This window comes from Phaethon aethereus (assembly GCF_964289735.1).
Source record: "Phaethon aethereus genome assembly, chromosome: 9".
NCBI lineage: Eukaryota > Metazoa > Chordata > Aves > Phaethontiformes > Phaethontidae > Phaethon > Phaethon aethereus.
Window position 1 is genome coordinate 15,395,892 of NC_138585.1, and position 144,179 is coordinate 15,540,070.

Consider the following 144,179-nt stretch of genomic DNA (forward strand, 5'->3'; position numbering starts at 1 on the left):
TAGGGAAGTTAAATAAAGTACAGACCTAAGGCCTCCTGGATTTTATTTTAATGTATTTTTATAGAAAGACACTCAGAAAGCTCTTAGATATCCATGCAAATGAAAGGGAAATTGATATAGAAGTCAGTGGTTTGACAATCAGTTACAGATTGGGATATTCTAACAGGAAGCACAATGTGGGGAAAGGCAGAGGAAAGGGACTATTGGCTTTCAGCACATGACCAAGGGACTGTGTTTTCTCTTTGTGCGGATGCTGCCACAGGGAATTGTAGCATTTCCTGCAAACCTCCTTTTTCCTACTGCTTTATAACAACTTGTAAGAAGTGTGTTGTCCAGGGACATAAGACTTCATACACTTGTAAGAAGTGTGTCTTTCCCCCATCCATCTGAGGGCTGGAACCTTTCTTGTTTTCAAACTTGGAAAAACATCCATCTTTTATAGCTACAACCACTACCCAATGGTCTGGAGAACGGAGTCACCTGTTATTTTAAATAACAAATGATGCTGGGATTGGTACATGATGAGGCTCCAAAGAAGCAGCAGGTATGTCTAAATCACATACAGAGTTTGCATGAAAAGTGTTGTGTTGAAATATGCTCAAGAGCTGCAGAATACAGTGCGGGGGTTAAACTGCTGCTGACAGCCACCTTGTGAGCAGAGAGTTGGCACAGGAGAAATGGTGTAATTGGTTCTTCTCACCTTAGACCTATACATCATTGCAGGCACAGACCCGCTGGTAACTTTTCTAAGCTCCTGGGTAGGAAGAGAGTTGCTGAGTGACATCTTTGAGCATTCAGTGAAATGAAACAGAAGTGTTAATGACCAGATCTTCATTAGGTTTATATCTGGTTTCCAATACAATAGGGCCCTGATTCTCATTTGTGGCTTTTGATATTACTGTAATACAAGTAATTAGCTACAAATGAACAACGGCAATGAGTGTAGTCAAGCCATACATAATGCATGTAGATGTGTAAAGGAGCATGTCTTGCTGTTTGTATACTCCAGTCTGTCTCACCAGAATTTATTATTATTATTATATATGGAGCCAAACCCAAACACCGAAGCTGAATCCTCTCCATGTAGGGGGAATTTGCACATAGATCAGGGATTCTTTGTTCTGGCCATATCCCTGTACTAGAGCACTATCTCCAGTGCAGCACTACATAAGCGCCCAACACTGCTCAGGTCTGAATCCAGATTTTACTAATTGAGATAATTGAAATTTAAAAATAAAACTAATGACAGAAAATTGACATAAGCCTGGGAAATGAGCAGCAGAAATATTTCCAAACATTGCTTACAGAGGCCCTGAGCCAACCCACTTAGAGACTATGAAGTTTATCAGATCAACTTCAAAGGTGCCTGTGTACAGTCTAATTACACTTAACAACAATGAGATAAACAGATCACCAGTATTTTTTCTCAAAAAAAAAAAGGACACTGCTGCAAGAACAGATGCAAGAATAGTAAATTATCTCACTGGGGTCTTTCAGTAGTTAGTGTTTGAAGAGGAGTCTGCTTCTTAGAACCTTACTTCAAAAGCCTTGGTGGATATACAAGCTAGATATATTTCTAGCTTAGGTATGCACTAAACATCTGCTATTCTTTTAGAAAACATTTTAAGTGTCCTGAGTATGAGTACTTTGAGGCTGGTTATGACAGATGCAATGCCATTGTTTCGAAAGATTTTAATGAGCACAGCTCCATTGCCATGTGGACAGCTTGATGCTGTGTTCTGCTGACAGGATGTAGGAGATCACAACTCTTCACAGCGGAGGCATTTGTGGTTTTTTTAATCTGGAGAAAAAGTTTAAGTCTGTCCAGAAGGCAACACACCCCTTTTTAAAACCATCTCAAGATTGTGGTATGTGCTGGGTGCTGTTGATCTGTCATAATCCTTTGCATATGGAAATTGTGCCTGTAAATCACCCAGATTTTTATTTACAGACAAAGTCTCTGGTGACTGGAGGGGGAACAGGGGCAGGCAGAGTTTCTCATGGTCTCTGGGAAACATCTGGGACACACTAGGTGTTTGTAGAGGGACAGAGTTGAATATAATCCATCCTGCTTTGACTGGCAAATTTTGCAGCTGGTACCACACATGTCCTCATGTGGAGACAGATCCAGGTGATGAAATTAATGGGGTCCATGGGCCAGAATGGGAATGGCTTTCCTCTATAAATGGGGCAAAGTGAGGGGGAGGTACAGAGCAGGAGCCCAGTTCCTTGCCAGCTCCAGATCTCCAGAGTCTGGGAGTGCTCTGGTGGGGCTATGTGACTTTACGTCCACTACAGTTCATTCAAGTCTTGCCCCTTTGAAGCATGCAACTGGAATATCAGAGCCAGAGAGATAGCATGAGCCCAAACTTCATCTGAAAGACTCTCTTTGCTTCGAGTCTGTGCTAAACTTGGCCTTTGTTCATCCTAGTCTTGTGGAGTCTGAAGACTGCTAACTGTAACTGCTGTTTTGCAGATATTTTTGGGGTGTGTGAAATAGAGGCAAAGCTTCTGGCACCAGAATGAAGGGAAGTCCTGATGCAGAGAAGCACAAGGAGTGCATTGGTGACATCATGGCATGCTGTGACATTCCAATTCTGTCTGAAAGTGCCAAAATGCCTCACTGTGGAACCAGACTAGGGACTGCTAAGTGGAGGGAAAGACCTGAAGAGCAGCAAAGCAGCTGGAGTATGTAAGGGTATCACCAGGGCAGCCTAATGAAAGTGAGGTCCTGATAAATGTGAAATTAGGTTTGGTGCTACTCTGGGCTCCTTCCTCCTGGGACTGTCACAGCTCTGGGCATTAAGGCCATGCAGAGAAAGTGTGTAAGGAGGAGGAAAAGGAAAGGAGGGAAATCTCAGTTGGGGTTCAGTTATTGGTGGGAAGAACAGAGTTGGGTGCAGAGCCAGTGAAGGGGAAGGAGGAGTATGGTACAGCAGGATCCTTGTTCTGCTGCTGAGCTACTCCCTCCCGGTGCATGGCTCACTTCCCTGCTCTGTGTCACTCCTCTTATCTGCACAGACAGCCTGTTCTATAGGCCAGGAGCAGGTTTCTGCAACACAGGACACAAAGGACTCTTGAACAGCTTAGAAGGTAGTGCAATAATGTGAAGTAGAAATTGCAGCCACTAGATTGGAAAAATAGAGCATGTCTAGTCAGTAATTTTGTTCCTGGTGAAGCCCCTTGCCACATGAAGCTTTGAGCTACAGCTGCTTCAGTGCTAAGTACAGAAAAGGAAGATGTTTCTTGAGTCTACTTTTAGCCTCAGAAAATCTGGGTATAATTTCTATGAAATGAGGGATGAATCTAGCTCATTCTGTGTCATACTCTTAACTACCAACTGCAGTGAAATATCCTAAGATAACGTATCTGAGGCTCCATCTTATTTCTGGATCTTGTTCCAATTAATTCCCCCTACCAGTTTGCAACACCTAAATGAGGTCCACTGAGCATCAGGCCCCCAGTTGTCTGGTCTTTCTCCCTTGGTGTACAGGGCCAATTCCTCTTCATAGCTACTGCAGAACTGTTTGGCCAGCTTAGGATGGCGGTATTAATACTCACTTGCTATCCAGCAGTTTTTTAAGACAGCCTATTCAAGTGTGAAAAACATTTTGAGGTCTCAGGTCATGCTACAGAAGTGAGAACAGTTATTTCTTCTCTTTTGCTTCATTTCTCTGTGGCCTGTTCTATTTCTAAATGCTGGAAGTGGCACTGAGCAGAAAAGAGGCTCCCTGTTCTGCAGGAGAAAAAGAAGAGGGAGTCTATTTTGCAGGAGAAAAAGAGGAAGATGCTTTGAAGGAAAGAGAAAAGACACGGGAGAAAGGAAGAGTGCATGTGAGAGGGAGGGCACAGATTCCAGTGAAGGTGAGAAACAGTTTAGTAGTCACGGTGTTCAATCCCTATCCTGAATAAGGTGAATATCCTCACGGGTAAGTTTTGGGCCCAGTATGGCAGAGGCCATAGATTCCTCCTACGCCTCAAATAATGCTCACAGGAGGAGCTTTGAGGATGCTGCAATGTTTCCACAGAGAGTTCCATTTCAGAAAGAAAAAAGATTTGGTAGAAAAACTGGCCAACCGTGCTTGCAATCTCATTCTCATGTATTTGCTCAAGTAATCCCCAGTGCTTGATTTACGTAAAACTTGAATTAACTGTGTATTTACTCAGACATCTTAAATTGCACTGATGTGATGAGGTAAAATCGCAAGCTGATGCAGTTTCAAGGGTATTAAATAAGCATATGACAGTGTGGCAGATCCCACTTGCCACTGAGGCACCCAAGCCCATTCAAAGGTTTCCAGAGGAGGCAGTAAAAAGGCTCCGTCTTTTGCAAGTACAAATGATTTTCATGAAGGAGAATTTCTCTTACCAGTGAGGTGGGGAGGAGAGGTGTGTTACCTGTCAGAGACTCTTGAAGAAAACTAAAACTGCTTGCTCGATGCTGCTCTTGGTGAATAGTGTCGGTTTGAGCTCAGACACTAAATGAAGCACATTCTTGGTGCTTGGTTCCAAGCAATTTCTGAATAATGCATGGTACCAGGAATAAAACAAATTCCAGATGAGGAAGAAGCATGGATCAGTTAACACCCTGATCTAACAGAAACTTTCTGCAAATATGAAGGTGACTATAACTTCAAGCAGAGGTGCCATTAAAAAAGGCAATCAAACTGAAATCTTCATTGCTTCTGGCATTAGCTGTTTCTGAAGCACTTTATGTTTCCAGTAGGTGTTTTTTAGTGAATTCAAGCAATCAAAGCTCGTTATGAAGCTGTTTCTCAATGGGATTTAAACATTTTGAATGAAGAGGGGGAAAAATGATAATGTAAGTCTGTGCTTGATGTGGGTGGAGAGTCAGTGTGACCATTTGGAGACACTCTGAAAGACAGAATCTGAGACAAAATACTCATGGAAAAACTCCTGAAGTGTTAAAATACGATGCAGCAAATAAGGTATGGTTAGGAAAGAAAGCTACCCAGTCCATGAAGCATATGGAGAACATCAGCTTGAAAAAGATGAGGCAAAAGGGGTTGGGGATGAAAAGTGTAGCTGGTATCAAAAGGTCCAGCTACTTTGCCAAGTGGTGCCAGTGATGTGTATGTCATAGCTGCTAGCAGTTTGCACCACTTTGCAAAAGTGAAACAAGGATACCCGTGCAACTAGAAGTGGTTATGGCAGGCCCACAAGGGACTTACAGATGTTCGAAGACGGATAGGGCAAAACAAAAGGTCTTGAAGTGGTTTGGGGTTCAGGAGCTACTGTGACTTCTGTGGGAGCGGTGTTATCACAAGAGGGAGCTGTCCGCCTGTATGAGATTGCCACCCCAGACAAAAACACACTGCAGAGAAATGGCAGCAGGGTGCTCAGACCCCGAGAGGGGCAGGAGGCAAGAGGTTCTGGGTGCTTAGACATGCAGTGACCACAGCAGGCTACCATGGGAGGGCGTGGGCTGAGCCAGGTTAGCAGAACTAATCCTGTACGGCAGGCCACCAACACTGAACGCTGCTAGTTGCTCTTCTGCAAGTCTGATCCTACATTATGTTAATGTTATCAGTTAATCGTTTTTATTTGTAAATAAAATACTGGGGAGGGCAACGAAGGGGAGGTGCTTGGTCCAAGTCAAGCGTGGTGCCAGTCAGAGGTTCATGTGACAATGCAGCTGATCCCCAAGGCTCAGGTGGTGAATGAAGTCGATGTGTGCCAGAGTCGGCTGTGAGCAGTATCTGGACACAACAGGGCCTGTGTACCCAGCAGAGGGCATGTGCATGCACATGCACACGCTCCTACCTTTACCTTTGGGACATCATTTCTTAGATAATGAGCATATCAGTGCCCTCAAAAGCTGTGTAAGTAGTTACAGGACAAAGCCAGAGGCATCAGCCGTTCTCCTTTGAATAGGCTGTGGTTGCTGTTACAGGGTCCAAACCTACCCCTGATTTTCATTCTTGTTTCAGATAAAGTCCCACTGCAAGAGGTGCTGAACTCCCATTTCTGATCAAGATTAGTGGTCCAGAGGAACCAAGCCACATCCCTGAGCTCAGGTCTAAACACTAGCATCTCTGTTTACTATGCATCAGGGAAACCAGCCTGTAACCTCTTCACACAAAGCTTAGTTTCACCTTCCTGTTTTTTCTCTGAATGCCTCATGGCTAATTTTGGTAAACACATTTTACCGTAGTCTGGGATTGAGCTGAAAGCTTTGTTTCCTGCCAAGAATCTTTAGAGGATAATACATATCCAAGCAGTTTGCATCAGTGCCATAGCATCTGAAATGCCCTGTAGAAGGCTAACGCAATATATTTGTATGCTTCCTGGGCAGGAAGACAGTTCTTCCAGTGGATGCACTACGGTACATAATGGATTGTGCTATATAATGTTCAATGATGGGACAAGGCACAGAAGATCAGGCTAAAGGGAGAAAAACACTCCACGTTGAAAAGTTAGAAGGCATTAAAAATATAGAGAGAAGAAAAGCATGTAGTCTTGGTGATGGGGGAATGGATGGAGATCAGAGGTCTGGGCTCCTTGCCACAGGCTGCTTGACTTCAGGCAAATCTTCCAAGATCCCATTTCCCCTCCTACCCTTTGTCTGTGTAGCTCCGAGGAGCAGGATTGGTCTCAAATGCAGCAGTGAGGATGCTCTACCTTGGTCATTGCTTCTAAGACATATGATAAAATTTCTTCATATATATATATAAAAAACAATCTTCATGATGGCTTATGGAGCAAAAAAGGAATCAACGCCGAATGCCTCGGGAACATGTGGGAGGACCAGAGTTCCCAGCCGGTTATTAATCCACTTGCAGGACAAGGCTTTTGCTGAAGTTTAAAATTAAATTTCAATTTAAAAAAAAAAAAAAGGAATTTTATGCCGAGCCAGAGGTCTGGCTCCAGCCTCAGCACCCGCCCGCCGTGACGGTGGCGGCGGAGCAAGCCCCCCCGCCGCCCCGGCCCCGGCAGCAGGCGGCCCCGCTCCGCTCGGCTCCGACCCGGCCCCCCGGCGCGGCGGCGGGCGGTGGCTCCGCGGTGCCGCGGGCGGGGGCGCAGCCACCGCGGCCGCTTGTTGATCGCGGCGCCCGGCCCCGCTCCGCTCCGCGGCGCGCAGGCAGCCCCCGCGCCCGGGCTGGCCGCTGCTCCGCGGCGCCGCTCGCATTCTGCCATTGCAACGTTGCAAACCCCTCCTTTCCCCCCCCCCTTCTCTCTCCCTTTCTTTTTTTTTTTTTTTTTTTTTTTCTTTTGCCTGAAGATGGCGGCGCCTCTCGCCAGCAAGGCAGGGTCTGCCGGCACCAACAGCAAGCCTCCCTTCCCGGAGCTGGATTTCCGATCGGGAGCCAGGGTGGAGGAATTGAATAAACTCATCCAGGAATTCACCAAGCACGACCAGAGGGAGTACGACGACCAGCGAGCCCTGGAAATCCACACGGCGAAGGACTTCATCTTCTCCATGCTGGGTAGGGCAGGGACCGTGCGGGGCAGGGGCCGTGGCGGTGCTGGCCGGGGACCCCGGGGCAGGGCTCCCCGGCGGCGCGGCACCGGCGGACTCCTTCCCCGCGCCGCGGGTGCACCAGGCTGGGGGTCTTCGGCCTCAGGGCGGGTCCCACCCCCAGGAACCTATTTTTTCCTGTCCTGTCCACCTAGCCTTTAGCAGCGGTGTATTTATAAGCACAGAGGAAAGGTTAGGTCGCAGAGCTGGCCGGTGCCGGAGAAACACGCCGAGCCAGCAGGGCTGGAGGCGAGGCGAGCCCGACCCTTTATTGTTTTCCCCACCAACTATCAAGGCTTTAGGAAACACAGTTGTTTTTTCTGGACCGCTTATTTTAGTGCCTACACAGGAGCATCCTCTGAACTGCGTTTCTTGCTTAGGTTGCAAAACTTGCTACGAGTGGAGCAAGTCAGATTGTGGCGGGGGAGTCCTCATCTGCGTGAAACTTTGAATCGCGGGCAGGGATCCTTAAACCAGGGTGAAATATGTATGTTGGCCCTTGCAGAAATCACCTGGGCTCTGGCATGACTAAGGATTCTTAAGATTACCAGTGGAATGACTAACAATTGTGATTCTCTAGGTAGTCAGTTCCTGATAAATATTTACCTTGTTTTGATTAAGAAATCACTCACACGAATGGGAGCCTTCAAGATATGAAAGGATGCTCTTTAACATGCAGGTTGAACCTTGAAATCAGTCATCCAGGTTTGAATCAATATCTCAAACATTTCTGCATGTAAAATAAGGACATGGGTAAACAGCAGGTGTGGCCAGTGAGTGGTTCTTTGTGGCTCAGAGGTGCACATACGCCCTCGAAGCCTATTTGGTACAAACCAAGTACATGGACTACATGTACACTGTGAATAACCTACATTACTTTTCTCATTCAGAAGCATAGAGCTATCCTATTGCAATAATAATTATTTTCTGTATCAGGGGGTAATCACTATAATAGACCACTTCCTCTATAGCCATAAACATACCTACACTCACTAAATGAGAATCTACCTGTCCATATGGTTATCTTGTAAGGTACCTGGATAAGTATAATTGTCTGCTGTGAGATTTGCACAATTTTGAGTGTGTATTGCTTTTTCACCAAGGGCTGGACAGGATATAGCAGACTAAATTTAGCTTGAGAACAAGGACAACAAGTTGAAAAGTCAGTAGCATGTGTATTTATAGTTGCTGTTATAAATATTTTCCCTTCCTGTTTAAAAAAAAATGATGTGGTGAAGCCATGGTTGCTTCAAAGCCTGTAGGATTTTTGTTATTGAAAACCTGATCCTGTGGAAGTCATCCACTATTATGATCTGACACATTTTTCAATCAGGGCTTTAAATAACTGACTGAGGAAGCAGGGCTGGATGGAAGAGTGGAGAAGAAAACAGCAGAGAAGAGTGGAGAGAAAACAGCCAGAGCAGCAGTTCTGTGTTGTGAGGCTAGGAAGTAGGGAAAGCTTTGTATGATCCTGTCTAAGCCTTACTAGTCTTTGCAAGGGGCCAGGGACCACAGCATTTCTTCTTGCCTCATCGGGAGAAGGCAAGAGAAGAAAGACAGAAGAACAGGCTGGAGTGTGCCTTGTATTTCTGCAAATGTACCCTAATGCATTGCTGTTCATGAAAACAAGGAGCCTTAGGCTGTTTAGAAATAGCATAAATTAATGTGACTGTCTTTGTTAATATAATGGCTGGGAGATGAGTGTTCTAAATGTAGAGATTTATGGTATCTATACATTTCTATAACTGTGTAAATAATAATTTATAAATGTAATGAGATGAGTTTTAAATGTATAGCCTAAAATGGGGTTTAAACAAAAGCTATTTAAGTTATGACTGGCAATTTTCAATGAGACTTGTTTCTGAAAAAAAAAAAAAGAGACTTAAGGACCAAGCCCAGGACAGAAATGGGGATGGGGTGTCTCATTTGTCTTCATTAGACCCAGAAGTTATGTTTGTGGATCAGACCTTTCTTACCCAGCGAGGCTCTTAAATCTAAAAGGATTTAACTTATTAATAAATAGCTCCTTCCCCTGTGCCTGATCCCTCCCATACGTACTGCTCTTATCTCATCGGGCGATGATAGGAAAATTAAACGTAGCTTTCCTGATTTAATTACATTGGTGCGTAATTGGTAGATGAATGATAGGCGAGGAGACTTTGTGCGGATTCTCAGATGTTTGTACTCTGCATGGCTTGCCCTCTAGGTCAGATCTTTTCTTTCCATTTATATTAACTCTTTTTCGTCTGTGTTGTCTTGCCCTGGCTATTAGCAGCTGAACTCTGGGAGATCTCAAGAGTTGGGCTATGAAAAATTAGGGAGAGGTACTGTTTATTATGCCTTTGTACAAAATCTTGTGCCGTAAGCATTAGAATAGGCCTGTAAATGACCTACCTATGTGGTGGGGGAAGTGAGTATCTTCTGAATGCGTGCGATTCCTGGGCATCCCATTCATAGTCACCAAGACCATATGGTCTTGCTGACACCCTACACTGAAACAACAGGTGTCTTTTGGTGCCTTTGCTGGGTAGCTTCTTGTACTTGCACTGAGCTGTGCCTGATCATTACTTGTCTCTTTGACACAGGTATAAGGAGGGGAAGGCTGTATTAATCAAGAAAATGAGTGGAGAAAAGAGAGTCTTGTGTGCTGGGCAGCTGGCTATCTGGGAGTGACTGAGAGACCAAGCCTCTGCCTGCCAGTCATGAAAGGAGCTAATTACTTACTCTTCCTGTGACTCGGTTTTGGGGTTTTTTGTGCTTAGAGAGTGGTGACGGAGTATTTCTATCAAGTGATGATATTACAGTCAATGATATTTTGATTTTTAAAGCACTTGTTGCTATTGTGATGAGAGGTGCATAGCACTCATATTACAAAACCTGGGTCCCTCGCCTAGAGCGTATTGTTCCTGCAGTACAAGTACTTCCAGAAGACTTCTTTAATAAACATTACCTGTCTCTTTCTGTTCAGCACCTAAATAAAGAAGTGTTGTAATGCACAGATGTGCTAGGCTTAAAAAAAGCCATATAGCATGCTCTTGGGAACTAGAACATTACATATTAAACAGTCCCTTGAAATTTCTAGTGCTAATGCTGCCTCAAACCAGATCATGGGATACTGACTCTTGTGCTTTACTTAACAACAGGAGAAGAAAAGAGCAAAGAGGTATGAATAGATACAGACGATACAGGGCTCTTTCCTCCACTCCAGGCACACACTGGCATTCAGTCATCTAGCGCAGTTTTCAAGCTCTTCAGGTTGGTATTTTGTTTCCCTTTCCTATCATGAGTCTTTTTCTTCTCTGTAGAGTCAGAAGAGGAATGCTCAGGAAGTTTCATGCCATTCTCTTTCCTCTCATTGACCTCTCCGCCCCCAAATCAGGGGAAGGACTGGTTTAAATTCGTGCTAAAGTGGCATTTTTTTTCTTTTTTTTTTTTTTTTTAAGGCCTCTAGTGTATCTTTTTGTCACTTCAGTGGTTGCATCTCACTTCTGCAGAGAGGACTGGAGCTGCCCATCAGGACAGGCCACGCTTCGAGGATTTGCAGCCAGCTGCAACTTAGAGCTGTTGACAAGATCTCTAGAGAGCTTGCATCAGCACCCGATACAGGAGAGGTGGTGCGCCTATTCCCTTTTTCTGGTGTCTGCCCGGTGGCGCGCTGAGTGTGCTAAGTGTTTGTGATAGAGGTAAGGCTCATAGTGGAGGCAGAGCTGGCATCAGCAAAAGATTTCTGCTGCCAATACCAGCTTCCCAAATGGAGTGAGTTACCCTGCTGGGCCCCTGCATCTGTAGCAAGGCTTCCAGCTGTTTCTTGGACTGACAGGCCCAAAAAACATGTGCTGTGGAGGTGCAGATTGCTGTGCTGAGAACACATGTGTCCTGACAACAGCTTGCTTTTATTAGCATCTTCTACAAGAGGAGCATTTCACGGTTTTCCCCTGTACCTGAGGTCTGTATAACAGAAAAGCACACACAATGGTTGTGTGGCTCTGTTGTGTGTTTTTGTGCAGCATTTTTTCTCCCTTTCCCCACCTGGCATAACTTGCTGATGAAACCTTCTATTGTGGATTTGATTTCAGGCATTGTTGTAAGTGTTACCTGTTTGCCTGTGATTCATCATGGAAATTCTCTGGTTTCTGTTGTGGTGTTGAGCTGATGAAATAGCAACAGGATTGGAGCGATCTCTCTAGGGTTAAGTCTTTTGTGTGTGTGCTTCTTTTCTCAAGAGAGGCCAATCATGATAGGAGCACACTGTACTCAGAGGCCTATGTTAATAAAGGCTCCCTGCTGACATTCCCTGTGCTGCTGAATGCATAATGCACAGCTGTTAAAAACAACCTTACTGTATTGCAGATTTCATTTCTGGCGTCTGTTGGGTCTCCTCTCCCTGCAGGCCACATGTTTCTGTATTTGCATTTGAGGTTGTGGGGGTTTTGTGGTTTTTTTCTTAAGGGACGGGTGCTATGCTGTTAAGATAACCTAGCAAGGCATTGGTAGCTTCTATTTGGTTATAGCTACCAGAAGTCAACCAATTTCATGTAACCGGGGATTCTTTCTGTGTAACTAGTTAAAAAGGCTCAGTAGCTTCCTCTGTCTCTTTGTTCAAAGGGATTGCTGCTCCATATATATGTACAGTGAAAATAGCTTGAAAATCTTTCTCGCGATTTGTTTTAAGATGCTGGTACTTCACTTGCCCAACTACTGTTTTGAAACATTAGGCTGTGATGCAAAGTATTTAGTGTAATAGCTAGGAACACGTCCTAAGGGCACAAATTCTCATGGCAGGCTTGTCAGACTGCCCACCGCCTGTTCCTTCAGTCTGTGGAAATATTTGTAAAAGATTTGGGTGAATACTTGCCAAGCCCAATTATGCAATTATGTTTTAAGGGCAATTTTATAATTATACTGGAGGATGGTAACCAGGATACGTGAGTTGTTGGGTTTTTGACTTTTCCTTTTTTCTTCCACATGACTTTGCATGAATGCTAAAATGTTTGGAGTAATTCTAATCAGAAACCAGTTGTTCAGCTTTCTTGTAGGCAACTGGCTATTTTTGTAGGTGAAGCTAAATTAAAGACAAATACAGCATTGCTCAGGAAGGCTGGAGGACATGTTTTATTATAGCTTTGGTGATTTATATGGTGGATGTGTACTCGAAGTCCCAGAACAGCCTGTAGGCAGAGTCCAGTTTAGAGGAGACTCGGGATATAATAGTCCTGCCTGGACTTCTCAAAGGGAATCTCCAAGACGTGCAAGTCTTTTGGATAGTTAGGATTGTCTTTCTTAATTTTTATTTGACAAATGTCGGGTTCCTGCTGGCTTTAACCATCTCCCATACAGCTAAAACTTTTGCATCTTTTCTTGGACCTTGACATGTACAGTCTTGCCCCTGTGCACATCCCAGTCCTTTTGCTGCAAAGATGTTTTTCCCAGGCACATCTCTGAAACTCTTCCCCGTGTTCCCTCCTCTGTCCAGATCAGACTCTAGCTGTTTGTACTCTACAATATCAGTTAGGTGAGAAAACGCCGGGAAGAAATGTGGTTAAGACCAAGAGATTAGAGACCTTCAGTCAAGGGGGCTTTAGTTGCCAGGGCTGCTTCAATGTGGCACTGTGAACAGTAACTGAGAGGACAACTGCACCTCCAGGTATATCTGTGTGGCACCACACTCTGTGGTGGCAGCTGCAGGTGGAGACTCTGACTAGACCTCTCAGCTCTCTTTGAGTCTAAGAAATATGACCTGCCACTGAGTCCATTACCTATGGCTGGGTGATGCTAGTGTATGAAACTAACTGGAGAAGCAAGAGCTGTAGCTCATTTCCTATGAAAAGAGAGCCTTAAGAATTGAATGCATTATGTAGGGTGACATACTTCCCGAGCCAGGTTTTCCCTTAGCAACTTACAGCTGGGATGGGTTAAGTTCCATATCCTAAAAGAACACCGTTAATTCTGCCCATCGATAGCTTTCCCTGCTGTCCTCTGAACAAGGAGATAAAATTCCCTGACACTAACAGTCCATTCATCTGCACAACATACTGTATTACATTTAGACTTTCTTTAACTTGCCTGTCTTTGGGGTATGAAGCAAGCAGTAGAGTGGCTGAAGTTCTGGGGAAGCAAAGAAGGGTATCTGCTTTTTTCCTTGGAAAAGCAAAGCACCTATCATGGGAGCTAAAGCAGAAGGCAGCTTTGGATGTTGTACTCACAAAATGTCCCATATTGAGAAAAGAGGAGTGTGCCTGCACGTCAACAAGAGTGAGAAAGCTGAAAAATGATCTTTAGGTGGATGTCTCAAGTTATTTGCCCAAGTCATGTTCTGGTCACTAGTAGTGTGGTGTGAGTTCAGGAGACTGAACTTTATTGGAACTTGCAACCATACTTCATATGTTCCCCATCCTAACTATGGTTTTTATACCCAGTGAGGGTTTATGACTTCTGTTAGCACAAACCTGTCTTACTGTCTGACTAACAAAAATATGAGGGTTGACTTCTTTTTTTTCTAATGCAACTGGAAGGCAGCTTATGAGACATGCAAAATAGATCTTCGGCAGTAGCTGATGTTCCAATTGACAGATGCTGCTATGGATTTTGCTCCCTTTAATAAAGAGAACTCCACTGTTTGCTTTCATTTCTACCATGCTGTTGCTTTCCCTTTTGCTGCAAATAGGAGTTGTCCTGGATTGAGTGGATTAATCTGCACCTTAGTACTTCAGCCAACCTGACAGGTCCCTGATCATGTACTTCTGCATTAGATAAACTTTCTGCAGTTCTTTCAAAGCACCATTTCAGTGACTTTCTGGTTGTAAGGGAATCAACATGTGCTGTAGCATTTAGCTTGAGGAAGATAGATTCTTTTCTCCCCAACATATTTGACTTTTGAGCTTTTAATAAACACTTGATGCTAAGGAAGTTACGCCAATCCTGTTAATGCATTATATTTCACTTGTCAGACAGTATTATTTTAATCTAATTTAAAGCATTTAATTAGAAGGTTGTTGATGTATTTTGTTAGGAGCATGCTGGTGTCGAAAGTACAATTTGCATGCCACTGAGTGGGGGTGATTAATTACTTTAAGGTTCATAATATCTGTGTCTTTGAAAAAGCAGCGGTAGCTACTTCCACCCACTCATGTTTAGGGCTGTGGGCAGAAGTTTGCACAGCACTGGGTGGCTTCAGCTTGTAAAGAGGAGGTGGGTGGCATCCATTTCACTCTAAGAAAATCACTCTGTAGCTAAAACACCGAGTCAGGACACCTTAGACCTATGTTCCATTCTGAGCTACCCCCAAATTTACACATACCTGCACAAGTTTCTGAATATAATGATACTTAATGGGACCTCAGTACTATCAGAAGTCTTCCTTGTCTCGTGTGCTTCAGCAATCTTTGAAAGGTGGGGTGGTACCAGAATAGTGGAACATCATGGTGTTGCTGCTGTTCATGATAGGATGCAATCCTCTGAGACTGAAGCTGGGAAAGGAAGCCTGTCTTTGAGAGTCTAGCCTCAGAAAGTATTTAAATAGTGGAGGCAAATAGTTGCTCTGTCATTGGGTGTTGATCAAGTGGTGTCAAGATCAAGTACAGTTCAGCCTCGGAGAGAGATTACAACCTGACCCAGTTAGGCAGTTCTAGCAAGTAATCTCATTTTATACTGAAGGGATCCCTAAGCAAAATTGGGACACATTAGTTTAAGGAATGCATCCTGGCCACAGTCTGCATACTGATGTAATTTGGCAGCGTCGGGCAATGCCAAGCAGTTGAAGGAAGCAGTTTGGGACAGAAATCAAGGGAAAAATACAAGACATGGCTAAAGCTAGAAATCCTGCTGGGATAGCCATAAGGAACTGGCAGAGAAAGAATTTTTTTTTTTTTTTTTTGTCCAATGACACATTTCTAAGGCCCAGATTTAGATGAAATGTAGAGGTTTATGTGTGGGATGTTGTCGGTCTGCTTAGATCTTCTCTACTGTGGCTTGCGGTCAGACCATGCGGAATTTCTTCTACCCACTGATGGAGTAAGAGTTCATAAAAGATTTCATCCAGAAATCTAGGGAACACTTGCATTGGAATCTAGAAATAACAAAGTTGGTTCTTGCTTTACTGCATAGTCTGTTAGGCCACACGCTTTTTCTGTTCTAAAATGTCGTATCTCAACTCTCCTGTTCCTGTTGTAGGATCTTTTGAGACTGCTCCACACCCCTCTAAAGGAAAGATGTTTTTGTTCAGTGGTGCATATATGACCTCATTTAGAAAATCAGGTGCTGAGGTTGTGGTGAAGGATTTGTATTAAAATGCTATCAAAAATACTATCAAACACTGCAATTAGCTTTTGTGCTTTTTCCTTCAGCACTTCTACTCTTTGCGTTTTAACGGATCTCTTGAAGAGCTGGTGATGCTTTGAGTGACGACTCTTGGAAATGAATCCTGCGCTAATAGCTCTGGCTGGGCCTGATCCACAGGCAGATGCTTGAAGATATTTCATGTTTGTTTTGTACCTCACTAATTAATGTATAACTTAGTGGTAGAACAGCAGGAAAGCTGCATTTGCTGACACTTCACGATACAATGATTTAATCCTTTGTGACACATTCCTGCTGAGTGTCAAAGCTGATAACTCTAATCTCTGTCCCTAGCTCAGTGTGACAGGAACCTGTTCTAGAGGACATTTTGCAGGAGCTTGCAAGCTCTTGCAGGTACTTTGCGACCAATTTGTGTAAACTTTTTTTGTACATTGCCACTCTTCAATGTGATTGTACAGCTTTGCCTGGTGCACTGAGGAATCTGGAGTTGAGTGCAAACAAAGGACCTAACTGACTGCATTCAAATGAAATAAAGCTTGTCCTTGGAGAAGGGGGAAAATACCCTAATCTGTTTCTAAATACACTTCTTCGTTGCCAGCATTAAGCATGGTGTGGTTATATTGATTCAGTGGTGCCTAAACCCACTGCTCTTTCTTATGTATGATTCTGAAGCCTGGGTATGGATACAGATCTGTACACAAGGATAGCTGTACAGCTACTGTCCAGTGGTTATTCCTTGTGATACAACCAGCAGAGCTTGCTTCTGTTGCAGCATGGACAGTGAATTGCTGTTTAGTTTAAACTTTTGGTTGAATGGTGTTCATAAAACAATTTGCAGCTCTGCAAATAGAGGAGGGAATGTCACTGTAACAACACTTCAGGGGCTCTGTTGCCTTCTGTCTCTGAAATTTCCCTTTTGAAAGTTGCATACAGTGCTGAATGGCAGATCAGGTATTGATATTGGCCCCTTGATATTAGGCTCTCAAAGCTTGAGTTGCTGAAATGTCTGTATTTCATAGACAGTAGCCCAACCATGTGCTAAGCAATCAGTAACCTGAGGAAAATAAGAGGAATGCAAGTCTCTCTGCAAGTGCAGCATGTCTTTGACAAAGCTGCACCTTCTGAATGAAACATTTGGTTTTTTCCAATGTGCAAGCTGTAACGTACATCTAAGTGCAGCATTGAGAAAAAGGAGCTATTACAATTTGACTTGGTATCTGTCAGAGGCTTGTTTTATGTGCTAAGTTGTCTGTAAAGGCTTGACCCTGTACCCCAAATTTTTCGCAATACCCTGTGAATTTTGTGAATGTGCAAAGCATGCAGTTGAGGGAGCAATGTTATACTGAAAATAACTACTTTGACACAGGCTTGTAATATCAAAGAATAGCTATGTATGTGCAGTTATTTTAATTATCTTGAGGAGGGATTCATATGTGCTATGTAAGCACTTAGTAAAACTATTTGCAGATTATCAGACCTGCAGAGTTAAGTTACAAGTTAATCTGGAAAATTGAAGTTAAAAAAAAAGTGATTTTCATCTTGTTAAACCTGAATTCTGGTTCTGGAAACATAAGGCACTCCTGGGTTACTTTAAAAACTAGACAATCCCTCTCACTCCTTTACCCAAGCTGCAGACAGGAGATTTAGAATAATCTTTTTGTCTAAGCTGCTTCTTAACAATGCAGGTAAAGAAATCTGTGTCTTTCTAAAGAAATCTGCTCTTATGCTGAGACCAGTCTTGTAAGAGATTGCTTGTGTATATGAATCACTCTATTGTGCTAGTGTATGTCACTCTTGAGTTCTCAACTTTTTTTAACTAACCCTTTCTTTACTTTGAAATGTGTATGTGCCTTTATTTTATTCTATTTTCTGTCTTACTTTGCCTAAAACAAATAATTTAGGTGGAAAATACTTGCTGTTCAAAGGCAATGATGGCAGTGCTTTGGAGTGTAGGAGAGTGCTGTTGAGAAGTGGTATAACCTAGGTTTGCAGGTTTTCACTGTGACGGGCTTCAGTGAGCCCAGGCCAGCCCTGCTCAGTGAGGGTTTTAGGAGTCCTATGGAAGAGATTTCTGTCTGAGGGGAACAGGAGTGGGGGAGACAAATGAACAAAATCCCCAGACCCACAGCATGTTGATAGACCTCCTGTTGTTCTTAATTTGCATCTGTAAATGGCGCTAGTTTCTGCTGTTGTGCACCAAGACAATAATAAATAACAATCTTTAGCGTTTATATACCACTTCACAATTTTCAGAGTGTTCAACACACATTAACTAATTCAGCTGAGATGCAAATATTCTGTGAGCAAAGCTACTCTTCTTGCTGCCCAGGGGAACCTTTCATTACAGCTGGGACAAGGCTTTTCTTTTTCCCCTTAACTGGAGCTGTTGGCAGGAGTCTTCCATAGAGGGACAGTGTCTGTCTTTCTAAAGTTTTTAAGCATTTGCATGTACCCCTGTTTGCACAGGAATTGGAATACTCCCAAGTCATATGTGGTTCTATTAAGAAAATTATGCAGGAGACTTGCCTGTACATTGTGTGCCACAAATATGCAGACCCACAGCTAACAGATTTGTGGTTTCAGAAGCTATTGAGTTAGCAAAGACGTTGATGCATTAAGTGCATCTTTCTGTGCTTGCATAAGGCCTTGGGGGTACACCATCTCCAGTGGACTTCAAAGCTCAGGAGAGGAATAAGCATCTGTCAGTTCTGACTATGCTGGGTCATCAGACCATGTGCTGAAGAGAGTCAAGCATGCTTGGTGGATGGCTTTGGTCCATGTTTCACTAGATCCAGCACCTGCTAGAGCACCAGTCTGTCTTTTGGGGCAAGAGAAAACCCAACAGAAGGCCTATTGCCAGGTAAGAGATGTGTTTTGAGGGTGATTAAAGACGTTATGTCCTGTTGTTCACAATCCTGAATCCTAAACATGAAGTAATACATGCATTGGTATGAATCTAATTTGTCTGGCCTTTCACTCACTTTCTGCCTTGGCATCTTGTGTGTGTGTGTAGAGCTGGTGAGGGGAAGTTTGGTGCATCTCTGTATCTTTGAGCTGGGCAGGATTGGTTCTACTTTTTATTTGGGAGAATAGCATCTCTTTTTAGCATTCCTTTAGGATGACTAGAAGATAAGCATCTTTTTTTACCAGGTCACACCAGGGTTTAGTGGTTTACTTTGGAAATAATTATTTGGTAGTCTTTGTAAACGGATGCCTGGTGCTGTAGAACTGCCTGCATGCTTTGTAGTTACAACCCCCTTTCTAATCCTTGAGGTTTAGTTACAACTAGGTGGTGGCTCTTCTGGATTGCCTCTTTGTCTGACCTCGTTGTAACTTTCTTTTTTAGAAGTGATGCCTGCAATTTTGACCTGAAACTGTCCTGAAAAAACAGCGTAGATTATAATTTTCTTAAAAATGTTTGTATGAAAAGGAACACCATTAGCTTCTTAGTGACCTAATTACTCAGGGAGGTAGCAGCGCATTTTGAGATCAAAACTCTCAACTTGCTACAGCTTTCCCTTCAGCTGGCAGGGCATGGGAGAAGAACAGCATGTTTCTTGCAGGTGATGATTTCCCTTTCAGTGGCTTTGATATCCTCATTTTCTGTTTGAAGTTAATGTGCAGATTGCTGGGTGGCATCACTCAAAGTGACTGACTGAGCTGCTGTTGCATGTGAAGATGTCTCCAAGACAACTGATTTCCTGGTCAAACAGCACATCAGCTTCTGCCACGAGACGTTTTAAGGGAGTTGGTCAGAGGAAGGAACAAGATATTTTAAGTTTATTATTAGCACTGTAGCTGCTCAGAGTCTACAGCTGAAAATGTTTGTATTAAACACTGCAAATGAATAGCTAAAATAAAGGATTGTGTGATCTGACCAGCAAACTGATTTGTCAGAGAACTTCTAACAAATAATAGGAAATAAATTTCTATCTTCACAGTTCATTTTCTCCAGTTGCTGTATGTGTTCCTATGCTTGGAAGCACAGGAAATTTAGGGACCTTCTTTCACTCTTGTATTTTTTTGTCGTTTTATGTCCAGACTTCCCTGCTACATTTCAACTCTGCTTTCTTAGGGTTAGTGTGCCATATTTTTTCTAAAATATACCCCAAAATCAAATTTTAGTTTCCATTTCTCTTCTGCTCTAAAAGTCGTAAAGGTTTAGTGACTTCTTCCTGTTATGAAGTTAGGATAAAATAAGCTTGAAGCATTGGGTTTTTTCCCCTGTTTTGTCCCCTCCCCCCTGTCCCCTTTGTCTCCAGAGGAGTGGTGTTACTGGACAGGTGTAGAGCACTGACAAGTATTTTTCTTCTGCATTTCCAATTTTTTACTTTTCTTATAAAATACTCCTGTGCCCATCCCATTTCAAAGGAATCAGTCCAAACCAAAATAAAAAATACCCACATTTTTTCCTGCCTTCCTTGCAAGGCTTGGCTGTTCTGCCTAGCTGAACAAACCCCACCTTTGTCTTCGCTTTGGAATAAGAAACAAGCAGACTTGTTGATTCCTGCTGCATTAACACTATCCTCCTCCCTCATGCTGATGTAGTGGTTATCGGGGGCGTGGGGTAGGGTGGAAGCTGCTTGCTGCTGTTTTTGTGAGACCTCCCAGGAGGCTGCTGCAGTGTGGATCTCCGGCACTCTGACCCCAGAGACTTTACAACACTTACTCAGGCTGTAGTGACTGAGGAACACAAGCAAAAACTGCTTTGTGCAATAGTGGAGGAGAGAAGACACTGAGGGTGCTATGCTGAGAATGCTTGAAGATTTTCAAAGAAAATCCCAGGAGAGACAAGGAGAAGTATCCATGCCCTGAACTCTGCCCCATGGCACATCTGAACCTGAACTCTCAGCTAATAACCCCTGAGCCACTAAGCCGCCTTCTCTGAGCATGCCTGCATGCGCTGGGGAATTTTAGGAATGCGGACTTCAGCACAGTGTGGGGTTGCTGCTGCTCACCCTCTGTTCAACCAAGACCTTTAGAAGCTGCAGTGGGGTTGGTATTGCCATGATAAAGCCCCATTGTGGTGGTCTGCAGCATTCTTTAACTAAAGATTTATTTTGCTGGGTGAGGTTCCATTAGAACAGCAGGAGCCAACATCAGAGAGCTGGAGAGAGGCCTGTGCCCTTCCCTGGCACAGCACAGCTTCACCCCTGTGCCTTCACCATCCTTTTTCCCAGTCCCTTTGTTTTCAAAAGGGAAAAAACTTCAGTGACTGGGATATCAAAGAGGCCGTAGTTAGTGATGTATTGCCCCAAATTACAGGGGCAATTGATCTAAGGAGGTAAGAGGAGAAAGTCTGTGGGAGTATGGAGCTGGTATCACTGATGCAAACCTGTCTTTTGATGTCCCCTCCATGCCTGTCTTTAGCCTCCAGCTACTTGAATTGTTCCTGTTGGAGGATGTTGGGAGGTCTGCTGTTGACCCATATGGGAGGGGGACAGGAACTAAGCTGGTCATACGGGCCCCACCGCCTGCTTGGCTTTGTCCACAGCTCTGTGTCCTGTGTGTCTTTGCTGTCTGTGTGTCTCACACAGCAAGGGATGGATCCTGAGTCTGTGGGTTTATTTTCTAGCAGGTATTGTAACAAGGAGTGAAGGAATGCACTTCTTAGCCAGTCCCTGTCTCTGCTTCTGGTGGATAGTGAAAGGTCCTCCTATTTGCTTTGAAACCCTGCTGACAAAGGAAGGCAGTGCAATTTGTGTCCTCAGTATGGCAGAACAATCATGTGACCAGCACCTCCAAAAGATCCCAACAGTGCATCTTGGAGTCACATCCAAACTCTGTTAGCACAGAGGTCCTACACATGTGGGCCTTCAGTGCCACACTTGATACCTAGGCAGTGATTCAAGCTATTTGAGATGCTAAGGGCAGTGTAAGAAGCAACCTGGAGCCAAATGAGAAGCCAGTGTGATTCTGGAGGAAAATGTAAGGTTATTTTTAGGGTTTTTGTTATTCTGCTCTTCACTAAGGAGGGTAATGCTCCAGTTTTGCACTATATTATTCTGCCTTATTCCTCATTTCTTGGTCCCATCTATTTTAACTGGCAAATATTGGTTGCTTGAGTACCTCCTTTCCTGAGCCTGTGTTTTCTCATGTAGGTGCTGAACAAAGCTGTGGTTTGAGACAATCCAGGGTTTGCGTTCTCTACAAAATACAGCTAAAATCGTTCCTGGTCACCTTGTAGCAGATCTATTTCTGCCCTGCTGATGGCCTGGCTTGCAAACTGAGAATGTCTTCATAGGATTTATTATGCTCTGACCATTAAATTTTAAACTGCTTTTAATGGTAGATGTTAAATCACTGCTGTCCCAGTTCCAAGCTCTGTGCAAAACTTCTGAGTTCTTAGGAAGGCATTTCCCCTGCCAGCAGTGTGACAACCATTGATTTCTGAGAAAGACAACAAGTTACAGGACTGTTCACAGGACAAGCAAGCATTAGTTTGGTGAGGGACTTGTATGCTGGCCATCACCCAGGCATCTGTCTGGCTCTAGAGAGCAGAGCCAGGCAGACCTGGTACGGCTGTGATGTGAATGAGAGATGTTTGTATTGGTGTCTGGGTGCAGACACTCTACTAGGACACAATGATTGACCGGCTCTGCTCTTGGCTTTGTTCCTCCTCAAGTTGAAGCATCTTTAAAGCAGCAAGAAAAGTGAAATTTAATGTTTCAGCACTGAGCTTCTTACAGCAAGCTATTTTATTTTTGGACTTGTCTAATAAATACTATTCAGTGTTGTCACTCAATGTGGCTTTGTCCCCTGCTGCTAGGAGCCTCTGTATAGATTCCCCTTGAGACTGGCAAAACATTGCCATAAAGTCCTGTGACTCAGTGTGCAATGCAGGCAGCTTCCTTGAGTATGACATGAGATGCACACTCTTCTAGCTGAGGCTGTTGTCTGTCACCTTTGCCTGGAGAACACCAAAAACACTAAAACAGAATCTAATGTTTTTCAAACCACTTAACAGTCTTAAAGCCCTTTTCAGCTACTTGCAAAGGCAGGTGTGGCAGGTGGGCAGGAGATGACTTCCTTGCTAAGGAGAGGGACATACCTTCTTCTGTGTTGCTTGTGTTTGCAGAGGAAGCAGAGAGCCACCCAGGGCTTCCCACTCTCAGGCCTGTGCATTTCACATGGCTCCAGCTTCCTCACAGTAACCTAGCACGGGGCTTTCCATCAACAGGAGTACAATTTTGTGGGTTTTGCTTTCTCAATCCCCAAGGTGGACATTGTGCAAAATAGTCATCCAACACTAGGCTGGTGGGAGATGTTTGAGATCAGCGTATCAAAAAAGGCTGCAAAATTTTACAGTATACTGTGGCAGAGTTTTCCAGAGCTTGTGCTTGACCGAAGCAGGATAACCCCAGTCTTCAACATGGTGTTTGAAACCCCCAGTGTTCACAGCAGTGTTTGCAATGATGGCAGCTAGAAGCAAAGCTCTTGACCAGAGTAGCCAGAAGCTTAAAACCATCTTGTATTTGATAATTTTCCTCTTCTGGAAGATCTGTGCTCTGGGAGAGGTGGACTGTCATCAGTAGAGACTGGTGATACTGCACCAGGGGTTTAAGCAAAACCACTTTCAGTAAGAATGCTTTCCCTGAGTGGGTTTGCCTGTCTCAAGATAAACAAAGACTCTGACTTTCTCTCTGCTTATTCTCACACCTGTAAAGTTTGATCAAACCATTTTAACAGTGCTGCCATATGGCTTCTTCCTGTATTAGAAAGGAAGGTGCTGAATATGGACATCCCAGTGTGCATGCTTCTGTCTGTCTGGACCTGTCCCATCAATTAAACAGGAGCTGACATCATATTTGAAGGTCAGCTGTTTTATAACCTAATATTAACGGGGTTTTTTTTCCTCTGGGTTTATTATCTCCCTCCAACCTGCAGCTCGGCACCATCTGGTGCAGGCACACAAGGGAGAAAGATTAGAGGAAAGTAAAGCAGCTTTGTTCGCTTCCCCCATTGCTTCCGATGTACAGAGGAGTCGGCAGTCTCTTACAGTATTGAATTTTAAGTGATGGGAAGGGCTGGATCCTGTTTGCTGTCTAAGGGAGGGAGAAATAGTCTGTTTACCCACAATCCGTTAGGATGTGTCTCATGATTCCTAAAGGACTTGCTGTGGCCACAGAGTGCACTTTGCTGCATTTTATTTTATATTTAAATAGTCTTGGGTTTTTATGACCTGTTTTTCCCAGCACCCATATTTTCCTTACCTGGAAATTGCCAAAAGCACTCCTGAATGAGGTACACACACAGTGCTAACCTAGACTACAGTCTGCTTTGGTAGTGAAGTGCTGTGAACACCTGGTGCATTTACACCTGACAGAGCTGCCAGACTGACACACCACAATCATGTTCTGCCACACAGGGAGAGCTTCATCTTCGCTGGTGGCATCTGTCTGTACAGACCAAGGAGGTCTTGTCCAGCCTCAGCCTACGATGAAGATGCACCAGTTGTTTCTGTTTCATGGGCAGGGTTGGGTTTGCATGCAAGCTTCACCTTCTCTCCCATCCTCCCTCCCTCTTTTTCTCCATCCATCTGGAGGTGTGGTCACTCTCTGTCCAAACTGCATGATGATTGTTTTCTGTAAAAGCAAAGCTCTTTTCTTTCCAATAATAAAATCATAATAATTCGGGAATGCTGATCTCCTAGGCCAGCAGGATTACTCGCAAACTAATATCTTCTTGTTTCGCTTCAGTGTTGCAGATTTTGCAGTGGGCTATTTTGAAACAAAATGTCGCTAACGATAAATAGCTATTGTATTTAGCTGTTTGGAAAGGATGGCTAGTTGGTGCGCACTGGTTGGATATGAATATGCAAGCTGAGTTACGAAAACAATTGGCTGACTGATTCATGGTATGTACATGGCGCTGTATCATAAGGCATATAATGTGCATATAGACTCTTTGAGGGTGGGATTGGGCTTTTTCCTCTTCTAAATCAGTGTAATATATAGTGTTTCGTCAATATTTGATTCGGCTTTTCCTGCTCCCTGCATCTTGATTTATACAAGGTTCTTCCTAGGGAAGATCCACAGTAAATGGAGCAATGATTCCTGCATTTATTGACAGGTTTGTACGTTTGTGCACTTTTCCCAGTAGTGAGACAAATTGAAGTCTCTCCACATGGCAGTGAAGAGTTGAGAAGTCATATGCACACAACAGAGGACCTGACCAAGTCACCACGGTCGTCTTAATGTGAAACTTTGCTGGCTTGAACACAGCTTGGAGATGGTACTATAGATTCTCATTTGCAGCTTAACTCAGAAACCAATTGTGGTATGCCCTGTTAATTGCCTAGAATGGTGTTTGCCTTCCCGTCCTCCGGCTTTTGTTTTTAAGACCATTTCTGAAGTAATTTTGATCCCTCTGTCCACAGCATTCTACAGCACTTTTTGTTTCCTGTCCAGACTGGCTCATTTTTCTCTATACCTTAGCTTGAGATAAGTAAAAAAACCACCTTTTTTGTGCTAACTTGCCATGAGGGAAGACTAGATCTAAGAGGTACTGAAATGGTGATTGAGGAGGGAGATGGAAAGCAAATGGAAGGTTTGATTCTTTTTTGCAAGTTTGCTTATTTGTTTTTAGTGCCCAAGAGAAAAGGAAGGAGGGATTTTTTTGTTATTCAGGTCATTATGTGGCCTTTGCAACGTAAAATGCTCCTAAATGTATCACTTTTGTACTTCTGGTGCGCTCTCTGAAAATATCTCTCACTTCCCTGTTCAAGGACAGCATAAGACAGCAGTGCTTGGCTTGGATCATTGCGAAATCCCCTTATCTGCCTGTTCTCACTTTATTTTTCTTCTAACTCTTGTCTTCATTGGTATGGAAAGCATGCAACCAAGGTTGATGAGGACAAAACTTAAGTTATGGTCAGTCTCTACTTAACTCTTTGCAGCTCTTCTTTAAGGAGGAGTGTGAGTGAGCAAAGCTATTAAATTCCTCTCTTTTTTCTTTGTTTTTCTTTCTGTCTCAATGCAGCAAGGGGTTTTAATCTGCCTTTTGAAGAGCTGAGAGCTCAATCACTGATATGAAATGGTGTACTGTGCCTGGTGGTACTGAGCACTCTGCAAGAAGCTCGGGTTCCTCCATCTCAGTCTTTTCTTCTGGATGTCAGGAGATGCATACACCTTACGATTACTGCAGGCAAAGTTGTGCATGCAGATTTCCAAATGTCAGGCTTCAAAAAAGAGGCAACATGATAGCTGGCTTTGCTACCCAAGATTTCTGCCCCAGAAGAATGTTCTGCTGACAGACATCTTCATGTAGCTCCTGGTGCTGTGGCCAGAGAGGCACCTACACTATCTGGTGAGGTCTTGGCAAGGAATGAACCAGCAGAACCGTTTCATCTGATATACATCCAGCAAAGCCATCCCACAAGTGTCAGGTTAATGGTTGGCAGTAATACTTACACTAGCATTTCATGTTGAAACAGAGGCTTTTGGTTTATATTGCTAGTACCTCTAGGAGTTCTTGGCTGGGGACGGAGACCTATAGTACTCAATTCTGTGCAAAGATTAATGGAAGACTGCGATGTTCGCTTTGAAGATGTCTTCAGGATATAACTAGCAGAAGCATTTTAAGCAGTCCTATGCCTTCTGCTACTTTGTTAACTTTCACTTTTGTTGTTTTTTTTAACCATTGACTGGATTGTTTGCAGTTGCTTGGTTTTTTGACAGCTCCTCTTTGCATCTCAGCAAAAATCCCTGCTTATCGTCTTTCAGGGTTTGTCTTACTTGTTTCTGGAAGTTCCCCTGTTGAGGAGCTTGGCAGGGGTTTCCTCACTGTCTCTAGCAATAATTGAGCTGGTTTAGCGAGTTACATAGAATAAACTGGATTGATTTTCCTTTTGCAGTCTGGACTAGAAGAGCTGTTCCCTTGGTCTGCTGTGTGCTCAAGGCCACAAGCCAAGCTGCTATCAATTTTACCTTCTCCTCCTGCGAAATCACTAAAGAAAAGATGCTTTCTGGATCCTGTGTGTGGAACAGATGTGGCTTATATTACTAGATGATTCAGCTAAAACTGGTGCCAAAACATCTTCCAAAACTCTCAGCTGGCTGTTGGCTTGAGAAAAGGAATAATTTGATAGAAATGCTGGGCTGCCTCTGTAGCCATATCAGGTACAGTTCCCTTTGATTTAGCAAAGGTCTAACAGAGTGATGGGATGAGGGCTGCGCACAGAGGTCTTGTGCCATCAGGCCAGGGAGGCACTGGAGATGTGTGTCCAGAACTGGGTGCTGCCAGCCTGGGATCATGAAAGGAATACAGAAATACGATTGCTTGGTTAATATGTGGAGGTGCTTACACACAGCCTGTACCTGAATTACACACTGCTTCTCCCACTCCAAGTGTTCATTTATCGTCAAATACCATCAGCATAGAGATCACTAGGGTCTTCTTGTCCAAATGTATTTCCTTCTACCTTCTGCTGAGACAGAGGAAATTCTGTTTTCATAACTAGGAATGTGATTAGCTCACCTATTTTTCCGTTTGGAGTCACACTTGGCAGTCTCCCAGAAAGCCAGTGGAATAAGCTTTTTTGAGGCTAGATGTATACACAGACTCATGCCAGAGATGGGACTGGGTAGCTGCCTGAAAGTCTAGCACTGTAAATGCACATTTGTTTGTTTTAAGACTTGCTTACATGTAGACTGAGAAGTGCAGAGAATGAGCAGAAGTGCTTGATCAAATTCAGTCAATATGTCTTAACAGCGCGGCTCTTTGGACTTTACTGCTGATGTTGTAAATCGGAGCTCTTTAACCCCAAATCAAGTTGAACTTTTATACATGGGTGAAGTCCAAGTGAAGTGTGCTACCTGGGGAATCCAGCCCAAAGAGCAGAAAGTGGCTGTTCTGTAACCCATAGTAGGGCAGTATTAATCTTGACTGATGAACAGCTGAACCAGACATGGTTTTTATTGCACAGAGGGCACTTATGGTGAATACAGAATAGCAAGTCTTGGCAGTGGAGAATGTATACAGTGTTGTGTCTATGACTGTCAGAAATCACATTTATGCAAAATGCTTGCAGGGTACCAGCTGCCTCCAGCAGCTGGAACACGGGGTGCTAGTAGCCTCACTTGTGGATGCATTAAAGGAAGTAAATGTCTACAGGTGGTGGTGGGTATAGTCTCTTCTCCCTGTTCCCAGAAAAACTTAAGCTCTGTCAGAGTCTTCTGCTGAAATCTATACTACATTCTGCCCTAATAAAGAGAACTAACTGTAGGAAGAGCTGTGGTTTGTTTCTGGGACTGCTGAGTCAGGAGGGGGTGGAGATGAGAAACGCAGGGCTGTCATTCTGTTCCCATGGAAAACCTCTTTGCACCTTGGCACAACAGTTCCTCTCAGTATCTACCCTCTGAGAGCTCTGTCGGTGGTTCAGCAGCCCTGTCTGCCTTCTATTAGAAATCAGGATACCTCCTTACTGTTCTTTGGTTCTGGACTGTAGCCTATAAACCAGATCTCCTGTGCCAGTGAGCAGAGCCAAAAAAGCAGTCTCTACTCAATGCCCTGGAACACCTCCTGGTAATTTGGAAGAAATGAAGGGTGGCATGTTTGGGCTACTGCATACTATTGGATGTAACCTTGGTGTTCCATGGGAGATGGTGGTCCTTTAAACAGTGGGTGGTGGTGTCCACGCTCTGTGCCTGCAGAGTCCAGCTGCTTGGGGAGGCGGCAGTGTTTGCACAGTCTGGCTTACCTCTTTCTGTGTAATTATTAAATAAGACAATTGGGATCCCAGCTGTGCCTCTCTGGTTTCTTTTGTGTTTGATGTTGTGTCTTCTGTTCTCTACCCAGCCACTGAAGATGTTCATGCAGCAAAAAGTGCAGGGACTGGTGCTTTCAAAGCAGGAGACTTGATGTCCTTTCAGGTTAGTAAGCGCAGGCTCTGTCAGCAACATCTTGCCAAGATGCTTGCAGTTTTTGCCAGGAAATCTCTTCCCTACCTTTGCCTGTGTCTGAGCAAAAGGCGGCACCAAGTGGCAAATAGTCTGGTCTTGTACGGCAGGGTTTCAATGGCACCACTTTGCTAATCATGAATTGCACTTTTTGGCAATACTGACAGAAGAGCTTGCAGTGGAGCCTGGGTTGATAGCGCTTTTGTGTTGCTACCACATTCTGTTTAATGATAGAGTACTTTGTGGTCCCTTGAATTTCACTCAGAACTGCATGTGTGCTTTGGTGCCAAACAGTAAAATGCTGCATATTGCAGACTGAGGTGTGTGTTGGTAGGTTAAAAGCCATGTAGTAAACACAAACCCAAGACCAGCTGGATGCAAACATGAAGTAAAATGTATTTACCAAGCTTTTATTTACTTTTACCACAAAGATTTTAAATGGAAGTGTGGGTGCTAATGGGATAAAAAGGCTGTTTTGTGTATTCAAAGTGTGAAAGTTTTTAGTCACTTGCACTCTGAATAAGTTGTTGCAGTGTCAGAAGTTTGCAGTTCCCTCCCTAGCTCTGTGACCGTTGAGTAGTGGAGAGGCTAAAACCATAATTTGGAGGATATTAATTTTTTTCTGCTCCACCTCTTCCTGTGTGCAAATGGAGGGGGAAGGCACAATGAAGACATCTGTTCCTTTGAACCCACTCACAGAGTTGCTGGGTAATAAAACTGGGGGAGAGGAGGAGAACCTATTGCTGCTGTTCAAGTGGTTGCTAATCACTGATTGTTGAGTGCTGAAGGGGTGAGCTTTATCATGTTGACCTTCTTAGGGGATATTGAAAAGAAGCTGGCACTGACCTCTGCCAGGATTTAAATCCAGGAGACTCAGAATCCCTTTGTGCCCCTTTCAAAGAGGCGGTAAATCTCCGTGGTAGCCACGCTCTCCCCTCTGCCTCAGAGTAGGTGCCTCTGCTGTGCTGACCCAGATGCTGCACTCTCCTCTCCTGGATGAGCCCTTTGCTGCCAGTGTAGGACCACAGTCTGGGCTGCAGCAAATGAAACAGGAGTCCTGCAGAAAAAGAACAATTATCTGTTCCCTGGACTCAAAGCATGACCTACCTCGCATCCACATTTTGCTCTTGTTATGTGTAGTGCTGAAAATTTTGTGGCTGTAAGCACAGGGCTGTGGGGTCCTCCCCATCCCCCCGCTCCTCCTGCCTAATCTCGTTGTGCTGCTTAGTCACAGCGAAGACCACTCTAATGGGTTTAAGTGGCCCTGCTCCTGGCTGGGTGTGACGTGCTTTATGTTCAGCCTGGGATGGTTGATGTAAGAGATCAGGTTGCACATCTACTGCTTCAGAGTCCTCCTGTTGTGTCAGTAGGTGCATGCATAAATATTAGGTTTCCCTCTAAGTATCATATCTGGAAACAAAAGCTGTGTAGTAACCAGCATGTTAAAAAATGCCAAGGGGGTGATACATTGATCTCAAACTAATAAAATGTGGCTGACAACCCTTTTATAAGCTCAGCCAGAGAATACAGGGGCAGATGGTCCTGTAACAGTTTTCCCAGGCACTTAGAAATGTCTTAAGGCATAAACCAATGTGCTGGTTGTGGCACCCACTGGCACCGGTTGTGGCACCCACTGGCACCAGTAAGGTTGATGGGGGATGTTCTTAAGTTGTGGATTTCAAGTCTCCATGACATTCTCCCTTAGCTAGTGAGGAACTGTGAGAGAAATGGCCACCTGGGAGATGGTATGATGTCTGTAAACCTGTGAAGTTTGTTCAGAGCAGGAATGGTTCTGCTTTAACCAAAGGTAACAAGCAGGAAGCTGCTAGAGAGAAGAAAGATGACTTTGTGCAATGATGTGAAAACTGTGAGCCAGGAGCCTGCTGGTAGGTATTTGCAAAGCTGACTGGGTTGGACAGGAAAAGTCTCTTAGGGGTGTGATGGACACAGAGGTATCGCTAGGTTAGTGAACGGGATGGAAACCAAGGCTTGGGCTGAGCAGAGGCATTCAAGATGAGAGTTAAGTTTCAGGGCATTGAGTGAAAGTCATCTTTGTGAATGCATGCCTAGTGATTATGGCTCTCAGCACAGCTGAGAGATGCAAATACACAGTCCCTGAAAAAATTCTCATACAGCCATATAGAAACAGTCAGAAATCTCCCTGGCCTTTCAGTTTCTCTCCCAAGGTGCAAGTTTGATGAACCCACACAGTGAAAGAGAAATAGGGACTTTGTTACTGTAGATGGCACTGGAGTGCGATGATGTGATTTAAAGTGATGGGATTCTCTAATTTGTGGTGATAAACCACAGGGACAGACATATTATGTTATAGAGGTGAGAAAGGAATACAGGAGCCCCAAAACACCTCCCTAAACTGCAATGGGTGACATAATGTGAAAGGAAGAGGTGGCACCACAATATAGCAGTACCTACAGTGTGGCCTATGAAGTTGAGAAAGCTACCAGGGCTAAGCCACTGCAATGGCCTGGAAAAAGAATGTGAGTGCCAAACACTGACAGAAGAGAGGCAAGTGAGGCTGGTAAAGCAACAGGCAAGAGGAGAGGCTGGTACTGAATGAATCTTATGGGCTAAACAGGATTCCAGAATTAATCACGTGGAGTATTAAGCAATGGAGACAGGTAAGGTCTTAAATGCAGCGTCCCTAGGAGGCACAAGGGTCCCACACCTCTGGGATCTTCTGAGTGCAGGATTGAAAAAAAAAGCCACCAGAAAGGACCCTGTGTTTCTCCACCCAGTGTTTTTATCCTCTTCTCTCTCTTATGGCATGGAGCATCTTGAGATGCTGGGAAGAGCCTTTGGAGACAGATTCACCCTTAGCAAGAGGAATAGGAGGGAAAACCCAGCAGTCATACATCACTAAGCACTGGAGGAGGCAACAAGTGCCTCTAAACAACAGAAGACTGCTTGATGCCAGCACAAAAATGTGGAACACATGCAAGAGCTCATCAAGGGAGAGGAACACAAAGCCAAGGGTATAATTGATGGGAGGCAGCCCTCAAAAACGGCATGTGTGTTCTAGTCTGTGGGTGAAGGGAGCAGCTGAGTGGGAGAATGATGCTGTATGGAAACCTCGTGAGGTCGGGGATGGGGCTGCTCTGTCATTAAATACATGATAGTACCAGAAGCTGATCTGATCATGCAGATGGCTGCTCTAGCAGTATGTTTGCTTAGTTTCAGTGCAAAGCTATAAGCAGAGACAAGCAGGAAGGAAGGAAATGAAGGTCAAAGTAAGTTCCTTTATAATAAATGCATTAAGGTGGTTAAAGGGGAGTGGCAGATCTCTTAGTAATGGGTTGCAGCACATTCCCTAGGTTGGCTTAGTTTTAGTTTTAACAGAGATAAAAAATAGAGCAGAGCAAAGAACAGGTCAGATAAAAAGGGATACTTTGTCTACCCAATGAGTAGGAATCAGGCCTATAGCTTTAATGGGGTGTCTGGGAAGGGTTTGATCATATGTGCTAACATCAGGAGCTCTCCTCGTCCTTGAAACACATTGCTTATCTGGAGTAAATGTGAACACGAAAATGCAAAACTTAGCCAATTTTACACATCTGTCAGGGCAATAGATGGGAGCAGACCTTACCACTGTACTTAAAGCAGGTTACCACACTGCCTAGCATAGGTTATAATACTGCCCAGTCACCTTCATGAAGAGGAGGTTTTTACACTGCAAGGTAGCTTGAATAAATTATTTGATTTCCTTCACTAAAGCAGCTTTTCTGGCAACACAAACATTGTGCAACATGATTGTACAGCATACTACATTCTATCCTAGAGGCAGAGGAAGAGCCACCATGGATTTGGTCAGAAGATCATGTGGGAGTCTTCTAAGCCAACATGAACACCAGGAATGCAACCTGTACTGAGAGTTTGTCTTGGAATAAGCCAGGCTTATTCTTTCTTTTCTGTATCAAACCTAGCCAATACTGAGTTCGTAGTTGATTTGTATGCAACACTAGTAAGTATGGACTCCACTGTGTGCTGGGACTTAGAGGACACTTGAAAGGAAAGGCTGGAAAACAGAACTGTGAAGTATTGTTCTCCTTTGTCCTTTTATTAAAGTGCTAGCCTTGGGCCTGAAATGTCCTGGATGGAAAAAAAAAAATGCTTGTAATAACCCCCAATGCTATTGGCTTCATGGAAGTGAAATCTCTATGCTCTCTCTTCACACTGCCTTTCAAGACAGAGTTTGGTGCAGACCCCTGTGGCACTGCTAGGAAGAGCAAACAAAGGGTTGCAATAGTGTCCTGTGAGCCACTGCCTAGTCTACCATAGTGCAGCAGGCTGAAGGCAGGGATCTGAAACCATTCGTTAAGGCTCGGTGTGCTCTCAGGTGTGAGTTTTGCTGTTCACACTGGCCAGGGTGTGATGGGCCGAGGGATACCTCAGCATCCTGCTGGCTATTTGGCTAGATCCGTGCATCTGTGCAGGGGATGGGTTATTTCTAATTTGAGAGTTCCAGTTTATGGAATTGCTTCCCTTTGCTTGGCCTGAGCTATTCAAGGAAAGCACTGCGGTGCAGGTCAGGAGGCAGGGGAATGGACCCTGAGAAATGGACCTATGATTCTGCTTCAACAAAAAAGAAAAAAAAAGAATGTCCTATTAGGGCACAGTTTATTGCTCACAGATTTCTCTCTAGTTGGGAGCAGAGCCCACCCTTGGGAGCTTGCACACAGATTCCCGGTGAGACCCATGTCAGATGGTTCCTCAGAGACATGAGTAGCTGCTGTCCTCCACAAAGCATAAGGTCCCAGCCACTGTGTAGGGAACCACAGAGCTGTTGGGCCCAGCTTTGGATGATGTTGATGCTCAGTGCTGCTGTCAGGCTGCCTGGGATGCAGGACAGAGGCAGGCTCTGGGGAGAGCCACCCCACAGCCGCAAGGAATAATCGTTTTCTGGTGTCTTGGTGTAGTACAGTTAGAAGAAACCTCAGGGTCTTGCATCCTCTCCTGAAACAACCAGACAGCTGGTTTTACAGGCAGGGTGGTGGACTCAGTAGACGGTTGCTTCTGCTCTGAGGTGGCTGGAGCTCTAGTCCGACTGATGCATAGCTATCTGCAGGGTGGGATGGACACAGAAAGTGTTTTTTGCTAACAAATCCCACTGTCTTCCCTTTCATTCCTGACGGCCTTCTTCAATTACAACTCCTCTTACAAATCTCCCATATATCAGCTTTAATTTAGCAGCGTGCAAACGAGACAGACTAAGTTTGTCAGTTCTTTCCCCTGGAGCAGGGTTTATAAGCCAGCAGTGCTAGAAGGGATGCATGTGCCCTGGTGCCGCCTTCTCTTTGCCCCATTCTCTGTTATACAGTGGTATTTGTCTGGACTGATAATACTGATATCACTTACAGAAACGGTCTACCCAGACGTGTCATTGACTGGTAGAGAAGTTTTTGTTTTGATCATCAGGCCTGAGCTGGAATATAATCTCTCTTCCTTCTTAAAGCAGCCATAGAGTGGCCCAAACTTTTGAGATAATGCTCTAGGAAAGAAGCAGCTTAAAATAACGAACTCCTGACCCATGGCATTTGCTATTGCGTTTTAAAAGGAGTTTCCTCTTTGGACTAACCTCCTTTTTCCCCTGATAGGAATGGCAGTGAGTGGGGTGGAAAGGGTGATTGTGATATGGATTATTGTGTTCTTCTATGCTGCAGAAGAATTTACAGGCACCAATAAACTTACCAGGTGGCCACTGAAATGCAAGCATTTCCCATGACCCATAGTTACAGCATGGAGCTTGTTACCCCATGACACATGAAGGCCAAAATAAAAATGAGTTTAAGTTGTGCATATTCATAGGTAACTTGTCTGTCAGTGGCTGTTTAGCATTTACAAGTACACAGGCAGAAACCTCTAAGCCACACACTGCTGAACGTTGGGGAAGGTATATCAGAGGAGGTATTGCTGTAGGCTAATCTGCCTTTTTACACTTTCCCCTGAAGTTTCTACTCCCTGTCACTGTCAGACAGTCTGTGGTAGATTAACTGACCCAGGTTATTACTGTTGTTGGACACTGACTGTTGCTTTGTCACGATCTCTCTCCCACCCCTGCCATTTTTGCCTTTTGCACAGACACTCATCATGCAGGCATCCCAGTTGGAGCCTGCTTGCGTGAGGCATCATCCTAATGAGCGCTGGAGCTCAGAAGTTCCCGTTTCACACAAATAGGGCAGCTGCTCCAGTGTGGGTGAGAGAGGAAAGGCAGACGCAAGCATCATGAGCAATGAGGGTGTTTAAAAATAAATGGCACAGCAGTTCAGTTTTGCAGACAGATCAGCTGTTTTGCTTTTTTCACCTGTGTGAGCTTCTCTGATGTGCCCGCCATTGTATTTTGCAGCTTGATACCTTCTCATTCCTCCTTCATTTGCTGAGCCCTTGTGTCTAGCACTTGTGACTACAAGGATCTCAAAGTATGTTAAAGAAAGAAATGTTAAAGAGATAAGTGCATCAGTTTTCTGACATCTTATACTACCCTCACTCATAGCAGTGGAATATAAAGTATATTATCCAACCCCCTTTTCAGCTCCTCTTTTTCAAGGGGCCTGGATATGAAACTCAGGAATTTTGCTACTTGGGAAGGTGATGCTGCTTAGTGTTTGACTAGTGTCTGGATGGCTGCCTTGTACACCACAGGCACTGGGACCAGCCACCAGCCACCAGGCTGCTCTGTGGCAGACTGTGGGGCACAGGCTTTCTTAACGATTTTAATCCAAAACATGTAATTCACAGAGCTTGCTTGAACAAATGTTATGACCAAACATGAAAAGCTCTTAGTTTGAGGGCCTGATTGGTTGTGTGTTTTTCTACCTTCCTCTCCTCCACCCGCTATCCCATCTGCTAATTGCTTGATGAAATCAAGTTTATCTTGGTATTTCTTAGTAGACAGGAATATTGCCAGCCATTCATTAGATGTTTTGGATCTCTGTTGAAATGGCTTCCTCCTAACTGGGGGTTTAGGCTTTGGTGTCCATCCTGCAAAACTTCAGGGTGGAAAGAGACTTCCCATGTTGGAAATGCTCATCTGTGACCTGTTACCTGCTGCAGTTGGATGCCTTTTGGCCTGAACTGCTAGGCGAAGGCATCCTGACAATCCGGCTTTTTTCTCCCACCAAACTCTTCACAGCACGCTAATGTTGCTGGATTTCTATTCCAGTTTTCTTTCTGATGCATGCACCTCTCTTTTCCCCAGCCCTTGCTCTGCTCCTATCACCTCAGCACCCACCATGAGGCTTTGGGTGAGACTTTCAAATGCACACTGGGTCAGTGTCTTCACCTTCAACAGCAGGTGAGACAGATTGACTGGGTTGATTTTTAAGGCCATACATATGTGTTAGCTCACCTTACTGTGTTTATGTGTCTTTAGGGAGCCTGTGTGCTCAGGCAGAATACAGCGCTAGTCTATGTGCTACAAAAGCTGCAACTTAAAGCTCTTTCATTAGGAAGAACTGTTGCATCCCTTGAGGACTACTTGTGTATTTCATCTGAACTCCCTACTCAAAACATAGCATTAAAATGTGACTCTGTTCTCAAAAACTGCATGCATATCCTTTCTGGCATATGCGAAAGAGGTGTTACTGGTTTTACCTTAGCTCTATTCCTTAGCTAGTCACGAGTTGAAATAAAGTCAATAAATGAATTTATTTATTCATACTTATTTATTATTTGCAATGCCCAGCTACATAACCTCGTTGCTTACCCCATTCTGTAATCAGTTCCTCCCATCTAGTAGGAAAGAAAATACGCACATACTGCAGTTTGTGTTACAAATTGCTAGTGTGCTTGTGTATCTCAGCATTGACTGTGTAGCTTGTTCTGCACCTTCATGTCTTGTGAAAGCTCACAGAGTAAATGTTTTGTAGGATCCAACCCAGTTCCCACTTAATGGAAAAAATCTTACTGGCTTCAGTGGTATATGGATCAGTCTTCTAATCCTGTGAAGGAATGTAGCTGTATTCTTCTGTGGATTTTAGCATGACTGTATGCTGAATGCCATAATGACTGCTGCAATATTAGCCTGCATATTTTCCATCAGGGTGTGAAATCATCTTGATGTTTGGAACTGCTCAGATATTTTTCTGAGCCGTTGCTTATCTCTGCATGGGAGCACTGTGTTGTAATAGCCTTAGGACTGGTTGAATATCACATGCTACTGGACTGTGAGTTCCCCCTTAATCCAGGGCATTCCTGCAGTCTTTTTGAAAACTAGGATAGGGAAAGGGGAGGACGATGTGAAGAAGATTTTAAAAGGAGTTTGTAATGAACCTTTGCAAACAAACTGTTAGGTATTACAGGTCTGTTAGTGTGGTTTTCAATATAAAATGACTGATGTCTGTCTTTGAAGCCATTCTGTAGCTTTCCATCATGTTTTTAATCTTTGTAGCATTATTGAAGCATATCTAAATGCTACCAAGAAGTTTTCACTGGCTTATAGATGTGGGTTCTCTGACAATGTTGCAATATAATATTTAAATATTTTTGGCAGGTTTTATAGAGTGCTGCATTGAAAATGAGTTTAAAAATGATTTTTGTGTGTTACTAACACCTCCTATATTGAGACACAAAGTAGAATCCTGTACGGTGGGTTTTGTTTCTTTATACTGTCAGGTTTAACTTGCTGTGCTGGATTCATCCTGAAGAGTTCATCAGAAACCGGCTACTTTCTCTCCTTTCTGCACTGACCCTCTGTTTTCATGCAGTGCCAAAATAGTGGCTGCAGATGCTAACATCACATTTTCTGTAAAAAACAATCTTCTTAATAAAACCAAGACCGTGCAACTTCCCCTTCCCTTTCCTCTGGATATAGCTTTTCTTTTTCTGCCTGTAAAAGTTGGTTAACTTTTAACCTTGTTTAGTTTTCCTTGGAACTGGCAGCTCCCACTACTTATGTGCCATTTCTCTGCAACAACTTTGCAAATCATTTCCTTTACAGGGCAGAGTGGATGCATCCCTTCAGGGTGGTGGAGGGCACAAGCTACAGAATGCTGGCTGCCTTGTTTTGGTTCCTGTTTCAGAGGGATTTTTTGCTGTAGTGTTGCATTTCTGTAGACCACTTGTCAACCTTCTTGTATCCTTTTGCATGGCAGTGAGAGCGCCAAATGCCACTGAGTCAGAGGGTTAAACAGATTGTGAAGATCAGCTGCAATGGCTGAATGGGGCAGCTGAAGCCCTTGGCTGAAAATTTGGTACCCTGAAGTCTTAGAGATCTTGTGCAGCACTATAACAATTGTTTTTCAGAAGAGGACCTACCTTTTTCCTATGGTAAAATAAAGCTTTCATGGGCTTATCCCAGTATGCTGACAGCACCAGGACAAGATGATAGTGTCTGGCAGATGAGAGCAGACCTTCCTTATGTAATTCCTGCTTTTTCTGGCTTTTGTTGTTCTGAGAGGCCCATCTACCCACCAATGGCAATGAACTGTAGAGCCCTGCCATCCATCCTGTGTGTGTATGTGGAAATAGCAGCTTCCAGGCCGCTGATGGTAACAGCTTGGGGAGAATTGTCTTGGCACAAGGAGTGCAGAAGTGGTTCACTTGCACTTGGTGCTAGATGTCTGCTTATTTCTGGCTACTGGAGTAACGCCAGCTCTGAGGTGGGTGTGGAAAAAAGGATTTGGGCAGTTAAAAGCAGGTTGGGGAAGAGGGGTCAGGCCTGGCTGCTCCTCAGTGCCTTACAGGATCTTCTTACTGCAGAAGCCTTAAGGGGCTGGGTGTTCCACTGCAACACCCATGGGCAGCCCTGTGGTCTGCTCCAGTCTCACTCCTAACTACTCTCCTTTTTTAACATCCATGTGAAATATGTGGGGGTCTGGCCTCACATATGCTTGGCACAAACAGAGCCAGAAACATGCCTCTGAGCACGAGAAACATGTTCTTCCTGGGAAGTCTGGCCAGGAGCACAATTGGAGCAAGTCAGATATGGATCACAGGGTCAGGATAACGATTAGTCCTACCCTTCCCCCTAGTTGTAATTAGCTGTGGTGATGTCACCCTCTGTTCTGACTTCTCACTGGCATTAATTACAGAGCTGTAAATTTCCTGCCTTTCCCTTTTAATCGCTCTCTGGGAAACACAGAGTTTACACCCTGTGTTTAATATCTGCCAGCAAACTTCCTCATCACGTGCTACAGGGCCTAACCTCTGACTTGTAGCACTGCCTGGAAATCATAGAATCACAGAATGGTTTGGGTTGGAAGGGACCTTCAAGATCATTAGTTCCAACCCCCCTGCCATGGGCAGGGACACCTTGCACTAGACCGGATTGTTCAAAGCCCTATCCAACCTGGCCTTGAACACTTCAGGGATGGGGCATCCACAACTTCTCTGGGTAGCCTGTTCCAGTGCCTCACCACCCTCATAGTGAAGAATTTCTTCCTTATATCTAGTTGAAATCTACCCTTTTCAGTTTAAAGCCATTACCCCTTGTCCTATCAGTACATGCCCTTGTAAAAAGTCCCTCTCCAGCTTGCTTATAGGCCCCCTTCAGGTACTGAAAAGGCTGCTATTAGGTCTCCCTGAGCCTTCTCTTCTCCAGGCTGAACAACCCCAATTCTCTCAGCCTATCTTCATAGGAGAAGTGCTCCAGCCTTCTGATTGTCTTCATGGCTCTCCTCTGGACTTGTGCCGACAGGTCCATGTCCTTCTTATGTTGGGGGCCCCACAACTGAATGCAGTACTCCAGGTAGGGTCTCAAGGGTCTCACCAGAATGGAGCAGAGGGGGAGAATCACCTCCCTCAACCTGCTGATCACGCTTTTTTTGATGCAGCCCAGAATACAGTTGGCTTTCTGGGCTGCAAACACACATTGCTGGGTCATGTTGAGCTTCTCATCAACCAACACACCCAAGTCCTTCTTGGCAGGGCTGCTCTCAATCCATTCTCCGCCCAGCCTGTGTTTGTGCTTGGCTTGATCAGAGTGCTTGCTCAGTCTTTCTGAATGTGAACACTTCTGGGTCGGAAATGCTCCCTCTGCTTCTCTTGAGCTTGTGTCCTTCCATCCCATTTCTTCTTTAGAAGATCTTCTTTAGATTCAGTCCTGAGGAGCAAGAGATGTTTAAAACCCACAGTGATGTTACCCCTCCCTTTAAGGGAATTCTGTTCCCTCTAGGAAATGCAATTTCTCAAGCTAAGCTGAGCTATAGCCTTAATACTAGTAACTAAGGAATTCATGTAGGAACTGCTAGATACGCCTGTTTCTTTTGGAGATGTCCTCTCTGCTGGTGGGACAGGGTTTGGAAAGTCAGAACTGGAGTGGTTCTGCATAGCTCGAGGGGCCTGGGATCCATCCTAGTCCTGCAAGGACCCTACCTCTGCCTGGCCTGCAACGCTGAAGGGTTCTGCCTGTGCAGCTTAAACCTTGCTTCAGGGGCTGTGGATTGAACCCAACCAGTAGTGACTTGTAGGACATCTTTGTAACCTGTGGACTCTCATGAGCTCTTACGCAGCCTCTAATTGTTGGGATCAAATGGGAAGGGTAGGAGAGTACTGCTAAAGGGATGCGGTAAGGAAATAACAGTGATTGCACTGAGGATTGTCAGGGTAGAGAAGGACTCGGGCTGGAGGGCAAGTAAGATCCTGGGGGCCAGGAATGTCAGCATGAGCTGGCTGGATTTATAACCAGTTCAGAGTGGGCAATCCTGGTTAAGTGCAGAGGCTGCAGATCTGGTCTGTCAACCCCTGAGCCAGGCTGGTGCTGAGAGAAGGGAAGGAGCCTGTCTCCTTTGTTGGGGTGCTCCTCTTAGCATGTGGGTATGCAGGGCTGCCTGCATCCCCGAGCAGGCTACCCTACGTGGCCTCTGTGCTATACATAGAAGCTGACACGGCATGTGAGGAACCAAGGATCTGCACTAATACGCCTCCATTTAGGGACGATCATAAAACTATGGTTCAGATCCTGTTCTGAGGAAGCTAAATCCAGAGCATCTGCAGTGGCATTTGAAGGATTTATTTTGGTACTGCTGGATGATATTTGCCCCTGATCTTCATACTTGTTTTGCAGCCATTTCTTTTCCTGGACAACTTCTCAGCCTTGTGCATTTTGATCTGTACAGACCTCAGCAAGGTGGCCTCGTGGCTCCTTCAGTCAAGCATCTCCCAGTCAATCTTCCTTTTGTTTTGGGTGTCTCTCCCCTTTGAAGTGGGGTGCTTCTATCACAATGAATCCGTCAGTAACATGAGGGGGAACATATCCCATAATCACGAATGTTCTGTCTAGAGAGAAGTGTTTATTATACACAACTTGTTAGGGACTGTCAATCAACCAGACTCCCTTTGTTACTCCATAATGCATCATTAATGGTGGCTGCTGCTGTGCATTTAATTTCATTGCACACAAGGGCCTTGTCTCTGTCTTTGCATCCCCTTCCCCCTCTTTATAATCACCAGCACAGGAGAAATTAATAAATTGATCCAAGGAAGGAGAGCTACAGGCTTGCTGTAGGCTATGTTCAGTGTCCTTGCTCTCACTGAGCTGTACCTTACTCTTGGAGGAATCCCTTGGATGACAGTAGAGCTATTTTGGGATTACTGCTTGCTTCCCATCCTGAGGAAGGGGATTGGTATCTGCCCGCACACGTACATGAGCATGGATAAGTGGCCATGTAAAGAAGAGCCAGAGGTATCTCATGAAAGCGATCTGTTGAGTGCCGGGCATGCATATGCTGCATCCTTCTCAGCTCTTCATTTCTGCCCCTGCCCCTCTGGATCTTTGAGTCCTGAGAACATGCTGATGCTTTGCTGATTGTCATTTTGCTCATTCAGCCCAACTCAATTAACTTAAAAGAAGAGGGATATTCAACTCCTTCAGGAATTATGAAAGGCATCTGGGAGAAACAAGCTTACTGGAGGCTATAAACTCAGTAAGAAAGTCAGTACCTCCTGTCGAATTTTTAGGAAACCACACATAGTAAAAAAAAACCAACCCTGAAAATCCCCAGTTAAGACTGGTACAAGAAAACACTAGTTGTAGGGTGTTTTGTTTGTTAAATAAACCTAACTATATAGTTTGGGATTGGCCTTGTTGGAAACCCTGAAGCTGATTTTCCCCTACTGTCAAAGTTTGCAGCCTTCATCTGCAGCTGAAATTCAGCACGCCAGTAATGGCTAGGATAATTCTGCCTTCTGGCTGGAGTTTGCCAGTTGGTTTTGGTTGGTCTCACTGTCTCATTTCGTTCTGTTTGGGTATCTCTAGGGCTCTTTTTTGAGCAGAGAGAGCCAAGCCCTGGTGTGAGCTATGGATACCAAACTCTCTGGGTTTGTTGCACTTTCCAAGATTAGAAGTTACTTGGATTGCCTGAGTCCTTTCTTGCTCTGTGGAAAATGCAAACCTGTTTTGTGATCCTGAACGAGCTGTCTGGTGTCTATCTCAGCACCAAATCTTGCATATGTCCTTATGTGGTGCTGCCTGCTCATATTATATGTTGCTTAGTTGCACAAGACACTGACATGTTTGTTCACGTGGAAATGGTGGTTTGTGTGGTCATTCCAGCATGAAAGCAAGGAGTGGCTTGTGGAGAGGGTAAGACACGCTCACAAATATTTCTGCTCCATTCTCCTGTGTTTTCCCAAAGGAAGTCCCCTCCTTGTCCTGATACCTGTTTCACAGAAAGACCTGTAGGTACTTCCTATCAGTCCTGAGGACATTGCATAGTAATTGGAGGAGACAGAAATTCAGTCATCTTCAGATGGACATCTTTAATTCTCTCTCCCCACATCCTTGGCTCCAGGCCATACTCTTTTGGGATTTCCCCCTGACAAACAGCTTTGGCAGAGTGCTGCAGGCTGGGTTCCAGCTTGTTCGCCTTTGTCCCGTGTGTGTTGGGGCAGCCAAGCCTGGCTATGGATTTCCGGTGTTGCTGGATGGGATCCCACTCCGGTCCATCTGCATAGGCATGATCTCTCCTCTGTGTAAAAGTGGAGGAAGAAGAAGCTACACGTGTCCTCCACTGGTTTACAAGAGGGAAAACCTTGCCTCTACTGCTCATGGCCAACAGTTTGGCCTTTCAGTCAAGAGAGCATCCTGCTCTGGAGGGCAAAGGCCATGAGCAGAGCTGTTTTAAACTCCTGATAAGCAGAGCTATTGCAAAAACTTTTGATTATTTTCCAGCTGAAGGGAGTAACTCACAAAACTGCTTTGCCTCAATTTTCCATTGTAAAGGAAAAATAACAAAATTTGATATTTCTTTTCTGGAACAGAGCACTTGAGTTTTTTCAAAATGTTTTGTGTATTTTCTATTTGCTGTTCCTGTACCCAACTATCTAAAATATTTTTAGATTCTTCCTCTTGTGAATCATTTCAGAGGTTTTATGGCCTTTGTTTCAACTCAAGAGGAAGAAGTCAAATTTCAGAATGTTTAAATCCTGGTCATAACAGATTCTGTCTCCTGTACTGCTCTGTGGATTTGCTTGATATTTAACAAATAAAGAATTTAGCACAGAGGAAGATAAATTTTACCTTTTGTTTCCAATTATTTTCTAAGACCCATCATTTCACTGGAGTCATGTTTCTGGGATTGCTTTCTCCACACTAAGGTTGCTTTCTCCCCCTACTCAGCACTAATTCTGCAGACTCCAGTGGCCCACCAGTGGAGCAAATGATCTTTCGCTGCTGGGCTTTGAACCCATTTTCCCAGCATAAGAATATGCTACTTGGGTTAAGGGAGTCACCATGCATTCACCATGGTGCTGAGGGCATAAAGTGGCTCTTGGTGTGATAACTTGTAGAGTTTATACAATTTGGCAGAGATCCTAAATGCACATTACTGGAAGGAAAGTGTGAAGACATAGTGACCGGTCTTTCCTAAAAGAAAAAGAAATTGCTGGGTTAAAATTTTATTGTATTCTTTGGTTTGACCCTGTAGGCTGAATTCAGCCCTTGGATTTCAATAAATGTATCTGGTAAAAAGGATTTACCAATTTACTTGTTAATACTTTCTTATCCTTTAGTAGAAGGTTATTCAGAGAAGACCTTGCCATGCAACAATTGGGCGCTGAATTTCCTCTATAATTCAAACTGTGAGAAGCTTAACTGTCTAGGTCTTTGTGATACTAGGAGACTGAGCAAGAAGTTGGTATGAGAATGAAACTCTCAGCTTCATATTCTGAGTTCTTTGTTGAATTTTGTGCCTTTACATCCAGTGAATTTTCAGCTTTGCTTTATCTTGAGAATGGAGCTATAAACCTTGGTACTTCCCCCCCTCATTCATGGCTAGTGTAGAGCAAATAATTAATTATGGAGTCTTAAATCACTGCTTGAAGCTGTTAACATCAGATCATCATTCCCTTTAAATGTCTCTGGCACAGGCTCATTATCTTTGATTTTCATGTCTCACCAGTTGCTATTTTTATGTGTTTCATATGGAAGAGGCTGCACCAAATAAAGCTATGTTGTAGTAAGTGCTTGCGAACTTTAAGATGGCTTCCACTCAGTTGTGTGCCTTATAACCTGAATTCCCAGCTCAGCTTTTTCCCCATGCCAGGAAATGTCTCCTACCTTTGAAACTCCTGTCGAGAGATGAAAGATTAGCTTTATGCTGTCAGGAGCTGTCATTTCAGGCAATTAGAAATAGATCAGCTGACACCTGGTAGTTTTGCAAATATCTTCCTTTCCTGCAGCTGCTTCATTTCTGGCTGGTTTTGAAGTCTTCCTGATACCCACATGTACTCCTTGTTTCTTGTTGCTATTTTTTGTCTGCTTTTTCACTGTTGGTGAAGTTTTTGGTAGCTAGTAATGCCACTGCAAGGTAGCTTTTTTTGTAGTGTAAGAGGGGTGGAAGTGGCAAATTTTTCCCTCCTAGTTAATCCAGTCTCTGAAAAAGGAAACAGAGAAAACAGAAGTTGTTATTGCTGAAAACAGAGGCAAATAAAAAAGCAGCTTTTATTGCCCTAGAGATCTGTCCTCTACTAGGACTGGGAGGAAACATGCAGCAGGAGCTAGAGAGAAACTCTTTGCATGCCCTTTGGCTACATCTTTCATTTGAAGCGCATGCCAGCTTTCTGCTGAGCACCGATCCCAACCCACCTGCCTGCCCTTGTGCTCTCTCCATATAGGTGCTTCTGCTTTCGTCTGTTTCCAGGTTAAATATTGCTAACTGAAATAGGCAATACCCAGAGGAGACACAGTCCATGTTAGTGAGAGGCTAGGCTCTGTTTCTTTGCAGTTTAGGTTGAATTTGGATTACAAAATCAGTGTGGGAGAGTGAGGGGGAGGCTGAGCCATGGCCATGGCACTAGGAGGACCACAGCCCTCTTCGGTGACTTCTGCATTGCCTCCAAAGCATCCTGTATATATGTGAAATTATGAACTCCAGGGCTTGGTTATGCTGCCAACCCCATTTTGGCTTTCTCCTTTGTCTCTGAGCCTGTATTTTAACTGAAGTAGAGCTAGCAGGCAGTCAACCTGAGTGCTCTACCTTGGAGATGTGCTACCCTAGATAATAACATAGTTTCTACCAAACTGTTGTTTGAAAGAGGTCTCCTTGACAACTGAGTTTCTTGGCAGAGATCTGTTATCACTGGATGGAAGCTAAACAGAGAGCCTGGAAGGTAACCAGATGCCAGGAGCTGGCCTGTCTGCTATGTCAGACATCTTCAATGGCAGAGGCAGAGGAGGGTCTGCCCGCATCCAGAAATAGCAAGTCAGTGAGGCTCTTGGCTCCCTGTGTGCATGTAGATAGCGGAGAAGGAAAAATGGGTGGTCTCAAGGAGCATCGTGTTCAAAACTTTGTTTTGTCACAGGCTCTGAGGCCCTGGGGGAGCGTTTTGTGAGAGGATCTGAAGGGTGGAAGACTCTGGGCTCTGGGGCTGAGCAACTGTGCCCCTGATGCATCAGCTGAGTGCTGAAAAAGGCCAGGACTTGGACAGATGGAGTCATGGAGACTGAAGGCGGGGGAGCCTGGCCTTGTGCCAGCCTGTGGAGTTGGGTGGGCAGATCACAGAGAAGAGCTGGAGGGGGGTCAGAGGAGGATAATCCTCAAGCAGTGATGAAGGCTGCAGCTGTTTGTGTTAGAGCATGGCATTGCAGAGGTTTTCTGCTGCTGTGCTCTGGCTATCAGCAGAAGTCTGCCAGCCCTGAGGGCTGGGTGAAGTGGGGTGCTGATGGGCTTGTCCCCTTCCTTTGGTCAGTGTCCCAGGGGATGTTCTGGGACATTCAGCTGAAGGTAGAGGAGCATGGAGGTGTGCAGAGCCCTGGACAGAGCCTCGTTTGGCATGGAGTGGGGTTGTAAGACCTATGACAGTAGCTGGAAGGGAAGGCAGTGTGCTGCTGGAACTGGCATTTGTACATGCTGGTGTGTGTTGCCTTAGAATTACTGCTGAGCTCAACTTGCATTTTTGTCCCCCTTTGCACCAGGTCACAGCACTCTGCCCTGTCTGAAAGCTTCTTCCCAGATGCCCCAGTAGGGCACACTGGTGGGAATGATAGACTCACGCTGAGCAGGGAAGCAAGCGAGGACCCCAAACAATAAAGCTGGTGAACAAATGAGGGCTCTCCAGGCCCCCGTAAGCCACTTGCTACTGTCCCTGGCAGAGGCACCCAAATTGTGTTGCACTGCAGGACGTGGCAGGCATGCAGTGGTCCCTGTATTAGAGGGATACTAGAAAATCCAGCAGAGTTCCTGGGGTGAAAGTGGACACCTAGAAGATCACAGAGAGACAAGGGACCATTAAGTGCTGGGGAAAGATGCACTGACTGCATCCCTGCCCTCCAGAGAAGGGAACTCTCTGCCCTGGGAAGAATCTTCCCTGCCCATGCCATCGCTAGGGCTGCCGGCACATCTCTTTTTGGAGTGTTTTCCTAGGATACCACTCTCCCAAGGAACAATATATGGGATCCTTCTATCCCTTTCCTAGCAGTGCCATCTCTCCACCTCCCTATATGAGGCCCGGTGGGTTTTACTTTGTCATTGTTTTATCCAGTGAATTTGTAGAGAGAGCTGACACCAGCCGTCCAAGGGGAACCTCAGAGGGAAGAGCAGTGAGCTGGTTTGCTAAACTTGAGGCACTCAGAAGCTATGAGTTGGACTCTAAAAAGAAAAACTCTTGGTATATTTTTATTTCTGTTCTGTTTTCTTCAGCTTTTTAAGTCCTTCTGAGCCTCATCTCTTTCGGGGTATTTTCTGTTATTTGCAGCTGTGATGAATAAGGATTGCTCATTTTTTTCATAAATTTAAGCTGACACTTGTGCCCCGTCTTAGGATTCCAGAAACTGGGGTCTTCAAAAAGACAGATGCAGAGAAGTACAAATTGGCAATATGGCCAAATGCTGAATATCGAAAACTTATCAAGCACCTCCAGCACATCTTGGCTTAGTGCCAGGACCTGAATGTAACACAAACACTCATCTGTGGCTCAGGATTTAGAGGCTTTTGGAGGCACAGGTCTGTAGGTGTCTATTAGGTTGGTATGTGAAGGTGATAGATGAGAATGGATCCTGTCCCGTGTCATAGCCAAAAATGGTTTTGTACAAAACATAACAGTTACTGTCCAGCTGGCAGGGGATGTTGATAGCTACTGTCTCAAAAGTGCAGACAGGTCTCCGTTTTACTCCGTCTATTCACTGGAAAGTTTGAGATCTGGCTCAAACTCTACAAGCAAGAGGTATGTAAGACCAGCCTGAGCCCTACTTGTTCTCATTCCACAACTTGGGATGCGCTGGAGCAGGCAGATCAAATAGTTACGAAGGGTGTGAATAAGCCCTGGGAAAGAGCAAGCCGGCGGCTTGTTATACATTTGCTTTCCTGTGTTTGTGAGTCATGGAGGTGGTGGTGGTCCTGCTTTCACCCCGCAGAGTGCAGAAGTGTGTAAGAGCCCCACGCTAATTTGCTGAAAATAGCTGAAAGCAAGGCTCTTAAGATATTCACAAGAGATTGCAACTCCTTTATCTATTGATTCTTTTTCTCTCCCCTTCAACTTAACAGGTTTTAAAAGGCAGTGAAACAGGGGAAGAGCATGCATGCAGCCCACAGTGTGTGGCTGGCTGTCCCAGCCCTCGCCTGGATGGTGCTTGTGTGTGACCTTGCAGGGTGTGCACGAGTGGCTGTAGGGCAGTCAGAGGGATGGTGTTTGGAGACAGACGTTTGCAGCAACAGAGAAGAGGTAAAAAAATTCTTTCCCAGTTAGCCTAGAGGCTGCTGGCATGCTATGCTGCTGTCACGGCAGTAGAGGAGCTGGCTCTTCACCATCACACACCAGCTCTGCCCTGAGCAGTCAGGGGCCAAGGTGGTTCACACCTGAGCTGGTGCAAGTCTCTAGCGGTTGTGGCATGCCCCTGCTATTCTCCCATGCAGGGGGCAAGATGCCAGCTGAGTGCCTTGCAATGGTGCCAGCTCATAATTGCCTTTTTTGTTTCTGTTGTTAATGAAGAGTGATGTTAAATTTTGCACTTTCATTAAAGCTCCAGCTTCTGGAGCCAGTAGATGATGCTGTGAGGATCCCAGCTTTGTTTCTGAGCAGGGGAAGGAAGTCTAGAAAGGCAGTCTGGCAGCTTGTAGCCTCGGGACAATGGTAGCAATGAACCCTGTGTTCCTTCCATGTTTCCATGGGCCAAGTCCGTACATGAGCTCTTGTTATGGGTTTTGAACACAAGGGTTGGCAGAGCAGCCTCTGATCTAGCTGGCGTGTTGGGAAAAGCAGGAAGAGTGCTTCAACTTGCAAAGGATACAGGGCTTGCGTGATGGCCACACATTCACGTCAGCTCAGCTGAGCAGAAGGGGAAGTAAGTGAGAGAAACTGCTTTCACTTAAGCCACTGGTGTGGGGAATGCAGCTGTGGTTTGGGGGTTCACTAAACCAGGGCTGTTTATGTGCTGAGCATCTCAAGCAGGCGAGAGAGCCAGCTGTCTCCCAGCATTCATCCTTCATGCAATCAAACGATTGCTCTTTAGCAACACAGGCCCCCCTGAAGCCCAATTCCTGCATGTCCTCTCTGCCTTAAGCAGTCTTTGCTTCACTTGTTTCCACATTTGTTTCTCTGTTACACAAACTGTGGTCTCAGGCCACTGAGCTGAAATACTCTGGGCTTTCAAAAGCATGACTCTGAATTGCAGAGTCTCTGGCTCTTCTCTGCTGTATACCCAGCTCATCTTACCCTTGGTTGAGTGAGCAACGAAGTCAGGGAGCTAGTGAATGTTGCTGTTCACTGCTTGAAACCCCTGTGTGTCTTCTGAACTGCCCCAAATTTGCTTTAAATCCAAACCACTCTCCATTGAATTCAACAATTGTTCCTCAGGGAATCTGCAAGCTTTGTTGGCCATATGAGGGCTGTGTTTGCCACATTGACTTCTTCTGGTTCCCCTGCTATTTTGCAGATGTGTACCTGTCCTCAGGACCTTTATTGTCCCTGCTACCCTAACTTCCACAAAGGAGAGGATTTCTTTCTGTGGTCTGTAAACTATCCTTCCACCAAGCCCCCTTGCAACAAGTGAACTGCCCCAACAACTGTCTGACTGCTGGGGCTGGGCAGACATGCCCTACACACCACCCCTTTCCTTTTAACTAGGATGGAATGGGAAAATGGGTATGGAGATCAGGGGTTATCCATCCACCTTCCTATTTACCAGACTGAGGATGTGGCGGGGGGGGACAAGAACATGACACCCTGCCCAGGAGTATGAGTGAACCTATGCCATATGGGGTGCTGTCCAGGGGTTATGTTCCAATACCTGGAAACCAGTTCTGGAGATTGAAATGGGCTTACTGGTGGGTTGCTTCTGGATATGTTTGTCTTGAGCCAGCAAGAGAGGTATCCCAGCAGTATCTCCCATGAGAGCCTCTGAGCGGTGTTGCCAAGGTGGGAAGTGTTCTGGGGTACGTCTGCTAATGAGAAATACGTGTTTGTGTCATCCGTTAAGTTTTCTGCTGGCTTACACCTAAGGTGTGGGTGTGACAATAGCTAGTCAAATGCATCTTCAGAAGTGTTTGTAGGAGATACTCAGCATCCCCTGAGAGCTGACTGCTGTTGCTTGGCACAGTGCTACAGCGTGTGCAGTGGCAGCATTACTAACACATTGCTTGCGGTAGCTAGTTTGCTATTTCTGTAAACTCAAAGGATACTTGGTTTTCTTCCTTTGATGCTCCCTCATCCCAGATGTGTGTTAGAGCACGCACGTCTAAGGCTGCATTAGGTGCACCCACTAACCACTCTGGACTTGTTCCTTTGCTTGCCCATAGCTCAGCTGACACATAGACAGTTTGATGGATCTTGGTACTACCAGTGGGGTCATTCTGTAACCTCCTACCTATTCTACAGTACATTGCTCACAGCAGAGGGTCTGTATCTTGAATCCCTGAGGAGTCACACTGACGAAATAGGAATAACATTTCTTTGAGTAAGAAGCTAGTTTTGGCTTCCAAACGTCTCTGGTATTTAGGTCCATTTTAAATTTATTTAGTCCAGAAGTTTTATACACTTGATTAAAACATGCAAGTACCACTTCACAAGAACACTGGATTTTTTTTCTTAATGCTTTCTTCCCCTCCCTCATCTCCAGGTAGACACCCCATTTATTGCCCTGAAACAGCTCCAAAATCCCAGTCCTACTCTTCAAATATATAGCATGGATGTATGTGCATTCCTAGATGACCCCCTTTGCATTTAATGCAATTTTGAATGCTCCTAGATTACTTTTGTTGTATTCACTTTGCTCTGAGGACAAAAATTAAAAAGGGAAACTGATTAGTTAAGTGTTGATTTCACCTTCACCATTAGTCCGAATCACCAGAGGGCTCTGTCTTTAAACCAAAGTACCTGCTTTCCATTGAACTTAGGGACTGCTCCTCTGTCTGTGTGCGGGTGTGTGCTTGCTGTGAGTTTGCTTGCTTTTCAATGAAGAAATATAAAATCTAAATTTCGAACTAAATTCACCTGCAATGATTCATTTTCATAACTTATTAAAATGCATTAGCAATAAATTCTTAGCACTGCTTCTGTAAACAGGAATTGTTCTGCTTTGAAGCCATGATGCACACTGCCTGCTCAGTTATGCTGCTGTGTAAAGTGGCATAAATACTCAATGAGAAATGACAACAAAAGGAGCCCTGTACAGATGGCTTGGACAAAATGCTGACCTTTCCTTTCAGTCGTCACAAGCTGGAAATCTGGCATTAAATAGGATTTGTAGACAGGTTTGGTGTCTATCTTCTGGCTTATCCCCTCTTAAACTTGCATCTCGCTCCCATTCTGTACGTTGTATACTATCAGAGGACTTCTGACATACACTAGATGAACATTATGTACCAAATCTGGCTTGATAGAAGATAGCCTGGTACTGGAGGTCTCTCTCCTCTCATAGCAATAATTGTGTCCAAGCTGGCTTCCTCTGCACTGTAAACCCTAGCAGGTGGTGGGGAAAGATGTTTGTATGCCTGCATGTGGCTTCTTCCCTTGCCCATACTGCAGCGTGAAAACTCTATCGCCTTTTGTTTTGAACGGTTCTTTTCCTCTCTGCTCACAAATCCCGTAGGCCTGCTGAGCTCTGCAGCCCAGACACACTGATGCATTCCTGCCATCTGCTGACAGAAGAGATGATTGCATGTACGAGTTTTGCTGGAGTTTTTCACGAGTTCTGTGGGGATCTCATACATGGAAGGACAATGAACATGGCCATAACAAGGGGGAATGTTTCCTGTCTTCTTGTTAAGGTGACTGAGTAACCGTCAGTAAAGTTTGAAATAAGATTTGAAGCTTAATATTATGATCTAAAGAACCAGCAGCAAAGTAGACTGTCCTAAGCTCGGGAAAACAGATGTTTTAGTAGCATCATGATTTCATAAGCCATCTTTCTGGGAGGGGGTGAAATGGTGCTTCTTCCTCAAACCCAAAGTTCTGTGGAATATTTCTTGCTTAATTTCTGAGTACTCAGAATATAATTTGGGGCAGGGAGTTGTGGTTTAGCAACCAATTTTACTTTACAGGGTCCGCCTAGTGGTGTCCCTGACTATAGGCAGAGAATGACAGTGACACGTCTGAGCACAAGCAAATGTTGCCGCTTTGGGAATCAGCATATTTTTGCCCTCCTCTGGGCTATATCTGTGGGTAAGGACTGGCTGATGTCTGAGCTTAGCTTGGAAGTGCCCCAAACCACATTTAGCATGACACCTTCGACCCTTGGTGGGGAAGCAAATGTGAGGGGTATTTGTGCCTGATGGCAACACTCCTTCTGGTGGGTTGTTTTGTAAGCCAGGGAGAGCAGAGCAGCATGTATTTGGGTAGAAGAGCTCAATGGGGCCCCAGGTCTGAACCCAGCCAGTCATACAAGTTAGGTCTATATGGGCACAAGTAGAACAAGCCCAGCCAGAAAGGCAGTGCAGCTCGGGATATGACTTGTGTTTTGTTGCTGATTGGCTTCAGCTATAAATCAGCATTTCTTGGTCTCTGCCTCTGCCAGCCCCTTCCCCAAGTGCAGCCAGGAGCAAATAACTAGGATTGTGCTCAGATGTCTTCTGGGTGTGAGCTATACATCGGCTTTGGGTGACTTCAGGGATGAACGTCGCTGTTAAAGGACCAGCTCACAGTCTCATATTCCCTCTTCTACCTTGTGCAATTAATTCTATAGACTGTGTTAGCAAATTAAGGAGGTCTGTAATCTTCTTTGTTTGTCCATTAACCACAGGGCAGAGGGCAGCTGCTAGTGGGAAACTAGTGAGGACAGTGTTAGTCATTGCCTTCTGTGTAGCAGGACTGCATTCAAACAATATCCATTCCTGTTGTGCTTGGAAGTGTTTTCATGCAAGGGCTAGCATGCATTGCAGGAGCTGAGCACCCACCGGCAAATTTTACGAAGTGTTTTCACAGCAACAGCTATAAAATGTAGGTGAGATTTCTAGTTACTGAATTCATTTGAAGGGTCTGTATTCTACATGTACCTGCCTCTTCTAAGCCCAGCTTCTTTATCAGCACTTGTGAACAAAGCTTTTTAGCATTTTTCATTATTGCTACAGATATATTAGGGAATTTGTAGGATTAAAATTCAAGATTATGCACTGTATAATACAATAAAGAAAGTAGTTTAATTTTTGAGAGAAACTTCAAATGCAACAGACCTAACAGGAAAAAATCTACCAGTATACTGTGATTTTCCTTAAGTCTTACTACTGGATTGATGTGAGGTTCTCTATTAAATAAAGCAGAGTGTAAATCAGAGCATTTCTAGTTCTCATGTTTTTAGGGGAAAGCTAAGTGAACTAACTGAACTTACTGCGTTATTGGGTTTGAATTTTCAAAGGAAGCTGCCTTTCCTCTGTTCTCCTTGCAACAATGCCTGGAGAAAATGATAGGCTATTGAAGAGAATGGCTTCCTAGAACATACTTCATGCATTTTATATTTGATCAGCAAAAATTTTGCTTTCTCTTCTCTCCTTCACCTCACAATGTAACTATCATCCTGAGGAGCCGAGAGATCACCGGGCCCGCTCTAAATAAATCGTGTGAGGCTCTGTTTCATGCCAGCTAAGCACAAAAAGGCTTTGTGACAGATGTGGGGCTGGTCTGGAATTTCTCCTGAGTGAGCACAGCAGGCCAAATGGGATAAGAGTCCTGCACAAAGGGCCATGAGTGCTTCATGCCTGAACTGTAACTAGCATAACAGAGAACTGCTCCAAAAATACAGCCCTCACCTCACTGCAAATGCTTACAGGGCATCAGCTAGCGTGAGCACTGGCAGCCCCTGCCTCAGATCTCCACCAGCTCCTTCTTCCCACCAGCCAATTCATGCCTTAAATGGGAAGGAGGGCAGTTGCAGTACCTGGATCTTGGAGGCTACATGACTTCTTACTGCTGCTTTCTTAAGATCACAGTGCTTTTCACCTTTGGAGTCCTGTGACGGGGTCACAGTGGCATTTTACTGCCTGCCTTCACGCAAGGTGGTCCAGGTTCTATTCTGCTGTAGCAGTGGTTGCTTTTCCCGTTCTCTTTTACTCTAATTGTTCCAGCTCCTGTGCTTCCTGGCCACTGCCTGTGCTGCAGGGATAAGAGATCCTTGACAGCTGCTGGAGCCATGGGCTTGGCACTTGATGGATGCAAATCTGCACAGTGCTTCCTGCTACGCTCTTTAACAGATGACAGTGCTCAGCTGCACATAAATGACTATAAAATCTGAGAACTTAGGGACCGACAGTCCTTGTTAGAAACTTCTGCTGTTTTTTCTGCGCTGTCAAATATGACCTCTGCAAGATGAAGCCGGGGCAGGAGGGTAGGAGCAATGAGACATGGGCAGGCAGGTTTGGAGGGCTTAGGTTTTCCTCTGTCTCCCATACAAAGGAAGGAGGAATGCCCTTCAAATTTCTGCCAAGTGTTTCCATTCACTTCAGGGGAGCTGCTCTGTTGTCTGCTAGAAGAAAATCTGGCCTATAACTTCTTCCTCTGGCGATGTGCACAAAGGGGAATTCTGCATGAATGTCAAAGCCAACGAGCACTTTTCTTACAGCTCATGCTGTACATGGGGCCTTAACAAATATATTTCATAGAGATGACTTGATCTGGCTTCACATGGCTTTGGCAATGTTCTTTGTGGTGGGTGGGAAATTGGTTAGTACTGCAGGAAAGTGTCCTCTTAGCTTCATGATCCAGACCCAGTTGTATTGTTTAAGCCTTTTTGATTTCAGCACTTTTTGACCAAGGATCTGCCTTCCCTGCCTCATCTTGCTAGTCCAATCCATGCTTATCTGCAAGGTCAGAGAAAAGGGGTATTGTGGTTCTGTCATTGGGTATCTCAGCTGTATTTGACCTGTCTTGGCTTCCCTCAGTGTTTGGATATAGGATCTGTCAAAATGACCAGGCCATGGCTGTAGATGGAGTCCAATGAATTCTGGGGGCTGCAGAGATTCGCTTCATGTCGTCTTCTCCACCAGATGCCTCAGAAAGGCTTCTGAAGACACTTGCTTTCCTTCTGCACTCAGAGAATGGATTTTCCCTGTGTCCAGCACTCTTTTGGGGCTTGGTTGGTTTCCTGGAATCATCCTTCATTCCCCTTTTTTTCTGACCTATCCCATGGTATAAAGCTAAATAGATTTAGTCATTTGTAGATTAAGAGGATGAAAGTGATTGAAGGGGATGCCATTCTGATCATGTCATTGACCCCAGGAGCCAAGTTTGATGGATTTTAAGGGAAAATCAAGAACATTAGATTGAATTACAACTGTGGTTGTCCATCAACCATCTGATGGCTGTTTGTTGCCATGTGTACTCCACATGTAAGTTTTAGCTTTGCTGAATGATTTAGTGGAGAATTTTTGAGTCAAGGACAAATCTCCTGCTGCTCTGCAGCGAGGTAGAGCTGTTATTACAGAATAGGCAGGCACTGAGGATGGACAGTGTTGATTCAGGCCCAGTTCATAAGGAATAGTGCTCTGATTTGCTCTGCCTGTGACTTGTCTTTGTAGAAAACAACTCTGCTACAGGAACAGAAAACAAGATGGTGATTAAGCAGCTGGGGAGAGAATTTCCAGCATGTTGGATAACTGTAAGCAGGATGCTTGACACAACAACTCAAAGTGCATTTATGATGGAGGCTCTTGTGTTATTTACAGGATGTGAGGGTGTGGTGGCATTCCTCTGGGCACAGCCCTCTGGCTGGTGCCTGAACATAAAGTGGTGTAACAACTTAGCCCTTTCAGGACAGGCAAACAGATATTAGACAGTAAATAAGAACAGAAAACCATCTCAGAGGAGCCCAAAGTTCTTTTGCAGCCTTGGGGTCAAGTTCTGCCCATGTACACATGCCTCTCTGGCTGACTTGGAGAGAGAGGAGAACGCGTTCCCAGGTCTGGAAGGGAACAGCTTTGCTCATCGCTGGAGAGCTGCCATGTGTCTTCTGCAAGAGGCACCTGGCGCTGACTAGTCAGATTGGGATGAGCACTTGAGGAAGGCTGGGGACTTTTTCCTCCTGTGCAGCCTCCAAAACCTTCACCTGTCCTATTTCCACTGTTCTTTTCCAGTGTCATCAACGTCCTTTGTAAAGTGATGGGATTGGTGTTGGCTTCTTCGGAGAGAATATCCCAAAGGTGAAATTAAATTTTGGGGAGGAGGACTCCATTACATTGAGCAAACCAGTAGTGGAGTGGGACTAATTTAGCAATCAGGGCTGCTGAGGTATTTCCAAGAGGACTGTGCAGACATCCACACAAAAGTCACCTTTTCATGTGACATGTGGTGTTGACCACCTCATTTCACCCAGCGTGTACCAATACTAGGGCCCACACAAGCGCTGAGAAGGACAGTTGGGTATATGAAGTTTAAATAAGTTGTGCTTTTCAATATGGAAGAAAGGTGACTTCCTAAGCCATGTAAAATCTTGAGTGATCTGTGGAAGGTGCCATGGTTAGGTGAGTTTCTTCATTTCCTAGCAAGCCAGCAAAAGGAAATACTTTTTGACACAACATGTACTTTGTGAAACACAATGCTGCAAGTCCCTGACTATACCCAAAATATAAATGATTTAGAAAGCAATGAGAGACATTCTCAACAGATTAGTCCATCAGCGCTGTTAAAGACAAAGCTACAAATAGTGCCTCAGGTTTGGGAAATCCCAAAGCCAGAGACTGCTTGGAGGCTGCAGAGGGAAGTTATTATGCTGTACTTTCCTTGCTGTTATGCTCTTCCCCTGAAAGCAGTCAGCAGCAGTTGCTGAGACAGGATGCTAGGGTAGATGGACATGTTATGTACCTCACCGAGGTTTGTTACGCACTTGCGAAGAGCACAGTAACAGTGAAGGGACTAGGAAAATAAGGGCAGAAGAGCCACTTCTGCAAGGAACTGCATGTTTGTTCTCAAGAAGCTTGACCTGGTTTGTGCCCACTGTTGTTACACTGTAAGCAGATCCAAGAGAGGAGCACTGATGAGTGTCCCACAGTGTAACATCTTGCTGAATACTTAGCAGTGCTCCTTAAGGGTGTGAGCAGGAATGGTCCATCTAGACCCTGTGTAGCCCTTGCCAATGTGTATGCTCAGTCCCAGAGGGTGGAACTTATAAAGCAATCTGTCCCCTGGCAGATTTTATCTCTGGGATTGCAGTTCCAGCATAAATGGCATCTCATGCCATTTCCAAAGGGAATTTTATGTTATGCACACTTAAAAATATGGACACCATATGGACACAGTGTACAGTGTTAAGCAGGGTGTAGCAGCAAGCTGTTCTTATAAGCACACTTTCTGCCCCTTCTTCCTTCTGTTCTGCTTGTCAGCTGCTCTCAGACCTCATCACACATATTCTTCAGACCCTAAAGCACCTCCTTGACTTTCACTTCACATTCTTTGTAGGCTTTCAGCTTTCAGACACTCTTATCTTAGTTTGGCTAATAAGACTCTGGAGTAAGTCCACTGGATAAGCAGACTGGCAGGCCGGAAACCCGACATCAGTTTCGAGGGTGACTCTTAAACTCTTCATTATCCAAAGCAGAGTTTCACAGTGATGTAGGGCCTCCCTCTGAAAGTGTCAGTTCCAGCTCTGGAAGCAGTCTAGCCCTGATATTGTGGTCTCTGAGACCGCTTTTTCTGTCTGTCTGTCTTTGTCTTTCTGTCTTTCCTTTTTTTCCCCTTGCACCATGAAATACCCCTCTGCATTGGCATACAGGATTTCAGCTAGCTGGGTGCCTTCCACCAGGGCACGTGGGAACTGGAAGAAAACTGGGACACTACTTTTAAGAATGTTTTTAAAGAAGACTTTTGGAGAAAGAAGCTGATTTCTTTTATGAGGGGGTGCTGGGTCCCTGCAGTGTGTTCTGTCACCATGTCACAAGATTTCTAAAAGGAGCAGAATCATTAGGACACTGGTGTATCCGTCTGCAAAGAGCAGTTTCCTTTGCTTGCCTCCCATATTTGACTAAACTGATACCACACAGTTCAGTCTCACCGCTCCCCTCCCACTCCTTGCCCGCTTCCAACAACAGTCCTCTCAAAATGTGCTTTGTAACTAAAGACTCTCTTAAAGAGCTGACTCTTTCAGTTCTTGTGCGTAACAAAAACTTGTGCTGTTCATAAATAGATTTGCAATTGCCAAGGGGAACAGAAGAATCAGTGCAACCCAGCTGCATCAGAGCCGGCCTCCCATCCTGTCTTAAAGAAGCCCCTGAAATTCAACACACGGCACTTAGGCATAGCTGGGAGACCTCTGCGGGCATCTTTCCTTTGAAAAACATTCCTCTTCTGCAGGATCTGCTGTTTGCAGCAGAATTGTCAAGGAACCGCAGAGTGCCCGTCTAGTTTCTTCACAAAAAATGACAAAAGCTGCTTGTTTTTTTACTAGCCTGGGTTTTCATGTATTTCTTTTAGCAGTCAAGGGTAAGAATTGCCTGGCCAAAGCAGAGGATCCTGAGATTTATCATGAGCTTACAAATTGGTTCTCTGCTAATAACATCTGGTGTGTGATTAGTGCCGTCTGAGCAATTACAAGCACTTTCTGAGCATCCAAGAGCTTTTGGGGCTTACAGGAGGGTAATGATTTTATATAGAAGAAAAAAAGGCGTGCCCAAAGTTATGTATCAAACTGGGTAGAACTGGGAGGAAAACTGAAGAGCCCTGACTATGATGAAGCAGTAGAAAGAAGGGAGGCAGTGGTATATGTGGGTGATCCCTAGCCTGCCTTCCCTATAGAAGAGATCACCTATACAAGGAAGGTCCCTTCCATATGTCTTCTCCCTAGGCTGCCAGGGGGCATGAGGGGAGCATAGTGTTTTTTGGCAGTTCTGGTGAGATGAATGGGCACTACCCCTGCCTTTGACAGCAGGTATGTCAGCTCCCTGCAAACCTCGGTGAGCTCAGCTTGTCTTAGATCCTGGGCTCAGGCTCTGCATCCCCGCAAAGTGTGGTTACTTTCCCGGTGGCACATTTCTGTGTATCCCAGAAAACATGCACGGAGCTGGGGCATGCAGTGCCACAGGGCAAGCTTCCCTATGAGAGCTCTGTGCTGCTTCTTGCTGGAAGTGATGAACCAATGAGGGCAAATCAGATCTGTGGAATCAAAAGCAATTCCCAGCATTTCTGGTCTCCTCAGAGACACGATTGCTTGCTGGAACCTCTCTGGAGAGCTCCCCTGCGTGGGAGTTCGCTTGCCCCACAGCCTTAGATGAGGAGGAATTTAAACATACAGCCCTGTTGATGTCAGTGGGGACTTTCTGATTTCTTTTATGAGGGGTATGTACCTGTGTTTCTTCCCAGGTGCTGGGGGTGCAATAGCAGCAGCATGATGCTCACTTTCTTTCAATATGATTGCTAAAAAGTGTTGCTTAAGACAATAGGCTGCAAGTAAGAGGAGACTTCTGCTAGAGCACAAACTAATGGTTTAAGCACATTTAAAATGCAAGGTCAGCTGATGATCACTGCCAGAGCACCACATCATTGCTATTGATTGAGGAAATGAGCATCCAAACCTCTTGTTTTGTGGAGATTAAGTTACCTGCAAAGTAAGAAGGAAGGGGGAAGAAGATATCGATGAGAATGCCAGCTCAGGTGTTGGATTTCTCTAGAGAAAAACCTCAATTTTAATTCTGTAGGCTTTCCCCTGATGTGTGAGGAGGAGAGTGGAGGAGGGAGAAGAACACTTCTAATGTTGTCCAGTTCTCCTTTCCCTCTCTTCTGTCCATATGCATGTGTTGAAGTGTGTAAAGCATCCCAGTTCTTCTGATCATTCACAGGCAGCATGCTGTCCCTAGGCTGAGCCCACAGCGCTTTGGGTCTTTGAGCAGAGTTGGAGAGGGTACTCTGGCATCTTCTGAACACAGTGTGGGGTTGGAGGGCAGGCATGTTTATTTGGTGCTGCAGCTATTTTTAACAGCTCGTATCACACAGACTTGTGCTGCTTCTCAAATCAGATTAGATGGCAAAGTCAAGAGCTGGGCAGAGAAGCTCGGTAATGAGGAGCAGCCGCATTAACATCACTTTTACTTGCTGAATTGCATTGCACAGCTGCCTGCAGGCTGCAACCAGCCCCTTGCTATTCACCTGGCGTCTTTTCCTTCTGGAGAGAAGGGTCAAGCTCCTGGCTGTATACCCCACAGATAAACTTATGTGCATCATTTACATGTGTCTGGGGATCATCATGCCCCTAAAGGTCTTCAGCAGCCTGGCCATGGTATCTTTATGGTTTAATAGCCTCTTGCTTGCCTCCTGTGCTGATGATGTATAGAATACATTTGTGATCTTAAGAAGTTGAAGATGATTTGTGACGGACCACATTAGCTTTGTGAGCCAGCTTGCAAACTCTTCCTGGCACAGATTGTCTGCAAAGCCAGGGGTGTTACAGTAAGTCATGGTCCCAGCAATTTACAGGGAACCTTATAGGCTGTGCAGGAGGAGTGAGTGATGCAGGGGTCAAGGAAGAAAATCAAGGCTGTGCACTGTGTGGACTGTTTCCTCCCCAGCAGGCTGGTGTGGAACATGAGCAAGGCGTTGGCTACTGCAGACACTGGGGTCTAAGTTGGAGAACAGCAGCAGTGCAGAGCTCTAGTGCCTAGTCTGGCTTGGCTCCCAGAAAGAATCTCATGATATATTTCTGCTTGCAAGGTTCTGCAAATCCTCCTTTCTGGAGCCTTTCTGAGCACCCCACTGCTCTTTTGACCTCTGTCCAGTTCCCATGCAGCAGAAGTGTCCCTTAATTCAGTGACTGCCCTGAATATCACCCCATTCAGTTTGATGAGACCAGGTTAGACTAACAGAAGGAAGGAAGGCTTATGTTAGAAATAAGTTTTTGTGTAATTTTTCCTTGTGGTCAGTTTCTTCAAAGACAAGTCTGTAGGTTCCTCCTTATTTACACAAAGCTGGTCATGAAATAGTAGATCCCAGCAAGCACCCCAGTGGTCGTGAAATCAGTTCGTCTGAAATTCTGTAATGGATGGAGAGCATCTTTGCATTGCTTTTTTTTAATAGGAAGAATAGTCTGCGTGTCGTCTGTGCATCAGAGTCCCAGTTCATTCAAGGATGTATCCCAAATGTAGGTGTTATGTAAAAGTAAAGTCTCTTCTTTGTGCTTATTCTCCTTATATCACAGTGCTTAGAGTAGAAATAAATCCTACTTTCCTGCTACTGAAGAAACTACAGTGGATACAGAAATTCTGTCTGTAGAACTCTGTGTTACTCTGAACTGACTGTTTAGCAAACTAACCAGCAAGCTTGGCCTACAGGTGCTGCTCCTAATTCTCACATTCCCTGCTTTTCTCATGCTTGTAAGCATACTTACCTGTTACGATGCCAAATTTTATGGCTTGGGAAGGTCTTAAAGTAGTTACACAGCTAGGAAAACAGAACTTCTTTAAGATGCTTTAGACAAAAGTGATTGAACACCAGTCTCTTACTTAGCAAAATACCAGCTTTGTGAAACATCCTTTTCAAAAGAACATGTCACACAAGATATGACTGCAAATTATGTGTTTTGCCTGGTAGCAGCAAGAGACTTCTTAAATATCAATGAACTTACTTTGAGGCCATGAGAGCTGGTCCTTCAGCTAAAATTTTTTTTTTCATGTTTGACCCTACAAGTTCTAGGTTCGGTCTTTACAGACAACTCCATAGGGCTTCTACAAACTTCACAAGATTATCTGTAACCCCTATTCCCTCCACCTGCCAGATGGTCCTGGTACTGAGATGGAAAGAAGAGTCACTCAAATGGCCCACTGGTGCTATTATCTTAAGTACTTGGGTCAAGTACCAATCTCTATATTTTTCTTCTTTGTATCTGCGCTTCCATGCTTGCTGAGCTGGAGTGACGCTTTCTGTTGTATGTACACGTGGTACTCTCAGCTTGTGTTTGGGCTGTTGAAACTTGGGATGAAAGCTTTGTGCCAGGGTAGTGTATACCATACAATGTTGGCTAATGGTATTCCTTGAAATCCCTTCATGTTTCAAATAGATTTATGAATAAGGGTGGCAGTTTGAACACATTACAAAGCCCTAAATCCTTAGTGAATCCTGAATTTGGCCATCTCAACTATTTATAGAACACTCTACGCCTATTCTAAATATGTTTTCCTCAAGGGGACCTCATCTCAACCCCCTGCTCCACAGCTTAAATTGGATCAGCAATGCTGCTATGATCTGTTAGCAAAAATTCCTTCTCCAGCTCTGTGGCAGAGCTGCAGCTGTTGCTGGTCCAGGCCTTGAAGGGGAAATTCTGTGCCAGGCAGTGCTCAAGGGTTTTGATTTAAACTCTGCAGCCAGCCAGGCTGCATTGGGTCATCCTCCTATGCTGGTAGGTCTAGAGTTCTGGAGGGGGAAAACCAAGTGACTTCTTGTCAGTGTATGGCACCTTGGCCTTTCAGGAGTCTTTAGCCTTGCAAACTAGACTTGATGATGAGCACACAAAACATTTTCTTTCTAGAGGAAGTGTAAAGAGTGTTCTGTGGACAGAAAGCATTTCCTGTTGCAAGGATGCTTGAAATTGGTGTTCTCTTTTTCTTTGTTATAGGGAAGAGAAGTGTCTCTTCTGTGGGAGTACCTACATAACAGGGCATGGAGAGCTGTTCCTCTGACTCTATGGGATGGTTCTTCCTGAAATGTTCTCCACGCAGAAGCCTCCTCTTTGCTCGCTGACATTTTGTAATTCCCTCTGGCAGCAGAGCAGGCTGTGCAGGCTTTGTCCAGTGCAAGCTTTGCTTTGTGAAGGCAGGAGTGCTGTAGATGGTGTAGAACTAAAATTGCAGGAGTGGCTCCTGCTCTCATCTGGCTTTGGAGCTTGATCATATGTGTTCACTGTTATTTTCCAAGGAGATAAACATGGGGCATTTAGAAAGAAGGGCTTGAGTCCCACTTGCAGTTGATTGAATGGGGTCAAACTGTCAACTCTATTGCTCCCACATAAGGACAGAGGATCTCTTCAGGCCAAGGAGAGCAACTCATCCCACAGTAGATTCCGTAGTGGAGAATGTCTACCTTTTAGAAAAATCGTATTATTTTCTTTTTCAGTCAAAGGCTCTGGCTATAGAATAGGATAGGAGTTTTGGTGCAAAGGGTACACTGCAGAACTTCACAGGACATTTTTCATCCTTCAGGTTTAAAAATATTTAGAAAAATACATCCTTTATTGAATTCTATAGGTTTGAACAGTTTGTTCTGTAGGATAGTTACATTCTGTCTGCCTCTCTCAGGAACATCTGCAGATCTGCATGGCAGCTGCTGCAGATCACAGTCCTGAGTAGAAAATTTTGGATGTAGAGGCAAGATGGGCCATCAGGACCCTACATACCCTGAATAGCTGTGCAGCCCCACAGTAAAGGTCGATACTGACTTGCGTGCTGAGAAAAAAGCAACTGTTCCCTATGATGTGATTGGCCCAGACTCTACTCCATGGGTCTTGGACTCAACTTACAACTGGGGTGTAAAGCACCAAGGCTGTGTGCACTGGTTCAAGGACAGGATTTGGAAGCAGTGTGTCAGTGCTGTCTCCAGAAGTCATGTCAATTTAGGTACCCATTAGAAATGCCCTCCTGGGTGCAACAAAGGAGTGATTGCCACTGACTTGGCCTCAGGGATAGAGAAGCCTGTGCAAGACTTTGCTACTCCATAGATCAGGGTAACGTGTGTATCTAAGCCTCAGAAAATGTCTTTGAGGTTGACAGAAGCTTTTCTTGGTTATTACCCTTTGTGGTTGAATGGGGCAGCATGTGGCAAGATCGCAGAATGGGATTAGCTCAGGACTTAGCAGGAGGAGTTTCTTAGCACTCCTCCAGAGCTATTTTCTTCTCTTGCAGCTTCTGGTGCTGCATGAAATGGAAAGGTTTATGTCCTTGCCTGCCTGGCAGGAAAATCATCCCAGCTCAGTGCAGCAAAATGGACTGGGTCCAGTGCTCTTGGAAGCAATAAAACAGGTAAAGTGTATTTAACAAGGAATTTCACATGGCGGATTGCACAGTTACCCTGAATATTGCCCCAGGACACATTCCCCTTCACACACAAGCCTCTTCCTACAGTCTCCTTGGCTCTTCCAAGGAGTCAGTATCAGCATAGCTTTAGCTGGTGCTCTGGTCATGGCTTACCTGTGTGTGTGCAGGTAGTGTTTCCCTGCCCCTGTCCTAGCATGCAGGAAAGGACAGGTGAGTCTCTCCGAAAGCACTGCAGTGCTGCTCAGGCTTGTGCAGCACCCGGTGCCTTGGGTGCTGCTGTGGCCGCACTCTGCTAGGGCAACCTGCTCCGTTCAGGCAGTATCTGTGATCCCATGGGGATGCATTAACTCAGGAAAGGCTCTGCAGTACCTGGGTAGTACCCATGCCAGAATGGGTGCTTGGACTCTGGTGATGATCATTTGTGTTAGCATTTCAGTAAGGAAACACTTGTAATGTAAAACTGATGTCTGTGGTTCCTGGTCTGAGCTCTCTGACTCACCTCGTCATGCTTCTGGCTAGTTATCCCCACCGATGTCTCTCTAAGACTGGCTTCCTCGTAATGGAAGGTCTCCATTTGACCACTCTTGATACAAACAAACTATAGTGCCTTTTGACAGGTAGAGTAAGTAACACACGGCAGCAAAAACTAGCACATTTGTGCTTGTAAGAAATAATGATATATCCCTTCTGCAGTGCTTATAAGAGATTCAGCTTCTCCATTCAGAGTCACTGGCCTTAGTTCCCTCATGGCCTGGGTGTGTTGTCTGAACTGAGGCTGGGAAGGAATCAAGAGCATTTAACCACAAGGCGAACACCAGCAGTGTAGCAGCCCAAATAGCAGAAGCAGACTACAGGGCAGTCGAAGTGCAGAGCTCAATTTTAAGCCTAATTTGAACATTGAATGAGGTGCTAATATCTCAGCTACTGTGTGGAGTCTCTTCTCAGTCTGCTGTTCGTGTTCCGTGAACAGTGTATAGTGATATATATAGAATACACAGTGAAAAACTGGCTTTGTGCAACTGGTGTGGGCAGTGCAGGGTGAAGGGAAGTGTCTGGTTTTGGTGATGAAAATAGAAGTCTGTCTTCATGTCTGTGCTCTGGGGAGCCGATCAGATCTTTTATGGCATGATACTGTCATTATAGCTTGAAGAACCAGTTTCAGAGCTGCCTTCTGTAATTGCCTGATAGTTTAACCTGTCTCCATTCCCTCATAAGAAGAGGACATACTACCTTTGTTCGTATTGCCTTGTTAATCAGTAAATGTAAAGCAAATTGTAAAATCAGACCTGCTTGAACTAACATTTGTAGCTATTCATTCACTCGTGTACAAACTAACCCCCTGATGCCAGTCCAGCTTTTTTCTTATACCAGAGAGAAAATAAGAACAGGGAGTCAATTAAAATTCTCTTTTCTTTTTGAAGTGTTGGGGAAGCATTTGGATACCATGGAAATGAATGACAATATGGTGAAAAACTCATTTAGAAGATGTTTAAGAAGTTAAATTTAGTCCTGGAAATAGCTTTGCTGTGTTTTACTAGAGGCCTCTGCTTCTTTCTGTTGCTCCCAGTATGATATTTAGGATGGACTTCACCCATTCCCAGGAGTACAGGAAAGTCCCTGCCCTGAGTCAGGTGGGACTAAAGGTTGGCTGAGTGCTAGGCCTGATGTACATTTGTGTTGCATGAACAGTGATGGATACCTCTGGTTTCCTGCTGGGCACGGGATGGGTTTTAATCCTGGTTAAATCCTGTATCCCAGATCTGTTTGCCTTCTCTTGAAAGGACTTCTTTTTCTCTCTTTTTGCAGGCATGGTTCAGAAACTTGACCAGAAGCTGCCTGTAGCCAACGAGTACCTGCTGCTTTCAGGTGGTGTGCGGGAAGGTGTGGTGGACATTGATCTTGATGAGCTGAATGTTTATGCACGAGGCACAGACTATGACATGGACTTCACCCTGCTTGTGCCTGCACTGAAGCTGCATGACCGCAACCAACCAGTCACGCTGGACATGCGCCACTCGGCTTTGTGCCACTCCTGGCTGAGCCTGCGTCTGTTTGATGAAGGAACTATTAGCAAATGGAAGGACTGCTGCACGATCGTGGACCATATCAATGGAGCTACCAATTATTTCTTTTCTCCGACAAAAGTCGCAGACTGGTTCTATGACTCCATTAGCATTGTCCTCTCCGAGATCCAGAAAAAGCCTCAGCGAGGGATGCCAAAGGTGGAGAAGGTAGAAAAGAATGGTACTATCATATCCATCATTTTGGGAGTAGGCAGCAGCCGCATGCTGTACGACATTGTCCCTGTGGTGTCCTTCAAAGGCTGGCCTGCTGTGGCCCAGAGCTGGCTGATGGAGAACCACTTCTGGGACGGGAAGATCACAGAGGAGGAAGTCATAAGTGGGTTTTACTTAGTGCCTGCATGTTCCTACAAGGGGAAGAAGGACAATGAGTGGAGGCTGTCATTTGCCAGAAGTGAAGTGCAGCTGAAAAAGTGCATCTCCAGCAGCCTCATGCAGGCCTATCAAGCCTGCAAAGCCATAATCATCAAATTGCTGTCCCGCCCCAAAGCAATTAGTCCGTATCACTTGCGGAGCATGATGCTGTGGGCTTGCGACAGGCTACCAGCCAGCTACTTGGCCCAGGAGGATTACGCAGCCCATTTTCTCCTGGGTCTCATTGATGATCTCCAGCACTGCTTGGTCAACAAGATGTGCCCCAACTATTTCATCCCCCAGTGCAACATGCTGGAGCATCTCTCTGAAGAAACTGTCATGCTGCATGCGCGGAAGCTGTCCTCAGTCCGCTCAGACCCTGCCGAACACCTTCGAACTGCCATTGAACATGTCAAAGCAGCCAACCGGCTAACACTGGAGCTCCAGCGGCGGGGCAGCACCACCAGCATCCCCTCCCCACAGTCAGATGGAGGGGACACCAACCAGCCTGATGACCGATTAGCCAAAAAGTTACAACAGCTAGTGACTGAGAACCCCGGGAAGTCCATCTCCGTCTTCATTAACCCAGATGATGTCACAAGGCCCCACTTCAGAATTGATGATAAATTTTTCTGAGCTTTCATCAGTGGTTTTGGGGATTTTTTTCTTTTGTTTCATTTTTAAAAACTTTTGCGGCCTGCAGGTTTTTTCATTTGGTTTTCCTTGATGACTTAGTCTTTTGTTTTTTGCATATCCAGCGTAGATTGGATCTGTTGAGAACAATCTGAATAAATTATAATTCCTGGTTCTGCAGGACGGTGCAGATTTTGAAACAGTATATTACTATTTCATGTGCTGCTTTGATTTTTTCCACCCACCCAGCCCCATTGTCTGTGAGTAGTTTCTAAAGGAGAACATGCACTGTAAACACACATGCCACAGTGTAATGTAGATTTTTTTTCAAGCTTCCATAATTTATGTACATTGTTGGGCCTGGGGAAGGGAGAACTCCCCTTCAGTTGCTTCAGAAATTCACTTCTTTTTCCATGAGCTTCCATCACCCTAAAGAAACGAGGAGAGACTCTGGGTTGGAAAGCACTACTGGTAATTTGACAAGGCCAAATCTACTGGGCTGAAGCCCAGTTCATCTGCTCTTCACACTTCTCACGCTAGGGGAGAAAGTTGACTTCAAAGATGATGATGCAGCTTTTGGGGGATAGAGTTGTTTCTGTTTTGATCTACTTTTTGAATGTAATTGTTCATAATTGGACCTTGTACAGTCCAGAGGGTTGTTTCTGCTGCTTTTCCATGCGGAATAAGGTTATGGAATGTTAGTTTTAGTGTGTGTAATTATTCAAAGCCTTATTTAAATTCTATTAAAGAACATACCATTATAAATGTTAATTGCACTAATGAAATCTCTGCCATTACCTCAGTCCCACTGTTTGTGTTTCTTTCATGAATTAGCATCTGTTATTAGGTCTTAGTATTGCAGATTGCTTGAGGCCCCTCAGGTCTCATAGTTTCAGGTGATTTCTTGATTGTCTTTTGTAAAAGGCTCTTCCTTGTTAGCCCTGCTATGTGTGAGAAGTCAGATTTTTGCGTTGGCATATTTCTTTGGATGCGTATTGTGTGTTGCAGTGCATATTGCATTAATATGTATTGCATGTTGTTGAAACAGGTTTACCATTAGATAAGGATTTAATGCTAAAGCAGTGGTATGTGCAAAGTGAATCAGCCAGACCTCGAGCAAAGGAGCTACGTTGCTTCTGTAATGCATGTATTAGGCCTGATCCTTTATGGCAGTTACCATTCCCTTGACTCCTGTGGACTTTCTGACTTACCCTGGGACATAGAAGATCTTACTTTGGTCTCATGTTTGCAGAAGTTGTGTTTGTATGTAAACTTGTGGTGCAACAGTAGCCTTGGAAAACACATACGCGTTCCTGTGGTGTGTAGGATAAGATGTATGGTAACAAGGGTTAGTCTGAGCCAAAAATAATTTCAAGAGTTCAAGGATAGAGTGACTTTTTGTGGCTGGCTGGCCAGTGACTGATATTTAGGCCTTAAATCAGCAATTTGGGCTTACTGATTATCCCAGAGAAGCTGTTCTGATCCAAACTTGATGCATGTTTTAAAATGTCATTATTAGAGCAGGTTGAAGTATTTTTTAAATATTTGACAGACAAATGAGGTGCATATCTAGTAAATTCTAACAGATAAAAATTGTGTATGAAAAATGTGTCACTTTTTTAGCCCAGCCTTTCTGGTAAAGAAACCGGGCTGGTGGAGCAACACACCAGCAGCTTTGGAAACTGCTTTATTAGGTGGCAGGGAGGTTTCAATACCTGATCTAGTGCCCAAGTCATGTCTTAAAAAGAAACTTTGGCTCCTCCAATTCTTGGGCATATTTGAAAACTTCACCTCATTGCTGTAACCAAGATGTTCACATTTACCTGAATTTACTGGTACACACTTACATGAGCCTGAAGAAGCTCTCGGAAGTTTCTGGCTAGATGGAGTGGATGAGGATTTAACTTAAAGCACAACTTGGCTAGTGATCGTGAGCCCCGGTGTAGCTGCGGTTGTGGTCCAAGGAAGGACATGTATTGACTTCAGCGAAAGCAGAACTGGGTCCTACCAGTGTGGCGATCGCCAAAGATGAGTCTCCATGTAAACCTGTGTAACCTGCCAGGGGAGGCAGGAGAACCGACTGGGGATCCTCTCCAGAAGTGCTTGGAAAATGATTTGTTGACATGATCTTTTCCCCAGTCTCCAGGACTTCTGTCTGTTGGAAAAAGAGTCGGGGCTCCAGGATGAGGTTTCCCATCACCACATGAAAGAGATCTGCTCAGCACAAAGCAGCAGTAGCCTGGCAGGCAGAGTACTTCCCTGGGAGTCCCAGTGTCCGTGTCAGTGCTCCTGAGTTATGCAGAAACACAGCCTTCCTCATGCCAGTTCAACATCCCGATGACCAGCAGTTTGGCTAGCCCATGTCAAGCTCTGGTGTGTGCTCCTTTTTTGGTTTTAATTAAAAAACATTTTGAAAAGTATCCATCTCGTTCTTCCTGCATTACGAGGAAAATGCGTGTGTTGCGTTTTTTGTGGGGGAGAGGAGGCTTGGCTTGTTACAGGACTGGAAAGCAATTTCCCAGGTAGGTCTGAGAGAACGTTATATCCTCTGCCTGGACCATCTGTCTTCCAGGGAGGCAGAATCCTAATCTCCAGTAGGTTTTGAATCTCAGTGTAGTATTTGCAGTATTTGCTCCTTTCCACATACTGTAGTTCAACTGAATGAAGCAGGTTGCCAGCCCAGAGAGGAGATGTGTATACTTTGTATGCTGGAGAACACTGAAGGCTCTGTTTTCTTCCTCTCCTGTTGTCCCCTCTTGCCTTTGAGTATATGCTTGTGCAGACTTGCAAAACGCATAGGTATCTGTGTGGGATTTCAAAGTAGTGAGTGGGCTTAGATACCAACAGCTTATTATTCTTCACTAACCCCTGCAAGTTTCAAGGGGACTGCAGTACTTTTCCTTTCGGGGAGTTCTTGAAAGTCCTTCAAACAAGCATTTTACAGCACCCAACAGCATGGGGTTAAAGACTTGTCCAATCTGACAAGCACTGGAGTAAAAGGGGATTTGCTTTAAACTAGCAATGTAGTCATCTTCCCTACTGATGTCAAGAGGAGACCAGTCAGTGCCGTGAGCCCATGTCTCAATGGGAGCTTCAGCTCTGCACCCAGTGCTGTGGGGGTTAAGATTTTTTTTTTTGGATTTGCCCATTAACCACCTTCCTGCTGACTTCTCCTTGTTCACAGGTGATGTTGCAAAAGGAACGGGACAATTAGTGAGAGGCTGGCTGCATGTGTAAGAACATAGGAGGTCTTTAGGCATCTGCAAGTTACTGCCTCCTACACTGTTAAAAGGGAGGGGAGTCCCAGCCCATTTGTCAGTGTGAGCCTCCTTGGGCGTCCTGGCCGTGGTCTGACTCTTGGGACAAGCTTTTGCCTTTGCTCTTTCTATAGGGCTTCTGGCCAGTAGCACAGCAGGAGGAGCAGCTAATTTGACTGTTCTCAGTTGTCACTTCTTCTGGGAGGCCCTGAAGAACCTGTCACTTCTTCGGGGGGATACCTGAGCTGCTGCAGAGCTGACAAAACCACAAGCCAGTGGGGGGTTATCCTCTATGCTGTGTTGGGGGGAGTACTCAAATTAGAACAGAAGGGAACAATAGCCCAAGAGCTTTGTGAGACCCTGCAGTCTCTGCTCCTCCAAGCATGTTATATGAAGCCTCAGTCACTTCTGGCTGGCTGTGATACATCTGTTTCTCCACGTTTTCCAACACTCTAGCCTGGAGAAATGTTGGTGCTCTAACCAGAGAACTACAACTGAGCATCAGAGTTACTCTTTGCAGGAGGTTCAGCAAAATACCAGCAGGAGTTTAACCATTCACTGCCCAAAATAGAAGCCAGTTCCCAAAAGCTGTTGAAAGAACTGGTATTTAATGATCTGTCTTTTCTGTTGTCCTTCTGTCATTGTAAGAAATAGCTCTAATGTTGATCTAAATTCTTAGACTTTCCCGATTGCCTTGTTCCAGTGGAGAGCAACCTTGTTTTGGCAGCTATGGTGGTTCTGGGCTCGAGAGGGACATCCGTGCTCTGTGCCCTTGCACTTCTTGGTCTCCTCATGGAGGGTATAGTATGCTGTGAGACAGGCTTCTGTCTGCTACAGATTGACCGGTCAGTGACTGAAACAGGCACTGAAAGACATCAGTTGCTCCTGATGTGTGGCAGAGGGAAAGGGGAAGACAGACTTTGCTAATGATCATTTCTTGAAAATGTTTTTTTTTTTCAAGGTGTGTATAGTTGGTGCCTAGAATTTCTTAAAACCATCCGTCTGTCCCTTTTTGCAGGTTTAGCGCTGGATACGTTTTGCCACGTTGTTTTGTGCTAAAGTGAGTGTGTTCGAAAGGTCACTGGGCAGCTGAGTGCAGTAATGTTTAGATTCTCCTGGCATTGCTCAGTGGTTAGAAATATTCAGCATGCAAATAGCTTGTTCAACTTCAGCACGTACATCATCTCCCTTCTTCCAGCCTTGCTTAGGGTGAGCTAATGGACTTTTAACATTATACAGCTTAGAGAGTGACTGTCTCTAATAGCTCCTGATTAAGCTGCCCAGAAAGGCAAATAACCATCATGGGGCAAAGGCTAAACAAGCAGAGGGGAGCAAAAAAGAACAGATATTAAAAAGTTACTGGCCAAGGGACTCTTGCTGACTTGTTTTGTATTTAGGGACATTCAGCATTATATTTAGCACATTTTGACTTTTGAGAAATGTCTGTCAAATGGAGCCAAATTTATTTCCTCTGAATGCTTTTAGAACAGTGATAAAATAGCCCTCCATCTCTTCTCCTCCCCCTTTGCCCATTTATAATCTATTATTTTAGGGCTGCTCTGAGGAACTATTGTGTTTTACTATTATCATTGTCCCTGTCTCAGCACTGTGCTTCCAAGCTGAATGTAGGCTTTTGGGGGTTATTTTTATCTTACTGACCTTCTGTGATAGAGGAACATGCTCTCATTCAGACTCCAGACAGCCTGATGTGCTGAGCAGAGATGTGGGTACATATTGGGGCCATCAGGCTCCCTTTAAAGCGACTCAGCCCTGGCTCTCCCTCTCAGTTTTTGTGTGTTAGGAATACTAACGTGGAAGGCATGACTGAGGTCTTGCTAGGCACAGAGAAGACATAATATGTGAATCTGAAGTCAAGCAAGCTCTACTGCACAGTGGAAGTTGAGCCCAAACAGCCACTTTTCTTCCTAATTCTCTCAGCCTCTCTGACCCCTTTGTTTTAGCTTTCTTTTTGTGAGGTGGAGAAGAGAGAGATGAGCTGCTTTTGTCTGCTTCGGTGGGTACAAATGATAGCTCTGCCTTAGGATGTTAGACACTTCAATCATTAATGGCTCTTTCTCCAGGGCTTCCTCTTGCTTTACGCTCTGTCATGACGGTGGTGGGACAGAGAGAGGGTTTTATAATCTGTTCAGCCAATTCACAGCAGAACTGTGCGAAGAAAGGAGTGACCTTTTTTCATTAATCATAGAATCATTTAGATTGGAAAAGACCTTTAAGATCATAGAGTCCAACCGTATATCTAACACTGCCAAGTCCACCACCAAACCATGTCCTTAGTTGTCATGTCTACAGGTCTTTTAAGTACCTCCAGGGATGGTAACTCAACCACTTCCCTGGGCAGCCTGTTCCAATGCTTCCTAACCCTTTCAGTGAAGAAATTTTTCCTAATATCCAATCATGGTGGCTAGCAACGTTGTGTCCTTCTGCTGCCTCCTGTCTGCCAAGGCTTACTCACAAGGTATGTTAATAGCCACTTCTAAGGGCTTCAGCTGATCAGAGAATAAAGGCCAAGGCACTTCTGTGCAAACCTCCCAGCTCCCCTTCCCAGCCTTGGGCATCCCTTGCAGGGCAAGTCTGCTCCTATCTGCAGCTAGTGCTCTCCGAGCAGACTTTGGCTGGTTGTGTTTGCACCCACAGACGACGGCAGGCCGGGGGACAGCTTCCCACAATTGCTACATCAAGAGATAATTCCACTTGGTTGATCTGAAACAGCACAGAGGAGAAAATCCTTCCTGCAGGGAGGCCACTGTGAAGTCTGCCTTTTCCTACCAGCAGCGTGACTTGTGTAGTGACCAGGAGAAGATATGACCAGTGCTACCATAAAGGCACCCTTGTGTCTAGGAGCTCATGAGTGTCACACAGCAGCCACTATCCCTGAGAGGTGCTGGGGCTCTTCTGCCTCCTGCCCCAGTGGGAGGGAGACCAGGGCTGTCTTAGGATTCTCCCAGCAAGGACGGCAGAGACAGAGCTGGAGTGGTTGAGGACACCACCACCACAGTTGCAGCAACTGGTTGCAGCATCTATGATAAGATACCATTTGTGAAGCTTTCAGGAAGAGGGTCTGAATCTTGCCTGGCAAAGATGGCTCTCCATGGAAAGCCAGCAGCCAGCCCAGCAATTCTTGTGCCTCCTTACTCACTTAGGGAAGTGCTCAGTGTGTGTGAGGCCCTTTGTTGTGCCTTATAACTTCTTTGCAGCCATGTAAACTAATGCAGAAGAGTTGGGGCAGTGAGGAAATGAGGAACAAGGACCGGTGAAGGACATGTTTTTCCTCTACTTCCCATGGTGTCCAGTACCTGTGCATTTACCTGTGATTGTCCTGTGAGGATGCTCCAAATCTTTCTCAACTATTAATTATTGATACAGGGCTCAGAGGAGCCATTTTAGTCATGGAGTTCAGCCATTGCTACAGTAAAAAATGCCTATACTGGTGTTTTTTATGTTTAGGTTCCAGAGAGTGTCTGGTCTACCCTCAGCCCCATACTTGGTGCTCTGTAACAGGAAAAAGGACTGTAGCAAGAAAAAACCCAAAGCTGCAACCTTCATTTAGCTTCCCTCAGAGATTCCCTCTATTTGCCAATGGTTCTGGCTAATCTTGGTTGATGTACACAGTACTATATTCATTACATTATTTTGTTAACCACTGGTGACAAAACTGGGATTGGCAAGTGGTATCTTTAATTCCTGGACTGCTATAAGGACATACAGATGTTATCTTGCTGGATACTTGAACTGGCTGCACTATCATCATCTCTGCTACTAATGAAAATGGAGGGAACGATGGTGGGAAGTTGCTACAGAAAGCCTCCAGAAAAACCACAAGCTCATCAGTTAAAGAAAACTCCAGAAACTGAACCCAGTGGTCCTGAATCCCACCAGCCCGTTGTGTGACTTAGTTGTGACTAAAGTTGTGACTAAGGACTGGTAAGTCCACCAAGGCATATGTTACCCGATTTGTAGTACAAAGCTAGTTCCTCACTTGTTCTTTCACCCAGCTATGGCTCTATTCAGCATCAACCCCCACACTAGGAGACATGGAAAGTGGATGCTCAGCTGGTTCTTCCAGTCTGTTTCTCCACTGTGCCCAGGCTGCCCCATGCCCCCCTCCAAAGCTTCTTTAAATAAACTCTCCCGAGGTGTCCTGCTACACAGTAATGAACTAAAATGAAATAAAGTGCTGCTGAAAGGAGCTGGATAAATGCCTTGTCATATTTTGTTATAATGGCCTAGAGCAACCTCATCATCTGTGTCATCTGTCCCTCTGGCTTACTTGTGGAGCAGCAACCATCATGGTGACTGTGCAAAAACGGAAGATGAATTCAAGTTCATGTGAGTTGGAGTAAATAATTCAGAGGCACTGGCTTGTTCCGATACACAGTGCTACCTAGGGCTGCCGGGGCATACCGGTCCAGCACGCACAGAAATCATGCTCTCCCAAGTGAAAGCAAGCTATGGAGAAAACTGAGTGTATCCTCCAGCCTGTTAACTTTCCAGCTCGCCGAGCCGGTGGAAACCCAGCAGTGTGACTGCGTGGAGGGCTGGAGGGAGGCTGCAGGCTGTGAGAGCAGTGTAAGTGCACTCCGACTGGTGGGCTCGTCAGCTGGTGCTGCTGTACCTGCACACCCGCACCTGTGGTTGCATTACTGCACACCGCTGTGCAACTGACTGAATACAGCCCGTGCTTGAGTTTGAAAGCCATTTCTGAGTAACAGCTCAAGAAAAAAATGGCAAAAAAAAAAAAGAGATGACCACCTAAAAAGCAGTACATCATGCACAGCCCTTCCGCAGAGCAGAGCAGAGAGTGAAAAGGAACTTCACGTGATCCCTTTTAATGTTGTGGTAGACTTGGATTTCCTGCCCAGCTGCCAACTCACAAGGAACCTTACTGTGTTGTGCTCTGCTTGGAAGGGGATTTTTTCTGGCTATACAGCTCTGATAACTTTGGAAAGAGGCAGTCTTGGAGGCAAATGCAAACCTGTGTCCCACCACTCCAGCTCAATACTGAGCATCAGACACAGTGGTAATTTGTGTCTGGCTGCATATGTCAGATACTTGAACTTGTCGTCTTCCAGTTTCTTGCTATATTGGTGTCTTAGAGATTCTCCTGAACAGTGAAGATCTCCAGGAGGTGTTTCCCACCTTGATACTTGTCTAAAATTACAAGGAAGTCAGTACAGTGCAATAGTGCAAGGACAAGGCACATTAAGTAGTTCCCATACAATGTGCCAGTGCATCTTCATGGTGTTTGTAGAACAGGGTCCTGTCTGGTTTGCCTTTCCTGCCCCTCTGTGCCTTCACACCTATGCACACACAGGAGACGTCTCAATGTGTCAGGGTTCAGCCCAGCAGCAGTCGGTAGGTCTGGGGGATTGTGTCTGTTTGGAGTCCAGCTGTCCCAGTGGCGAAATGCTATTAACCACTCACCTTTTATTTCAGGCATGAATAACTCCGGCTATACAGCTGCATACGCCTTGAAGAACTAAACATATCTCTGCACAGGGCTGGGGGGTTACCAGTTGCTGCGGTTTATGACTGGGGATTTATTTATCACAAAGAACTGAGTTAATTCAACTATTTGTGCAACCAGATCTGAGGTACCAGCAAGGTATTTAGACATCTGAGTCATGCCCCTCCTGCATCGCTGGTGCTTGCTGGCACAGTCCTGGTCCCTCAAATGCTTGTTTAGTGACACGATGCCATCGCCATATAATAACTCTCCCCAGCAGCTGGCTGGGTCCACGTGTATCCACATGCACTCCTCTGAGATGACTGCAAAAAGGTCCTTCAGATCAAAATGCCAGTTGTCTTTCAGTAGTTACCGCTCTCTCACTGAACACTTCCCTCAGCAAATGCATCAGCAAAGCACTCTGCGAACCCGAAGAGCTCTGACTGGCTGTAATACAGCCAAGAGCCATCGCCAGCGCGGGGAAGACGGGATGCATCTTGCCTCCCTGTCCCAGAGCCCTGCGCTTGGCTTGGAAGTAAGACCCAGGTCTTTAACGGCGACATCCAGCAAGCAGAGCTGATGCACTGGCACAGCACAGCCCCACGCGGGACCAGCCCAGCACCCGCAAGCAAGGCAGCTCTGCACGTGAGCCGATTTGCTCGTTCCTTCAGTGGCACTGATTAGACCACGTGCAGCTCCTGTTTCTGGGAAAGGCTCTTTTGGAGCCAGCTCAGGTATCTCTCAGCTGCACAGCGTTCACCAGTTTGGAAATAGCCACTGTGCTCAGAAAGCTAAATGATGTCTCACAGCAGTGTTGCAGCCTCCCAGTTCTTGTTGGAAATAACCTTCTGGTGCTGTCTGCCTGTGGCCTTGTCCCTTCGCGCCTCTGGCAAGGTAAAACATTATTTTGAGGGTCAGGGTGATGATGGGGAAAGTATCTGCTGTTCTCAATTTTACACGCAGTACTTCAGCACATGTCCACGTTTGCCAGCCTGGATTCGAAAGACAAAGGGAGCGCAGGGTAATAGAATAGCAACACAAAGTCATGAATGTGTTTGTAAAATAATCTCTTGTATGCATAACTCACTTTTAGTACCTGATTTTCAGCCTAGTCACAGAGAGATTATGTTGATTTGCACTTCTGCAACCACTGGAATTCCTTTGCCGTCAGAGCCAGGAATTTCTGTTAAATATATATAGTATTTCTCCAGGTTCATTTGAAGAGAGCAATAATATATCATTGCTCCCAGCGGGGACATAGCTGCCTCCTAGCTCATCTCTGCTGACATGCGTTAGAGCTGGGCTTGAACGGCAGCAATCGATAGTGGGAAATGCAGCAGCTGAAACTGCGAAGTGCAGCTCTAATGTTCCTTTGCAAACGTTAATGCTCATGCCTGCTCAAAGGAGCAAAGAAACAAGATTGACTGTTCTATTTGCTAAATGATTCCCAGTATTTCCTGCTATTTTTTTGTGGTTTGTATGTCTTAAGATAAAAAAGCAGTTCCTGAAACTGGAGAGAGTAGCACCAGCCGAAATGAAGAAAAGAACACCTCTCTTTTTGGATCAAGTGTGGGTTGCTCACACACTTGAGGGCAGGTGGGCTACCCTGGGCTGCCTCCGAGCATGTCAGGGCACAGCTAGCTGGGTTCTGCCACCTCAGCTCCTTGGTGCCTACCAATTCCTACCCTGATGCAGACCAAAGCGGGCACATGTGTCCCTGATGGCTCTTGAGCAGAACCAATGCATGGGAGTTACATCCTTCTGCGTAGCTCCTTGGCACCCGCATGCCCTCTCCAACACCATTATCCACTAACCAGCCGCTCAGGCTGGAGCTGGACCTGATTGCCCAGGTAGCCGAGCACCTGCTGCCCACACCAGATAACAGGAGCTGCATGTCCTGAGGGTTGCCAGTGGCCGGACCTGGAATTTGCTCATGCTAAAAGCCAAGCCATTTGCTTGGAACGCAGAGCTGACACATGGAGGGAGACCACTCTTATGACAGGCAGGCCCTGAGGGTCTGGGATCATTTTCTTGCTCCACCTGCAAACTGGAGTAATTGCCGTGATGACTGAGCTTCACAGCAGTACTGACCTCCTCCCCCCCTACACAGAACAGTGGAATAGGAGAAGGAAAAAAAGAACTTACTTTTCTTATTTCTTTCTGCACGGTAACCCTGACCTTCGTGGCACACCTGGCCCTTGCTGTGCCTGGGAAGGTTTACGCTTACCAGCTGGGCCCAGCACGGCTAATGGGCTGCTCAGCCGGGCGGGTACAGCCGCAGCCCAGGTGAGGGGGATGTGTGTTAGCAGCCATTTGGCCGAGCGAGGTATAGAGGAGGAAAGGTGGCCACCAGGAAGGTTCTGCTGCTGGGTCTCTGTGCCCTGTGGGAATGGTTGGATGGGGACTGCAGGCAGAGGGAGGCTGGCGATGGACTGAGAAGTAAGTGAGGCTTTATGTAGGACTAGTATGAATCTGTGCATAAAGTAGGAAGTAGCTTTGTGTCCTGGGTCTGGCTCCCTGGGGAGCTTTGGGCAGACCCTGTGGTCAGGAGGGGGCTAGATCCTGAGCAGTGAAATGATGATCCCTTGTTTCATAGGATGTACATTCTTTCTCACCTTTCTGTTTCTTCTCAGCATCTAGAGATAACAGCAAGGCTGCAAGCAAACTTGTGAGCTGAGTAAGATGAAAGCGTTTGGTTGTGTATGCCTGGAGCTGGGGCACCTGGAGAGCCTGGGGTGATGTTATGGGTATTTGAAGCAGCAAGTGTCCTGCTGCCTGCCCTTTCCCTACAAAAGGGTCAAGGTAATGGAACAAGGAGCAGTAGTTACTTTGACTGCCTTGCAGATGTGCTGGCTGGGGGAGTTTAGTTTGAGAAGAGCTGAGCAGGAGGGATCTGCTTGATCTTGAAGGCAAGGAGCCTTAGCAATGCTGCTGGGCTCAAGTGGTCTGAAGCTCTTGGTTCCTTGTGTGATAACACTGCCTCAGCCAGCAGCACCCACACGTGTTCATCTGGGGGGAAATATGTGCTCAGACTGTAAAGAAAGAACATATCCTGGCACCCAGTTAGCTTTGTTTACTTCTATCACTAGTAAGCTGGACACCAGCAGGTATTCTCCAGTAGTTGTAAGCCATCGTGAAGTGTCATGGAAAGGGGGGTGTTTCTGTGGCATATGTGAAAAATTGCTAGGAAGGGTGCATTCTTTTACACTGTCAGTTGAGGGAGCATAAGCCTGCTCAGCTTTGTAGTCCATGTGCTTTGTATCTGTCCTACAGGGTGCTCACCTGAACGCAGTTTGGGTGCAGGTATGTCAGAAGAGCCCCGTTTCTGCTATTGCTGGGTGCATTGGGCTGCAGCACTGTTAGCCTGGTGGGGTGACTGCTGAGAAAGCCAGGAGATTGCCCTGCTGGGAGGACAGCTGAGCTCTCTTGATCAAGCAAATTTGGTACCTTTGTTAGATCCTTACCTGAGGAGTGTGTTGTCTGCATGTTGCTTTTGGATTATCCGAAGTTTCCAGCATGTTAAAAGCAGAAACTATGAGACATGCTCTCTGGTGTACCACTGCCAGTGAGTGCTTACCCACTGCAGCCTGATTTTGGCTTATTGTGTTTTAAAGGTTGTGATTCCTTACCATGCTGCACCAGCTCATTTCTCTACCTTTCTAAACTAAGAAATATAGCCTGGAAAAGCAATATCTTGCTCTTGGAGTATTGTTTAGACCACGATTTCTATCCTGTTACAGCTCTGCCTAGGAGCACAGCCAAGGTGTTTGATTACACTGTCAATGTCTGCTGACCCTAGAGATGGAGATGAGAGCAGTTGCTGCCTGGTTTCTTAGTGAAGCTTTCATGTGAGCTGTCTTGAAGGTTTGGATCCAAGGGAGAGTTTTCCTGTGGGTATGACTTGTTAAAAATGCAAACAAAACCCCAGAGAAGTAAATCCACACAGTGCTGGAGAGGCTGGTTCTGTTGGTCCTGAAATAAGAATTTTGGGCAGGTCTCTAAGCCATGGGTGGTAGGTGCGTTGTCATTGCTCTCTGCATAGCCCGATTAGCACACTAGTGGAAATGACAGAAGTTGGAGTTCTTTACTTCAAAGATTTAAAGATGGAGTATGAGAAGCCACTACCTTTTTTCTCCTGTATCTTTCCTTCTATAAGGCTCTAGCCACTGCCTCTTTGGTGAATTTTGAATCCTCCTTATGGATGTTTCTATTACAAGTGGTAGATTAGGAGTTTCTCTTTCCTGGATTACAACCTCTGGATGAATCTGAAAATCTAATGGGAAGGCTGTTTATCTGCTCTTGTTTTACCTGGTATGTATAAATGTGTGAACAGTCTTACTACAAATGGGAACGGCTTGCTCTTCAGTGTCTGACTCCAGCCAGCTGCGGTTCCGGTTTCCCATCCCTGATGCTTAGTGGATGAGGGCTATTGACTTCCATATGGAGATGGGCTAAATCGGCAGTGATGGTCCAGATCTTGTGGATTTCTGTAATTGCTGAAGGATTTGGTGATCTTGGGTCACAAGTCCACATCTCTAGTGGGAGATAAGATTGTTTCGAGCAGGCATTTATATTCCTGAAATGATAGTGCCCTTTTTACCTTTGAGATTTTTAACAATGCAGAAATGTGGTATTGTATGACCTTGCTTTTGGCAATGAGCAAGAACTGATGGCAGCCAGCAGCACTTTCATCTGTTCTCAGCTCAACTACTTCCTTCCTAGTTGTCTTCTCCCTGTTTGCCCTTGTAATTGGAGATAAACTGGACCCACATAGTTATGCAGTATCAGAAATGTAATCTAGACATCCCTTCTGTTTGAAGGGCATGTTAAAAATGTGATTCATGGAAGTCAGATGCCTGCAGTCTATTTTCTGTGAGCTGCCTGAAAAAAATCTGAGCTGCAACTATTGATATATACATATTTGAGGGACACCTGGAGGTGTCTGCTGTTCTCACAAAAACAGCACTGAAAAGCAGCTTTGCTTGGGGACACCTTTATCCCCTTCCTGAAAGGAGATCAAACTCTTCATGGGAGGGCAGGCAGGGGCCAGTAGGGACTTTGATAAGGTGATGAAAGCCTTGAAGTGATTCACTTTTTGAGCAGAACAGGAGTTCAGGCTGTGCAGGTCTGCAGAAGAGATTTTAAAATATCTTCTCATGCTGTTTGGGAACAATGGGAGACGTGGTGAAAGATCAGGTGCATTTTCTGTCTTTGTGCCCTATCCAGGCCATTTTGTTGCTGAACAAACCCTGCTTGCTGTGCAATGCAGCAGCTGGCCAATGTTCAGCTGTCCAAAGCTGGACCTTCTTTTTAGAGCATCACTGAGGTCCTACCTTTTGTTCCAGAATGATGAACTTGTAGAAATATGGTGGAGAAAGTCTCAGCTGAGAGGAAGAAAGAATGGGGGTGAGCACTTAGATGCAGGTGATAATTGTCAAAATTTCTTGCCTTTGAGATACTGAAGTTCTCCAACTACAAGATAATCTTACTTCCAGATCTTGTCCCTGCCGAGGGTCTCCTCAGGATGTCCCTCTCAGAAGGCCTTATGGACACCTACAGGCATGCACATTGTTTGATAAGGTTAAGCTCAAAGAAATGGACAGCTTGGAGGATGGTCAAGGAAGGTATCCAAACCAAAACGAGCTATTTGGACCATACCATTGCTTTGAAACAGATGAAGCTGCACCTACCTGATCCTGACAGATGGGTTGAGATCTTGAGGCTTTATTAAAAAAAAAATATAGATTCTGGACTCTCTAAATATGCAATGAGATGCTCAGATAAGTGATTGCTCTGAAATTCTGGTTGTGCTGGATCTGGGGGCTCTCAGAATTCAGCAGTTAAGGAAACTATTGCATTTGACTGAAATTGTGAATAATCTCCTTCCCCTCTGCACAAGTCTCTTGGATGTTTGAATCCTTTAAGTGGTGGAAATGAGATGTAATGCTCTGGAATGCCCTGGCTGGGTGGTCAGTGAAATCCTGTGTTGTGAGGCCCAGTAATGCTGGGTTATCCAGATTAGACACTGCATCTGATTATCTTGCTGATAATCCTACCCTCAATAATTTAATCAGGATGGGGATTGCAAGGACAGGATCAGACAGAAGTAATGGACGATTGCCCCCTTGTGCATCTGTAGTACTTGGAACTCCCGGTTTGTGAAAATATCTGTAATGCATTTAACTAAATATACATGTGTGGTAGTTCTGGCTTGCCACTGGCACTGCTGCTGGAGTCTTCTGTTGTTCCTCAACATTTGTAGGTGAGAAGCCAGTTATTGAGTGGCTTGGGATGACACAGATTTCTGCATTTCCTTTCTTTGAATTGTCACAAAGTGTGTGTGAGGTGACTGATATGTGATGCCAATTTAAACCAATTGGGATGGCAAAGAATGATCCAGTCCAGTAAGAAGAAACAGATGGTGTTAACCTGCCTGTCAGAGGTGGGACTCTTGCCTACTGCTAGGGAGGGCTGGGTGAAGTGGTCAATGTCCTGATCCCATCTCTGGGTTAGGAATGAAGCTGCTTGGGTGTGTGTTTGTAGAAGTGCCTAAAGGCGGGGGGGGGGTGGGTGGGGGGGGGCTGTGCTCATCTTATCTAATTTGGTCCAAGAGGCAGTGATTTAGACTGCTTGACACCTGGATCACCAGGTCCTACAGAAAAACTGGTACCCAATGTATCCAGCCCCCCCAAACCTCAAAGGAAGTAAGGCTTTATCGTGAGACCCACCTAAGCCTGTGCGCATGGGAATAAGAATTGCTAAAAGGAATATACAAAGGCAACTTTTTCTGTGTAATCTGTGGACCTGACACTAGTAGCTAAGCAAAGTCTTATTCAAGGCTGATTGGTAGTGCCTTAGGATTTGGGATGCATGCTGCGAGATATAGACTTGGATAATGGGTGTGCTTGGAGCAGCTCCATGCATAGCTGTGTCACGATTTACGCAGGGTTTTTACCACGCTGCATACATGTGATCTATTGGGAAGGCATTTGAGCAATGCTAATATGCTTAAAGGTATAAAATATGTATCCTGCTCAGACCTGCAAGTTTGCAAAGACTGTTAAAATAAGCCTAGAGTGTAAATATTACTTTTGGGATGTGCTCATGCTGTGTACAGTGCAGGGTGTGTGGGGGGGAAAGGAGCTCGACATTTCTTTTTCCATCCAGGAGAGGGCAGAGGTTCGTGCACAGCCTCGGGGGGTCTCGGGGGGCTGCTGGTGCCTAATGATGGCTTCTAATGGTCACTGCCAAGGGGCACTTACAGCTGAGGTTGTTTCCCTTCCTAGATCATGACACTGGAGGAAGCATGGGGCAGCTGCGAGACAGAGCAAATGCTCAGCCACCTCTGGGGAAGGGAGCGCATCCCAGCACAGGGAGCAGGAGTGAGGAGATGCTGAAAGCAGGGGGAGGAGGAATGAAAAACCGAAAGGAGAATGGGTGCTTGCAGGAAGGGGAGGGATCGCAGGTGGCAACGGCAAGCCTGGGTGCTGGGCAGGGAGCTGAGAGCTTTCCACATGGCAAACGTGTCTCGTCTCTGCGTGCGGGTGCCAGAATTGCAATGCTTCGTGTGTGTCGGAGGGCTGCAGCTGGGGAACGGGGCAGATGGCTTAGCTGGAGCTCACAGACTGGAGGGCTGTCTCGGGAAGGAGTCTGCATGCACTGGCCCGGGGTGTTTCAGTTCAACACAACTCTTACCTGGTGCTGTCACCTTAGAGGTGGCACCCTGAGCACTGCACTGAGGATGTAATTTTGTTGCTTAGATATTCATGACTGGGGAACTGTCAGGATCAAGCAGTAAGTGTTTCCAGCAAATGCTTTTATTTTGGAGCTGTTTGCCAGTTGGTGCTTTCCTGGTGCTGGCAGGAAAACATCTTCCCACTGGAAAACAACCCCAGATTGCTTTTCCCACTTGCTACTGGCTTTTTTTTTTGCTGCTGCCAGTTGTCTGCACATCCCATCACTTGGTGTTTCTGCTGCTCTCAGCCTTGACACTGCATCTTCTTGTTTCCTTGCTGTCTGCCCTTTTGAGTGCCACAGCTGGTCCCCTGTCACCCTGAACCTCTTGCTTTCTTATCCCAGAGCAATGTGGGGCTTGTTGATTCCCAGTCCTGGTTCACTCCAGCCTTGGCTGCTTAAGCTCCTGCTGCTTGAAGGGTCTTAAACCCTATTGCCATGCTGATTGTGATAAACTTTTCCAGTTTTGTTACTTGCTAAGTAGTTTTTCTTCTTTAGCTTTGTTGGCATAGGATTCAGTCACAACTGGCTTCCTTACACCTTGAGTCAGTCCAAACCTTCCTCTGCCTTAATTTCTTTTTTTTTTTTGGACCAAAATCTCTTTTACTTAAGTTAAAGAAATGCAAGATGATGTGATCTCTTTTCTTGTCTTTGTGTCCTGGATGTGAGCACAGGCACCTTCTCCCATCTCCCTATCTATTCCTATACATGCTGTTCTTCCCCTTCAGCCCACCCTCTCTTCTGACAGCTGTTCCTTACAAAACAGGCTTGCTATTCAATCCCCCATGTTTCTCTAAATACAGCCCAACTCTGCACCTTGACTTGCAAAGTGCCTTCATCAGCCAGCCTGGCTTTCCTCTGATGTCCTTACTCTTATCACCTGGGATATTCCTCCTCTGCTATTCCCTTTGCTCCCTAGACTGTTTTCCAAAGTCCCTTGGAGGATACTGTTCTTCCATTTGGACTTTTCCAGTCTAAATTTGTGCAAGTGTCCCATATCACTGTCTTTGGGCCCTTTCTCTCTTCTAAATCTTACTTGACTGATCTCATCCACACAGTAAATTGTCTTTGTAGATGCCTTGTCACTTCTTCTCAGGCTGAGAACAGGAGATGGGTCTATCGTGAAGGTGTCTCTGCAGATCTGCACAGTCTGCTTCAGTGTGGAGCAGAGCTCTTTATTTCCTCCTCACTTCCAGTCCATTCTTGCTTCCTGCTTTTCCAGTGACAATGGACATTGCTATAAGGCCCTCAACCTGCAGGTTACTTGCCTTGGATATGCCACCGGATTCTTAGGTCACAGCAATTTTAATGCATACAACTGTGTAAGGTTCCCTCTCCCACACCACGCACAACCCTCCCTGGCATCTTTTCTGTTATTGACACAGTTTTTTTTCCCCTCCTTGATGGGAGTGATCTCGGGTTCCTCCTGCCTATGCTGAATGTTGCTTCCAAGGTGGTCCTTTCCCTAGCTTAGGAAAATGTCTGTTGGAGCTGGTGTTTCTGCAAAGCCAACCACTAATGCAGCAAATACTGTAAAACTGCCCAAGGAGCTGTTTTCTTCTTCCCACCATTCATTATCTGTGCAGCTGCTCCTCTGACAAGAGAGGAATGTCCTCTTAGCAGTTTTAGGAAGCAGTGCTGCTTGATACTGATATTTTAGTTTGAAACATAACAACTTTGAGAAATAAAATCCCTTTTGCCTCATCTGTTAGCTAAGAAAAAGGGTCTAGAAATGCAGGGGAGAAAAGACTAATTTTATACACAGAAGAATATGAGAATCTGGGAAAGGGTGTGTGATCTGTTCTGACCCTCCTGAAGCACATGGAGATCAACTTTGGGTGTGGCTGGATTGGGTCATGGCAGGATTGTGATCCTTGGCATAGCCTCTTGGCTGGCTGTCATGGCCAGCTTTGGTCTGCGTGGCAGATGTGTGTAGCACTGACACAGCTAGAAAGCTCTGCTATTCCAGGGCTTCTGAGCCACAGCAGGATCTTCAAGGGCAAGGCTGGAAGATACACAGAGAAACATGAGTCTTTCTGATCCCATCTAGGTGGTAAGTTAAGTGCTTTCTGGGCTTGGTTCTTAAAGACCTTGAAAACCAAGCTGGACAGCTTTCCATGATGGGGGAAAAACAACCTTTTACACTTAACATATGTTGGAGTCTGTAGAATAAAGGCAGAACCTGCACATGAGCATGTGGTTCTTCCAACTCAGTGCTGTGCTTGCTGCACTCTATATAAACATCTAACTGGCAGCAAGTTACAAATGCTGCTCATGATCTCAGTCTTGCTTCATCCTTTGAAAGGTCTGCAACAAGAGGAGAGATGAACTGCTGTAGAGTGAACAAAGATTTCAGTAATTTGTTGGCAACACTGAGTGTAATCCTGTATTCTTCCTTGAATCTCCACTATTTTCTTCATTTATATTTAAGTGTTACTTGGAAGACGTCAGTACAATTGCTGTGTCTACTCCACCTATGGCAAGGAGGAGGGTTGTGCTCATCAGGTAGAGCTGAGCTCCTTCTAAGCAGTCATGCTTTGTAGAATCTTGTGTTAAAGGTGTGTGGTTTGGTTGTGCAGATGGGTGATGCAGCTGAACTCCCCTGCACCTCTCAGCCATGCTGTGACCACTGCTGCCAGGAGGGGAGCAAGCAAGAGCTTCCAAATGCTGTTCATCCTTTCAGGGTCAGGCATGTTGATTTTCATACTGCTTGGGTTGGTTGCAGCCCAAACTTCTGGGATGGATTCAATAAGATCACATCAATCAAGAAAAGCAAGGCTTAAAGAAATTGCTATTTATGTATATAAGCAAAGCAAGCAAACTAGCCAAGCTTTTCTATAAGCAAAACTTCAGCAGAGAAGAGCAGAGGCAGGCAGTATCTTGGCAGGCTTATTAAGTCATCAAAGACTGCCTGTGCCTAGTGTCCAGCAGATTTGAAATGGGGGACATTTCTGGATACTATGCTGGTTGGAAACCAGGGTTCCCTGAGCTTTAAATTAGAGCCATCATGCATATTCTGGGCCTGACTGGTACTTTCTGGTTGGTGCCAAGACCCTTCTACCTCCAAGGAAAGTGTTGTCATTGCAGCTTAATCTAGGTTGCCACAAGGGTTAGTATTGTCACCATGTAGTTTATACCCCACTTAAGCCACCAGAACAGAAACCAGAGCATCTTTTTGTGCTACAGAGCTGCTGGAAGCTAGTGTGGGTTAAAATCACTTTGGGGGTCAGGCTTCACCCAGGTGAGGTAGAACTTGCAATATTCACTTCAGGGATCAAGTTTCTCCTGCAAGCATGAAGAGCTGTCTCCTTAGCTTGCAGCTTGTCATGTCAGTGATGAAAGTACTCTAGGGATACTGTCTGTTCCTGTGGATTTGATTGGGGTTTTTTTTTGGGGGGGGAGAGAACCGAGCCAGCTTTTTTCTGAATTTCTCCCCAAAAATGCACAAGTTTGTACTTCAGGTTAAGTATGTCTTTTTTTTGCCTTTACCACAGCTGTTCAAGTGCTTAAGGCTTGTGTTACTGCCTGATGTAATCATAATGCAGAGATAAATAGCTTAACACATAAAGGGTTGGTCTTCCCATTTTTGCAGCTGAGAGTGAGCTAGTTCAGTTAGCTAGTTAGCTAATTCAGCTCTCTGCTTTTGTCATTCTTCCTCCTTGACTCCTCTTCCCCTTGCTTTCTAGTACACATCTCACTTTTTTGAATTTCACTTCTGTTCTCGATATTTTTTTCATGGTATCTGCCCAGAGAAACTCAAGCACTGAACTGGTCCAGTCAAATGTCTGTTGGTATCAAGCAGCACTTATTTGACTCTTGTATTTGGACAAACTCTGAGTTTCAGCTTGAATTATCACAGGAAGCTCTGATTCCCTGAGGCATGGGAAAGCTACGCTATGAATACACTGATGCTAATGGTCTTGGCTCTGCAGGTTTTATTGCATTTGTTGTTTTCTAATGTTCTGGAAAACATAGCATTAAAATGAACAGGGTAAGCATAGGCAAGTGGAAAACTGTTGGAATTGGATAGTAGATGCCTCTAGCCCAAGGCTCTGCCTGTCCCCTACCTCAGGGAGACGGGAGCAGTCTGGCACATGCTTAGGATTTTGATGGGTGACACTCGATATTGAATAGCCTTGTCAGTGGGCATCTCGCAGGACTGCAGGGTCTGAGGGTGGAGTTCAGTGCTCTAGAAATGGCTCTTACATGGTAGGAATAAGGCAAAGAAATTACCTCCAGGGATTTGGACCTCAGCAGAGGTCAGTCTGCTGTGATTTCTTGTAATAGCAGATAAAGAATATGAATGTTACTCAGCCCTGATGGCTGTAGAGTAGTGATGAGCTAATAGTTTTTTATTGTAGGAAATAGGCATAGGCAAATGGGTTTTTAAGATAAATAGTCCATTCTCTGAGTACCTGGCTCTTAGGAGGGGTGAGCTGCCAGCAGGAAGCTCCTTCCTGCCTCTGCCCTGTAAATTTTTTTCCTTGTGGAAAGCATTCCAAATGCATATAAATGACCTTTTTCAATCAAGTCAAAAAGGGGCTAATGCTTAAGTAGTTCTATTCAGCAGTTTATTTTCATATTTTCTCTTTCTACATAAAAGTCTTAATGGTATAACAACCTGACTTCAGAGACCTTCATCCCTGTCCCCACCTGGCAGAGGAGGTGACAAAGTTATTTACTAGACTGAATAACTAGAAGTCTGTGGTGGGGCTCAAAGGGTCTGTGAGCTAGCCCTGAAAACATAAAGCATTATGCTGTAAGGACTGTGAACAACCTCCAGCTTCCCTAGACTTTGAGGAGCTCAGAGTGCTCAGTACCTCACAGAAAACAAATTGGGAGTTGAGCTGTTTGGGTCAGATCCAAGTAACATTAAAGTCAACATCAAGACTCTTGTTAATGTGTGTATATGGAAGTTTGTGAAAGCAGAAGAAAGCTCAGAAGGACCTTCCTCTGAGTTGATACAAGGATGGTTACCTCCATCCATGGTGTTCTTCCATAGTAATTTTTGACTTAGTTGCAAGTAATTGCAAAACTGCTTACTTGTTTTGGTACTTTTGTAACTTTGTTAGTGCTTTTTCCCTTATTATTATAATACTGGCTGATTAATCTCAACAACACTTGATCAATAACTTTATGTAATTAAACTGTGCTTGCTCAAAGGTTGTGGCTTGCTTTGGTCTTTATTCCACACACCAGATCCTAATGTGCTTATGCTATGCTTCTAGCAACTACTTGGATGATGGAAGGAAGTGACATCAGCAGATGATGTAGTAGTTATTTTTCTTGCTCATAATCAGAAACTGTGTACATCATCCTCAGGGTGATTAATTACAACTTATAGAATGTTCTTTGCATTTTACCCTACCTATATTATTAAACTTCTAGTCTCTGTTTACTCCCCCTTTCCCCCCCACTGTGTTCTTTCCTTTTTCAGTAGTGTTGGAGGCCCTTCCTCCTGCTGCTGCTGTGTCATGGCCTACTTTCTTGGAACCTGCTGCTTTGGCTTGTGCTTATCTGAGCACAGCTCATGGCATGTGGACATCTGAGCATGGTGTGGTACAGAGCTGTTTTGTTTTCTGTCCTAAAGGAATCTGTTCTGCTGGCTGATGATGGCAGTTGGCTAATAATGCCCATTGTATTTTCAGAATAGATGCTTGGGAGTCCAAAAAAGGACTTCCAGAAGCATTTGGCAGAGTCCTGCTCCCCATTGCAGCTGGCTTCAAGGGGTGCATTGGTATCAAGGTTAGACCCACACTGAACATCAAGGTCAGTAGTTATTCCTCTCCCCTCGTCAGAACTCAGTGCAGCTCCTTTTTGATTGAGCTGTTCATTGTCTTTAAAGAGCATTGCCTTTAAGGCAGGACAAGTGCCTTTCTGTGACCTGCAGTGAGAGCAGCTCTGTCTAGCCAGGAAGTCTTCTGATCTGGGCACTACAGTTGGCTTCCAGGCAGTTTGGGAACAGGCTGAGACATTGGCACCTAGATTCAGACTCCCTGGAAATCAAAGTAAAGAATTGAAGCTGGCTTGTGGCCAGTTTTGTGTAGAGCTTGGTACAGAAGCTAGGTACTCTGGCCCTTGAGATGGCAAACCCAGGCACAGAGGCACTGTTTTGTATGGTCATCAACAGAAACTGTCACAGAGCAGATGAAATCCCACCAGTGGTGGGATTGCTCCCTCCTGGCACATCCAGCCTCATGTAGAAATGCCCTGTAAGGATGTGGCAGCACATTCATGACCTTGCAGGCTGGCGGGTGCCTCTGCCCTTATGAATGGACGTTCCTTCTAGAGGAGGAGGCACTGTGCCAGGGTAGCAGATGGGCAGGAGCAGCAGCAGCTGGGACACCATGTATGATCATCACGTGGGCTTACTGTCTGCGGCAATGCCAAAATGGCCCCTTGGCTTTACGTCTGTGCTCAGGGTTGCTCCTAAGCCAGCTGCTTCCAGAGGCAGGGTGCAGAAAGGGGTCAGGCAGCACTGATTGCAGCAGGCAGTGGACCCTGCCCTGCATCTACCATCAATGGGCTCCTCGGGGCTGAAGCCCTGGGTAATATTTCCCTCTATCTGGAGCACCATTTGAGAGCAGCCAAGCTGAGCCTTTGCTGTTCCCTCTCATCTGTCCAGTCTGAGCTTTTCTCTGCCAAGTAGAAGCCTTGCCTCCATACACCCTGTCCTGTTCCACTGGGGAGAGGGTGTAGCTCTAGGGACTGCCATTCACAAAGCAAGTTGGTCTGGTGGGATGGGCAGGTCTCCAGTTGTGCATGCTGGCCAAGAGCCCTGCTGATCAAACAAAGGTGCAGGCAGCCCTGAAGAAGCCCTGTGTTGGCAGTCACTGTGTTAGAAACCACTAACATCAAGGGTGAATAAATCTACCTTTCACAAATGGTGATCTCCCTGCTGTGACAGGAGCCAAGGACACACTGAAGCATTATGAAGAGGGTCTGCATAGGGTGGTTTGTGCTTGGACTGAGCCACCTCTTTATTTGTACCATGGTTCCAAAAGTTTAAACATGTGAGAGAGACAGCTGAAGAGCGAGGGGAAGCACTGCTGGCAACCCTGTGGAAATTGTACAGGAGAGTGGTGCTTCAGAAGCTCTTCTTCCACTTTGGCTCAAGAGGTGTGGATAGGAAGAGGTCCAGGCTCAGCACATCTGTATCTCCTGAGTGTTGCAGTGGTTTGTCTTACTGTGGTTTAGCAAACAACTTGATGTGTTACTGGGATGCCATTAATGTGGGCATCTTCATTTGGTGCTTGTTACTGGCAAAGCCACAGTAGACACAGATCTCACTTCCCTGAGGGGCTAGAGAAGAAACAGTGATCTAACTTGAGCTGATCCAGCTTGCTTTTTACTTCAATGCAGGGTGCATAGTGGAAATGTAGAATACAGCACTGGCAATATTACATTCCTTTCTACTGATAAGTAGCTTGAAAGGTCACCTGTGATTGGAAGGAGAGGGAAATGTCCACTGGATTTGTTCCCTTTAATTTTCTGCTTTGTATTGAGGAGAGAACCCTTGAAGGGTCTTAATCTGTTTTCTGCATATAGGGAGGGGCTTCTCTCTTCAAGCTGGCTTCTTGTCTTAAGATCAGTGTTCTTAAAATCTTGTGATGGTTTCATGAACTGGAAGGAAGATTGTGATGGCCTAGAAAGAGATTTGATAAACTGTGATGGAAAATGAATGTGTGGATTGGTGGGTTTGGCTGTTTCGCTTGAGCTATGTTCCTACCTGCTGTTAACTCAAAGGAAGAGATGCTTCAGAACTCAAAAGCAGAACAAAGATTATCAGAACTGTTTCTTTTGACTTGCTCCCCAGGGGTGAGCCCTCTGAACTCCTAATTCATATCCCTCTCCATTGAGAGCACCTCTGTGAAGAAAACAAATGCTAGAAGAAAGCAACCCACCTTTGCTAATGGGGAGCATGTTATGGCTGTCCCTTTCAGGGCATGGGAAAAAAACATACCTCCTATATTTGAGAAACTTGGTCTTCATATATTCCCTTGACTGGGGGGCTCAGCCTGATGCCTGCAGCTAGGAACTGTTCCCCAGCTTTTCCTGTGAAGCTGAATTATTACTGGCTGTTGGCTTTCCAGGGAGTGCACAACTTTGAAAGGAGGCTCTGGGTTCCATGGTCCAGTGCCTGATAGTACAAATGGTGCCTCAGATCATGTTCTTGGTAACTAGCCTGGTCGTACTGTAAAAGTTAGGGTGTTTCTTTGCCCTTGCTTCTTCCTGTTGAAAGGTGTTCTTGAGCTTGGGTGCCAGGAATCTTTAGTGTCCTCTGAGGGCTTGCCTGGTTTTAATCTGTAGGAGTTGATATGTGAGTTCAAGAGTTTTAAAAGAACTGGCTGAGGAGTTACTGAGCACTCTGGGATATATTCTGGTTGTGTTCTGGAAACACAGATATTAGTCTAAGGACTAATAGGCCTTGAAAGAGCTATTGTTTCATTGGCTTTCAGAAAAAGCATACAGGTTGACCCTGGAGTGTAGTCTGGTCAGTCTGGCATTGATGGTGGGTAAAGACACAGCAATGGGGAAATAAGATCCTGCCAGTTGATGAAAGAAGCAGAAGAAACAATAGAAATTTAATTTGATCTTCTAGTCAAATCATAAAGTCTAAGTCTACCTTGTCAGTTCTCCTTAGTGCATTTTGACTCAAAGTTCACCTACAGTACCTCAATATTGAGTCCTGAAATAAAGCAAACATTAATCTTCATGATAATGTAGGACTTGTTAACTGGCTCCTAACCCATTTACGGTGTGAATTTTACATTGTGGGTCTTCATCCAGCTGGGCTCTTTCTAGCTGATTTTCAGGGGCATGTTCTTGTACTAATATGACTAACTTCTGTGCCCTTCCACCTTGTGGGGTGGTAGCTGAGATTGGAGCAGATCTTGTTCAGAACTCCTAGACTGTGTACTAAGGCGGGATCATGTTCACTTCTGTAACCAAATTCAGGGTTATGCTTTGGGATGGGAGAGCCTGTAGGCAGTGCTTGAATGAGGAGCATGAGAGCCCATGTAACCACTGACTGGTTTGCCAGTACTGGGCTGCAGGTGAGAAGGTGAATATAAACACCAGGATGAATAAAGAAACAGTAGGAGAGTGGAATTACTGTTCATGTATTTAGAAATTTTAATGTAGTGCTGGAGCCATCTATCCTCTACACATGCAGCTCCCAGCACAGTGGATGCCTTGAGCTGCTTTTTCAGTAACATAAATCATAAAAATAAGCAGAGAACTGGGTTTAACAGTCCCCATCATATCAAAGCTGAAAAATCTGGAAAAACTTAAGAGCTAGAGAAATAATTCCAGTCTGGAAAAACTTCCTTATAGGGATGAACTTAAACTCAATTTATATTCTCTGGAGAACTGACTTGATCTTGATATGAATGTTTCATCAACTCCTCATTAGCAGGGGGCTGCTTAATTTATTAAGCAGTCAAAGAGAACAAAATCCAGTGGCTGGATGCAAAAGCAGAAACTAGCCATAAGGTGGATGTTTTGTGAATCAGCATAATTAATCCCAGAACAACATCTCCAGAGAAGACCTTAACCTGAGTCCTGGCATCTCCTAAGAGATCGTCTCCATGTCCACAGGTGTTGTGGGCCCAGCCTGGCTTATATGATACGGGGAGGCTAGGGCGAGCAGCATCATTGCTCGGACCTGACCCGTTGGGGGGTTGTGGTCTGGTTTGCCGGGGCCATGTGCAGTGCACGCGTTGCCTGTGGACAGCAGCTGGTGCGCATGCAGCAGCTGGGACGTGTGTTGCGTTGTCCTGCACAGATGCCACCTCCATGTACCCAGGAGGTGACTTCTGTCCCCAGCCCGGGAAGGAGGGCTGCGGCCGGGCTCCCGCAGCGGACCGGCGGGGTGCGTGTGTGCCCGCGTTGCATAAGCGGGCGGGGGGCGGTGGAGCGGGGACGGGCCCAGCCCGGCGGGCGCTGCTCTTCCTCCTCCTCCGCGCCGCGCGGAGCCCGCAGCCGGGGGCCCGGCGGTGCCGCGGTGCGGGCCGCGGGGGCGGGGCGCGGGCGGGGCGCGCATGCGGGCGGCGCCAGGCAGCGCGGCGGGCGGCGGAGCCACTCGCCCCGCAGCACCGCTCCGCCAGGGACAGCTCCCGCCGGCGCCCAGGTAACGCGCTCCCCCGCGGCCGCGCTCCGCTCCCCCCCCCCGGCCGGGCTGGGGGGTTCGGCGGCTCACGCCGTCTCTCCCCCGGTGGGTGCTTGCTTGCTTGCAGCTCCGGGGCTGCGACGGCGCCGTCCCCACCGCGGAGCAGGCAGCGGCGGCCGGCTCTGCCCGCCGGGCTCTCGGGGCTCTCGGCTGAGGAGGGAGTGCGTCTTCCGGCAACTTCCCGGCAACTTCCCGGCGCTCGCAAGGTTCCGCGATGGAAGGGAAAGGTGGGTCGGGGCGCGGAGGGGGGCGGCGGTGGAAGGACCGCAGTGGCCGGGCTGGGTGCGCGGCCGAGGCCGGGAGCAGCCGTGCCGTGCCGCGCCGCTGTGGCAGGTACATTGCAGCAGCGGCGGGGAAGCGGGCTCGGGAGGCGCTTCCCTCCCCGCTCCCGCGGGTGGTGTTCGGTCAGTTGCGTAGGGGAGAGTGGTGAAGGGTGGGTGGTTGGTTTGGTTTTTTTTTTAATGTATTTGTTTTCCTTTAAGGTGAGACAGATGTTAGTTGGTGATTCTTTTTTTTAATGCTAAGGATTTGCATAATAAATATGAGGTCTCTCCCGTGTTTTTTAGTCAGTCAGCGATAGGGTGGTCTTCAAGAGATGAAAAGCATTTAATAATTAGAATGCTTTTTAAAAAAAATCTCTTCATTTCAGAAAAAAAAAGGGCTATAAAGCTCTGTCCTCATTACGTTGCATATTTAACACACCAGAACATCCTGATAGATTGGGAGAAATGCAATGTGTATTATGCTATTGAATGATCCACCCTAGAAAGAGGCAATCACTAAATATTGCCTGCCTAGCTTGTGTGTTTGCATAGAGACATATATCAATCCAAATATATCCCTTTGTGTTGGGCATACATATTTTGGTTCCATACATAGCTATGTAGTTCTGCATGTTTATTTATCTGTCTACCTCTACAATTGCATCAGACATCACACATTCAACTGGTACATGAACTCAAAATCTGTGAATTTTAATTGCCAATGAAGTGTTGATGCTAAGTCAGTCCATGCAGTGGAACGGCTAGTTGCCATTCCCACCTAACCCTTGTTGCCAGCTCTCCTGTATAACACCAAACTGGTAGCTGTTTAATTGATAGAGATCAAGACAGTGGGAGAATATGGACTATGTTAATTCAAGGAAAATGATGGTGGACTTGTATAACACAATACTACATACCTTCCAGGGAGCAGAGCAAGCTATATTTAAACCTCAGGTTTATTTTTGTAACTATCTTGTCAATCAGGGCTATAGTTCTCCTGTGTGGGAATATCTGATTATATGCTGATTAAGGAAGGAAGCTATTTCAATCGTATGGAGGCAGTATGTCCTATAATGTACTCTTGTGGGCAGTGATCAATAGAATTACCAGGGTTTGAGGACATGTAAGTACCCTTTTTAAAAAGTGTGTCTATAAAGACTTGACTGAGATTAAAAGCTTACAGCAGTCATGTTAGCCTTGATTTTTTTTTTTTTTTTTTTTTGCTATCCACACTGCTTTCACAAGTAACCTGAGATGAGACACCTTTATCTTTTTGCATGTCTTACTGGTACATGTCTTGATGCGAACAAATAGATGCTGACTTTAGTATAACACATTATGTGCCTTGTCATGCGCTACACAAGAAGGAAAAAAAGGCTCTCTGGAACTTTTGATGGAGCTTGTGTAGCTGGAGAAGTTGTGCAGGGGGTAGAAATGTAACATCTGCAATAAAATAAGAGAAAAAGGGGTCCAGCTAGCTGGTGGCAAAAGCAGCACCTGCAAGAGGGTCACCCAGTTCCTATGTTGTGCAAACAGATAGGCAGCGACTGCATCATAACAGTCACTGAGTTGGCAATGAGCAGCTGAACAAGGCAGTCTTTTGGGCTACTGGTACTTGTGTTTATTAGTTGCAAGATGGGCTCCACAGCAGTACATGTTCCCAGGCTCTTGGCTTTGGAAGGGTTATCAGGGGGTGAGACAATCCCAAGAGTCACTACTCTTATCTTCTGCGAAACATTCTCAGTAGTTTGAGAAGGCAGATGAAGTCTGCTCACGGCAGGGATCCAGGTGCATTGGCACTGAAGTAATTCTTGAAACTCACTTAATGTTGGAGTAGCGTGAGAAGACCTATGGTGCACAGATCTAACAAATTAATTTTGTGTACAAGTATGATGAGGCACAATCGCAGGACATCTCATCCAAGGGAAAGTACGAGCCAGCCCAAACCCTTTGTGTTTTCAGCTTTTGTGACTAATTCTAGATGGACTTGCAGCTGCATTGCCTTACTAAGGACTTGTTTACATTTTATGTTCATTACTAACCAAGCCTCTGCATTGCAAGTCCTGTGTTAAGAGATTGCTGCTTGTATACAGTGTTTCTCTGAAGTGATCCCTTCATTTTAAATGCTTCCTCCTCCAGCCCTTCTCCCATCCCTCCAGTCTTCTTCTGTGCAAATCTTAGAACATTTCAAACTCAGCATTATGCAGATGCTGGGGGAGAGTGTGTGCTATATTAAGCAACATAAAGTCTGTTTAAGAAAACCTGCCTTCTGGTCCCTGAATTCATCTGTCCCTAGTGACTACTGTGGATGTTTCTGCCCAGGATTTGCCACCTCAGGGCAACTTGGTTGTCTGAATGTGGCTGGTGCTGATGCTTTGCAAAGCCTGCAGTCCTCTGTTTAAAAAAAGGGCTAAAGCCTCATCTCTGGCACTGCTCAGAGCAGCCATAACTGCTTGCACTGGGTGGACTCATTCATGAGAATGAGGGGAGAAGGACATATCTTAGTTTTTGTGCAGTGGGGTGCAGGACTAAGGGCTTTACTGTTCTTAGGACTGTCGTGGTAAGAGTGCAAGCAGGAGGGTCCTGGTGTGGGCTGAGAAGGAAGTGGTGGCGCAGCCTGTGCCTCCTCCCAACAGTCAAACCAGGCTAGGTACAAACATCTCTATCTCTTTCAAACTCCTGAAAGATAAATAATTGTAGCGCTCCATAGATCTGTAATGTTACCAACACATCTTCGTGGTCTAAAAGTAACGTTTGGCCTTGTCTAACTTGCAGCTTCTTTAACTCATTCTATTTTGCATGTTCACTGTCTCCAAACCTTTTCCAGCAATGAGAAGCTTAAAAGTTGTAGCTGTTCCCAAAGCTCATTAGGCAACGGGGGAAGGGAGGGCATCGTGGGTGAGGAGTCTGTTTTGCATCTGCTACCTGATCCCTGTTCTCTGAATCTGGCCACTACAGCAGTTCCTGTAGGCTGCAGCAGTAAGCGATACCACTCCAGGCATCCCAGGAGCTGGGCTTTGCCAAAGCTAACAATAGTTAATGTGGAGGTTAAAGAATTGGTCATTTGCCAGATTGTTCAGTCACAGTCAGAAAGATGGTTAGCAGGGGAAGGAATGTCAGAGTGATGTTCAGACTTGGAGGCTGGGAAAGAAATCAGCCAAGCAAGAATCAAGCTGCACAGGGTGGAACGTATCCCTGGGCTTCTGGATGGAGCAGAGAGGGACTGCAGGCTAGCCTTGCTGCAGGGAGGGCTGCCTTCCTCTGAAGGTGCTATACCCTTTTCTGTACTCCTGAAGACACAGGGAAATTCCTTTCTGGCAGTGAAAAAGATGTATTACTACTTCTACCTTGTCTGAGGTGGTGGATGGGGACTTGATGTGTCAATGTTGCATGGGGGGCAGAGGCATGCTGCCTGTTGGGTGGGCCCTTCTGTAAGGGTCCAGCCAGTTCTTGGTGTTCTCAACTCCCTAGATGTCAGTGCTGGGCACTGGTGGCCCTGGTGAGGTTTCACCACCTGGATGCGGGGCAGGATGTTGACAGCACAGATGCACGCTGTTAGCTGGGAAATGCAGCAGGACTTGTCCTTGCCAGATGGTCTACTGGGACAGCAAAGCTAAAGCACATTAACTATCTCACTGAGGTCTGGAGGTGCTCTTGTCAGTCTTCTGAGCCATGGTCCTGCCCTGTTGGATAGTAGTGTCAGGTTGGAGAGACATCCTCCATGCAGTGGGCCTTCCCTCAGGAATGCTGTTTTTGTGCTCAGAGGGTGAGGTGGTAGGAGCCAGGAGATCTGGCTTTACAGCTATCTTCTGCTGGAGAGTCCCAAAGCAGCAGGGCTTTGAGGAGATGTCTGCAGAAGACACCTCTGCAGAGTGACTGTCCCAGGCAGATGCTGCCACAGTGGTGCTATCTGAGTCATGTTCTCTTTCCAGTCACAAATGCTGGGAGCAGGCTTTTTGCTTGTGCAGGAAAGCCACAATGCTGTTCATAGATAGGCAATGTTCAGGCTTTTAAGTGAGGTCCTGTAAAACGGTAGTAAGATCCAGTTTACCTTGGGCACTGAGTTGCCCTTCCTGGGACTGGTAAACAGATCTGAGCTCTTTGCCTCCCGCTGCTTTGTGGCTGTGGGAACGGGCAGGGTGGTTTGATCCATCTCTCCCCACCAGAGCTGCTCTGAAATCTCCTTGGCCAGACCCAGTGTCATGGACCAGCTTTCTCTGCGCAGCTCTGTGTGCTACAGACGCAGTTCAGGATCCTTTACAGACAAAGGACAGAATTTTCACCTTGAAGAACTTGTGATCAAAACCCAACAAGAGCTGGTGAATGCTAGGATTGCAGACAAGCTTTGTGGACAAGGTGAGAGAGGGTGGCAAGCAAGAACATGCAGTTCTAGATATTGTTGTGCATTGTTCCCATCTTTGGCATTCTTCAACGATCAAAGAAATGGTTTTGGTGATCCCAGCTGTAGTTCATGTTCTGAAGCTGTTTGGGACGCTCATGTCAAAACCTACCTCATCACACATCTTCCTGACATGTTGTGTATTTGTTAGCAGAGAGTCTGCAGAACATATTACCAGCTTACAAACGTTTGCGTGTTGAAGAAATGCAGATTGCTTTGGTAAAGACTGTGTCACACAAGTAGTCTTGGTTACTTCTTTGTAATGGAAACAAAGTAGTGGCACAGTCACTTTTGTTATGAAACTGTTTGTCTCTTTGGGAAGATCTGCATCTCTGAGGATGGTCAGAGGCTTCTCCAAGCAGCTCATTTTCCATAGAGAAGGAAACCTGCATGGTCTCTGTTTCACAGTGATGTTTTGTGTGAGATCTAGGATGTGTTACTGAGGCCAACAACTGTCAAACTGGCTGCTTGCAGTCTGGCACAGGGACGCATGTTTGGGGGTGTAAATAATTGGCCTGACTCTTTTCCCCGTGCTCCAGGCTGTGTGTTTCCATATGGGTACCAGCTTTCTGTGTAGCAGGGGAACACTTTGGTTGCCTGACCTTAACACCTCATCCCTGAGGCTGGAGTGGGGTGCTGTGAAGACTGCTCTGATCCTGTGCCTCAGGCTCAGTCTCCGCTGAAAGATGCAGAAGGGGAGTGTAAGGCTCTAAGCTACTACCGCATGCATGCTTTTCTTTAATGCATTTCAGAAAGCAAGTAAAATGCCTGTTCCTCTTGCATTAGAAATTACATCAAAAACAACACAAATATGACTGTCCTGGGAGGACTTAAAGATGGTAAGAGCTCGGATGACTCTGTGGGAGTAGCAAATGAGCAAACCTTGGCTATGTGCTGCCACCTAGAAGAGCAGATAACAGTCTAATACCTGTATTATGTCTAATACCAAACATCGGTTGGTAGCTGCTGAATTACGGTGGGCAGCCATCTGCAACTTCTGGATGAGAGCATGACCCAAGCCTGATGCTGGGGGAGGTAGACATGGTACCCCGGAAAGCATCTGTGCTCTAATAGGCCTCATAATAAGGAGGGAAAGGTGGCCGGGTTTCTATTCCTTCATACCTACAAACCCACCATATTATTAAAACAAAGGGGGAAGAGGACCCTAGCAATAGGCTTAAATGTTACAAAAATGGGAGGAGGAGGATGTAGTCATCTGGTGATTATTAAAATACTCAAAGGAGACAAATTCCTCAACCCCAATTCTACAAGTTATATGGGAGCTGTGGAAGTTGCATTTAGCCTGAATGAAATGCTGGAGTAACTTAAAATTTTTTAGTGAGTTAAGTTTTTCTGACATACCATTTATATGTATAGTGGCTGGAAGGGTAATCTGTGGATATTTTCAGTAATGACCTGCATACAACTGTTTTACCCTTAGTTTATTTAGGGTCCTGAAATTAAAAAAAGAAACTTGATTTTTTTAAAGCAGGCTTTTTCAAAAGGCTTAGCTTACCACACGGTTTTTCTTATCTACTCTTATCTTTCCCTCTCTATCTACTCAGCTATTCAAATCCTGTCTGGATTGCATTCATTTCTAATGTGCCATAAAAATTGATATGCAAAAGCTAGTTATTTAGGGAGAATTGCAGAAACTATTTTAGTCTGTGTCTTTTGACCTATAAATGAGATGATTAACTTTTGCATGCAAATCTTGGTGTTTATTAGCATGGTGAAAGGCAATTTGACAATGAAAAATATTACTGATGAGCATAATAATTAATGCTTTCACTCAATGTATAAAGAATTTAATAATGCTGTTATATCAAAATGATTGAAGAAAGAGTTTACTATTTTCCCATCAGTGATACAAGGAAGTTTCCTTTTTTTATAGCTCCTATATCCCTACTTTTTCTAAGTGTTCTTTATACTCAATAAGAATACGGATCACTGTGCTAATTCATTGAGTTTCTTCTCCTGGGTCCCGGGTTCGGATGAACCTTATGATTTGATATTTATGCAGGCTAAACATTGAAAGCTACAGCTTTTTTCTTCAGATTGAATTAAACTATTTACGGTGTCATCATGTTTCGGTAGAGATCTTGTGGCTTGAGATGATGGCTCTTTGCTCAAGAGAGTGCGGAGGGAGCAATACTGCGGTGTGCCTTGAACCACGTGGCTGAGGGAGGGCTGTGTATGCATCAGGATGTGTACTTTCAGAAGTAAAGGCATTTTGCTTGCTATTTTTAATAGAATGTGCAAAGTGAGAAATTGGGAAAGTATGGAATAGCATTTCTAATTTGGAAAATTGCTTTTCTTGAGCTGTGATTCTTCCTCTTGTGTTTCATCCCTCTGTTGGAAGCTGATTTAGATTGGCTTTACCCGTCATCAGCCATCAATGGGTAAGGTTAATTTACCAAATGTAGCTACTTGGAGGATTTAGGAAGAAAAGCCAGAAGCGCTGAGTGTTTTATTGGTATAATGAGGGAAAGTTACCTTGCTTCGCAGTCACTGAGAATGTATTATTAATGCAAAAACATTTTCCTTGAATTTAATGCTATCTCCAAAAGAGGCTGACAAGCTTCAGGAAGATTGAAGCATACCTGGTCACTAAATCTCTTATGCCATGCTTATTCCAACATAGGGCTATCACTGATTTTTATTTTTCTTTTTCTCTTCAAGTCCAGCCAGCCAAGGGTTATTGGTAGGATAGGTGGTAAAGTGTTGTGATAGTTTCTACTCAAGCAAATGTTGGACTAGAGACTATGAGGTCTCTTCCAGCTGACATTGGTTTCTGACATAACCCCGCTGAGGAACTTGAAGTCTAAATAAGGTTCTGAATTGTGTATCCTTCCTCCTCCCATTCACATACTGATCTGTAACCCCTTCTCATATTTGAGTGTTTACTGTTACTTGGAGGATTGAAGAGATGATGGATCCAGATGTTGTGCATGGAATCTGGCTGTGACTTTTTGGGGGGGCAGTGGGGAAATTACAGGTGGCTGTGCAGTTTGAAAGATCAAATTTATATGAAATACAACAGTGGAATAAACTTCTGCCTTGAAGGACAGGCCTTGCAGCTTCATCCTTTATTGATGTGCGGTCCTGAATGTGTATTTCAGGGGAGAGCTTTAGTGAGTATAAAACTTGTCTGACCTTCAGTTAAGAAAGTCTTGCAGCAATGGTTCTAGAATGGTAGGAGGAAAAAACTATAAAACACCAAAATATTCCAGATGTCCAGAATTATTCAATTGCATCATAGGTGATATTATTTTGTGATTCAGCTTAATTTTCTGAAACTTTGTATAAGAAAAGGTGTACAATATAAATTAATTCTTTACTTGAAATCCTTGCACCCGCTGTACTTGCTATGATGCAAAAGTATCCATTTCATTGCTGCTTTAGAATAACCCCAGATTCAGTCTTATAAATGCTAGTGGCTCCAACATGTTGTAAGCAAGCGGGAAACAGCAGTAATGCCAACAAAATGAGTAAAAACATGGAATCCAGCACCTTCTAGTATGTGGAGGGAAAAAAAATTACTTGTACATAAAGGAAGACTTTGATTTCCTAACTTGATACTAACAAGCCATTGCAGCATAACTGGGTTGACAGTAGAATAAGCTTCCTCAGCAAGACCTGCTTTCTCTAGTATTTCCAGCATACTTTATCACTTTGAAGGTGGAATCTGAGCTTTTGAGATTTTCTAGCCTTAAATTTGTATTCCTTTTTAATATGACCAGTGTTCCTGGTGTTCTGAGGCTGCCTGTTAACTGATGCTATTTATTAACAAATAAGTGCATTGATGAAGCCAGCTGTTAATTTTTAAAGTTTTTATTCCTATCAGTGTGTCCCAGTAGAGAAATTACATACTGCAAATCATAGCCCTTTTGTTGCCACGTGAGAAGTGAGGGAGAAATCATCAGAGAAGCTTAAAACCTACTGTCCTGAGTCTCCTCTTCTAGTCAAGATTTTAAATAAAGCTTCTGGAGATACTCTGGATTTGCACTTGTGTAGGTAAATGCGTCATTCGGTCAGTAGGCAAAGGCCAGGTCTTCAGTGCCTAACTGAAAACACAATGGAAATAATACTGATTATATGATGCAAGACCTACTTAAGTGCCTTTAGACCCTAATTACTAACTACTTAAGAAGTCATAAAGGTTTGACAAAGTCATTTTTATATTGGTTCAAGGGAATGTTAAAATAACAAACTGTTGTCTTGTTTACTGTTGACTTTCTTCCTGCCACTTTGAAGGCAGTTTACTTTATTGGTACAAATTATATAACTTGGAGGGTTTTGTTAGCAACTGCTATTAAAATTGCTATATAGGATCTTCAAAAGTCAGAATATCCACCCTATCTTAAAAATCACTGTTAAGTACACCTATAACAAGTGGCTCTGTGCTGAGACATGTCTGTGACATTACTACTGAACATAGTACCAGATATCTAGAATTACCTGTCAATTTTATTTGCATGATTCATCTCTTGGTAACAGGTGTTGCAGGCTTTCCTACCTAACCTGTATTTATAGTGCATTCCTCTCCCAAAAAATCAACATCCAGGAATAGCAAGCCTTTGTTTTTTAAGAAAAAAGCTAGGGTTGAATTTTCCACCTCCTTTGATTAGAAGGTTCCCAGAAATAATGAGGACAAGCCTGACATACTGAAGCAATGCAAACATGCAGCCGTGGGCAGTATACAGAGACAAAGAGCAGAATGTGTTTAAAATCTTAATTATTTATAGTAAGAAAATACTGGGTTTGATTAAATTGTCTCTTCCGTGATGCCACTCTAAGGTTGATGACAGCAGAACTGGGTGCAGAATTTAGCCTCATGTTCTGCTGCCTGTGAAACTGAGAATGAGTTATTTGGGCTGATGCTGAGGGATCTTATAGTGCAAGCAATGCTCTGTGCTGTGCAAGTCAGTCAAATGGTAGGAATTTTTGGATTGATGGCCTGTTATAGACATACTGTTATACATATAACAAACAGGCAGTTCCTTTTTTATTTAAGGGTTTTCAGTGAGTCCAGAAGAGTCCCGCTGACTCTCAGCACCATTAAATATGGCATCACCACCACTGAAATGAGTTTATATTTAGTTATCTCAAAGGCAAGGCTGGTGCTTAGCTACTTTACTGCTCTTGTCTTCCTGCAGCCATCTTTATTACCCAGAAGCTGCACAGCAATTTGGTCATCCAAACCAAACAGAGCATGTCCTGGATGAAACTTTGTCTTACCTTGAAAGTGGCTGTGGTGGGCTGTCAGCTTGGAGAATATTGGAAAGGACCATGTAGGTTGACATGTCCCACTTCTCTCTCTCCCCTGTAGCTTCATGTCAGTTCTGTAAATTGGAGTTGGGCTTGAAGCCTGGGTGGGGCACCGAGGAGGTTAGTGCTTTGCTCTTCTCCCTAGCTCCTCAGATGTTTAAAGGCTGTCTCCTGCAGTATACATGCTTGTGGGCAGTCCTTCTTAGTGTCAAGACTTACATTCAGCCTTAGGTGTAGTGGTCAGCAGTCCAGCAAAGGATAATATATGATGCTTCTGGGCTGTCTGCTGTCTGTCAGGAACACTGGTGTAAGTATCTGCCTCTTCTCCCTCCTGTTTGCAATGGGGCTGCCTAAAAATCAGATTTTCTGTTTTGCAGAAAATCCCATTTCCTGAGGCTTTTGTGCTGAATTGGATCAAACAAATATTTTTTTTCTTGCCATTCGGGCTGGCCAAGGGCTTCCTGGACTCTGCACTTACTAATAGAATAGAATATTTTTGGTTGGAAGTGACCTACTATGATTGTCTAGTTCAACTGCCTGACCACTTCAGGGGTGACCAAAAGTTAAAGCACATTAAAGGCATTGTCCAGATGTGTCCTGCCTTGGATCAATGAGAGTTTGTCAACACCTGAGGTATTATACACATCACAACTGAAATTAGACTCATGTTTTTCAGCTAAACAATTCTACTGTGTGCTGTCTTTGTAAGGACATATCACAATACTCTGATCTCTGAGGCACTGTGGATTTCACGAGGTGCTTTTATGGCCTTTCCAGGTGGAGGACCATATGGACCATAAAGCTTTATCATTGTTTTTAGTTCTTGTATTATTTCCCCTAATCAACCTTATAGCTCTTCTATTTGTTGAAGTATGGAGGTTAAGTTGATGGGGGAAATGGTTGTTTTCAGCTTTCCACTTTAATTTCCTTTGTAAAAGAGAAACAGTGCTGTTGGCCAGGAAAGGAGACCCATGTAGTCAGGAAAGCATGCATGTTTCTCTCTTAAATACTGTATTTCAATCTTTAAGTAACATGTTTTAGTTTGAATTTTTTTTTGAAGGAAATAATTTTAAAACAAAGAACAAACCCTATTTTAAATAGAACAAACAATAATGCTTCATTTAAAATGCTAATATTTATATTTTTTTCCATGGATTTTCCCAGGACAATTCAACAGAACTGGTCATGAAGTTGCAAGTGTTACAATTGACTATATCAAGTATTTCTGTGCAGATGATGTCAGCTGCCAATTGTTACTGGCTCAAATGCCTAGCTAAGGCCATGTGAAATTGTTTAGTTCCATGAAGATGGCTGATCTGGCCACCCTGGATGGATTATCTTGTAGCTTTACCAAAAAAAGCATCATTCCAAACAGATTGTGTTGTCTTGTTTTGTCAACCACATGGTTTTCACCCCATGTCCCAGAATAGTCCCAGTTGGCACCACTAGCTATGAACTATGTATATTATAGGGATGCTGCAGGGTACCAGAAATAGTGACCAAGGTGGCTATTGGCCAATGGCTGCTGAATGCCCTGAGTCCAATGAATTGAAAAGCTCAGGTACCTCCTTGAGGGGAAAAATGCAATCAGAGTGTCTCTAATTATGACCCCAGATGATGACAGAGCAATCCACAAATAGCAAAGCATGGGCAGTGAACTCCCTTGATACAAGACAAAACTGGATGGGTCTGGTATTGGATCCTTCCTTTTCATCGGAAGACCTATTGGACTACAGCTGCTGTTCCTGGAGAGGCTAGTTACAGCTCCATGAGGCAATAAATCAGCTCCTGCTCTCCTGGAAACCCCTTGGCTCTTAGCTCAGCCCCTGTTGGCAAAAATGTGTGGGGATGGAGAGCCCATTTTACACAGCTGTGCCAAGTCTGAGACATCAGCTTGTAAATCACCTGAGTTCAGGCCCTTATGTCTGTACTCTACAGTGGGAGAATGGCTACAGAAACCTCTGGTTAATGGAGTTGCTGTGCATGGGGACTGTATGTCAGTATGGCTCCAACTTACGTTAAATAGGAGGTTGGCTGGTGCCTGGGCAGTATGTGTTTATGTGCACACTCTGGGGCTGAGGCGTGTCTTCATTACCTCATGTAGGAATTGTATTAGGAACCCAACGTGGTTTTAATGTCTTACCCTGCTGATCTGAGACCTTGCTTGGGTAGCATTTGCAGTGGTTGGATCCAGATATTGATGTTGTGGTGTTGGCCAGAGAGCTTAAGGGGCTTTGGAGGGAGGTCTTGTTGGTGATAAGGAAGTGGATGGTACAGCGCAGCAGGACTCCTGAGTTAAATCCTATCTCTGAATTTTCATGTGTTGAAATCATTTTTAAACCTTCTGTGTGCTGCTGAATGGTATGAAGATCGGTGGGTAACACAGCCCTGGAACCAGAGCACTCCTGTTTTCTCCTGCTAATTCAAAAGCCATTTTACTACTAAGTATTTGAGTACCTGTAGCCTCATGGGGTGCTGTTAGCTTCCCTCTCTTCCTTTTTCTGAAGTTCATAGCTCAAAGGTGCTCTCTGAAACACCTCAGATGAGTTTAACTGGAGAGATGCATCCCATGCCAGCTGCCATCATGACTAGCAAAGTTAAAGTTTACCATTTTTTTGGATGATGGATCCTAGTATTTTCAGCACTTCAGCAACAAATACAGCAGCAGTGTCTAATAACAGAAAGTAAGAGTATAGTGTCAGGCCTGGGTACACACAGTAGTGCTGCAGCATCCTAAATGGTGATCAAAGACTGTAGAAGGTTGAAAGCACGTCTGATCTGTTTGGCAGGGTAAGCAAGGACATTAGGAAACCTCTGTTCTGTTTTTCCTCTTCCATGTGATTGCTATTGTAACATGTTGTCTTGTTCTGTGTGTTTTCCTCTTAGCTGTTGTCAGGCCTGTATGTTTAGGCAGTAGTTTGGTGTGGGTATGATATGGTAATGTCCCTCCGGTGCCTCATGCAAAAGCCCTAATCTTGTCCCTAGTAAAGATGGTGATGCAGAAAACACTGGAAAAAATAGAGGTCAGAGAACAGTTTCTATAAGTGTGCTGCATCCTACAGACAGACCTGTGTGCTGTATCCCAGAGGGACATCCTTACAGAAACACAGATGAAGGGACTGAAGTAGCAGTCCATGTAACTGTCACTTTTTTGTTATAACCGCTAATCATCTGGCATTTCATAACATCTTTTTCTCCTCCTCTGCTGTCAACTCCAATGCCTGCTTTACAATCTCTCACTCATTGGGATGGCAGAAGACTGGAATCCCATAACTGCTTTGTAGGTGGCTTGCTGTGAGACCCAGAGGATGGAAATTACCTTGGATGGTAAAGGAGGTTACAAGTGCATGTGACTGAATGCCAGTGTGCATCACTGCTCTCTTCACATTTTATAGTGTGTCTGATGTTCCTGTTTGCCGTAACTGAAGGACTTGTTCATGTGTTTGCACTGTTTTTCAGGATACACTAGACTTCTGTCTAAAAGACAATCCTAACATTTTGCCTACTGACAAAGCCTGATATGCGCTTTCTGGTGGGATCTAAATCCTTCAGTATGAGACATTTCACTTGCATAAGACATTTCATACTTGTAAATATCAGAATCTTTATAGAGCTATGAAAATGTTATTAATCTGACGTATAATCTGACGCTTAATTTTAAAATCTACAGAAGCTTTATAAAATTATTATAGTAACCTTTATTTAGTTTAAAATAGCATAGATGGTTTGGAGTAATAGTCTGTAAAGTTTCCATGCACAGTAAATCTCACTTTTCATGCAGAAGATAATCTTCAAAGACAAATATTTGCAGTAGTAGAAAAGGTAACATGGATGAATGGGGTCAAAGAATATTATTCTTTGTATAACTGTTTCCTTTCTTTTCCTTATGGATCTTCACTGGAGCAAAATAGCCAGCCTGCATGTGCCCTAAGAAGTGGCTAGTTTTAATCACCTTTCTATAAGGGGAGGCGACGGGGAATTTTGAATGGCAGGGTTTAGGACACTTGTGCTGCTTCAATGTTTGAAGTCTCTCAGGTACTAGGTGGCTTGGCTTAGTGGCTGGTAGGTGCATTTGGGACTGTTCCAGAGAGATCAATGAGTCTATCTCGCCAAACTGTGCCAAGGGCATGCCACCAGCTAGAGATACTTGCATAAAAGTGTGTGTCCACCATTGAGGAACAAGGGTCCCAAGTCAATAAACATCTGTAACAGTAGGTGCTTTTCCTGTCTTTTCCTTGTCATGTGCCCTTTGATTTCTGCTGTTATACCTGTCCTGGCACACCTGCCTGTGCCAGTCAGTAGAACTGGCACATCTCAATCAACATCTCGGGCTCTTATGCATTTATATTTATGCTGCTGGTGCTTAAGCAAAGATGCCTGTAATGCTCTATACCTGATACTGTCTGTTTAAATAACAGCCATTTCACCAATAAAGTGTAGAGCCACAGGAAATTAAAATACTTTTCTGAAAATATTCCATTTTGTTCTTTTGCAAAGCCCAGCCGGGAACAAGCAGTGTCGGCTCCTTATGGCGTTACAGTGCTTTTGGTGCAACGAGGCTCACCAAAAGCAACTGTCCCAGCAGTCACTTAGAAATATCGTGAAAGGCAAAGCCTTTCACATCTGGTATAGACTTGAATTAACTTCTGGGAGACCCATCTCCTGGAAAGTTCAAGTGTTTCAATATTACCTTTTGCCCAGACTAAGAGAAAATGTAATGGGGAATGTGTGGAACATGGAAGAAGTCAGTTCATTAACATTGAATTGCCTTGTTTTGATACTTCTGTCCAAAAACAGCTCAACATCTCAAGGATGTTCAGGTCATGTGTGTTTATATGACATTTAATCTTTTGCTAAAAGAGCTCAAAAGCTTCATTGTCATTGACTTCAGTATTTTCTCCTAATGATTTATGGCTTCTGGAGCTGAGTCTGGCAGCTTTTTCCTTCCCTCAAGTCAATCTGCCTGGTGAAATGCCAGTCTTTCTGACATACAACACTAAGTTGTTGCATAGCTCTTTGCATTCAATGGGTATCAGTGCTACAAAAAGGAAGCCAAGAGCTTTATCAGTGCTACAAAAGAAAATGAGAGACGGAGTAGAGGCAACTTGCTCAAAGTCACCCTCTAAAGTGCTAGGATAACTCTCATTCTACCACAGGTAGCAATAAGATGATCCATGGTGCACGCAGCTAGAACATCAGAAAATTCATATCCTTAATAAAAGACAGGGAGACCCCTTATTGCAATGTGGAAATGTAGTTCTCCAGGGACTTTCCCTCAATAAGAGAATGGGGGTATGAATCAAAAGTTTGAAGCAGTGTTGTTAGTAGGGAAAGGCAACTGAATGTATTAAAAATATTCTTCAACTATTTTGTGTTAGTTGAACGTCGCAGAACATTCTTCTTTGGCCCTGGATGATACTTCACTGCAGTTACCCTGATGAGACTGTCTCAATGTTGAAAATGCAGGTTTTCTTCTTGCATAATGGGGGGGAGGGAGGGGAGGAATTCAGAAGACAATTCTCAATGATGGTAATGAAGGAAGCCTGGAGGCTTGTTGAGAAAGCATCTGTGGACCTGGTTGATAAGCAGACGACTGAGGATGATATTGTTGCCCTCCTTTGGTCTAAAGAAATAGTAGGAAAGTTAGCTTGGAAGAGCAGTAACTTAGCACAGTATGCCCACTTCTAGCATTTAGGGTTCCTGAGGCTTAGGGGCTTTGAGGAATTTGGATGTTCCTGCTATCGATGCAGGTATGCCCATATCTCAGCGTATGCAGGGAGAGATTAGAGGCTGCAGTTCTTAGTCTTAAATGAAGATTTTTTGCGGAGTTCAGAGAAAGCTAGGTCTCTAAGGTGTTTGCTTCCTTGCTCCACCTGCTGGCATCCTAACCACCCTTGCAGGTGTGTTGTGGTCCTTTATAAACCAGAGTTCAGTGGTTTTTGTTACACCAAAAGCCTGCAAAGCTTTTGACGGCCTCCAAGCATCAGCCTCCCCAAAGGAGTACCACTGACACCGAAGAGGAGCAGGCTGAGGACAGAGCGATGCCTTTGTTCAGGGTGGTGAGCATGGGGGTTGTGCTCTTGGAGGCATAACCCAGCCTTCGAAGCCAAGCTTTGAATTGCAACTTCAAAAACAAGTTACCTGCTGGAAAATCGGGGAGTCCAGGGATAACAGTTACATAATGCAGACTTAAATGTGTATTTTTCCCAATGATGGGTGTGGGATACTCAGTGATTTACAGGTAAGTGCATGTTCATCAGGATTTGCCTTTCGGTAGGTAGGACTTGGGATCCCAAGAAATTGATAAAAGTGGAAGCATATGGAAGTATCTATATGTAGGTGACACTACCGTCTGTTACGGAAAAGGATATATAAAATATATAGTGTTTATCTCTGTAGCCTACACATGTAAACATATACTTTGTAAAAAGATAACACAGTTTTCTTGGTCCCTCAGTTTTTATGAAGTGTAGCAATTTAGTAATTTGTTAAAAAGCCTAGACTTCCTCCATTCAGAAAATAAGATACATCTGGGCACTTTTTGGTTTTTTTTTTTTTGCTTTGACTCTAAATTCAAACTGTTCACTCTCAGTGGTTCAGTGTCTCATGGCTGATTGCTCTGTATGGAAGGTGGATATTTCTTAAAGATCTATGCATAGTGCTCACAATATCAGCTGCTGTCTAATCTTTGCTCAGATAGTATTGAAAAGCAACAAACAAATGTGAAGACACTTCTCAACACTTGAAGAGAAAGAGGCAAGATAAGGACTGTTTTATAGCATGTACTTTCTTCAAACAGTGATGTATGCCAGAAGAAAGGATCTGCGTAAATCTGTCCTGCTGGCAGCTTATCTTCAGGCAATGTACCCAGGTGACAGGCTGTTTCTTATATAAGTCCAAAAACCTGGTCGAATATTAAATTCCACCTGGAAACTAGTCAGAAGCTCAGGGTGGACATCAGAATGTTCTTGTCTATTCCCTGCATGAACTGTTGCTTGGTAGGTTGGCAGGACCATGGTGTATTAGTTTAAGCCCTGGATGATTTCTTTCTGATGGCATCTTAAAAGGGCAGTGCTCTGCTCTGTGGGTGGTGGCCCTTGGTCCGTGGGGACGGATGAAAACAAGCACCTTTATTCTGGGCTACAGACTGAGGTACCTGAGTCAGTGCAGAGCTCCAGAGTGCTCCTGCAGAACTAGTCATATGTATGACATGGTCCCAAAGCTGCTGCAATCTCACTTTCCAGGCTTGTGCCTGTCTTTTCCCAGCCCAGAGTCTTGTGAAACAGTGGTGTGTACTTAGCTGCTGTGCAGGTGTATTGCACTGTGGCAGCAGCCAGTTGCTCATGCGAGTACCTCGTTGGGAGCCTCTGAAGAAAAGGATGGGGTGTGCAGATGGCAACTAGGATGCTGGCTGAGTTTGAGTTGTCTAGCTCTTGGTTGGGTGAGGGCTGGATTCAGGGCCACACTGTGGAGGGCTTGCCTCCTCCCAGATCTGCAGTCCTGGTGGGATGTACCATGGCTGTGGATGTGGGAGAAGAGCTATTGAAAGTGTCAGCTCTGTGATGTGCGCTGTGGTCCAGTGGGGCCCTGCTCCCATTGCTGTCTTGCCCCATGCCAGCGCTACTTCTGGAAAGCTACTTAGCAGTGTAGGGGTTTACTTAATCTCCTGCCCCATGTGAACAACAGAAAAGTGCCAGCGCTCCCAACCGCTGGGCACTAGAAAAAGATTTGCTTGCCTCTGCACTTCATCCTTGTGCTTATTTTTGAATATGAAATACTATATATAGCTACTTACAGATTTGCCAGACCTTTTCAGAAGCTCAACCAACAAGACATGAATGGATATTTCTGTCATCAAGAAATCCTTTCTGTTGGCTACTTGGGTTTATTGATTTGTTTTGAACCACTGCTTATTAGCATATTACATGGAAGGATTATATTGAGAAGTATCTGATAGATCTAGAGGTTCCCTCCTTTCAGTCTTTGCATAGTCATTTGAGGAAACAAGCATAACAACCCCAGACTTCACTCATTTGTAGGCCATCCTGCTTGATAGCATGCCAGGCAACAGCAGGGATGCCCAGTGGGATGAGGACTCAGAGACATTTTTGTATCCCTTTATGTCCAGTCAAAGAAGGCTTCATCCCAACTTGGGGTTTATCAAGGTGTGGGAACAGCTTGCCTTGTTTTGGGAGAGCCAGAGCCCTTTGGATGGTCTAGAGGGAACTGAAAGTTCCTGACTAAAACCAAGCTGAGGGTTGTAACCTGCAGGAGAAGGGACATTTCCTTCCAGTGCACGTGAGAACCTGTAGCCCCTTGCAGAGCAGCAGTGCTCATTAGGTCTCTGTGCATGTGATTTCTTTATCTCTGCCTAAGGAAAGAAACCCCGGGAGATATATTTGAGTGTCCTGAGGCATTTCCAGTGAGCTGTTATTAAAATGTTCTTGGGTTTGAATGCACAGAGAAGGGGTCAAGGTTTGGTTGCAAGGGGCAGAAATGGCTTTGTTTTTTATTGCAGGGATTTGAGGGTGAGAAAGTCAAGCAGATCAGACTTAATGGCACACAAGTCACTGCAGTTAATGGTAGGCTGGACAAATTAAAAAAATGTGTGTTTGATGCTGTGCAGCTCAGGCAGCTCATGGGTTGCTCTCGGATCCATTTGGCCAGCAGAATTTTAGCAATGACTTTCTGGCCATTCTTGAGGTAACTGGAGAAAGAACAGGGTCAAATCCCTACCCTGAGTGTGTATTATCCATATGTCTTGTATGTACTCCTCGAATCTTTCTCAGGTGCCTTAGAGGAGCTAAAAGAGTATTGTATAGCCTTAAGGAGAGTGGGTCTAATTGTTTAGGAATGATCCTTGCGAAGGCAAATATTTAAGTAGTCTCAAATATCTTCCTCAGCAAACAACTACCTTAAGACACCCCTAAGGGCAGGTGCTGACCTCCAGTAATTATTTTGTGTGGCTATGATAAGACGGCTTAGGTCTGCTGCAATATGCAGTACGTTGTGGTCAAAGGAATTACAAAATCATTGTCTTACAGAAAATGGATCTGTAAAAGCCTGTGTTTCCAACTAGGCAGTTTGGAGGTGTTTTAGTGTGAATCTGAACACATAACACCCAGTTTATGCTTTTGCACCCCACATTCTCATTTGCCAAATAGATTAGTGTCCCACAGGTGACTCCTCGGAAAGTCAAGTCAAAACCAGCCAAAGATGCCCTGAAGTAAGAGAAATCTGTCCTCATTGTTCTTGGATGCTTCTGAGTTTCTTCCCCTCAAACCTTGTTTTGTGCTCTTCTGGAGAGTCCCAGGGGCTAGGGTACAGCGTTATTGATGGTGACAGCTTGGCTCTTTTCCGAAGAAGGGAAAATAATTGATCTGTTAATTGCAGGTCAGGGTCAGATGCTGTCTGTGGAAAAGTAATTGGTTTATCTTGATCTGTTTCCATACTGGACAAGTGTCTCTGTTCCAGCATTCGTTAGCTGCTGGTACCCCCGTGCTATGCCATGAGACAGTGGCTTTGGGGAAGGAAACCAGCTGGGAGGGGTGCGTGGGCAGTGGCTGTTGCTGGTGGAGTGCAGGGTACCTGCCCTGGCGAGACAGGACGGACGTCGGTCTCGGGTGGCTGCTGCTCAGACAGGCTCTGCTAGCACAGGATTCACACGTTTCCAAGGTGTTTGGAGGAGTTTGATTACCAGGGATAGGTGTTGCTAAGCCCGTGCAGCTCTGATCTAAACAGCTGATGTCAGGACAGGCAGTCACTGTGCAGCTGTGGAGAGGAATATAGGATGGGGAGATGTGATCAACTGATTCCAAAATAAGCCTGGAATCTATTTTATTCTGCTCTGAAATTCTCCTTGCCTGGGAATTAACATGGTTATGATGCTATTCCAGCACCTTAAGTGGGATGGCGGCTGTGGTGTCCTGTGCCCTGGAGAGCCACTGCCTCGGGGGTCTGCCGGGGCTCCGCAGTTGTCGCGTCCACATTGTATCGGCATCCTCTGCCTCGTCAGTGTTTCAGTTTGAAGCAAGCATGAGCTTTTGATTGTAAACCATTTTCTTTTCAGGACAGCACGAAGGAAGCCGCATTACGCTTTGCTCGGAGGAGGGTAGGGAGAGGACTGTGGCTTTGTGTGTGTCTATTTTTGCAGCACACTGAGCCCAAACCTTCTAACTTAATGGGACAGATTTGCAAATTCACACCTGCAAATTCTGCCTTCCCAGGGTTTTTGTGCGCAAGCTCTTTATTCACGCCCCAGAGAGCCGCCCGCACCTGCTTCATCTTGCCTGTGAGACAGGCTGCTCAGACCAAGTGACAGTTTGCTCTTTCTGGGTAACAAATGCCTCGTCCTGCAGCCCCGACCCCCTTTGGGGTGCAGTGAGGCTCGTCCAGGCGAGCAAGGGTCAGAAACGCAGCCCTGCCCATCCGTACACTTACTGCAAATGCTGCCGCAGCACAAGTGCATGGATAAAGTGCTGCTGCTGTCTGAGCCCACGGATCTCCAAGCTGTTAAGAAAAGCTTGGTTTTTTGGCTAGTGCCTGCATGTAAAACATCAAGGAGCTGTAGCACACGGCTGCCCATAAGTCTGGCCTTTTTTTTTTTTTTGCTTCTTCCGAACTGTGGTTCGTGCATTGAATTTTTCCTGAGATGGGAAGCTCAGGCTCCCATAACCATGGAAACCTGGTTTGTCTTCCCTAATAGCTTCAGCTGTACTCAACATCTGTCTCCCTGGGATGTGCACACTAACAACAGGTTAGTTCTGTGTGCACCTCTGGGGATGCTAAAATCTTTGAGCACCTCAGCAAGCTGCTTGCCCACCAGAATGAAGCAGCGATGCTGAGATAATGCTTGAGGGGCTTATAAAAGATATGTGAGGCTGGAGCGGAAAGTAGTGAGCGAAGGAAGGCTCTCCAGAGGCAGGTAGGTGTTATGAAGCTGAATAAGAAAATGCTACATTTTGGTTGTCTTGCTCTGTGTGTGTTGGCTTGACATGCTGGGCGTGTGGAGCTTTCTGTTGTGACTTTAATGCTTTAAAAAAAGCCATTTTCCATTTTAAGTTATCAACCCTTTAAACAGCTTGTAGCAGAGAAGGAAATCTGGGTATAAGCTGGTGAGCATAAAATAAGCTTTGAGATGAATGTGCTTTTCTCTGGTAACTGCATGTCTCTATACAGCCCCTCACTTAGCTATTGGAAGAATTGTTGCTGATAAATATCTCATGGCTCTAATTTGCTGCTAGTAGTGTTGCCAGACTGGTTAACATGGGGAAAAGTGAAGAGAAGTCTTTTTAAAAGAGGCTTAAAAACTAATTCAAGAGGATTCTTTCTGCTGCATTTCTGCATAGACATGCATGCATCTCCTCCGGGCTGCAATTTCAACTTCCCTCTTTGACTTTGAAAGCTAGATATGTCTAATAAAAGCTAAGCATAGCTACAGCCCTGGACTCCAGGCTTCCAGGAGAAGCCCTGCAAACTACCAGCCCCCTAGAAAGGCAGAGCAGGAGCTGGCAAAGCTCTGCTCCTTTTCTGATGTGCCGAGCCCCGTGTCTCTCTTAAATGCAGGAGCAGGCCTGGTGCAAGCTTTTGGAAATGTGTGGGGAGGTGTCTGGAGCAGTGACCTGTGCCAGGGCACTCTGTAAACTGGAGGCAGAAGCAGAAATAGAAGTAACCTTATCCACTGGCAAATCACAGCCTTAATGTGTCCATCTGTGAAATGGAGGTGATAATATTTCACTGTGGATGCTTTAAGGGTTAGTGTTTATGAAATGTTCTGAACTTTTGGATGGTACCTGCTGTAAAGGCTGATTATAATGGTCCTCAAATGTCTTTGACACAGCAGGCACATGAAAACACTGGTATCTTCCTAGTGTATGGTATAGAGATGCTGGAATTGCTTACAAGTTAAAATCAGATGTTTCTAAAACAAACCTATAATATTAATCTGACAGTTATCACCTGGAGGTGTCATGAGCGTGAAGAAAGAAAATTGTAACAGGTAAAATCTAGGGCTGAGGTTAGTGCCTGAACAATAAAAGCTGTTTGGGAAATGCTTTGTACCTCTGCTTAATATAGCTGTTGATGTCCTACATCTGAGCCCAGAGCCAGCGGTCTGTGTGATGGGTCCACATTTCTTCACAGACATGACAAGCATAAATCTTTGCTTTCTTCATAGCAGCCTGGTAGGAGGGTTTTCATGCCAGTTGCTGCAGTGTTAGAAGGTTGGACCAAATCAGGGAGCCAGTACTCCAAACTTGCCCTCTCAGTAGGGACTCTGGCTAACACAGACGTGCAAGATGTAGCCTCAAAATAACAATATGTTTCACAGAAATAGTTTTTAGTTTTCTGGCTCCTTGAGCATTTGGTGAGCAGAGAAACAAATGCTTGTCTCTTGTCTGCAGAACTCAAGTAAAGATCTTGGGAATTGATCCTGCCTGTGTGCATCCACATACACAGCAGCTGCTGTAGGTTATTTTACTGGCAGTTAGAAATCAATGTTTTTGCCCCATGGATTTTTTGGTATTGTAGATGCTTTCCCACTCCTAGATTACACAGAGTGAAATGATTTCATCTTTGAAATCATCTTTGATCAGGTTACCTGGATCCCAGTCTGTTCAGAGTACTAATCTCTATTTCCACCTTGGACCTGAGGAACCTTGTCCTCAAGTAAATTTAATCAAGGTTTCTCCTTCTAATTAAGTTTCAATTAAAAGGCATTTTTATGACCAAACCCCCTTTTTTGTTAGTGCAAGAGCCAGCTGGGAGCACGTTTTCCCTGTAGGAGCTCTGGGGAGCCAGCAGTTCCAGTTGTTGGCTGTCAGATGTCAGAAGTGCACCAGAAGTACACTGAATTGTTGCAGTGCTTGGCACCACTTTTGGAAGGTACCCTGAATTGCTCCAGGTTTGCAGCTAAGTTCTCTTGTAATAGGGATTTCTCTGATAGTACCAAATAGCAGCTCTGTTTGTCCATTGGCTATGGACTAGAATATACATACATGCATATATATTAAAAAAAAAGCACATGCTTATTAACTTTGCTACGGCAGCAGCCATTTACCACGCTTTTTTCTATACAACTGATGGGATGTAGTCATGGCAAACGTTACCTGAACTATCTCTGGTAGAAAATTAGCTTAATTAAAGTAATCTTGCAAATAGTACCTTTTTTTTTGCTCTAAGTTGACTCCAAAGCTAATCTCTGTATCAACACTTCAGAGTTGAGACTGCAGCTCTAACAGTATTCAGCTGATCTAGCATAGACACTGGGTGGTGTGAGAGGAATAACCCCACCTGAAGTAGACAAAAAGTTGGCCCTTCTCTGACTTGTGCTAGAAAATATCCATTCTTCTGACTCTGTACTTAAGATTTGTACAATGACTTTGAGTTGAGTCTTACAATGGAGATGAGATAATGAGTGGATGTGCATTCATGATGAACAAGTGAGCATGAGGACCTGGGCAGGTGATTCCTGTAGATCCATTGATTTGAAGTTGTCAGGGGTGACACTGGTTTGCTGGAGCTAGTGATAGGTACTGGTTCTGTCTGCTGAATTGCATTTTCCTGGTGACCTGTTTCTTGCCAACCCAAGTCTATTTATGATCAAGTGGTGAATGAGTGACTACTGTTTGGGCTACATCTGTGGAGCTCAAATGAATGTGAATGCAGGAATGACAAATCGTCCCATAGCTGCTGAGGAGAATATCTGATGATGACTGCAGCTGTGGTGCAGGCTCCACTTACTGTTACTACTTTTGCAACAGTAAGATAGGTCTGCAAAGAAGGTAAGTTCAGCGGGTTGGCAACTGAGCAAGGAAGGAGTACAAACTGCTGGGGTGGTTTCAGGACATCCTGGTAATAATCTTGCCTCTCCACTTATTTGCTCAGTGACTTTAGTCAAGTCTCTTCCCTTTACTATATTTTTGATGTGCAGTCAGTTTTCTTTTCTTTTACCTGTTTTACCTGGTTTTTTTACCTGTTGAGACTAAATGCTTGACAGGCACTATCTCTTTTTGTGTCTGTGTATGATACTTAGTACTTTCATTGTAGATTCCAATTATTCCTTCAGGGTATTACTGAGCTGGAAATTATCTAGTAGCAGTTATGATACATAACGGAGCTGAATGTGACCATCTAGGGAAAGTATCTCCTCCCTTCAGGGCACATGTCTTTAGAGATTCTGTTAATGGTTCACATGTTTCTGTAATGTCTAGTAACAAGCTCTCTAAAGCTGAGGGAAATCTGGGGGCAGTGGTTTGATCCTATTAATGAATGAAAGAAGGGAGCATGGAAAACAGTGAGGAACTGGGCAAAGCTGGATGCCTTTAGCTTCCAGAACTGGTACAAGGCTCAGATCTCTAAATGCTAGTAGCCTGAGGCCAGCTAGACATGGCTGTGGCTCATTCAAAGCAGCTTTAAGCACTAGTGGCTTGTAAAGCTCTGCATGGGGCTCAGCTGCTCGTTGCAGGTGTGCTGCCTCCCTCCAGCGTCTTTAGAGCTGCCGCACACAGTTACGCTGTGGCAGCCTGGACTTGGTGAAATATTACTGGCTATCCTGAATTACGGCCTCTTAAATCATACTAAGAAATTATGGTGTAGTTATGGATGCTAAAGCAAGTGTGTTGCATCTGAGCTTAAAGCATGCAGATGGAGTCACATGCAGCAGGGTCTAAACCTGATATTGTCCACAGCAGAGAGTGAGGACTGCAGAGAGCTAAGCAGGTATGTAGCAAAATTGTGTTTAAAAAAGAAGTGCTTATCTCAGGCTAATGGGATCAAAACACAACTGTTCTTAAATATGTACAGTCAAGAGATGCTGCACTATGCTCTGTGGTGCAGGTTAAACCAGATTACTATGGTGGCTTCTTTTGGACTCTTGAGCCAAGACGTTACTATGGGTTGTTCTTTGGTGTCTCACAGGCTTTCCTGCTAGAGAGTGTGTAGGTACATGCTGTGCTAAAGGAGCATCCTTGAGTTGACGGGAGACCTTTAACTGGATTCATGTTCTGGCTTTTCAAATTATAATCTAGTCACAATTTCAAAAGATCCAGCTATAGGCAGCTTGGCTTGTACAACACAAAGCAGGAAGAAAAAATACTTTTGCTCTTGGTTCCCCCAGAATTTTTGAGCTCGGCTGGGTCTGAAGCTGCACCTCTCCCGGGAGTGAGATGCCACCAATGGGCTGGCTGCCACTGGCAGGGGCGCGTGGCTCCTGGTCCTGCAGCATGGTAAGGTCACACGTGCCATAGGGCCTGTGCTGAGCAGATGCAAAAGGCTGCTTCTCTGAGCAGAGGAAGTCAGGGAGGGAACCAAATGGATCAGAGTTGTAATGCCAAACTTTTGACTGTTCTGAGGTTTGAATTTTGGGTTTGGTTCCAAATGTAGAGGTTTTTTTTTTTTTAAGAACAAGTCTGAACTACCCTGTTTTTAAAACTACCATGGGTAGCTACCAGGGTTACTGCTGCTATTGCTGCCCTGTGTGACCTGGGTTTGAAAATGTACAATGAGATGGTGGAAAGGCATGGGTAGGAAATTTCCAGTGGTTGGGGACTATAGTGTCTCTTTTTAGAAATAGTTGAAGATGTTTTGAAAGGTAACAGATTTCATAAATGATTGCACATGATTTTAAAGGCAATTAAAAGCCATATGAAGAGCATCAATTTAAGGCATTCTCAATCACCAGTCACTTCTGGAAAGCAAGTAATGTTTCATCTCATTAGCAGCGCATACAGAGCTAGAAGCTATATAGCTGAGTCTAGAGAAGGGCCTGATACAAATCCATGTATCGCTCCCTCCCCAGATAAAGTCATAGAAAAATCATACAAATGTCTCTAAAAGGTTCTTCAGCTGCCTGGTTGCTTGTGTGTTCTTTAAAATAACAGATTCTTTCCATTTCTTCCTCTGACAGCATGTAGTGAGAGATCTGTCCATTCCTCCCTTGCTTTAATCTCTAAGACACAAAACCCCATTTTCTTCTTTGTGAAAAGGCTCATACAGCAGCTGAAGTTAAGTGAGGAGTATGTAAACCTGAGCCCTTAGAGCTTCCACAGCTGGATAAAAGCTTAGGGTCCATGAATGTTGAAGTATATTGTCCATGTGTTTTGAGCTTCTAATAGTTATGTTGCACAAAGCAAAACAGACCCTGAAAGGGTTTCCATGGTTAGTGTGGAGGCTTCTGCTCAGACCAGGAGACAAGCATCCCTTGCAGGAAGGAGATCTGTTTCATGTTCTGTCCAGCCCTGTGAGATGTGATAAGGTGTTGCAGGCCTGCACAGATCTCAGTCAGTAGAGGGTAGAGTGGGCTCCAGACTGCACCCCTGCTCTTTCAGATCCTCATATGCTTAATTGGAGTAATTTCTTCAGGCCAGGTCAGGACTAGGACTTGGTGGTTACTCCAAACTGGAGGGAAAAGGATCAGCTCCAGCTGATCCAGCACAGCCTTCCTCTTCCATGAAGAGCTGAGGGTTGTGCTGTTTCAGATGACTAACAGGCTCACATGGACTGATTGCAGAAGCCAAAGCTCATGTGAGCATCTAGTGCGGATGCTCCAGTTTTGTTTCTAGTTATTTATGTCTGCTGGTGGGTCTTGACTACTATGGAGCCTTATCAAGGGGCCAGGTTTAAGCATAAAAATTCAAGGGCTTTGGAGACTGAAGCCAACCTCTGAGAGAAATGCAGCTTTCCTCAGCTTAAAATAACTTTACAATGTCCTTTACTCTCAAAGGTCTCTTTCAAGGCTCTCCCTGGGTTGCATTTTGACTTGTGCAGAGCAAAGCTCCTGTGAGGAAGGAGGGCCAGGAAATTCAGGGAAGGCAGGTTGGGGCAGACGGGGGAAGGGGAAAATGCTGATAAGGGTGACAAACCATTTCACCTTCAGGAGTGATGAACTGTGGGAGACTTGGCTGCATTAAGGGTCTGGCACAGCTTCAGCATGTGCACGTGGGGATGGATCAGCTGAGAGAAATGACTGCATTTATTCAATGAATTTGCATGAGGTGCCTGCGTTGCCAGAAAGGGATGGGCTCCCTCCCCCTCCAAAACATCAGTGGTTCTGTGCAGGAACAGCAGAGGGATGGGGCCAGGAAATTTTCAGCAGAGACTTTCCTGTGAAGGCTGCTGCATGAGGCACCCACAGGCAGCGTGGGGTTCAACTCCACCCTGCTGTTCCTGGGGTCTGGCTCTTACAAACTGCATTAATAAATGGCTACCCATAGTCAGGCTGCTGCTGGCTGCTTTAGATGCTCCTTCTGCCTCTAGCCAAACTCTCTCCCCTTTTCCCCCAGACCCCCATCTCTAGAAATCCACCAGCAGCTTCTTGCACATCTGATTTTTGAGGTATTGGCTTCTGCTCTGTAGTTTTTTCCCTTAAAAACAGTGCTTATACGCAGGTTGTAGAGCAGGAAGCATCGATCTGCAATATGTGTAAGGGGCAGAAGAGGATAAATAGGTTTGTACCAAAAGGTAGGAGCCACAAATCTTTTCATAGCATGTGGTGAGAGAATTGGGGCTTGAGGTGGGGAATCCCAGGGCACTTCATGCGGGATGGGCTCCCTCAGTGTACCACACTCTGCAAAACAAACTCCACTTGCTTCTGTGCTCTTATTCCTGGCCCTGAGGAAAAGTCCTGCTGCAAACCTATAGCACACGAGTCAAAGAGCTTGTTAAGAAAACATGTTGAAGAGGTTAAATTACTTATTCCTTGACCCTGCTGGGTTATTAACAAGGTGACTGTTAAATAGGCTGCCCAGGTCTGTGATTGGGGTGTGTTTTATCCTAAAGGCCCCCCAGGGGCTGTTCTCAGAACAACCTATTGGGTCTGAAACAACTGGTCCACATTGGGAACTAGTGGGGGTCCTGCAGCTGATGCTCTTTTCCCTCAGCTCCCAGAGCCAAAAAGCATTTGAAGATAAGCAATCTCCCCCAGTCTTTCTAAAGAAAATTAAATAATACACAATAAACAGTGAATATTTAATCTTAAAATGGGATTTCTTTAAATTAGGATTGGATTCTTCACGTTATGCCTGGTTATAGCTGTTGCCTTGCTGCATGGACCAGGGTCCTGCAGGACCTGGATGCCTCCCTGGCAGGGGGATGTTGGCCAGCCTGTGGCAGAGTAGAGATGCTTCAGGATTAAATGATCATTCCTAAGAGCTGCTGGAGTGATAGAGCCTGTCCTCAGTGGCATGCCATAGTCCCCACCTTGGAGCGATGCTACCACTGAAGAGACCTCATGGGACACCCAAAGCTGCTCATGCAAAGTCTGTGCTATGGAAATTCTCTGGCTGCTCTGAATTAATTCCGTTTTTAGCTAGGAAGTTGCATCTGAATAGGGAGAAAAAAAATAATCATTCCATCATGTTTTTAATGTATGATGTAGAATCCAGGACAGCTTTTACTGTCCTGCATTCAGCCTTACTGACAGGTATCAGTACTAGTAATGCTGTCAACATCAGCATTAACTGATAGTTAACTGTCATAAACATGTATTGTTTTGGGCCTGAGTTTGTCTGGTTTTGTACTGACACTTGTTAGACTGGTTTTGCTAAAGGACAGAGCTCTTTGATCAAATTTCTGTTCCCTAGGTAGGCACTTGCAAACTGTGATCAGATCATCCTATTAACCTTCTCCCTTTGTTAAGGAGAACAGATGGTGCTTCTGGAGCCTTTCTCTAAGGTGAGCTTTTGGTCCTTTAATCATCCTCTTGGTGGTTCTCTGTGCTGGATGCAGTGTTTTCAGTATTTTTCTTGAATTTCAAGCATTAAAACTTACCATAATTTTGACAGTATTAATGTCAAACGCCACACACTGAATTCCTTTTTCATTTGACCATCCCCCATCCAAAGCTTCTCTGAGCTCTTTTGACCACAGGATCATTCCAGCACAATGTGCTCAGCTGCTGTTTTTCCATGTTGACCAGGAAGTTCCTGCCAAAATCAATGGCTTTACAGGATGCTATTCCCATCATTCGTGTTGCTCTGTCTGTAGCAGTACTGTATTGTATTCTTTAGTGCAGCTTATTTAGCCATGCAGATCTGTTGGTCCCATCTTAGTTGTTAGTTAGCATTCCCACACTATTTGTCATCTTCAGGCGTGTTAAGTAATGATTTTAGGCTCTTTTCCTCTCATTAATATGTTTTTACAACAATAGGGCCAAGGACCATCCTCTGCCAAGTCCTCAGTAGGAACATACATGTATACCCACAACTATTCCGTCACAACTGCGTGAGATGATTTTCATCCACTGCTACATGTCTCATGTTTTCATCTTAAATCATGTAGTGTGAAGCTAAATTCTCTGAGGAAGACCAACAATGTCACTTTAATGACAAAAGAGTAAAATCATGTTAAGTTGAAGTTTAATTGTTATTTTATACGTCTTAATTTTTTTTCAGTTTATATAGATTAATTTTATCACACTCTTGGTTTACTGGAGATTATTGTTAGGATTTTCTATTTACTTGAAATACTTGGCACATTAGCAGGTTTTGTTTCAGCCACTGCGACTTCCATGTGCCCAAGATATGTTTAAAATTGATATCAATAATACAGAGTGTTTCAGGATGTTCTTTTAAAACTGTGGTGCATGTCATCTGAACCTGTTGAATTTAGGTTCTGCTTAATTAGCTGCAGTTTAAGGTTCTGCTTAGTTGGTAGTAGAATAAGGAGCGTGGAAATGATGATATAACATGCTCATACACCACCTAACTACTGTCCCTGTGCAATAAAAAGTGTTTAAAAATAGCTCGTAACGTTTTCTTTTACCCCTACCATGTGGAAATGATTGAAATAGCATTGGATCAATCTTTAATTGACTCATAAACCCATCTATATAGTTCTTAATTTTACTAGCTAGAATCACTCCTGTGCCTTTATTTATAAAACTAAAGTTCCTAGCTTTTGGCTCCTTGTCATCACCTTTCCCTTTCTCCAGGATGATGTATGTTTAATCCTGTGCTTCTAAGTGCTTAGTGTTGGACACAGCACTTTTGAGTTAGGACATTATCATCTGGATGGTGGTGTTAACATTTGGAGGGCATTTTGGTAACAGCTATGGGGGACCTCCAGTTTTTCCATGCTGAAATCCACTGCAACATCTCTGTTTCTATTCTTATCAATTCTTGAGGATGGCTAAAGAACAAGAGTAAAATATCGACTTTATCTTTTCTGAGCTATCATTGACTCAAGGACAGGAGGTACTGAGAGTTGTTCCATTTCTTCTCTACTTACCATTCCCAAATAGGTTAAAACCACTAGTTTTTCCATATCTGTGTTGTGTGACTGTCTGCTAGGATGCAGCGCTGTTGAGTAGTGGAGTTTTCAGAAATGAGCAATCCTGGCTACTCTGACCTGTTGTAGTCCTGTTTCTGCTGTGTAGACAAATAAAAAAATTAACCTAGTAGGAGACATGCAGAGAAGAAACAAATCCTGAGGTTTATTTGCTTCATTTTTTTTTTTTTTTTTCTTCCTTGGGTGTCAGTGTTTTGCTGTTGGTTTCTCACTCACTTGCCTGGCTAAACCCAGAAGAAAAGACCTTTCTTTTGCTAAAACACACATCCCACTCCTAATGGTTGTTGGAGCATTATTGCTCAAAGTCCTCTATGCTCCACAGGGTTCCCTGGTTACGTACTTTAGAACTGAGAAAGAGACTTTTAAAGAACAGTGAGGAGTTCTCTTCCAGTGAATTGCTCAGACATGGCTGTATGTGGGGAAGCCCTGCTATTAGTCCCTTAGGATTTTTGCCAGCCAACTTCAGAAGCCCTGAAATTTTCATCTTGTCTTGGATCTGGGAGGACAGTAGGCCATCCTGTTGTTCTCTTGCCTCCCTGAAGAATAGTTTTCATCCAGGGTTCAAAAGCTGTTGGTGTAGAGGACTCATGGGAATGAAAATCCCCCAAAATGCATGCATTATGAAAGCATCATTCATAGTTGATAGCAAAAACCAGAATTTTTAACACTTTCACAGAGATGGAATAGTGTATTCTTCAAGTGTGTAGCTTGAGTTCAATTGTACGCGTAAGTTAGTGTAGTGCATGGTGCAAAAATCAGCTAATCCACCGCATCTACCAAATGCGTAGTCTTTGAGGGCAGAGGAGCAAATGCAAAGCAATTCAGGCAAGCTCAGCCTTCTTTCACCAAAAGCTAAACTGGTTGAAGTTGTCTCATATTGGGCTTGAGCTCAGGGTTTCCACAGCTTGCTGTAAGCAGGGTTCATTGATTATCTTGCTGCCTTGTGCCTTATTTGTCTCAGTCTTATTCTTTGAGAAGAAAAGGAATTCTTTGATGGTTTGTGTGGCACTCAATTAATGTGGTTTTTATAACAAGAATCAGCTGATTTGTAGAAACAAATAGAGAAAATATTTTTAAAAGGCTTCCTTTGAGAAAATAGTGTCTGAGTGTTATGAATGACCTTGATATCAAAACAATAGATACATCACGCAGCTTCTAAGTTAGCCTTTCTGAAATCTCATCCGTACTCTGCATTTGAAGTAGTTCTTTGAAGGATTACCTCCTCCACCCTTGGCCTCTCCTCTTCATAATTGAAAGTTTATACAGCAACCATGTGATTTCAATATGGGGAGTTGGTGAATGTGACATCTTGAATTCTTTCCCTATGCTGTGACGTGGTGGGAATGAAGATGTATGTTACACCAGATAATAACTGTGCAAAGACTGTTAATGTGGAACAGTGTTGTTGCCAGATGAAACAAGTGTTCAAAGTCGCATGGGATTTTTCCCTATGATTTTGACCCTCCCACCTGAACTGGGCAGGACTGAGATGAGCTGAGCTCAGTAATTAGGTGTATCTGCTTTAACTTGCTTGATGCTGCAGAAGGTTAGCCGTAAGTCTGAATGTCCCAGGCTTGGAAATTTGAGCACTTAAATGTGACAACTGGCAGGTCTCTGTGGGGTGGTTAGTTCCGTATTATTGGTATGTATGCTTACCTGCACTCTGCCATATTGTAGCTTTTAATCAGTAAATATATATGGAATGAAATATGACCCTTGCCAATGCTGCTAGGAAGGTGCACTCGCAAGTCAAGGACCCTTGAGAGTAACTGCGGGTGTCACCAAGCACATGCTGTATCTGCAAAAGCCATGATGTCCTCTGGGAAACACGGTGTCTGGTTATGGGTGGTTAGGAACTGATGCTTCAAACTGTGGTTTAGTGCAGGTGGGAGTCGCAAACAGCATTCCTCTCTCCTTTTGCTCTTTACTGTGTTGTAAGACTGCTTCGTCTGAATGTGCCCTAAACACATAAAGCAGTAACAGAGAGGGTAGCTACAACTGTTCTGTTTGCTAGCCATGGAATGGAGGTACAGAGTCTTTATTAATTAGAGCAGTGTGGCAGGATCTCTCTTTCCCTGAAGAGTGGCATGCACAGCAACATGCCGTTGAAATCTCTTCTACCAAAGACATAGCTGCAAGCTCTAAATTTGATGTAGCAAACCCAAGACTTTAAAGACTCTTTGTAGGTCTCGTTTGTTATTGAAGGCGTTGCCTCTGGTGTATGATGATTTCTGAGAGATGGCTACCGTCTACTTCGGAGAAAGTACCCTGTGCCCATGAGCAAGTCTGTCTCTGATACCCTGTTAGCAGTGGGGTGTGAATTCATTGCAGGGTAGGTGTTATTTAAATCACCTCAGAAATAACTTATGGTAAATGATCTTGACTGAAGATCACCTTCAAGAGCTGTATTTTTGTCACGCTTAATGCTGTATTTGAGATCAGTTTTTTAGGGTGTTTCCTGCTGGAGCTGAGCGCTGCCCCTGTGAGCAGGGTGGAGGCTGAGCGTTGTGTACAGGACATGCCCGGGGCCAGTCAGCCCCAGCTGGCACTGGGCTGCTGCCTGCCTTCAGCAGGGAGCAGGAACGGTTGTCCCTGCGGTCCATCTCAAGGCTGCTGCGATCTTGGTGTCATAAAGCTGCCCAACAGTGACGTTCAAAGGACTCTGTCCCTGGAGCAGCTATCAGGTCCAAGGACATGTGTCCTGTCAGCAGGTCAACTGACTCTGGGGGTGATGCAGATTTGTAATCATCTGGATGGAGCGGGTGTCTCCGAGCATCACCAGGGCTCTTACTGCAGACCTGTGCCAGCTATGGCCAGGAAACTTCGCTCCTGCATCCCCCATCTCCGCTGTGCTTCGAAGTCATTGATGCTACAGGGTGATGTTGGAGCAGAGATCCTGGTCTGAGATTGTTCTGGGAAATGGATCAGAAAGGAAATTCAGGCGTACGCGTGAGGTCCCACACAGAGGGCTCTGGGCTCACCTATGGGAGGTGATGTGGCGGCTGCATCCATCCCATGGCAGCTGCGCTTGTCAAGGGAGATATGGATGGGGATAAGGAACACTGTGGGCTCCTGATTTCCCTGAGAGCTGCTAAACAGAAATCATCGGTTCAGGAAACCCTGAAAACTGTAAAATGATCATGAATATGAGAATATTAGGGGCAAGTAGCTAATATTTATGGTGTGTTCTTAGACACATTTCCCTGGCTCTCTGCTAATGCCCTGTAGGAGATGGGATACTGGTCTACGCAGCCCAGCTTTATGTTGAGAATGCAGAAATCTAAACAAACTGGAGTTGTTTGACAGTTTACACTTTCTGTTAAACTTCATGTTCCTCATGTGGTAATTGTTAAATCAAATATCATGATGCCAGCTCTGTATTTTTATTTTAAGTATAGCAATATCTCAGTTCCTTCTTAGTGCCTCTCCTCTTGGAGATTCTCATTCCTCTTGGAATTCCTCATGGGTGTATTGTCTTCTGCTGTCCAGCTTAGTGAAAATTCATTACAGAGCATAATAAAGGGAACTTTTTTGCAGGCTACACATGCTATGAGCAGGGATGAATGGAAAAAGGATTTTGAAAATACCTAAGTCCTCATTTTGGAAAAGGTGGAAAAATTGTGTTGGTTAATTCATCCCTGATGGGATTCTGCTGCTGCGGGGTTAATCACAAGACAGATTTGTCCTTATAGTGTGATATTTCTGTAACAGCACAAACTTGTTTATTTGGTGGATTGAAAAGGTTTTGCAGCTTAGCTATTAAAGAGGTGAGAACCAGCCTGACTACACTATGAAAGAGATGTGCTAATGTGATTTCAGTGCAAAATGGTCTCAGATACTGTGCTCCATGAAAACATTTTAATGTTTTAAAACAGTTCCTGTTCTAGGATTTGGGAGGAAAAGTTGAAATCTTTTTCACCTTGATTCCCTTTTCTTTCCTTTTTCCACTTTTCATTTGATCTAGACTGTAGGAGAAATGAAACTAAATTAAACTGGCAAAGAAACACATCTGTTTTTTGGTTTTGATAGATTTTTTTTTTTCTTGTTGTTTCTACTAATTACATTATTTTTGTCTCCAGGCTACAAATATTCTCCTGCCCTCATCGTGGTAGGTGAACGTAGGTACTGGAGCCTGTGTTTGTTTTCCAGCTTCTTCCCTATGGGCAGACTTTAGCATCAACAGGGCTTTCTTCCCCTGTGCTACTTTGATCCACACACACAGAGCAGTGATATCCAGGGCTCACCTATCTCATAAACTGGAGTTTCTCTCTTCACAGAGAAGAATCCAGAGAATCCTGTAGTAGAGAAATAAATTCAGTGCAGAGTTTCATGTCTGACTTCTTTTCAGCTGTGCAAATTGTTAACCTAGCAGAATTGAAATGAATATCATTTGTCCTTAAAAACAATTACTTTAATTATTTTTTGCTGTGCTGCACTCTGCTGATGGCATATATGGCCAGTGGGACTTATTTAAAATACGTATGCTGTTAATATCAGCTTAAAGAAAGCTATCTCAGCTGGAAAAAATTAATGTAATGTAAAAAATTAGATTATTTTTTCCATCTGACCTTGCCTCTAGTTATCTCTGCTTTTTTTATGTTGAAATTTACAGATTAATAATTGTAGCTGCCTGAGCAAAATCGGGGCGGAGAACAGTTACCAACTGCAGACAAATCCTCCTGCTCTGCCTTTCCCTCGGAGTGCAGCGTCTGCAGCGCCGTTGTAACCGTACAGACGGCTATTCACGTTCCTCATAACTGGGGGAAAACGGATTACTTTTTCAGGGCCGTTTGCTGCCGAGGGAGGGGTTGCTGTTATCTGGTGTAGCTGAGGTCCGCGGGGTATGTTGACGCTGCATCATCGTGGTGACAGGCCTCGGTTTGTTTTGTCGGAGCCGCCTCGGGTGGCGGCGGCAGCCCCGTCCCAGCAGCGCGGGGGTCTGGTTAGGGCTACGCAGGCTTTTCAGGCTGGTGTGCAGTACGTGCCGAATCGTACATGGTCCTTGCTAACCTGCTCTCTGGGCCTCGCTCGGTGCTTTGACGCTGGCTTGTCTCGCTCCGACACATCCGGCTTCCAGCGCCGTGCGAGCGCGGGCCCTGGCTGCGGCTGCGCGATGCAGCGTGCTGAGGCAATACCGGTGAAGCCAAGCCTGCTTCAGCCCTCGTGGTGTGTGCTTTGCTGTCGCCGAGCTCGCGACTCATCCCCGCTGGGCCAAGTTTGGCAAGCGCTTTTGCGTCTGCTCGATTCAGGAACTACGAGGTGACTGTAAGATGGTTCAGACTGAACGAGTAAGAGTCACTCTTGCAGGTGCTGGCCTGCCGTGGCCAAGCTGTGCTCTGGGTACCGAATGGATAACGTTCAGAGACGGAAGTCCAGAGATACTGCAGTTATTGAGGCCATGTAAGAGCTATAAAGGTCAAGGCAGTCAGACCCATATTGCGTGTGACTGCAGGTGTGACTTCTTGAGGGTGCTGTTGCGGCCAGACCTCGCAGTGTGCAGCATGTTTCCAGAGTACATGCTGTTCTTGGAAGCTAGAGCTGAAACTGGCTTTGCCTTTAGGCTTTCTGTAGCGGAACAGCCTGTTAGGGCATAAATACCTGGATTTTGGACTTGGAAAAGCTCTTAATCATCTCATAAATCTTATCAGTGCTGTAATTTTCTGAAAACTCAGGATTTGGCTTAGAGCTGAAGTCAAATCTTCTTGGAGAAGATGGATTCTTGAGCTAGAAGGATGCTGTGGACCTTCACAGGTCAAGTCTTCACTGTCACTGACAAATTGAACAGCTGTTCCCCAAACTGAGCTGTTCTTATTTTGCATATGTAGGTTTGAGGGTGCTTTTAACCCAGAGCACCGCCCACCAGATCAAAAGCATGATTGAGAAATTAGATGTTTAATTATTGCCTCATTAGATATATGGGGACCTGCTGTAGAAAGCCTCCCTCCCCTGCCCCCAAAGTTGTTTCTAAAGCTCAAACCTTTAAATGTAGGGGTCCTCTGGCTACTTAAGGCATTTTTAAGAATTAAAGACCAACTGATGTACCTGTGCAATTTAAAGCGCAGCACTCTGTTCGAGGCTAGTGGAGTTTGAGAGCTGACCTAATGCTCTATTCAAAGAGGAGTGAAACCCTCTCTGAATAAGGGGAGTTCTCCCAGGTTTTTCATGCCTGCCTCACTTCATCTCTCCCTAGACTTCCAAGGTTGTGAAATGACTGATAAATTGTGGAGTTGTGAAGTAGGTGCAAATAACTGCCGTGCTCCGAGAACCTTGCCTGTGGAGTGGTCGTGACAAGCAGTTATGGCTATTGCTGCTTTCTGCGCACCAGCTACAATTACCACACCACCAGAGAGAGCTGCGGTGCTTCTGTAACTAGCTAATGACGTGGTGAGCACTGGCAAAATAAACTTTTCCTGGGAATACACCAGCTACTTGCCCAAACATACACTGCCTTTTAAAAGACGTCAATCACAACTAGCACTATTTTACATGTTCTGTATGTGAAAGGATTTCAACTTTCTAATCTAGAGATATAGCCAACTAACCACCTCACTAATGGAGCAGGGGTTAAAGCAGTGAATTTAAAATATCCTTTAAAATTATGTTTGCCTGATAAGTCGTTCCAGGAGCTGGATTTTGCCGGCAGCATGTTGGATCTCACATAGATGTGGTTTTGCATCACATCACAGCCAAGCCATTAGAGGAGACACAACCATTTTTCTTTGCTCTGTGTTTGCCTGCAGTATTTCAGTGCAGCTGATTCCTGTGCTGAGCGCACAGCCCTGTCCCACTGGCATCTCACCTCTTGGTGTCGGCTGTGCAGGGGTTTGGGGCTGTGAAATGACTGAGCTTTGATGCTGGAAGGAGACGTGCTGGCATGGGGACTGTGCGTCACTTGTGGAAGGCTGCTGGTTCAGGAGGATGGGAAGGTAACGTCGACGCTGAGCACCGCAGCACCGTGCTGCTTGGGGCCTGGGAGGATTCCCCATAGTCCTGCACTGTCCACCTTGCCCAACTGAAATGGGCCCTGGACGCGAGCGGCAGGAGCTCTGCCTGCCCTTGGTCTGGATCTCTGAGGGCAGAAGTGAGCTTGGGCACATGACTTGGGTAGGAAGTCCCAGAAGTGCTCACAGGGCAGTTTGCACGGCCACCTGCACCCAAAAAGTACTTGGTATTTGCTTTGATCTACTTCAAAGGGTGTTTCTTTTTGAAGAGGTGAACATGCGAAAAACGTTGCCGTCATGGTCAGAGGTCCCTTATGTGCAATCAGGAGATAACACTACAGATGGGGACTGAATCCCATCTCTGTCAGGAGCTGCTCAGTTCTCAGATCTGTATTGCACTCCTCCCCTGTTTCTGTAGCTTCCACAAGCCCCAGTGGAGGCAGGAACTGCGGGATGCAGAGGGGCTGGTGTTGGCAGGCTGGCAAAACACTTGAGTAAACACCTGTTCCTTCATATGGTCCAGGAGAATCTGTAATTTAAATGCTGGTGGCTGCAGAAAAGATGCTAATGAAGCGAACCTAGCAGCCTCATTTACCCATATGAAATCATTACTAGTGGATAATTCATTCTCTTGGAAAATACAATAATAGTAATGTAATATACAGAACACAATACTACCCTCTAATAAGCCTGACAGGCAGATTGCGGTGTCTATTTAGACTGTATTAGCCAGCCAGTAATTTCAAATGCTTTCATGTGCAGACTCTTGTTACTCAACTTCTGCTCTCTGCTGGTTGAGCTAAACTAATTAAAGAAAAATGTACTATAGCTGGAAAGTCCAAAAACAGCTAAAAACAACCTTTCTAAACAAAATAACCCTCCCAAATGAAGAGCTTTCAGTTGTTTTTGCAGAAATAAAAATAGGGATGGACAGGGCAATTATACTATATTTAATAATTTTGTCCAGGATCTTGTGTTCATAAATGTGAACCTTTGCTGACTGCAAGCACTGGAAAAGACTTTTATTACCTGGCGTTTTTGCTCTTACAACATGAGATGACAGTTCTGTTTAGACACATGCTACTAGCCATTTAGCGTGTGATATATGGACTGTAGCCTCTGAGCACCAGAACTTCTGATGTGAGTTTAAGGCTCATTGTAGCTGAAGCTTGCAGTGCCTGTGGGCTGCCTCAATGGATTTCTTAAGAGCATGTAATCTATGGAGGATTCTCCTGCTTCTCCTTTAACATGCATGCAAAATGCTGCCCCTCTGCTTAGGCTGATGCAATCTAAGCTGCTGGGTAGAGGACATCTGTGCCCCTGATGGCTGTGGTGGGAGTATCTCCTGTTTCAGGTGCTGAAGTGCTGCTCAGGATCTTCTTTGCTCCAGGCCAGTAACCAAGTGAGAGCTTTTGTGAGGAGTGCATTGCCAGTAGAACTAATGCCAGTCAGTTTGAAGCCTTTACAGCTATGGGAGATAAGCTGCAGACCCTGAAGATGTCCTCTCCTCTCTTGCACAGCTACCCAGGGAGCAAATGCAGGCAAGGAGCATGGGTGGGGTTGGGGTCTGTGCATTTTATTGCTCTGCAGAAGCACCATCTTGATCAAGCTATTTGTGAAAGATGGTGATGGTCTCACTGGTGCACCCACATACCTAGAGGCAGTCCTTTCTGTGTCCTGTGCCATCCCATGGGTTGGAAAAGAACACAGAAGTCCTAATCTCATCTATTTATATGAAGATTGCTTGTTTCTTTTTTGGATATCTTGATCTGAAGAGCAGTTTATCTTTCTGAAGTAGTGAACTTGTGCTTTTTTTCTCTCTGGATTGCAAACACTGTGCTAGGACACTTGCTAGGCCTGTCCTGATTTGTTCACGGTTCATCTGGGTTAAACCATGGCAAAGAGACTTGGGCAGGCACAGGCATTTCCTCTGTCTATTTGAATTTGACTGGAGTATCTTGTTGTGATTATCTCAATGGTGAAAATTGGTCCAGAGTGGGAGAACTTTTTTGTCTGTGCGTGTAATGTAGAGCCAATAACTGGTTACTAACTTGAGCAGCGCTTGAAGTTGAAATTTAGAAGCTGCAGCATTTAGCCTGTTCACTCCGCAGCCTGGTTTGGAAGATGCATACTTGTTTGGCGTTCGAAGAAATATTGGCATAATGTACTGTTGAGTACTGGCCCACTTTAATTACTGATGGAAAGATAAAACACATTTTGCTCTTGGCTGGCTTCCTTGCTCGTTGATGCTAATAACATCACGAGCTCAGCATTCCAGGGGTCATCTTGAAAGAAGCAGAGTGCTGAACCCCTCTGGTCCTGCCTTCCTGCTGCCTTTGTTGCTGCAGGGAAACCTTGCTGGGTCAGAGACCAGCATTTGCACTTCAGTAAAGTAAGTGCCAGGTGACTGCAAGGGCTGCCGAGTGATGTGAGTCATGACCCGGAGCAGGGTGGTGGTGGTTCTCCTTCTGACTGGCGGGTTTCTCCATGCACTTCTCATCTTTTATTTTGCACTTGTGCTAAGGTCAGTCTGAAAACCTGCAGGACTGCAGCTTTTACAGCCACTTTGCACACCTTTGTAGGATACAAGGCTGAGGAATACCATACGTGGTATGTACATATTTCTCATCCTCTAGGAAGTTTTGTGGTCTTCTCATCATTTTGTAGCACCTTGGGGAGCTTCTCTGTCTCTGCCAATTAATTTGCTGTGGTTATTTTAATTTTGTTCCCAACCTGCTTGACAATAACTCTTTAAAGCTAGACTCTTCACATTGAGGGAGAAAAACATGAAGCTGCTCTGGATCACAAGTAACAGTAGGAGACATAACGCTTAGCCATAAAAACTGCACACATGCTTATAAGCTGATGCATGGAAAACTCAAGTGCTTCCTCAGCTGCCTGCCACTATGACTGATAAAGATGATAGAAATAAACCTTAACTTGTTCATTAGTGTGAAAAACCAGGGACAAAATTAGAAAGGCAAAAGCCCAGCTAGAGCTCAGTCTGGCTACAGTCGTAAAGGATAATAAAAAACATTTTTACAAATATATTAACAATAAAAAGAGAGGCAAGGAGAATCTCCATCCCCTACTGGATATGGCAGGGAACATTGTCTCCAAGGACGAGGACAAGGCTGAGGTACTTAATGCCTTCTTTGCCTCAGTCTTTAATAGCCAGTCCAGGTATCCACAGGGTATTCAGCCCCCTGAGCTGGAAGATGGGGATGGAGAGCACAATATACTCCTCATAATCCAGGAGGAAGCAGTCAAGGACATGCTAAACCACCTGGACACCCACAAGTCTATGGGGCCTCATGGGATCCACCCGAGAGTACTGAGAGAGCTGGCGGAGGAGCTTGCCAAGCCACTCTCCATCATTTATCAGCAGTCCTGGTTAACAAGGGAGGTCCCAGAAGACTGGAGGCTTGCCAATGTGACGCCCGTCTACAAGAAAGGCCGGAAGGAGGATCCTGGGAACTACAGGCCTGTCAGCCTGACCTCTGTACTGGGGAAGATTATGGAGCAGTTGGTCTTGAGAGTGCTCACAGGGCACCTGCAGGACAACCAAGGGATCAGGCCCAGCCAGCATGGGTTCATGAAAGGCAGGTCCTGCTTGACCAGCCTGATCTCCTTCTATGACCAGGTGACCCGCCTAGTGGATGAGGGAAAGGCTGTGGATGTTGTCTACCTGGACTTTAGTAAAGCCTTTGACAGCGTCTCCCACAGCATTCTCCTGGAGAAACTGGCAACTCGTGGCTTAGACAGGTTTACTCTTCGCTGGGTGAGGAACTGGCTGGATGGCCGAGCCCAGAGAGTTGTGGTGAACGGCGTTAAATCCGGCTGGCGGCCGGTCACAAGCGGTGTTCCCCAGGGCTCGGTTCTGGGGCTGGTCTTATTCAATATCTTTATAGATGATCTGGATGAGGGGATCGAGTGCTCCCTCAGTAAGTTTGCAGATGACACCAAGTTGGGTGGGAGTGTTGATCTGCTGGAGGGTAGGAGGGCTCTGCAGAGGGATCTGGACAGGCTGGATCGATGGGCAGAGGTCAACTGTATGAGGTTTAATAAGGCCAAGTGCAGGGTTCTGCACTTCGGCCACAACAACCCCATGCAATGCTACAGGCTTGGGGAGGAGTGGCTGGAGAGCTGCCCGGCAGAAAGGGACCTGGGGGTGCTGGTTGACAGCTGGCTGAACATGAGCCGGCAGTGTGCCCAGGTGGCCAAGAAGGCCAACAGCGTCCTGGCCTGTATCAGAAATAGTGTGGCCAGCAGGAGTAGGGAAGTGATCGTGCCCCTGTACTCGGCACTGGTGAGGCCGCAGCTTGAATCCTGTGTTCAGTTTTGGGCCCCTCACTACAAGAAGGATGTTGAGGTGCTGGAGCGTGTCCAGAGAAGGGCAACGAAGATGGTGAGGGGACTGGAGCACAAGTCTTACAAGGAACAGCTGAGGGAACTGGGGTTGTTCAGTCTGGTGAAGGGCCGAGGAGAGACCTTATCGCTCTCTACAACTACCTGAAAGGGGGTTGTGAGGTGGGTGTTGGTCTCTTCTCCCAACTAACTAGTGCTAGGACGAGAGGAAATGGCCTCAAGTTGCACCAGGGGAGGTTTAGATTGGAATTAGGAAAAATTTCTTCACCAAGAGAGTGGTCAGGCATTGGAACAGGCTGCCCAGGGAGGTGGTGGAGTCACCATCTCTGGAAGTGTTCAAAAAACGTGTGGATGTGGTACTTCAGGACATGGTTTAGGGGACATGGTGGTGCTGGATTAATGGTTGGACTTGATGATCTTGAAGGTCCTTTCCAACCTAGTGATTCTGTGATTCTGTGAACTGCAAAGCCAGCTTTTATTACACCTCGCTTGGAGAGTGGTTTTGCTACAACTCTTCATGTCAGTTATTTCTCTGCATATCATTGTCCCACATGAAAAAGTGGTGGCTTTCTTCTGGTCTGATATGGGAACTTGTGCTTTTAGCACCTGATGATGAAGATTTTGGTTTTGCCTGGACACCCAAGCAAGATGGAAGAGAAGGGGCAACACATGTGATGTCGCCAGTGAGAAGAGTTTGTTCCTGCTGAAGTATGGTGATGATTCTGAAAACATTTGTGAAATGAACACACAAAGTAGTGTCTAGATTGTCTAGATGTTCAACTGGATCTGTCCACAGTCTCCCTTCTGCCCCTGAAAGAGGAATATTGAATAAAGAGTTGCTCAGGAATTCGATGGCTATGTTGCTTCTAGCTGCTTTTTAGCAAACTGCATGAGCCTGTGGGTAGCGGAGAGCCGGGGAGGAGGAGGGCTGCTGTGCAGCGCTCTGACTTACCTGGGGAGGCTGCTTCATCTCTCCCTGGTCACATTGTCAACCAGGCTTTGACTTGTGGATGTTAGTTAATCCAAAATTGTTTTTTCAGCCTCCACTGTGGAATCTTTCTTTCTCAGCACTTGCTTCTCTGTGGAGTTGGTTTGTTTATCCCACATCCCCCCCGAGTGGAGAATCTTAATTGTAAGTACCAAATGTCTCTCCACCCTTCCCCCCCACCCTCCCATATGGCCTTTCATTAGGTTGCTGCTGTAGATCAGTAATTAGCTACACAGGTGATGTTTGCAATCGTATTTTCTACCTGGAGAGGCTATGGTAGGCGCAGGGTGGCAGGAATTCAGCCTGTCCATATCCAAACACCATATTGGCAGCTCTGCTCCTGCTAATGCCGGCAACTTTCTCTAAGGGTGCTGCATAACTGCTCTGCTGGAAATGTTTTCGTTAATAATGGAATTTAAATTCTTAATGTGCTATTAACGATTTCCTTCTTTTAGGTTGACATTAACTGTGGTGGTTCGTGGGGCTTTTCATGTACATGCAAATGTAATTGTGCATGGAACTTGGTGCTGTCACTTGGGGTGATGATTCCCAGGGCCTTCAGTGAACTTTGCCAGCTGACCTGAGGCAAGGTGCTTGGGTCCTGTGTGTCCAATTTCTGCAAAAAAACTTCATGGTGTTGAACTTAAATGTTAAAAAAGGCTGCTCTGGGAAAGGGTGGATGTCCTGTGCCTCAGTTTCCTCTACTAATTTTATTCCAGCTGATAAAATAACCTTGGTCATGTGGAAGTTTTGATGCTTCAAGCTAGTCAGAGCGATTTAAAATTATATCACCTTTGAGGATTTACTACCATACAAAGATCAGCAAGCTCATGTCCCAACAAGAAAAGTTGGCTTGATAAAGCTTTCCCTTGCAGACCTGAGGAATGGCGAGGATGACCTGTGCATCCAAGGGGACCTCATGTCCCTTCCTGGGAGAGCAGCCGCAGGGGGCTGTCCATGTCCCATGTTGGCTGCTTGGGTCAGTCCCCCCAGGGCATTTAATGTTTCTTAAAGAGCTAAAAAGCATGTCAGCTATGCTTATCAGAAAAGGGGTTTTGACTGTTAAGTTCCTTACATTTATTAAAATCTGTTTTCCTTACTGGTTATAAAGTAAGTCTCTAATTGGCGATGATGAATAAAGGGTTTGACTGAAGCATATGTTAATGCACGGAAAACAATAACACTTAAAATAAATGCCCCCAAAGTGCTGTATTTGGCAGTGGCTGCAGGAGGTGCATAGCAAATGATGTAGTGCTGCTGCTGTGCTTATGAGGGACAACAGCAGCTTCTGGCTGGTTCAGGGGTTTAATTCTGCTGAGTGCCAGCAGTTGTGTGGGCAGTGACCTGCAATGAGTGTTTTTCAGCCAGGTTTTCAAAAGTAGCCACTGATTTGAGCTGTGGAAGAGGTTTGTTGCAAATCTCCCTGCAAAAGGCTGTGAGTGCAAAGTCCCTTCAGCACCAGGTGCAGGCACTTTGGGGCTCTGGGGGCTTAGTGGGTTTGAAGCCTGGGCTGGAATTTGAATATTTCTTCAAGGTTTTCAGGCTGAATGTGATCAGGGTGCTGAGTGCCTATAGCTGTAATACAGATCTTCTCTCCGCCTCTGCTACAGGAGACCACTGACCAAAAGGAATCCCTGCGTATTTATTTGCGTGTGTTCTGTGCAATTTAAATCACTTGGGTGGAAGAGCAAAGTGCCATTTGCACTAAGACACAGCTTTTGCCGTAGCCTGTTGTTTGTACCACAAGCAGAGCTGTTTAAGCCTAAAAAAATAACACTTTGTAAGATTGCTTTTTCTTCTCTTGTCCTTATGTTTTCTGCCTTAAGGCGTAACGGAAACAAAAACCTTATTTGTCATTTGCAAAGGTTTTGGTAGTAGCAGTATGATGCTCCTGGAAAGGCACATGTGGTAAAAGCTTGGGGGGGTTGTATGCTTTTTGATTAGTAAGACTTACTTCTTGCCTGTGGGCACAAAAGTTTTGTTACACATCAACTCATTAATTAGCTTGAAGAAAGCCAACAAAGTTTGCTAGCAAGCGTAGTGCTGTGTTGAAATGAAACAGGGTTGGCACAGACAACTCGTGTATCGTGCAGTAGGCAGCCTGTAAACTTCACCAGAAGGCTTGTGCCTCCTAGCACTGCATCCACTTTAGGGGACAGGAAAAAAACATCTGGAAAGCACAGGTAAAGTCTGCAGGCTCATGTTTCCACACAAGGGTTAATGTGGAGGACGGGGCAGCACAGGGCAGACAGTAGGGCTGATTCAAGGGTGCAAGAGCAGTCACCTTCTGCCCGGAGAAGCTGCAGCCACGCTGGCCTTGCAGGCTTCCCGGCTAGTGCATGTTGGGGGAACACATCTGGGTGCCAGAGCTGCAAGGCTGGAAGCTGAGCAGGGTGAGGGGAAAGGCAAGGGGGCTGCACTGGACACGCCACGAGGGTCTGTGCTGCACAGCAGCTCCATCGCTGCCGGTTTTGCCATTGCGTAATTGTGTGTTTGCGCCTGCAGCATCACTGCGGCACGTGTCGGGCTGGACACGGGCAGGCAGCTCTGCCGTGGCGTTGGAGCAGCTCCAGCATGCCCATGGGAAATGGCATATGGGACAGCATGTTGTTGGATGCTTTCACACAGGGTGCTGTGGCTGGGCTGGGGTCCCATCCTTGCAGGGAAATAAACATTGCAAACTGCACACTGCGGCTTAAACCGAGCCTGCGCTCGCTGTTGTACTCAAGCTTTTAACCAGACCGTGCAGGGGCACGTGTGATGGTGCTGAGAGCCAGCCACATTTCTCAAGCAAGCATACCCAAGCTCTCTGGCAGGAGGAAAAAGTGAGGCAGTATTTCTTCACTCTGGCAAAGCAGGGCTGTTGCAGGCACTACAGAGATGATCAGTATTAAACAGCTTGCAGTAACCTCCTTGCCACAGATAGAAGTGGGCTGTAGGAAGCTGGGTGGGAGAAATATGTGCATGCCTGTGTCCTCAGGGAGCCCTTTTGCTTAAAGGAGACAGAGTGATTTTTTACCTGAAATGGCTACAGGTATAAATTTACGTAGTTACAGAAACAATTCGTATCATTACCCTAAAGAACTGCTATGGTGTGTTTGAGAGTAAAGTGAATTTAAGATACTGTGAGTAATAGGGGAAAAAAAATTATATACACACACCTGTCTGATATAGCTGATTTCTGTTTCCAAACCTTGGTTGGGTGTCTCTGGACCACGTTTCTTACTGCTCCATGTTCTGGGAGGGCTTATTAAACCAGCATGGTGCTGCAGGAGGTAGGGCAGACAGGCCAGACTGTCCTGGGCTTGTTAACTCAGGCCAAGAGTCACGACAGAGGTGACAAACCCTGCCAGACCTAACTGGCCTCCACTGGAGGTGCTGTTGTTGGTCTGCAGCCTGGGGAGCCTGCCCATGGCAGTGGTTGGGTTTCTCTAGTACAACTGTACAAACACCAAGGAGAAAGAGGCTGTTACTGAAAATGATCTAGAAATAGAGACTTTTTTCCTCTTTTCTGAAAATAGATCTTCCCTAAACAAACTCTCAGTACTGTAAAGAACACCTGACAACCAGCCTGGCTTTTGCAGCACACTGGGATTTAATGCTCAGGGAAGGCTTGGTTCACTATCAATAGTTGTGTTCTCATTAGGATTGTGCTAGGGAAATGCACTGTCAGTTCAGCAGGGAGAGAAATTAGACTAATCCTTTGGGAATTTTCCCATTTTTACTCTAAGATACTGCTTTATTAATGAAATGGAGGAAGATAGGGGATTTTGGTGTCTTGCAAAAATGCTGATAAAATGAGCTTGAAACAACTTTTATTTTGAATGGAAAACTGGTATGAATAAACCAAAATATTTGTTAAATAGTCCTGATTTTTGATCTGTGTGGGAAAGGTAACAAATATGGACTTATCTCAGGGCTGGAAAACCACCTTTAAGACAAAACAGATTTGTTCCCCAAGTTACGGCATCCAACCTACTAAGGCTAATAAAAAGCAGAAACACAAGTATGTGTTTGTACTTGCCCACCCAGTTGCCTCTCATCTATAGCTACAACATCTGCTCCCAGACAGTAGCTGTGAGCTAGAATCTCCTTTTTTCCTTATGCTGCTTCTAGCACATAGCTCTAAACGGGCTTCACTGGTGACTTACATCCTTAAAGGTTTTTGCTGTACCTTATCTTCAGTTGTATTAATTGACAAAGTTCTTTGGTTCTTGCTAGACTTTCACTGAGCTTGGGCTGCATAAGAAGGGAATAAATGTCATTGCCTTCTCTAGGACAGCAGGACTTCGCGAGCTTGCAGTTGAACTGAGACATCCCTTGGGACTGCCTTACAGGCAGAAAAAGTCCTACAGACTGCATATTAAACTTCCTATTTTTAACTTTGTCAAGTTTTGAGAGCATAGCAAGACAACCTGATTTTCCCCCGAGGATTCAAGTAGAAATATCAGTCTGTCATTTCAGTTCACTACTTGGGGATAATTAATTACTGCTGAGGACAATTAATCATTTTAAAGAATTTGTTTCTTGAAGGAACAAATACAAGAGAGAGTCTCTGGGTGACCCCATGTGAGGTTAAGCCAAGGCACTGTGATGTGTTAAATATAAGTCATTTGCTGCCATAGCCTTGATGATTCAGAGGGGCTGTGGTGGTGTTTGGGTTCCTTGGTCCTGTCCTTGATGGGTGAAACTAACTCAGTTGGGATGGACAGTTTCTGACCAGTTTGTTCAGTAGTGGTTCCTGATTTCAGGTGACTCTGGAGAAAGCTAATCCTGTGGCAAGAGCCAGAAGGACTCAATATGAATGACTTGTTCCTGCTGCACTGTGTGGCCAGCTGAGGATGAAAGGGTCTTGTGCCTCCTGGTTTTCTTCTCATCTTCTCTGTTGGGCCAGCACCATGAGCCCCTCTAGGAGGAGGAGTGACTGTAGGTGAGAATGGCTGAATATCCTTTGCTGTAGGTGTGGCTCCAGATTCGAAAGATCTCAGAGTGCTTAAAGCTGTTTTATACCAGCACTGCTGCTCTCCTACGTGTCATCCTATCTCACACCGATTGCTAGGTGCTTAGCCTGTTGCAGAGCCGGACTCCTAATGACATGCTTAAAAAAGAGCTTGGTATGAGCTGCTTTTCCCCAAGTTCAGCTGTGTTGTCTCTGTGGTCTTGGCAGGCCTCATTGCCATGGTGTTTATCCCAACTTTATGAAAACAAGGGAGTTGAGTGATTCTTTCCCCAGGGCTCTCAGCCATGCCATAAGTTTGCTTAAAGTAGACACCAACCTTCAGAGACCCTGCCCCCTTCCCCACACCACCTCTGAATATATGTTCGATCTTGGCAAAAGCATCTTTCTACTGGTAAAAGTTTGTTTCAGGTTTGTGGTGACCCACTCATCATAATCAGATGGTAGCTTTGAGCCCTGACAATCCTCCAAAATGTCACATCTGACACTTCTAGACTGTTGGCAGGGCAGAGGTCACACATGTTCTTAGGTTCAGGGTGTTCCCTCTGAGCCCAGGACCACCTGCTCGGATCCTGATGGTAATGGAGTCTGTAGAAGTTTTTGCTATTGCTCTTACAAATATCTAGCAGGGGTTTCTGAAAATACTTGCTATTGCTTCTCTACTAACTGCACTCGGGTGAAGGTCAGCTAGTACTGAGCAAATTTACATTTTCACTGCTGCCAAGCACAGCTTTCACCCTGGAGCCTGGTGCCTTTAGATCAGGGTGGCTGCTGGAGGCTAGGGCAGTTTGGAAAAGCTGTCTGGGAGAAGAAACAGCAAGAGCCCACTCCTGATGCAGCTAATGAGATGTTTGTGTTGCAAGAGGTAAAGGGAGAAATGGATGGAAAACGTTGGCTCTAGCTCTCTAGCAGGATGCTTGAAGGCATCTATTTTCCTGTTTAATTGTTGTGTAGCCTCTTTGTTACCCCTTTTACAAGCCCATGAAATCCCCAAAAGCATTTTAGAATTTCTCAAGCTCTGTTTCACAGAACCCTGTAATCACCAGAGGTTGTGCAGTCATCTGTTGGGACTGCTCATGGGGCAATCGTTTTCTGTTGGGAAGTGCAACGAGCAGCAACTGCTGGTGAGCCTGAGGATGAGGAAGGCGGGGGGAAGGCAGACAGGCATGCTTAGTGTGCTTGCAGAGGCTTGTCAGGGTCAAATACTGCCTTTGAGTTGTCACAGTGCATGTCCTAGGCAACCTCGCTATTTTAATGAAGGATTTACCCAATGGTGATGTAAAACCAGATTTTTTTTTTTTTCTTATTGTATATCCATCTTCTCTGACCCACTTTTTCTTGAGGTATCAAAAGTTATGGTATATACACAGGAGAATGAGGAAAAGCAAAGGATCAATGGAGCTAATAGTTTAAAGAATTATTTTGTTAAAGTAATGTTGTAATTTATATAACTTTTAGAGCATTGGCACAGTTGAGCACTGGTCTGATCCAGTAGTGCATCTACAGTGTTTCAGTGTATGGCCCAGCCATCCATGTTGTAAGCTCATCCCAGGTCTCCTACTGAGGAAAATCATCATGTTCCTCAAGAGGGAGAAACCAGGTGCTGGTGGTACCTACCCAAGAGGCCTTTTGTGCCTGTGGTTGCTTCTCTTTCCCTTCTTAGGCCATGGTGCAGGTGGTGTTAACATAAAACTACAAATCTGTCAGTGTAATAACAGAACTTCCGTAGGTATGTACAGGGCAATTATTGTATGTATTGATTTCCAATAAACAGATATTTCAGAGCTAAGTGGACCATATTTTGGAAACATGTCAGATCAAGTATGCTTTATAAATAAATCATAGCTGTGATACATGGTATGAGACTATCTTATGAATAAGTTGCATTGCCTGGGGTCAAGCACACTTTCTTTAGGTCATTTTAAATATGACAGAAAATAAGTTAGTTTTCTGTCTACACTGTAACTTGTCTAGGAAAGTGGGGCAGACTCTATGGTGGGAAAGAGCACCAGCAAGCTTCTAGTTATAAAGAAAGTAGTCAGATAATGGTGCCCTGATATTTTTCAGAGAAATTTCTTTCTTGACTTAATAGGCAATAATTTAGTTTCTCAGCTCAGGCTATGTCAGTGATCAAACTTCTTTTAGTTCGTTCTGTCCCCAGTTAACCTTGTTTTTGTCCCAGTCTGGCTTCTCTGAAGGATAATCATGATGGAGCTGTTGACTGGTTTAAATATTCTGCACAATTCTCTCCCCTCACTACAAGAATGATGCTGAGGTGCTGGAGCGTGTCCAGAGAAGGGCAACGAAGCTGGTGAGGGGGCTGGAGCACTCGTCTTATGAGGAGCGGCTGAGGGAACTGGGGTTATTCAGCCTGGAGAAGAGGAGGCTGAGGGGAGACCTTATCGCTCTCTACAACTACCTGAAAGGGGGTTGTGAGGTGGGTGTTGGCCACTTCTCCCAACTAACTAGTGCTAGGACGAGAGGAAATGGCCTCAAGTTGCGCCAGGGGAGGTTTAGATTGGATATTAGGAAAAATTTCTTCACCGAGAGGGTGGTCAAGCATTGGCACAGGCTGCCCAGGGAGGTGGTGGAGTCTCCATCTCTGGAAGTGTTCAAAAAACGTGTGGATGTGGCGCTTCAGGACACGGTTTAGGGGACATGGTGGTGCTGGATTAATGGTTGGACTTGATGATCTTGAAGGTCCTTTCCAACCTTAGTGATTCTGTGATTGTTGTGCAGCAATATCAATTGAAATGGATATTTGGGATTTTGAGATCCAGGTGTTTGGAATTGTTTCCTGAATAAGCACAGAGTAAACATAGCATGAAAGCATGTCTCCAAGTGGAAGATCCCTCATCTTGTAAGCACTTAAGTAAAATATGTGACCGCCTGTGTGCCCAGACATCTGTCATGTGCCGTGCAGCTGGTATCCTCTCTCTCCTGAGGAGATCTTGGTAGACCAGAGTGGTGCTTTAGCATCTGACCTCAGTTAGAGGTGAAGTCCTTCGTGAGCAAGGACAGTGTCAGTGCTGGGTCTTTGCTGGTTCATGCAGCAAATAGCTGGTGCAGCTCTTCTTGCTGCAGATGACTTCCTTAGCCACAACTGCTGGCTGCCTGTATTTTGCCCAGAGCCTACAAATACTGCTAACTGATGCAATGGCATTTTTTTGTTCCTGCACAGGATTGAGGACAGCTGAGCTTTTACATAAGTAAAGTTCCCTCCTGTATGCATGCAAGCCTCAGTGCTGGCTCTTACTTGAAGCTGGCAGGTTTTGGCTCTAGCCCTCTGTTAATCAAATTCCTGAGTTCCTAGTTTGTTCTTTTTCCTGTCAAACTTTCACTGAGCTGAGTGGGCATTTAGCAAGAGTAAATCTGTAAGAAACACTAAAAGAGAGCAGCTGCTGTTATCTTGAGAAAAACACCAATGTGAATTTTCCCTCAAGGTACTTGTGTTTCAAAACCGAGAGAAGATGTTTAGACAGTGGCTGCTCCATGGGTGGGAAACTGAACCGTGTTTGGTG

At 45.0% G+C, this 144,179-nt stretch overlaps 1 protein-coding gene across 1 annotated transcript; it reads left to right on the forward strand.

Moving 5' to 3' along the window:
* Positions 1–6,519: 6,519 nt before the first annotated feature.
* Positions 6,520–67,284, forward strand: MB21D2 (Mab-21 domain containing 2). Its single transcript, XM_082003715.1, has 2 exons — positions 6,520–7,448; positions 65,301–67,284. Exons 1-2 carry the CDS (start codon positions 7,244–7,246, stop codon positions 66,563–66,565), a joined length of 1,470 nt encoding a protein of 489 aa, XP_081859841.1. The 5' UTR covers positions 6,520–7,243; the 3' UTR covers positions 66,566–67,284.
* Positions 67,285–144,179: the final 76,895 nt, after the last annotated feature.

Bases quoted from the DNA above. Each gene is read 5' to 3' on its own strand.
- MB21D2 (XM_082003715.1), top strand. From the start codon at position 7,244: ATGGCGGCGCCTCTCGCCAGCAAGGCAGGGTCTGCCGGCACCAACAGC. The intron at 7,449-65,300 runs GTAGGGCAGGGA...CTCTTTTTGCAG, and splicing joins CTTCATCTTCTCCATGCTGG to GCATGGTTCAGAAACTTGAC.